At 52.5% G+C, this 138,124-nt stretch overlaps 6 protein-coding genes across 7 annotated transcripts; 4 read left to right on the top strand and 2 right to left on the bottom strand.

Moving 5' to 3' along the window:
• Window positions 1-20,383: 20,383 nt before the first annotated feature.
• Window positions 20,384-33,994, top strand: GSE1 (Gse1 coiled-coil protein). The gene is made up of 14 exons (XM_054389573.1): window positions 20,384-20,529; window positions 22,189-22,370; window positions 23,037-23,234; window positions 24,442-24,633; window positions 24,756-25,072; window positions 25,492-25,816; window positions 27,675-28,255; window positions 28,941-29,053; window positions 29,491-29,761; window positions 29,897-30,004; window positions 30,146-30,517; window positions 31,337-31,618; window positions 32,004-32,107; window positions 33,833-33,994. Exons 1-14 carry the CDS (start codon window positions 20,416-20,418, stop codon window positions 33,965-33,967), a joined length of 3,294 nt encoding a protein of 1,097 aa, XP_054245548.1. The 5' UTR covers window positions 20,384-20,415; the 3' UTR covers window positions 33,968-33,994.
• A 3,724-nt stretch (window positions 33,995-37,718) lies between these two features.
• Window positions 37,719-42,558, bottom strand: GINS2 (GINS complex subunit 2). The gene is made up of 5 exons (XM_054389838.1): window positions 42,469-42,558; window positions 41,313-41,427; window positions 40,042-40,141; window positions 38,756-38,882; window positions 37,719-37,844 (listed from the first exon to the last, which is right to left on the bottom strand). Exons 1-5 carry the CDS (start codon window positions 42,556-42,558, stop codon window positions 37,719-37,721), a joined length of 558 nt encoding a protein of 185 aa, XP_054245813.1.
• Window positions 42,559-55,131: 12,573 nt separating this feature from the next.
• EMC8 (ER membrane protein complex subunit 8) lies at window positions 55,132-66,196 on the bottom strand. The gene is made up of 5 exons (XM_054389734.1): window positions 65,987-66,196; window positions 59,831-59,907; window positions 56,762-56,831; window positions 56,171-56,265; window positions 55,132-55,474 (listed from the first exon to the last, which is right to left on the bottom strand). Exons 1-5 carry the CDS (start codon window positions 66,194-66,196, stop codon window positions 55,315-55,317), a joined length of 612 nt encoding a protein of 203 aa, XP_054245709.1. The 3' UTR covers window positions 55,132-55,314.
• Window positions 66,197-66,422: 226 nt separating this feature from the next.
• On the top strand, window positions 66,423-70,812 carry LOC128973385 (cytochrome c oxidase subunit 4 isoform 1, mitochondrial). Its single transcript, XM_054389684.1, has 5 exons — window positions 66,423-66,485; window positions 67,325-67,404; window positions 67,928-68,095; window positions 69,684-69,815; window positions 70,547-70,812. Exons 2-5 carry the CDS (start codon window positions 67,326-67,328, stop codon window positions 70,681-70,683), a joined length of 516 nt encoding a protein of 171 aa, XP_054245659.1. The 5' UTR covers window positions 66,423-66,485; window position 67,325; the 3' UTR covers window positions 70,684-70,812.
• A 1,847-nt stretch (window positions 70,813-72,659) lies between these two features.
• LOC128973467 (dual specificity protein phosphatase 22-A-like) lies at window positions 72,660-90,233 on the top strand. Its single transcript, XM_054389793.1, has 8 exons — window positions 72,660-72,704; window positions 72,851-72,929; window positions 74,427-74,460; window positions 75,339-75,421; window positions 79,180-79,229; window positions 83,331-83,405; window positions 84,176-84,347; window positions 89,816-90,233. The coding sequence occupies exons 2-8, from the start codon at window positions 72,909-72,911 to the stop codon at window positions 90,020-90,022; spliced, it is 642 nt and encodes a 213-aa protein (XP_054245768.1). The 5' UTR covers window positions 72,660-72,704; window positions 72,851-72,908; the 3' UTR covers window positions 90,023-90,233.
• Window positions 90,234-94,347: 4,114 nt separating this feature from the next.
• On the top strand, window positions 94,348-104,130 carry IRF8 (interferon regulatory factor 8). Of its 2 annotated transcripts, XM_054389918.1 has the most exons (9): window positions 94,348-94,366; window positions 96,006-96,180; window positions 97,220-97,403; window positions 98,857-98,945; window positions 99,392-99,503; window positions 100,371-100,418; window positions 101,338-101,724; window positions 102,038-102,153; window positions 102,980-104,130. In XM_054389918.1, exons 2-9 carry the CDS (start codon window positions 96,007-96,009, stop codon window positions 103,151-103,153), a joined length of 1,284 nt encoding a protein of 427 aa, XP_054245893.1. In that variant the 5' UTR covers window positions 94,348-94,366; window position 96,006; the 3' UTR covers window positions 103,154-104,130. The 2 variants fall into 2 exon arrangements, with proteins under 2 accessions (XP_054245893.1, XP_054245894.1); XM_054389919.1 differs by lacking the exons at window positions 94,348-94,366; window positions 96,006-96,180 and adding an exon at window positions 96,471-96,554.
• Window positions 104,131-138,124: the final 33,994 nt, after the last annotated feature.

Here is a 138,124-nt window from a genome sequence, read left to right as displayed (position 1 = left end):
GGAGCTTGGGCTTTTCTGCTCGCCTCGGGACGCTCGGACAGACGGACGAACAGATACACACCGGCTCGCAACACCCGCCTGGGTCACCCACCCCACGCTACCGGCACCCTTCTCCACGGGGTGCTGGGAAACCCCACCGCACCGGCTGGCTTAGAGAATGTGTTCCCTGCTACGCTGAGGGTCCCACCACCTCATCTTCCCCCTCATCTTCCTCGTCCTCGCTGGCTTTTTGTGTGCCTGCGACTGGCAGCTTGGGGCTTAAGCGGCAAGAAACACCCCCCCGCGGGAAGGCATCACACCGTGGCAGCCACGCTTCTGCCCTAGCCCCGCCGGTGACAGCCGCCACCGTCACCCCTCCGCCGGCGCCCTGGGCTCGCTGCTATTTCAATTTTTATTTTTCCTCCTCCCCCCCACGCACTTGATTTCCCCCCTCCCCCCCCCCCCCCCCCCCCCCCCCCCCCCCCCGCTCCTCCTCCTCCTCCTTCTCCTCCTCCTCCCCGCTCCACCGTATTTTTTCGCCTCTGGTTTATTTTTCCAACCCCCTCCGTGTGGCTCGGTGCTAATTTTTGGGGTGTTTTTGTTGTGTTTTTTATTTTTTGTTGTTGGTTTTGTGTTTTGTTGTTTTTATTTTTTCTTGCTTCCTGACACATCCTCTTCACCTTGGGTCTTTTATTTTTATTTTTTATCTATTTTTTTCCCCTGGCCGCAATGGAACTGTAACATAAATCATGTTTGGGTTGAAACCACCTCTTTATTACTTACCAGGTAAGCGAAGCTGCTGCTGACCCCCACTGCCGGGTCTCCCTGCGGGGTCCCCCCCACCCTGGGGACACCCCTTTGTCCGCCCCAGTCAGCAAGAGCAGAGGGGGATTTGGGGGTGAAGTTACTTTCTCCCAGCACCTAATAAGACATTTTGGGGTCTGGCAATGTTTATCGGGGGGGTAGGCAGCTCCAGCACAGCACTGCAAGGTTCTGAGGGGTTTCGGGGTGCTTGGGTTCCCCCTGGTCTCCTGCTGCCTCTCCCTCACCCTGGGGGTTTCCCCCCTCCTCGAGGAGGTAGAGGAGTCAGTTCTGTCTGAGGAGGGGTGTGGTGAAACTCTGGGTGCATTGTTTTGGGGTTGGGGGGGTCCCCACTTAGAGTATTACTGCTGCTCAGGTGCAGGGACTTAGGGCACCAAAGTTTGCAGTGCCCGACACAACCAGCATCACCAGTCCCTGTGGGTGCTGGCAAAGGAGATGGACCCCCACTCTGGCGGGGGGGGGGGGGCAGGCGGCGGCAGATTTTGAGAGCATCAGTGGTGATGGGGGCTGGGGTGCAAGCTCAGGTGTGAGCTTGGGGTGCTTGGTCAGGGTGCATGTTTGGGGTGCACACTCGGGGTGCTTGTTCAGGATGCGTATGCAGGATACGAGCTTGCGGTGGGAGCTCAGGATGGGAACTCGAGGTGTTCTTGGGGTGCTGAGTTGGTGCACATTTGGGGTGCACACTTGGGGTGCACACTCAGGAGACTCAGGCTGTGAGCTCAGGGTACTCAATCGAGGTGCTTGCGGGGTGCACACTCAGGGTGCATGTTTGGGGTGCACGCTTGGGGTGCACCCTCGGTAGACTCAGGCTGTGAGTTCAGGGTGCTGCTTTTGGGGTGCACACTTGGGGGTTCACACTCAGGGTGCATGTTCTGGATGCAGCCACGGGCTGTGAGCTTGGGCTGTGTACTCAAGGTGCTCTTGGTTTGCAGACTTGGGGTGCACTTGGGCTGTGAGCTTGAGTTGCTCGTGGGGTGCACATTGAGGGTGCACGTTGGAGGTGCACGCTCAGGGTGCACACTCCGGCTGCAAGCCTGGGCTGGGAGCTCGGGCTGGGAGCTCTTGGTGCTCTGGGGGTGCCTTCTCGTGATGGGCTCTTAGGTTGCGAGCTCGGGGCTGGATCAGGGTGTGCTGCGAGAAGCAAGGGGGGGTAGCAACAGGGCCCCACTCTTGGGGGGCCGTGGCCCCCTGTGGCGGTTTCCCCGCGGAAGGTTGTTTGTTTCAGGAAATGGCTTTTGCATGTGGCAGTTGTTACAGGCGGCTCTGCCCGAGCGCGCCTGCGCCGGAGTGCGCGAAGGCGAGCCGGGGAGGGCGGCGGAGGGTTGAACTTGGGGGGCTCCCCCCCTCCTTGGGATGGCTTGTGGTGTGACATTCCCTCCCCCAGGGTTGTGTCATGGCGGAGACATGGGTGACCTGCTTCCCTGTGGCACCCTGCTCACTCCCAGCACTCTCCTACTCTGTGCCCTGCTCCCTGTGAGCCACCAGGGTCCCACTCCCTGTCCACCCACCATGACACCAGTCCCCTGCCTGCGGCTTGCTGGTTCTCACTGCCTGCTTATCTTCAGTGCTGTCGCCTGCAGCGGGGACATCTCAAAGGCTGCAGGTGCAAGGCAGACAGCTTAGGGGGGTGGGTTTTTTTGCCCCTTAAATTCCAGTTTTAGCAGGCTCAGGTCGAACAGGGGCTCCTGGCAGCAGCTCCTGTTGCTTGAAACTTCGGGCTTTGCCCGTTAATGCACCAATTCCTGTGCCCTGGAAAACCATGCACTGGCTGGCTCTTGGCTTTCCAGCCACCTCTGAGGGGAAAGGAAAAAAAAATCAGGAGGAGAAAAGCAAGAGAAAGAGAGGAACATGGAAGTGTCAGGCTGTGAGATTTCCAGCAATTAGGGGGAATGATGCTGGAGGCACTGGCAAGGAGTGAAATCGCCAGCGGCAGCTGCTGGGGTGTTGGGAGATGCTGGTGGGCCAGGTCGGGTTGGGAGCAGATGGAGCTGAGAACCTTCCCCCTAACCCCCAACCCCCTCCCCCCAGCCGCTGTGGACTCACAGGGGTTTGGTGAGCACTGGGCTGGTGGTGGTGACTCAGCGGTGCGAGTCCTGCTGGGGACTGTCACCGCCTCGGGGACAGCCTGGTCATGGCCCGTGTCACACACTTCTCAGTGGCTTGTTCTCCCGGTTCAGCTGGCACAGGATCTGGCTGGCTTCTCTGTGTTCCTTGCATTCCTCTGGCCACTGGAGTTCCTGTCACCTTTATCCATCTGGCCACTGATGCTCTGTGCCCTGCATCTCTCTGGTCACCGACACTTCTGTCTCCTGCATCGCTCTGGTCACTGATGCATTGTGCCCCATGTCCCTCTGGTCATGGTTGCCAATGCTTCTGTCCCCTGCATCCCTCTGGTCGTGGTGCTGGAGATGTGCAACAGGGCTGTGAGGGAACACTAGCCATGGTGGGGACCCAGCACCAAGCACAGTGATGAATGGGGGGTCAAGGATGGGATTCCATTCTTTACCACTACATATGGGAACCATGCTGAGACTGGCTTGCCTGGAGGTACGTAGGTGCAGTTGTCACCCTGTGGCTTGTGCCAGCATCCCTTAGAGACAAGCAGCATCCTTTGGGGACAGCGGCACCCCTTGGGGACGTGGAGCATCCCTGGAGGGCCTGGTTCTCTGCTTCAGCAGATGTGAAGGTGGCACCTGAACACACACAGCCTTTTGTCCCCATTTGGTATGGGTGTCCCCAGATCACATGGGGAGCACTGAAGGGTCCCCCGGGGCACCCTAGTGAGACGGGATGGAGTTCCTGGGTGCCTCGGAGTGGTGGTGTGGGGAGGCTGGTGGCAGGTGCCAGCTCTGGATGCTGCTGACTCAGGATCTTCCCAAATGGTTCCTATTTTTACGCCGGGGCCGGCAGTATTTAGCCTGTGGATCAAAGCAGATGGAAGGAGCCGGGTGATGCCGCATCAACACCTGCTCAGCGGGTGCCACCGGTGCGGGGGCTGAGTCACCGGTGGCTTTTGGCAACACCGGGTATGGAAGGCCTCCCCCCCGGGCTGGCTTTTGGAGTGCTGGGGGTTGAACCCTGCTCTTGGCAGCCCCCAGATGGGTGTCAGGGGTCGGGGATTGCCCTTCCACATCCTTGCTGGGTGTGTGGGCAAAGGGTGCTTGAGGGTGATGGTTGTAGGGTAGTGTGGGGGTAGTGGGTGATGCTAGGGGAGTCCAGGCTGTGCTGGGGTCTCTGGAAGCCTTCCCGCCTTCCTCCCTTGCCCACCCCACCGCCCTCTTCCTCCTCTTGCCAGTCCTAAATTTGGTTGCCATGGCAACCATGTCAACCACTTTCCAGCCTCCCTGTGATGGTTTGAGGAGGGAAAGGGAGGGAAGAGGGGAGCTAGGGGAAGGGGGGGCAGTGGGCGAGGGCTGCACGCTGGCAGGGGGAGACCAGGGGGACCATCACCCTGTGCTCAGGGTGACGCTTTCCAGATGGTTTTTCCCTGCTGGGTCCCGTCTGGCACGTGGGGGCTGGTGCCAACCTGGTATGTGCCAAGGGTCGAGGCTGGGTCTCCAGTGCCAGGCATAGGGCTTGATTGCAGATCCCTCAGCTGCAAGCAGGTGGGTGGGTGGGCACCCCCAAAATTCAGTACCTGTCAACAACCACCCTGCTCATGCTAGGGCCTCCCTGGGAGGCGGGATGTCAGTAGCCACATGGCTTGGAATAGGAGAAATTATTCCCAGACACCCACTTTTTTCTCCCTCTTTTCTTCCCACCCCTCCTCTTCATAATCTCTTTATTCCTGAGCTAAGCCAATGGTTTTAAAGGCAGATTTACCTGAAGCTATATAGGACAGGGTGCAAAGCTGGGTGGCTAGGCCGGTGGGTGTATAACACCAGTGCTGGCATTACCCCATGGTGGGTGGGCACCCAGTTGCCACCTGGGCATGACAGCACCAGCATGGATGCTGCCAGCAGAGAGCAAGCAAGGTGTAATTATCCCAATGGGAGCTTGGCCCATGATGAAAGCAGGCTACAGCTGCCACCTCCTTGCCACTGTGCCCCCCATCATCAGCCCTCCTGGCATTGCCAGACCCTGATTCCACCCTCCTAGCACTGCCAGCCCCCGATGCCTGGTGGTCTCTGGGATGGTTCAGGCATCACTTACCTCCAGACCCACACTGGAGTTTTTTGGGGGAGAGCAGGTGCTTCCTTTCTCTACGCTGCATGTGTCCCCCGCCTTTTTCCTTCCCTTGGCACGGGCTGGTGGCACCTGCCAGGGACGCTCCTTCTTGGCACAGCACCGCGGCACGTGCGTGGGCACCGCTGGTGGCAGCCGCGCTCGAGGCACCGCCAGCAGCCGGGGAGGGGAGTGGGGCCAGCCGTGCCCCGAGCCTGGCAGTGGGGTACATATCCCTGCCACCCCCTCCCTCACTTCATTATTAATTTTTAGCTTTATTTCCCAAACGTTTCGCTTAATTAAACGCAGCCGCCAGCCGCTGCCGTGTATTTATGGCACCAAATGTCAACAGGAGAGATGCTCCCCCACCACCACAACAACCCTCCCACAGCTTCTTTCACCAGCATCAAAAAGTGGGGACAACACCTCAACCCTCCCCAGGGGACACCCCAACCCACCCACGCCCCCCCTAACCCCCCCTTTCAAGGGGCTGTGGGGGTTAGGGGTTGGGGGGGAGGAGGCTGCATTTCTGCCTCGCCAAGCTTTCTCCTTCCCTCCCTTCTTTTAATAATAACGCTTTAAAGATGTTTGACATCTGTAACAAACAGCTGGCATCCTGTTATGGAAGAATGTCCTTTTATTTCCAAGCAGGTTGAACTGTCATTAATAGTATAATTAGGTGATTATCGGCATACAGCAGAAAACTGCTTAATTGCACAGCCAGCTTTGCGAGGATCCCCAGCTTCTTTATTGCTGGATTTTGTTTTAGCCGCCTGAATTTTTTCGCACTGTGTTGTTGTGTTGGTTGTTGGGTTTGGGTTTTGGTTTTGTTTTTTTCTTTTTGCCACGCTGATTATGATTTTTTAATGTGCGTGGCAGCTGGGGGAATGTGGCAGCACTGGTGGCACCAGGGAAGGGGAGGTAAAGGGGGAAACACACATGCCAGTGCTGGCACTGCTCCCCCCACCTCCTCCCAAGTTGCCAGGGGATTTATTTTTAACCTCATGTGTGCTGAAGTTGGCGGAAGGGGTTTCAGAGGTGGGGTTTTGCTGGGTGCAGCACCCATGGGTGGGAGCTGACTGGGTGCTGAGTTACTCCAGGGAACAGAGGAGATGGCTTTGTTAGTGGCATTGTGACATGTGGAAGCAGAGCCACAGCAGTGCTTGGTGCAGGGCAGGATGGCACCCATTGTGCCAGTCAGCCCTCATACACCTTCACCCATCCCATGGAATCAGGCCCTCCTCTCTGGGCACCATGCCCCTCTCCACCCCCATGGCATATGGGGCACACATGGCATTCAGGTGACTGCAATGGAGTCACTCCATTCCCATCCTCATCTCCATCCCTGTCCCCAGTCCCATCCTCATCCCTTTATCAATCCCCATCTCTATCCTTGTCTTGATCGCCTTCCCTATCCCTGTTCTCATCTCTCTTCTCATCCCTATCCCCATCCCCATCCCCATCCCCATCCCCATCCCAATCCCCATCCCCATCCTATCCCCATCCCTATCCCCATTCCCATCCCTATCCCCATTCCCATTCTCATCCCTATCCCTATCCCCATCCCTATCCGTATCCCCATCCCTATCCGTATCCCCATCCCTATCCGTATCCCCATCCCCATCCCCATCCCCATCCCCATCCCCATCCCCATCCCTATCCCCATCCCCATCCCCATCCCTATCCCTATCCCCATCCCCATCCCCATCCCCATCCCAATCCCCATCCCCATCCTATCCCCATCCCTATCCCCATTCCCATCCCTATCCCCATTCCCATTCTCATCCCTATCCCCATCCCTATCCGTATCCCCATCCCTATCCGTATCCCCATCCTCATCCCCATCCCCATCCCCATCCCCATCCCCATCCCCATCCCCATCCCCATCCCCATCCCCATCCCCATCCCCATCCCCATCCCTATCCCCATCCCCATTCCCATCCCCATCCCCATCCCCATCCCCATCCCCATCCCCATCCCCATCTCCATCCCTATCCCCATCCCTATCCCCATCCCCATCCCAATCTCCATCCCTATCCCAATCTCCATCCCTATCCCCATCCCCATCCCTATCCGCATTCCCATCCTCATCCCAGTGCCCGGGATGCAGTGTTTTGGGGAGCAGAGCAGCTTTTTTGGTGCCCGCCAGACAATAGGGCTTTGTGTGTCCCCCGGTGCTGCCAAACACACTTGTTAGCGCCGCAGCTTTGTGCTGTAAATTTCCATGGAGTAATTATGTCTTAATTTATGATAATCCCAGGCGGGCAGTGGAGGGGGGCAAGCACCAGTCAAGTTTGGAAGTTGCCTGCTGGGGCCTGGGGTCCCCCGTTGCTTGTGTCGACCGTGAACTTCCCCATCTTGGCGCAAAGCCAGTGGGTGGGGACAGTGTCCCCAAACAGGGACTGGGGCTGTCCCCACTGGATTCAGGAGTGAGGCCGTGTAGGAGTTGGGTAGCAGTCCCAGCTTGCAGAGCTGGAGTGTCCCTAGCGTGATGGCAGGTGATGTTTCCCATCCCACCACCCATCCAGGAGCTCAGGACCTGCGTGGGCTTGGCTACTCCCAGGATGATGCCAGGATGCTGTGTCACAGCCCGGTGCTGGCTTCCCAAAGCAGGAGGGAACCTCTTCCTACCCTAAAGCCCCCAGCATGGGGCTGGACCCTTCCCCCTTCCCACCGCTGAATGTCTCATCCTGCCTTTGTCTGGAGGGCTTATTACCAGCAAAATAGAGGCTCTTTTCCCTTGGCCTTCCTGCAGGCAAATTAGACTCTTTGGCAATTTTCAAGGATGATGGGGAGGGGAGGAAGGCTGCCATCACCCAGCAGAGGACCCCAGCAATAAGCAGAATGCTGGCACTCTACAGTGAGCGTGTGAAGTGGGAAGTGAGGGGCTCCCCACGGCCCCTCCAAGGCCATCAAAGAGCTGCTGTGGGAATCCTGTAGGGTTTGGAGAGTGTTTAATGGAAGGGGGGAGGTTTGGGGGATGTGTGTTGTATGCTGCACAGCTGGGAGGGTGCTGGCACCCATACATGCCATCTCCTGTTGCCAGTGGATGCTGTGGGCACTTTGTCCCTCACTCCAGGGTGGGTTTTGTCCCTGGAGAGGGCTGAAAATCCAGGGCTGTGCTCCCTGCACCTGCATCTGGGTCCCTGTTGGGAGGCTGTGTGCACCCACTGACATTTGCCAAGCGTAAAAATTCAATTAATTCCAGCAGGCAGATTAAATATAAGTGAATTTTAATAATTTGACGAAAGGCTGAGGATTACTGTAGGTGAAAAGGGGAAATGCTGTGTGCATGGGGGGCACCGACCACCCTTCTTGGCCCCAGCATGTGGGATCACTGGCAGTAATCACCCTAAATCCTGGTGTGGGAAGAGGGATCTGCTCCTCTTGTCCCCAAACCTCTGGATTTGGGATTAGGTTGATCTTTCCAGAGTAATTCCAGTGCTGTTGGCAGTATGCTGTGTCCATCCCTGGCACAATTTGGCTCCATGGGCATTGCTGCTGCTTCCAATCCCCTGGTTTTTTGGTGGGGTTCATGAAAAGGGTAAGGCCTATCAAAGTGATGTTGAGACTGTCCCATGGGGACCTCATGGTAGACCCAGGGCTCCTGGGTGAGCAGCAAGGAGCACACCAAGGTCTTACCAAGACCTTGGCAGCATCTTGCAACTCAAAAGCTTGGTGACGAGGAGCACCAATTGCTAGCAGATGGTGCTGGTATTAGGAAAAGGAAAATACATGCAGTAAATTTGCTGTTTGGCAACGTTAATTTCTTATCCCAAGGTAAAACCTCCCCTCTGGCCTGTACCAGGCCATCTGCACGGTGATAAACCATGGTGCTTCAGAGCACACGGGGACCCCCTTCTCCCCTCCCCAGTCCTTCCCAGCCCCCCGGCTTTGCCATCAGCACAGTGGGATTGATGGAGATTGCCCGTGACCTTTGCTAGGACACGAGGAATTACCATTAATACTTCTGTATTTCCGGAGTTTGCGCCACACATAAATCTCATATCAAGCCAGGCGGGCAGAGTAATCTGCCAGGCGGTGTTATTAATACCCATTATTAATACCCGTTATTAATACCTGTTATTAATACTCGTCGCCCCCGGAGCCCTTCATTAGCTGCTCATGGATGGGGTGAGAGATGGGGTGAGGGCTGTAGGCTGTGCTGTGTTACCCACCTCCAGGCTTTTTGAGGTGCATCCAGGGTGGGCGCTGGGGAATCCGTGGCACTGGCTGTTATCCATCGTGATGCGGGGGGGTCCCCTGTGGGTACTCACCCCCATGCCAAAGGGCAGCTTTGAGCTGTGGACCCCTCTTGGCTCTGCTGAAGGGGGATAGGGTAGCAGGAGGTATCCCCTCGCCATGCCCTGGCACGTCCTAACCCTGCCCCATAGCTCAGCTCGGTCGTGGCCCCACGAAGCCCTGCCTGTACCCCCCCTTGCCAACCCCTTGCCCCACCAGGGCCTGCCCCATGCAAGATCCAGCCTGCGTGAAACTCTTAATCTCCAATTTTATTCGCTCGGCTCCAGCCGATTTGCATAATCCACATAATCACCCTGGTTTTAATTGCCCACAACTCTGCAGAAAGATCATGTGGTTAAGTGGTAAATCATAATTAGATAAATAATTGGCTTGGCCGCAGCAAGCTGCTTTGTTATACCTGCCATCTGCTGGGCAAGGGCTTCTCGCGCCGGGAACAATGTGCCGCTGACGGCAAAGCCCGTGATGCCCGCCGCGGGGCCGCGCCGAGCTGCTGGCACGGCCACGGGGATGGGCACGGGGCATGGGGATGGGCAGGCAGCCTGCCGCCAGTCTCAGCGGTGCCCCCTGCTAGCACCAAGAGAGTTTTGGTAGAGCCAGGAAATGCCTGGATCTGGCCCGCGTGTTGCTCAATGGCGCTGTGCAATGCCCGACAGCACTGTGCAATGCCCAGTGGCACCCTGCAACGCCCAACGGCACTGTGCAGTGCCCAGCGGCACCGCAGAATGCCCAATGGCACCATGCAATGCCTGGCAGCACTGTGCAATGCCCAACAGCACCATGCAGTGCTCAGTGGCACTGTGCCATGCCCGACAGCAGCATGGAGTGCCAAACAGCACTGTGCAGTGCCAAGGAGCACTAAAAAATGCCTTGCAGCACCACTCAGTACCCATCAGCACCAAGCAATGCTTGGCAGCACCAAACAATGCCTGGCAGCACCTTGTGGTGCCCAGCAGCACCATGTAATATCCTGGAGCACAGTGCAGTGCCGAGGAGCACCATGCAGTGCCCAGCTCTCTCCCACACTAGTAGCCCTGTGCTGTGCCTGGTTCCTTTCCATGTCAGCCCAGCAGCTCCCTGCAATCCCCAGCTCTCTCCCACACCATGCCCAATAGCCCAGTGTAGTGCCCAGCACTCTGCCACAGGATGCCCAGCAGTGCTGTGTGGTGCCTGGCATCAACCCATGCACACCCTGCATAGCCATTCAAGCCCCAGCAGCAGCAGCTCGTGCCAAAAGGAGGGGTGGGGGCTGTACCCTACTCCCCTCAAAGCTGGGGAAGGGCTCAGAAGGCAGCTGGCACCCGGATCTGGGCAGCCACCATTCCAACCCGGGTGGCACAGAGAGGGGCTTGCAGCCCAGCAGCACCCTTTGGCTCTGGGCATTTGATTTTTGAAGCCCTCAGCTGGCATGAGAGGTGGAGGCTGAGCTTTGGACGGGGCAGAAACAGGGAAGAAAGTTGCTTTGAAGCAAATATTTCACTGAGATGATTTTCTGTAGGCTTAGAAAGCACCTGGAGATGGTCAGGCTGGGCATGGGATGGCCAAGATGGGAGGACAATAATCTTGCATCATGCTAGTCCCAGTCCCTCCCCAGCACTGTGCCCTCCAAACGAGCTCTTATTAGTTTGCTTGTTGTCGTTTGCCAGATCAATGGTCCATGGAGGAGTGATCGATGGAGACCCAGCCGGCAAATAGTGCTGTGTGCTTGGATGCTTCCTGCTGTGCTGGGATCATTGGAGAGCCCCAAATCCCATCCCTGCCCAACAAGGTGCTCCTCACTCCAGGGGGACCCGTCTGAACCCTTCCAAGGAGCTGGGCAAGGTGAAGGATTCTCCAGGGATGGGATCTGGCCTCTGCCCTGAGAATCCCCAGAGTGAACAGAGGTTGTGCCTACATCTCCCCATTTCCCCCTTGGGGACACCGAGCCTGGCCACCTCCTGGGTGGTGAGGAGGGAGGGCAGGAGCACTGACTTTGATCTATCAATTAATTAATTAATGGAGCGTGTTGGAAGTGCCATGGCTCAGTAAGATGTCACTGGGAGAGGAGCCTCTCCCCTTGCCTGCTGGCTCTTGAGGGGGTGACAGGATGTGTGGCAAGGGGACATGGGGCACGTGCTGCCCCTGGCTGCCTGCCCTCCCTCCTGCCTGCCGCATTCAGGCAGTGCAAGTAGGGGACTTGACAATGCGAGGCCATTAAGCATGGAAAATCCATGCAAAGCAGCTGTTCCCGCTTGGAGCGTGCAGCTGGATGCGGCTCCGAGGCGCCGAGAAAGGCGGGGAAAAGGGGTGGTGGTGAGCAAAGGGGGTGGGGAAAAAAATAGGAGACCCTCATGCCAGGGAGCATCACCCCCAAAATCCCTTGAGGATCAGTCCAGAGGGAGTGTGGTGGAGCTGAGATCTATCCCAAGGAGGAAGATGAAGGCTGCTGGGCTCTCCCAGCTCTCTCTGCCTCCTGCCAGGCTTTGGTGAGGTGGGGGGGAGGCGGTTTTTTTTTTCCGCTCCATTTGCCAGAGGCTTGGAGCTTCCTGCCTGATCGTATTTGGTAATAAATTATTAGTTCCAGTGCTCGGGAGCCCGGGAGCTCAAAATAGCTGCTTTGAAAGCGGGCGGCTGGTGCAGGTTGAGTTCAATGGCAATCTGCTCTGAAGGGCACTTCATGCTCATTAGGGACCTTTCAAGGTGCTGGGGTTGGCGCGGGGTGGAGCTTGGAACCAAGGGGCTAAAGCAGCCTGTGCCACATTTCCCAGCAGCCGGAGGATGAGGAGGGCAACCACAGAAGGATTTTGGGGTGCTGGGAGCCCATCCCTGCCCCAGTTGCTGCCCGTGGCGGCTGCCGGCATGTTTATTTGTCTCCAGTCCCACCAGGCAGCCAGACTGGTTCTGCTCTCGCTGCCGGAGGAGGCTCTTCGCTGCCAAAAAACCCGCCAGCGTCATCAGGAGCAGATGGAGAGAAGATGGCACGTTCCCAGCTCCCAGCCCTGTGCGGGGCATGCAGGGGGCTGCTTGGGGGCTGAAGGACAGGGGCACCCGCCCACACCACCCCTGAGAGCCAGGGGTCTTGCTCCATCAGGGATACCAACCCTATGTGTGGCACTGTGGGAAGGGATGCCAGGGCTCGGGGTGTCATGGGGAAGGGTTAAAGGGACACAGTGATGGCACTGCTGTCCCCTCCTCCGCCTCCTCCTCCTCCTCCTCCTCCCCCTTCTCTCTTCAGGCAGGCAGCCAGCAGCACCGGGAATGCCAGACACTCCCTGTGCCGCTGTGCCTGGGCACATGCTGGGCACACGGGGACAGGGTGGCACATCGCCTGGTCCCCAACCTCCCCTGTGGCCTCCCAGGCATCCTGCAGCCCCTGCACCCTCCACCCTGCCTGCTGTGCGGGGTGAAGGCAGCGAGCATTGCCCGAGGGCAGGTAGGTGGTGGGTTGTCAGCCCCTCTCCCTGCCCCATCGCGGGGTTTGGTTCCCCGCCCCGGTGAGGCAACTGCTGGCGTGACCCCAAGCTGCTGCCAGGCTCCGAACTTGACCTGTTTTTCTGCATGGATCTGCCTGCCGGGAAAAGCAGCCGGGGAGGGGCTGGGGGGGTGGGGGGTGGGGGGGTGGCCCCATGTTGCTGTGGGGTGACACGGTGTCCCCAGATAGCACCGCAGGGATTGTGGCACCTGCAGAGGTGAGTGGCACTAGTGCCATGCTGGCAAGGAGATATGGGAGGGCTGGGGGGGTTCCCCCATCGCCACGCGAGTGCTCCCCACTGCAGTGTGCCTCAGTTTCTCCAGCTGGCAGCTGTCCCATGGAGCGGCCCAGGGATGGCCGGACAGACGGACGCCAGCTGGGTCGGGGAAAGGCCCCAGCTGGGGTGGAGGCGCTGATTTTATCACCCAGTGGGAGCAGCAAAACTGGTTTGGAGCCCAGCTGGGGCAGCGGAACAGCTCGTCTGAGTGAGCCAGCCCTGGGGTGAAGGTGATCTCCCCCTGAGCTTCCTGGAGAGATGCTGGCTTGGAGCTGCCCTGCCTTCACCCGGCAAATCCCAGTGGGATCATGAGTTTTTCGGGAGGCTACGGGGATCAGCTGAGCATCACACGGGTGATGCTCTGCGGCCAACCCCCACCCGTGCCCGGCCAGCATGCGCCAGCGTGCAGATCCCTGCTGGTTTGTTAGCAAAGCGTCACCAGCCTTGGACTGGGGCTGGGGGGTGGCTACACTGGGGCTGATAGCTGGGGAGAAACTGCGAGGCATGGAGAAGTGCCTGGCAGGGTGTAGGGCTGTGCCACAGTGGTGCAGGACTATGCCTGGGAGATGCCAGGCAGTGCCTGGAGGATGCAGAGTTGTGCTGGAGGAATGTGGGGCAGAGGCCAGGAGATGTAGGGCTGTGCATGGGTTGTGTGAGATTGTGCTTGAGGGGTGCAGGGTTGTGCCTGGGGGTGCAGAGCTATGCCAATGGGATGCCAGGCAGTGCCTGGAAGGATGCATGGTTGTGCCCAGAGGATGTAAAGCAGCACCTGAGGAGTGCTGAGTTGTGCCAAGGGGATGCCAGGCAGTGCCTGGATGGATGCAAGGATGTGTTCAAGGGCTGTGGGGCAGTGCCTGAGCAATGCAGGACTGTACCCAGGGAATGTGGAGCTGGTCCTGAATGTGCAAGACTCTGCCAAGGGGATGCCAGGCACTGCCTGTATGATGCAGTGCTCTGCCCTAGTGATGCAGAGTTGTGCCCAGGGAATGTGGGGCTGTCCCCAAGGGGGTTGGGGCTGTGTTCAGGGGGCGCAGGGCTGTGACTGGGGATGCAGAGCTATGTCAAGATGTGGGGCAGTGCCCAGTTGATTTATAAGGCTGTATTCAGGTGCTGTGTGGTTGTTCCTGGGGGACGTGAGGCTGTGCCGTGGAGATATGGGGCAGCACCTGGGGAGTGTGGGGCTGTGCCTGGGGGGTGCAGGACAGTGCTCGTCGTATGCCAGGCTGTGCCGTGGGTGTGTGGTGCCACAGGCGGAGCACTGCCTGCTCTCCTGGTGGTGCCCTGCTCTCCTGGGAGGCACTCGCACACTTCTCGGGGTGTGCGCGTGGGAGATCCGCAGGCTGATAGAAAGCCCGGGGGGTGCCCAGGCCAGGCTGGCGCGGCGGGTTGGCCTGCCAGCTGTTCTGGTAATGAATTTACATGAGGCGAGCGTGTCGACAAGGCGGCAGTCAATGGCTGAGAGCACCGGAGTTAATAAATGCTTGTATAATGAGGGCAGAGGGGAGCGCACGCTGCCGCGCCGGCCGCCTCTCCTGGGGCTGGGGGGCAAAGATTAATCAACGCTGAGTGGCACTCGTAGGCCCCCCCCCTCCTCCCCACCCCGATCCCGGCTCCCTTGACTCCCCTCCCGCTGCTCTGCCCAGCCAACCTCTGCCGTGGAATGCTCCGGGCCCTCCAGCATCGCCTGGACCTGGAGGCTGCCTCCAGCTCTACTGGGAGCTGGGGGGCTGCCCCTTGCTCACCCCCCTCCTCATCGGTCTGCCCACTGGGGAGCAGGGGGCTAATTTTAGGCTGGTGTTAATGAAGCGGCTCGTTTGGAAATCTATTTTAAGGGCCCTGACATCAGCAGTTGCTCTCCAGCCTTGGAGCAGCTGGCTGTGACAGTTGAGAGGAGTACAGGGGGTGCAGCACCTGAACCCATGCCTTTAGGGGTCACTGTGCCCTGTAGCAGCTTTGTACTTTGGGGTGCAGTGGTGGGGACTTGGGTGGGCCATGGGGAGCATTTGAAGGTGCAGTGGTGGGCCTTAGGGGTGCTGTGGTGGGGATTTGGGGTGCTGTGGTGTTGGGATTTTGGGTCCTGCAGTGGGGATTTGGGGCTGCAATAGGGATGCAATAGTGAGGATTTGAAGGTGCAGTAGTGGGGACTCGAGTGTGAAGTGGAGGGGGACGGACAGGGTTTGCAGTATGAGAAGGGTTTGAGGGTAGGGTAGGGATGATTTGAAGGTGCCACAGTGGGGACTGAAGATGCAGTGCTGGGGATTTTGGGGTGCAGTGGTAAGGATTTGGGGATGCAGTGGTGGGGACTGGAGGATGCAATAGCAGGGATTTAGGGGTGCAGTGGTATGGATTTGGGGGTGCAGTAGTGGCAATTAGGAGTGCAGCAGTTACACTTTGGGTTTCAGCAGCACCATGCAAGTCAGGGGGCTTCCCCTCACCCCATCATCTCCACGAGGATTCTGAAGTCCCTCTGTCCCCCTGAAACCTCCTTTCCCCTCCCACGGGGCTCTGCTGATCCTGCTCATACTGTTACCTGAGAGCAGCCCCACCTATGGCATTGGTAGGGTCATTTTGGGGTGGGATGCTGAACCAGAGGGAAGTTCTTGCTTGTCCTGCTGGTTGTTCTGGGGTGGATTTGTGGGATCCCCACTCCCATCTTTGCCTCCCCATCTGACGTGGGCTGCTGTTGTTTGCAGGCATGAGCCATGAGCCGAAGTCGCCGTCCCTAGGAATGCTCTCCACTGCCACCCGCACCACTGCCACCGTCAGCCCCCTCACCCCCTCGCCCCTCAACGGCTCCATCGTCCCCAATGGCAGCCCAGCAGCCAGCAGCACTTTGTCCGTCCAGGCAGCACCTTCCTCCAGCTTCGCCGCCGCTCTCCGCAAGCTCGCCAAGCAAGCCGAGGAGCCCAGAGGTAGGGGACAATGATGGGGACAGGGACAAGGAGGCTGGGGGGTACTGAGCATTGATGCCTTTCCTTACCTGGGAGCTGGTGACTGGTGTTTTCTCACTGGTTCCCAGGCTAATGTCTTTCCCTGGCGTCACATCTCGAGGGGATAGTTTAGAAATTCAGTCCAGCTGGAGTAATCCAAACGCCACATTGCTCACTGTGCCCCAGGAGAAAGCCTGTGGAGAGCATGCTGTGGGGGAACCTGTCCCTCCCTCCCACACCAGCCCCACTCCTTCCCACCACACTTCACCAAAATGCCATTTTTTTCCCCATCACTCGGTGATGGCCCAGCCACAGCATCCTTCATTACACCTCCAGCCTGCCTGGGTGTGTGGTGCAGCTCGTGTTGGGGGATCAGCTGCTGCCAGGGACCAGAGCACCCTGGGGTCACCACTGCCTTGGGCACCGTGTCCCATGGGAATCCTTGGGGTTGTCCCACACTGTCAGGGAGAGGCAGCCCATCCCCAGGCTCCAAAGAGTTTCACCAGGAGACTGCTCATGTCATCACATTCCATGAAATTTTCCTATGAAATTTCCATTGGCGAGGGCTCCCTATTGGATTGCTGTCCATCACCTGGGCACTTTGGTCTTTGTGGAGGATGCTTGACCCTTTTCAAGATGATTTTTGAAATGACCCTTTTGGAAGATCCCTTTAGCAAGATCCTTTTTACAAGGCCCTTTGTGCCAGGCCCCTTCTGCAAGCCCTTTTTGCCCCTTCTGCAATACCCTTTTTTTTGGAAGACCCTTAGACCCTTTTGCAGTCACTGTCTGCGAGACCCTCCTTGAAGCCAGCCACAAAATGCCCTGTGACCCAAATCCTTTGGTGTTGGCTGCTCCTGAGGAAGCACTTGGGGACATCAGATCCCCATCACACTGAAGAAACCAGGTCTTGGTGATGCTTCAGCCTCCCTGGCAGCTCCTGATTCTCCCTGGCTGCCTCCTCCAGAGCCCATCTGCTTCCTCCAAGGCGGCTGGTTGGCTTTGGGGGATTATTTTGCCTTTTCTCCCCTCCACACTCAACCCAGTCATGCCCTTGCTGTGCTGCTCAGCCCATTCAAAGGGACATCAGAAGGATTTGGCATGGATTTTATGGTGCTGGAGAGAAGCAACTGTGTTCCCTTTGGATTTCCCCTTAAGACTGAATAAAAAACCCCTGTCCTCACCCATCTGAGTGCCTGGAGTGGCTCATCCCGAGGTTTGTAATAGGTGTGGGTTTGGATGTGTGTCAGGAGGGGGGGTTCTCTCCATGCTCTGGTTTTTAACCCCAGGAAATGAATTGCTTTGTCCCCAAATCCCTTCCCACAATGGGAGCTGCTCTACTGTGGCAGGTGCAGTTGATGGGGTGGTACCAATGGGATCCACCCAGGATCACTGGCTTTTTTACTGGCTTTATGGACCAGCAGCTGTGCCACAGCCACAGCCACAGCCACATCCACAGGGGTGTCCCACTCACCACTCCACCCTTCTCCAGCTTCCCCAGCTGCAGGGACTCATCTTGACCAACTCCATCATAGCAAATCCCCAAGAAGCTACCAAAGCCATCACCTAGCTGGGGACTCCTGCCTGTCATTCTGCCCCAGGCTATCTGTAGGGTGCGTTTTATCCCCCCCAACTCCTTCCTTTCTTCCCCCTTGCCCCCCCCGGACTCCTTGTCCAGGGTCTCAGCTGTTAATTACATTTGCCTGTCAACCCAGGCTGCTAATCTGCTATCGCCCAGCCGGAAAGCAGGAGGTCAGAAAACAAAGGTGACACCATCACACTGTGCCTCTTGTCATCTCCAATCCAGATTAGTTTCATTGACTAACTCCTGGCTGAATACCACCAGTTAATTATAACGATCACAAACCCTCCCGTTTAAAGCCACACAGCGAGAATTAAGGTTCTGAAGTAAGACTTTAGCTTCATTAATTGCCGGGCTCATTGTGATGGTATTGATTGTTAACGCTATCGCGTGGTGAGTAATGGCTTCCCAGCTCAGAGGGGATTAGGCTGCTAATTGTTGTTGGCCTTGCGCTGACAAGATAGACTTCAGTGGGTGTCAAATCCCTATCCATGGCCTCCTTTGTGGTGGGCAGCCTCTCTCTTCTGCCCCGAGCCTTGCTGCTCTTCGAATGAAAGCGATTCGGGGCGACTCGGCAAGAATTAACAAGGCAGAGCAGCCGGCAGCGGGGATGCTCCTCTTGGCCTCTCTGCTCCTCCCAGCGTCCTTCCTCCTGCTCCCAGGGTGCTCCTGCTTCCCTGTGGCATTCCCAGAATCCTGGCTCCTTCCCAGGGTTACCTTGGTGCTGAGGGCAGGCGTGAGGCTTTTGGAGTGGGATGGAGATGAGATGAAGGTTTGCAGGGCAAGGAGACACCTTGCACACTCAGGGAAGCCAGCTTGTGTGCTTCCAGGGCAAGGAGACACCTTGCACACTCAGGGAAGCCAGCTTGTGTGCTTCCAGGGCAAGGAGACACCTTGCACACTGAGGGGAGCCAGCCTGTGTGCTTCGAGGGCAAGAAGACACCTTGCACACTGAGGTGAGCCAGGTTGTGTGCTTCCAGGGCAAGGAGACACCTTGCACACTGAGGGGAGCCAGCCTGTGTGATTCCAGGGCAAGGAGACACCTTGCACACTGAGGGGAGCCAGCTTGTGTGCTTCCAGGGCAAGGAGACACCTTGCACACTCAGGGGAGCCAGCTTCTGTGCTTCCAGGGCTGGGAGGCACCTTGAACACTCAGGGAGCCAGGTTGTGTGCTTCCAGGGCAAGGAGACACCTTGCACGCTCAGGGAGCCAGCCTGTGTGCTTCCAGGGCAAGGAGACACCTTGCACTCTCAGGGAGCCAGGTTGTGTGCTTCCAGGGCAAGGAGACACCTTGCACACTGAGGGGAGCCAGCCTGTGTGATTCCAGGGCAAGGAGACACCTTGCACACTGAGGGGAGCCAGCTTGTGTGCTTCCAGGGCAAGGAGACACCTTGCACACTCAGGGGAGCCAGCTTCTGTGCTTCCAGGGCTGGAGGCACCTTGACACTCAGGGAGCCAGGTTGTGTGCTTCTAGGGCAAGGAGACACCTTGCACGCTCAGGGAGCCAGCCTGTGTGCTTCCAGGGCAAGGAGACACCTTGCACACTCAGGGGAGCCAGGTTGTGTGCTTCCAGGGCAAGGAGACACCTTGCACACTGAGGGGAGCCAGCTTGTGTGCTTCCAGGGCAAGTAGACACCTTGCACACTGAGGGGAGCCAGCCTGTGTGCTTCCAGGGCAAGGAGGTGCTTTGCCCATTTAGGGGAGCCAGTTTGTGTGCTTCTAGGGCAAGGAGCCAGCTGAAGGGGAGCTGGCTTGCATGCTTGCAGGGCCAGGAGCTGGCTTCCATGCTTGAGGAAGCCAAATGTCATGCTTGCAGGGTGAGGAACTGACTTGCACACTCACAGGAGCCAGCTTGTGTGCTTGAAGGGTGAGAAGACACCTTGCACGCTCAGCAGAGCCAGCTTGCATGTTCGCAGGGCAAGGGGCTGTCTGGCACGCTCACATCAGCCAGCTTGCACACTTGAAGGGCAAGGAGACACCTTGCACATTCAGGGGAGCTGGCTTGCACACTCAGGAGGAGACAAAGTCCCTCTTGGTGCCAGGCTCAGAGCTGCAGTGAGTAGCATCATTACCTCTTGGCTGGCATCCTGCAGTGACCATGAGCCACCCCTCTGTGGCCAGTAGCTGATCCTTGCCAACAAGTCAGAGACTTTCTCATGGCTCAGGATTGGTGGGAGCAGATTTTTGGGGATAGATGCCCCCCAGTCTGCCCACCTGATTTCTGGGAGAGGGCAATGTGCTGAGGTGCAGGCCCTGTGTGCCCTCCTTGAGGCTGAATTTGTACTTCCCTCCAGCTCTGCTTTTCTCACTCTCCACTTTAATTCCCTTTTTGTTTTCCCCTTGGATATATCCCCAGCATTCCCTAGTTGGGTATCATGGAGAACACAGAAGCCTTGCCAAATGGTTATAGGGAGGGACTCCTTCACCCTGGCATCTCTGAGTACCCTGGGTTGTGCAGAGAGACTTTTCCAGCTGGATTGAGGAGTCTGCAGGTTGGGTTTGAGAAGATGTGACCTCCCGAGGTGGGCTCACTTGTGCCAAGGTGAGCAGCACAGGCAGGGCTTGCACCCATGAAAGGGTTGTCAATCCCTTTTAGAAGGGAGCAATGCCCATGCGGGGCAAAGCCTTTTAGCACCAAGAGGAACGTCCCATGGGAGAGTGCTCCCTGGGACTCTGTGGGATGGGAAGGTGGGGATGCAGCTTGGGTTGCTGGATGGATGCCCAATACCTGATGTGCATCCCTGTGTCCCATCCCTGATCCCTCAGCAGGGCAGCCCGAGAGGGATGGCTTCAACTTCGTTGGGTGGTTTCAGCTGGTTAACAGCTGCCTTCTTCCCCGCTTAGTTTAATTTTTACTTTAATTCCAGGGTCCTCAATAAGCAGCGAGTCGTCTCCTGTCTCCTCACCGGCCACCAACCACAGCTCCCCTGCCAGCACACCCAAACGTGGCCCCATGGGCCCCATCATCGTGCCCCCGGGGGGGCACAGCGTGCCCAGCACACCGCCTGTCGTCACCATTGCCCCCACAAAGACAGTCAACGGGGTCTGGAGGAGCGAGGGCAGACAGGTATGGCTTTCAGGGGAGGTTTAGTTTGGATATTAGGAAGGAAGTTTTTACTGAAAGAGTGGTCAGGCATTGGAACAGGCTCCCCAGGGAGGTGGTGGGGTCACCATCCCTGGAGATGTTCAAAAAACATGGAGACGTGGCATCTAGGGGGACATGGCTTAGTGGCCATGGTGGTGTGAGGTTGATGGTTGGACTTCATGATCTTAAGAGGTCTTTTCCAGCCTTTATGATTCCATGTTTTGGGGGAGTTCCTGGCAGTCATGGTCTGAGGTGCCATGAGCCATGGTGCTCCCGAAGGAACCATGGGGACTAAGCCCCAATTTGTCCCTTCTCTTCCCTCCTATGTCCCCAAGCTTCCATCATCCGCAGGCTGCCATCATCCCTGGGCTGCCATCCGGAGGGGAGCATGAGGAAGAAGAGAAGGGGAGGGGCGGGGTTGAAAGCAGCTAATTAAGAAGCATCGTTAGTGGTTCTCCTCTCCTCCACATGCCACAAGCAGATTCCCGGGGGGATTATGCCACTTGGAAGGACTAATTAAACCACAAAGCGGAGAGGCGACGGGAGGGGGTGAGAAACACCCAGGGTAGGGGGGGTGGGAAGAAAAAGAAACGGAGCCACCACCCATGGGTGCTCAGAGGGGCGTGGGGGGTATCTGGGTGCTCCCTGCTCCCATGTCTCCCCCTCCCCTCGTCACCTCCTCCCCTTGACCCCCCCCAGCACGGAGGTTAACCGAGCGTGGGTTATTGTCTGGCAGAGGCGCTCGCAGCGTGACGCCCTGAGCCGGGGAGGTAATTAGAGCAGAGCCTGGCACCAGCACAATCAGCGCGGTGCGGGCGGCAGGGGCGGCGGCAGGGGGACAGGGGTGCCCTTTGTGCTGGCCGTGCTGACCTTGGGGCTGTCCCTGACAGCTAAAGACCTATGGCCTGACCCAGAGGGTCTGGGGACTGGGACTGGATGGGGAGGGGGAGCCACCATCCTTCTCCTCTAGCTGCTCAATGAGAGGATGTGGTGAAAAATAATAATTTTTAAACCCAGTCTTACCATGTGGAGGCCACCCTCCTAATTGTTGGCACCCTGCAGGGTCCCTTGTCACCCCAAGGATCCTTCCTGTGCCAGGGGGTCCCTCCCCAGTGAGGAAAGAGTGACCTTCACTCCATGCTGGGGTTGGGGAGATAATGGGAGATGGTTTAGGTCCCATGGTGGGGTGGGGATGTTGTTGCTGCAGGGGTGGGGGGCTGCTGGGCTGACCTCCAGTTTATGGCTGCTATCAAAGAGCTGCTGGATTTCCACCAGCTCTGTCTGTATCCTCCCTGGGAGGTTTATAGCTCTGGAGAACAAAGCAGCTCATAAATCTCCAGGCAGGTCACATGTATGCTGCCCTCAGTGCTGCCCCAGCTTCAGCACTCTGACTCCCACCGTGGAACTCCCTCGCACCCTCACACCCCTCCAACAACACTTGAGCAGTGAGGATGCAGGCAGATGCTCCAGCAGATGCATCCCTCCAGTGTAGTGGTCCCAGTCAGGAACCCCCTAGGCACAATGGGGACTCACTGACCATCGTGGGGTGGGGAGACATTGGGAACCTATCCCTCTGTGCCTTGTAGGGTCCCCGCTGTCCCCTAACTCCCGGCTCAGCCTTTCTGCCCCTTTTCCTTCTAGCAAGAAGCAGGGTCACGAGGCAGCAGCAGCAGCAGCAGCCGTGAGCGTCTCATCTCGGAGCCGCCCCTCGCGCAGGAGAAAGCAGGGGGTCCCACGGTCCCCTCCCACCTCCTGGGGACACCCTACTCCTTTGGGTTGCCCCCCAGCTCCGTGGTCCAGGACTCCCGCTTCCCACCTCTCAAGTGAGTCCAGTGGTGATGGATGGCATGGGATGGGTTGCGGGATGGTCTGGTCCCACCAAGCATACCAGGGGGTTGACATCTCTCTAGAGGGTTAATGTCTCCTGAGAGGAGTGACATCTCCCCAGGGGGACAGAGTGGGACGTTGGCATGCCCTGTGAGGTTTGGTCCCACCAAACATAATGGGGGAGTGACATCTCCCTAGAGAAGTGACATCTGCCCATGGGGCTGACATCTCCTGAGGGGACTGAGATCTCTCCAGGGGAACAGGGTGGGATGCAGGTGTCCCCTGTAAGGTCTGATTCCACCAAAGATCCCAGGGTGGTGACATCTGCCCTAGGGACTGACATCTCCTCAGAGGAGTGACAACTCCCCAGGGGGACAACATGGGATGCAGATATCCTCTGCAAGGTCTGATATCACCAAGCATCCCAGGGAAGTGACATATCTCCAGGGAGGTGACATGTCCTCAGGGGAGTGACATCTCCCTAGGAGAACAGGGTGGGATGCAGGCATGCCCTGTGAAGTCTGGTCCCATCAAGCGTCCCAAGGGTAGGTGGCATCTCCCCAGGGAGGTGACATCTCCCCAGGGGATTAACATTTGCCCATGGGAGTGATGTCTTCCCATGAGGACAGGATGGGATGTTGACCATGTTCCTTCTGCCCTAGCCTGCAGCGGCCAGTCCACCATGTGGTTCCTCCCAGTGCTGTCACCGAGGATTACCTGCGCAGCTTCCGTCCCTACCACACAGCCGAGGACCTCCGTATGTCCTCCTTGCCACCCCTTGGCCTGGATCCGGCCACTGCTGCTGCTTACTACCACCCCAGCTACCTGACACACCACCCCTTCCCACACCCTGCCTTCAGGTGGGCATCACTCACCTCAGGTCTGAGGGTCCCCAGTGGGTGTGCCAGTGGTCAGAGGATGACCGCTGAGGTGCTGGGGAGGGGGGATCCTTGATCCAGGGAGGATGGCTGGGCTGCACCAAGGGCATTTTGGGGATCTTTAAGAAGAAGGCAGACCCCATCCAGCCTGGGATTGCTCCCAGAAGGGGGAACTGGGGACTTGTTTCCCACCTTGACCAGCACATGCTGACTGAACATTCCCAGATGTCTAGATGGAGATTGGTGACCAGTGGTGGGGTTATTTAATGTCTTCCTCGATGACGTAGGGATGGAGTGCACCCTTAGCAAGTTGGCAGATGACACCCAGCTGAGTGGTGCAGTTGACATACCTGAGGAATGAGATCCATCCAGAGGGACCTGGACAGGCTGGAGAAGTGGGACTGTGTGAACCTCATGAGGTTCAACAAGGCCAATTGCAAGGTCCTGCACCTGGGTCAGGGTAATCCTTGGTATCAGTCCAGGCTGGGGGATGAAGGGCTGGAGAGCAGCCCTGTGGAGAAGAACTTGGGGATACCGGGGAGTGAAAAGCTGGACGTGAGCTGACAATGTGTGCTCACAGCTCAGAACCAACTGTGTCCTGGGCTGATCCCCAGCAGCGTGGGCAGCAGGTAGAGGGAGTGGATTCTGCCCCTCTGCTCTGCTCTGCTCTGCTGAGACCCCACCTGCAGTGCTGAGGCCAGCTCTGGAGAGACATGGACCTGTTGGAGCATGTCCAGAGGTGGGGAATGATTAGAGGTTTGGAAACCCTCAGCTTGTGAGGACAGGCTGATAAGAGTTGGGGTTGTTCAGCCTGGAGAGAAGAAGCTCCAGGGAGACCTTCTGGTGGCCTTTCTGTACTTAAAGGGGCCAATAAGAAAGATGGGAACAGACTTTAGCAGGGCCTGTTGTGATAGAACAAAGAAGGGGTAGTTTAAACTAAATGAGAGAGATTTAGACTGGATAGAAGGAAGATTTTTTTTTTCCCACTGAGGGTGGTGAGAACCTGGCCCAGGTTACCCAGAGATGTGGGAGATGCCCCATCCCTGGAACCATTTGAGGTCAGGTTGTTTGGGACTCTGAGTGACCTGCTTTAGTTGCAGATGTCCCTGCTGACTGCAGAGTGTTGGACTAGATGGCCTTGCAAAGTCCCTTGCAACCCAAACCATTCCATGATTCCCTGTCTTCCCAGGATGGACGAATCCTACTGCCTGTCAGCACTCCGGTCCCCCTTCTACCCACTGCCGACGCCGGGCTCGCTGCCACCCCTGCACCCCTCGGCCATGCACCTGCACCTCTCGGGGGTACGGTACCCCCCCGAGCTCTCCCACTCCTCCCTCTCTGCCCTGCAGTCCGAGCGCATCTCCAGCCTTGCTGCCGAGAGGTACAGGGAGAGGATGATGGTCAAGGGTGGGGGGACAGATGGACAGAGCACCCCAGGGGGATGCTCACAGGTGTCTGGTGTTTGGGTGATTTGACGGGGTTTTTTTTGGCTTTTCTTTGCAGGCTGCAAATGGATGAGGAGCTGCGGCAGAGGGAGCGCGAGCGGGAGCGGGAGAAGGAGCGGGAGCGAGAAGCTGACCGGGAGCGGGAGAAGGAACGCGAACGGGAGCGAGAACGGGAGAAGGAGCTGGAGCGAGAGCGGGAGAAGGAGCGGGAACGGGAGCTGGAGAGGCAGCGGGAGCGTGCCCGGGAGAAAGAGCTGAGCATGGTGAAAGCCATGGAAGGGCCCTTCCTACCTGTGGCCGAGCTGCACGGGCTGCGGGGACACCCAGCCGAGGAGCGGGGCAAGCTGGCAGAGCCACTGGCACCTGGCAGACCAGGTAATGTCCCCACAGTGACACTGTGGGGGCTGCCCCCTTTGGCACACCTTGCCACCATCCCTGTTTCCCTCCAGATGGCAAAGCCAGGGGGGTCAGTGACCCTGGGAGGTGGCTCAGGATGGAGCTGGGCTCTCCCGGCTGCCAGCTCACTTTGCCAGAAGCCCAGCTGCACTCAGCAAGGTGGCACAGTGCCCGTGCCATCTGACTCAGTCCATGGCACTCTGGGCAGCTGGGCTGGCAGCGAGCGGGCAACCCCTCCCTGTCAAGCTCTGGCTGGCCTCACAATTGTGAGTGCCTCCTGCCTGCAGAGATGCTCAGAGTTACTCCATGCACCCCAAAAATCCCTGGTAGCAAACAATGGCTGCAAGCAGCCCCCTCTTTCCATGCCCTGACTCTCCATCACCTGCTTTCCAACCCAGAGAAACTGAAGGACTCAGTGCTGCCGACACCAAAGCCCATCCAGCACCCCCTGCACCAGCCACCCGCCTCCCACCACCCTGTGCCCAGCCTCATCCCCAACCACAACGTGTTCCCGCTGCCGGGCAGCAGCGCGGCCACAGCCCTGCTCATCCACCGCACCAACGAGGAGGAGAAGTGGCTAGCCCGGCAGCGCCGGCTGCGCCAGGAGAAGGAAGATCGCCAATCCCAAGTCTCGGAATTTCGGCAACAAGTGTTGGAGCAGCACCTCGACATGGGACGCGCCCCGAGCCAGCCCGAGCCCGAGCATCGTCCTGAGCACCCCAGGTAGGGATGCTGCCAGCCCTGCTCCTGCCTGGAACCCCAGCTGTGTTATCCCATTCACATCCATCCCTGTGGTAGGATTTTCACCCTCTTCCCTCTGGCTTTGCAACCCCCATTAGCCAGCTCCAGCCCCCACCCAGTTCAGCAGCCAGCATCCCACAGCCGTGCCCCTTGCTCCTTGTGCGTCCCTGTGAGCAGAATCCGATGCCAGCAGGTCCCCATCACTCAGTGCCAGCCAGGCCGGCTGTGCTGGCAGCGCCGGGCGGTGCCGGTGCCCGACATCTGCGCGGCGGCAGGCGACGAGCCCAGGAGGTGGCCCGGGGCCAGCGGCGAGTGGCCAGGTGCTGCCCAGTCACCCAGCACTGCTAATTGCAGCTCCCTGCCATGCAGCAGACCCAGGCTGTGGGATGCCCTGTTTTGGGGGGGCATCTGCCCCATTTTGAGGTGGTTTGGGGGCGGCAGAGGAGCCTGCCTGCACCCCCTGATTGCCAGGGGCTTGCTTGCTGCTGTTGCTGAGTGTGTGAGCAATGTGGGCTCATCCAGCGGCTCTGCTGTCAGCTCTCTTTGTTGTTTTTGAGTATCCAGGGGATTAGTGCAGCTCATCACGGATAATAAGGAGCAGATCGCTGGGCGGCACAAAGGCGAGTGCCCGCCGCAAGCTCTCCTCCCCATCCGCTCCTTCTGCCCTAAATCAGAAAGCAGGGAGCAAGGTCACCCCGAAACACCTGCAGCTGGGGGAATAGCTCATCCTTTTCCTCATCACAGCTCTGTCTCCATCCCAATCCCAATCCCTATCCACATCTCCATCCCAGTCCCCATCTTCATCCTCATTCCAGTCCCTGTCCTCATCCCATCTTCATCCTCATCCCCATCCTAATCCTCATCCCCATCCTCATTCTTATCCCCATCCTCATCCTTATCCTTGATCCCTGTCCCTATCCCCATCCCATCTTCATCTCTACCCCAATTCCTACTATCATCTCCATCATTCTCATCCTCACTCCCATCCTCATCCTTGTCCCCATTCCCATTCGTCATTTCCATCCCCATTCCTCATCTCACTCTCTATTCCAGACCCCATCCTCATCCTCATCTCAGTCCCCATCCAGGTTGCCATCCTCAGCCTTGTCCCCATCTCCATCCCGTCTCTGTCCACATCCCCATCCCCATCCCCATCTCATCGCCATCCTTGTCCTCATTCCCATCCCCATTGTGGGGCTTCACACATCCAGCAGGAAGAGAGCAGGGACCGATCCTGTCAGGGTGGGTGACGCTTCCCACCGGCAGTGCCGTGGCAGTGATGGTGGTGCTGTGGTGTCGGTGTCGGTGCCATGCTGGTGCTGGTGGTGCCGTGGTGGCAGTGGCAGTGCTGAGCGGAGCTGGCTGCTCCATGCAGGGAGATCTGGGGCGCTGGAGCAGAAAAGCGTTAAATGCACAGCTTGGGCACATGAAATATTTATCCTGCTAACAGGCTGGCTCCAGCCCCGGCTGGAGGAGGAGGAGGTGGCAGAGAAGGAGGAGGAGGGTTGCACCAAGGTGCTGCCCTCACTGCAGGGAGAGCAGGGCTGGGGCCGGACTGGTGGCTATCTTGTCCCCAGGGTGGAGTTGAGTCTGGGATTCCCTGTCCATCACCTTTGGGATGCAGCCATGTGCCTGCTCAATCCAGTCTTAACTCTACCCACCATCTCTCAGGGTGGTGGCACAGGAGGGGACCAGGGTGGCTGCCTGGCATGCACAAGTTCCTCCAGATGCCTCTAACTGCTCTATTTCTCCTCTCAAATCCACCTGGTGCCAGGGTGCCACCGGCTCTCCAACATCCTTGCCAGCCCCTCAGCTTTCCAATCCTTTCCTCTCCCCACAGGTCGGGATCCAGCCGCCACGAGCCAAGCAGCCGGGAGCCAGGGCAGCACTTTGGTGGGCCACCACCTCTCATCTCCCCCAAGCCCCAGCACCACCCTGTCACCACGTCCCTCTGGAACCCCGTCTCGCTGATGGAGAACCCCCCAGACCCGCCTCGACGCCTCCCTGAGCCCCACACTCTCCACGGTCATCCAACCCCGTTCGAGCCCAGCCGTCAGGGTATCCCACTGGTGAAGGTGGAGAGGGTCTTCTGCCCCGAGAAACTGGAGGAGGGGGCGAGGAAGAGGGACACTCTGGAGAAATACCCCCCAGGACGAGAGCCCGGAGCTCCAGAGCATGGGGTTTTCACCCACACCCCCTTCCTAGCCGAGCTGGAGAAATCCACACAGAGCATCCTGAGCCAGCAAAGGCCCTCAGGCACCCCTTTCACTGAGGCCACCAAGCCCAGCTCCCCATACCGACCCCCGCAGCCCCGTACCCAGGACCCCATGTACATCTACGACGAGTCCGTGCAGCAGCATCGCAGGCTGGTCAGCAAACTGGACCTGGAGGAGCGCCGGCGGCGGGAGGCCCGTGAGAAAGGTGAGAGGCTGGGGACCCCCCCGTGCCGGGGACCCCCCTGAAACCAGTACCGGGAGCTGGTGGTGGTGGGAAGGGCAGCTGCTGGGTCTCCTGGGAACACTGGCAGCCTGCGATGGAAACCCTCCCGTGGTAAATCCTGCGCTCTAGACGTGCCCAATTAATAAATGATGAACTGAGGCTAATAAGTGGGGTTTAAATATTAATGGAGCTGTGTGAGCATGGATGAGGATAGTGGTGAGGAGATGGAGTGCTCGGGGGGCTGGCAGGGGGCAGGTGTTCCTGTCCCCCACTCAGTGGGAATGGAGGTCTCAAGCGCAGCCTCTCCCCCAGCCATTCCCTATTAACCCACCTGTTGAGCCCCCTGCCACCAGTCCCAAAGCGATGCTGGGTGGGGACACTGGGGTGGTTGATGAACCCAGGGTCCCACAGCTGGTGGAAGTGTGGACAGGGCTCCATTGGGTTACACCTCCAACCCTGCTGAGACTCACACTGGACCCCCTCTGGACCCCCACCACTGTTCACACTCTTCCTGTCTCAGTGCACCAGCACCCTGCTGTGCCACTGTCCCCAGTAGGGTCTCAGACAGTTCTCAAGGGTCCAAATAGACTCCCTGGCGTTTCAGCAGGTTCCCTGTGGGGTTCCCCATGGTCTCCCCAGTCTCACCCCAGCCTCTCCCCATCCCCAGGTTACTATTACGACCTGGACGACTCCTGTGACGACAGTGATGAGGAGGAGGTGCGAGCCCATCTCCGCTGCGTGGCTGAGCAGCCCCCACTGAAGTTGGACACATCCTCTGAGGTACAGCTGCTGCTCAGTGTCCCATGTCCCCTCTGTCTCCCAAGGAAGCAGCTCCTCCTTGGGCACCAGCTCCTGGTGCTGCATCACAGCCATTGCCACCAGCTGGGTGCAAAAATTAGGGATCAAGGATGGGGAACAGGGACAAGGAAGAGGTGGGAAAAGAGACAGGTGGGGACAGAGGTGAGGATGGGGATAGGAATGAGAATGGGATGCAGATGAGGATGGGAATAAGGATAAGGACTGGGATGAGCATGGGGATGGCGATGAGAGTGGTGATAGAGATGGGGATGGCGATGAGAGTGGTGATAGAGATGGGGATGGACATGGTGATAAAGATGAGTATGGGGACTGGGATGGAGATGGGGATGAGGATGGGAATGTGGACAGGAGATTATTCTAGGGGTGACCCTCCTCTGCTCTTCTCTTTGACACCCCAGAAGCTGGAGTTCCTGCAGCTCTTTGGCCTCACCACCCAGCAGCAGAAGGAGGAATTGCTGAGCCAGAAGCGGCGCAAGCGCCGGCGGATGCTGCGGGAGCGGAGCCCCTCGCCACCCACAGTGCAGAACAAGCGCCGCACGCCTTCCCCGCACCTGCCGCTCTCCACCCGCTACAGCCCCGACGAGATGAACAACAGCCCCAACTTCGAGGAGAAGAAGCGCTTCCTCACCATCTTCAACCTCACACACATCAGTGCCGAGAAGAGGAAAGGTAACAGCCATGCCCTGCGCATGCCCTGGCCTGGGGGGTCCTCCCCTCTCCCTGGTTTTGGGGGGTCCTACCTGGGACTGTGCACTTGCTCTGCTGAGTGGAGGCTACACTAAACCTCAGCTTCCCATGCCGCAGACAAGGAGAAGCTGGTGGAGATGCTCCAGGCCATGAAGCAGAAGACCACACCGGGTGCTGTGGTGGTAAAGAGCTCCCCGCGGGACAGCCCCAGCAGCATCGCAACTGGTAAGAACCCTGAGTCCTTCCGTGGCTGTCAGCTGCTTGGGGCCATCCCCCTGCCTGGTGGGATGGGAGCAACTTTGTCTGATGTCTTGGTGGGGACATGGCCCCTGGTTGCAGCCAACTCTATTCCTCCTCTGCCCAAAGAGCCACCGGTGCCACCACTCCTGCTGGATCCCGATAAACCTGTGGGAATCGCTGTCTCTGTGCCAGAGGCACAGAAAACAGCAGAACCCAGCAGGTTAGACCAGCTGAGACCCCAGGAGCTACCGAGAGTCAAGGAATCAACCACCACGCTAGCAGAGAAGCCCCGTCTGAATGACGGGCACCCCGGCAAGAAGGCGCTAAGCATCCTCAGCTATGTCAGAGGTCCCCTCCCCAAGGACATACCAGTGCCACTGTCCCACAGTATGAATGGCAAGAGCAAGCCTTGGGAGCCCTTCATCGCTGAGGAGTTCGCCCACCAGTTCCATGAGTCGGTGCTGCAGTCCACTCAGAAAGCATTGCAGAAGCACAAAGGTAATGGAAGGGATGCGGGGAGCAGGCTGGCTAACACCAAGCTGGCGTCCCTGTGGGGTGGGAGACCCCTTCTCATCCCCCACACTGGGGTTTGGCACTGCCAAAGGCATAAAATTCACCAGCAGCCTTGTTGCTGGAGAGTTCCTGGAGCTCGCTGGTGAAGATAGGGTGCTGGGATAATGCACTTCCTCCAAACTCATTCAGCTCACGCAGCTCCCTGGAAGGAGCACAGAGCCACATGGGGATTGGTCTCTTCTCATAAAGGAAGAAACCATAGGAGAAGAGGAAATAGCCTCAAGTTGCCCCAGGAGAGGTTTAGGTTGGACATGAGGAACAATTTTTTCTTCTTGAGGGTTGTCAAGCCCTGGACAGTGGTGAAGTCCCCATCGCTGGAGAGGTTTCAAAGCCATGTAGATGCGGTGCTGAGGGACATGGTTGAGTGTTGACCTGACACTGCTGGGTTAATGTTTGGACTTGATCTTAAAGGACTCTTCCAACCCAAACAGTTCAGTGACTCATTCATTTCAGTAAGTGAGGAAAATAAGGTTACTTCAGTGTGGGGGCAGGTGATGAAAACCTACAAAAGAACACATTCTAGTGGAAGGTGTCCTTCCCCATGGCAGGGGGTTGGAAATAGATGACCTTCAAGATCCCTTCCAACCCAAACCATTCTATGATTTGATGCTGTAGCCCCACCACAATGGCCTGGGAGGAGGAGGTGGAAATACTTAGAGAGCAGCAGCTTTCTTGATGCAGCCTCAAGTGGGGGACACTGGGGACATGGAAGGTGGGCACGGGGCTGATGTTTGGTGCCCGCAGGAGGAACGTCGGCGCTGATGGCAGAGCAGAACCACAAGCTTGATGCCTCCATCCACTACAACATCCCTGAGCTGCAGGCATCCAGCCGCCTGGCTGGGCCCCCCCACAATGGCACAGCCGAGGGGACGCTGCCCCACCGGCCGCTGCCCCCCCTGCCCCACGACTCAGCCTCCGAGGAAGAGGAGGAAGAGGAGGAGGAGGAGGAAGAGGAGGAAGAGTACCCCAGGCCTAAGTGGCAAGGGATCGAGGCAATTTTTGAAGCTTACCAGGAACATATAGAAGGTAGGGGATGGGGAGGGATCAGGGCAGGGAGGGTAAACCCTTGTTTGTTTTGTTCCCCAACCAGGCATCTCCAGCTCCCACTGGGGTGGGATGGGGAGGTGCTTGAGGGCTCTCTGGCAATGCAGGAGCAGCACAAAAGCAACAAGTGCTGGTGAAAATTGATGTCTACATGAAAAATTCATGCATTCACAGCTGCAGGGCATGTTCCCAGTGGGACTTGCATTGTTCCTGTGGGCAGTGCAGGGGCTGGGGATGCTCTGGGATTCAGGAGGCAATCACTGCTGGTGGGGCTGCCATCCTCTGGTGCTTGAGCATGGTCCTGTGCTGCACATGAAGCTGGAAGAGCTGGCACTTACCCCTTCATCTTCCTCTTTGGCTCTTGCAGAACAAAACCTGGAGCGCCAAGTGCTGCAGACCCAGTGCCGGCGGCTGGAGGCCCAGCACTACAGCCTGAGCCTGACGGCAGAGCAGCTTTCGCACAGCATGGCGGTGAGTGGGGCCCGGCTACCCAACCTCTGCCAGGCACCCAGCCTCCTGGGCATATGGCCTCACAGCAGGGTGGGGTGGGAAGGGACCTCTGAGATCATCTAGTCCAACCCCCCCTGCAGGGTCACCCACAGCAGCTTGCTCAGGGTCATTTGGAATCTCTCCAGAGAAGGAGACTCCACAGCCTCCCTGGGCAGCCTGCTCCAGGGCTCCAGCGCCTGCACAGCAAAGTAGTTTCTCCTCCTGTTCAGATGGAACCTCCTCGTTCCAGTTTGTGCCCTTTGTCCTGTCACTGGGCATCACTGAGAAGAGTCTGGCCCCATCCTCTTGCTCCCCACCCTTCAGCTCTTGCTGAGTGTTGAAAAGATCCTCTCTCAGGCTGGTTGGACTAGGTGACCTTTAAAGGTCCCTTCTAACCCAATGCATTCTATGATTCTACAATCCTATGACCTTCTCATAGCACATCCATCCACCCCCAATACCCCATCCATTAGAAAACAACTGTACCCCTCAGTGTTGGGCATCTCAATACAAAGAGATATCAAGGTGCTGGAGCAAGTGAAGAGGAGGGCAATGAAGTTGGTGAAGGGCCTGGAGAATAAATCTTATGAAGAGCAACTGAAGGAGTTGGGGCTGTTTAGGTTGAAAAAGAGGAGGCCAGGGAGAGACCTCATTGCTCTCTACAACTACCTGAAAGACATTGTGGAGAGGCTGTTGCTGGTCTCTTCTCACAGGAAATTAGTGATAGAACAAGAGGGAACGGCCTGAAACCGCAACAGGGTAGGTTTAGACTGGACAGTAGGAAAATGTTTTTCATGGAAAGAGTGGTCAGGCATTGGAATGTGCTGCCCAGGGAGGTGGGCATCTCATCTACTCGAGAGAGTCCAACGGAGAGCTACCAGGATGATGAAGGGACTAGAGCACTGCCCTATGAGGAGTGGCTGAAAGCCCTGGGGCTTTTTAGTCTGGAGAAGACTGAGAGGGGATTTAAAAAATGTTTATAAATATCTGAGGACTGGGTGTCAAGAGGGAGGGGACAGGCTCTTCTCTGTTGCACCCTGTGATAGGACAAGGGGTAATGGTTATAAACTACAGCACAGGAGGATCCACCTCAACATGAGGAGGAACTTCTTCACTGAGAGTGAGGGTGACAGACTACTGGAACAGGCTTCCCAGAGGGGCTGTGGAGTCTCTTTCTCTGGAAACTTTCAAGACCCATCTGGATGTGTTCCTGTGTGACCTGTGCTAGATTCTATGGTCCTGCTCTGGCAGAGGTGTTGGACTCAATGATCTTTGGAGATCCCTTCCAACCCCTAACATCCTGTGATCCTGTGGTTGAGTCACCAACCCTGGATATCAGTATCACAGTATATCAGAGGCTAAAAGGGACCTCAAGAGATCATCAGGTCCAACCCCCCTGCCAAAGCAGGATCACTTAGGGTAGTCCACACAGGAATGCATCCAGGTGGGTTTTGAAAGTCTCCAGTATGTTTAAAGGTCGTTTAGGTCGTGGTGCTTAGGGATAAGCTGAACTTTGTAGAGTAGGGTTGTCGGTTGGACTTAATGATCCCGAGGGTCTTTTCCAACCTGAATGTCTCTGTGTGATTCTGTGTGAAATTACACGCCACATCCCCCCACGGGGCACTTAGGAGAGCCCAGCACCTTCCAAGGTCTCCATCCCTGCTTTCTTCCTGCTTGCTCTGACGATGTGTCGTCTCCTGCCTGCAGGAACTGAGGACCCAGAAGCAGAAGATGGTGTCGGAGCGCGAGCGCCTGCAAGCCGAGCTGGATCACCTGCGGAAGTGCCTTGCCTTGCCTGCAATGCAGTGGTCTAGGGGTTATTTCAAGGGGTATCCCAGGTGACGCTCCTTGGGCTAGACCGAACATATAGTCTAGAAATAATAATCTATTTTATTACCTTGAATATTTAATATTTTTCACTGGGAGGTTTGAAGCTAAAAAAAAAAAAAAAAAAAAAGTTTTAAAAAAAAAAAGTTAAAAAATAAAATGAAAAAAAAAAAAGAACACCAAACAAACAAAAAAAAAAACCCAAAACAACCAAACAAAGAAACAAACAAAAAAATCCCAAGACAATAAAAATAAATAATAAAAATGGAGAATGTGCCATGCATGAAGCAAAGGAGCACGGGAGCCCACCTGACGGCCAGCAGACCCTCATCCCGTCCCCTCCTTGGTGGGGGGTGGGGGTACACAGGGTGTTGTGTGTCCCCCCACCCCTCTTCACCCACCCACACTTTATAGAGCTCATTTTTTTTGTTGTTGTTGTTGTTATTTTTTTAATTACAATTAAATCTCCACCGACAACACTAAAGCCGGAGGAGCCCCGTGGGGCTGGGTGTGGGATGGCTGGCCAGCAGCCACCGAGCCCCCTACCCCCCCCCCCCCCCCAAAAAAAGAACCAAACCCCTGCCATCCCCAGGAGCCTTCCCACCCCCTAACCCCACCCCGGGGCTTTCCACTGGAAATGCACTTCGCTATAAACCAATAAAAGTCAATAAACTGGTTGAAGGTCCCTTTTATTTTTTTGTTCCTGTTTGGTGGGGAAGGGGCACAGAGATGCGCTGCCGGTGGTGCTGGTGGGGGGCCCGGCGGAGGTCAGAGCCAGAACCCCTCTGGCTTTTGGTGATTGAAAAAAAAAAAAAAAACAAACCACAAAAAAGTAAAAAGAAAAAAAAAAAAAGAAAAAAGGTGCTTCAGCCTTGTACTGTGTATATATATTAAAGAAAGAAAAAGTTTTGTATGTTTTTATTACTTTAATTATTGTTATAAAAAGCCTGCCTTTTTTTAATGATGTTTCTGCTTTTTTTTTTTTTTTGCCCCCCTCCCCTTTTCTCCCTCTTCCCTTTTTCTTTCTTTTTTTTTTTTTCTTGTTTTTCTTTTTTTGGCTAAAAGGATTAACTCACTTTTAAGTGTTTGTACTGCTGCTGGTCAGGCCAGAAAAGATATTGAAGTGTTTTAAAAGAACTTAGAAACCAGGATAAAGAAATCCCCTTTTCCAGCAGGGCAGGTGCTGTCCCACCACCAGTCCCTTGGGAACCTGGAGCTGAGCCCTTCCATTACCCTCTCCCTCATTTTTAACCCTTTTCCATTGATTTCTGGGTCTTTTTTTCTTCTGATCCAACAGGGCACTTTTGGGTGTTATGGTGCTGGGTGGTTTCTCAGCCTTGCAGGGGCTCCCTCTCAACTTAAAAGCCACAAAGCAATGCGTGGTGACGGCTTGGGGATGGGTGGCACTGGGGTGTCCTTATCCCCCTCCCCAAAATACCAAGACAATCAGAATTTGGGAAGGAGCTGGGGTTTGCCCGTGGGATCAGGGCTTTGGTGGCACCATGGGGACAAGCTGGGTCAAGCTGTTCCTGCCCAGACCCTGGCAGTGCCAGGCTGGGATGGGAGGTTCAGGATTGGCACCCACGTGGGGCCATTTTTTTTTTTTTAGCCAATTATTTTTTTATCATCACGTGCCCCAACTCCCCAGGGAGGCTTTTCTTATTATTATTATTTTAAATTTATTTATTAATTTCTTTTTAAGTCACCCGGAGACAAGCTCACGTCTAGGGGAAAAGGTGACCTCTGCTTTCTGCTTTAAATTCCCTTGTTGCACTTGCAAAGAAAGCATTAAACCCACCTCCCCAACCCCCCCCTCCCCCAATTCCCCCCTCCCTGCTCTCCCATTGGCTTCACCCTTAAAAAAAAAAAAGAAAAAAAAAACAAAAGGAGCTGGTGCAAGATTAAAAAGCAAAATGCCCTTGTGACAGAAATTAGTTTAATCTTTTTTAAATCCCCAATTGCATCGCCAGCCTCTGGCCCAGCCACTGCCAGCTCCAGGCTTCACAATGAATTTTAACACCACAAAATTCGCCTCTTTCTTTTTTTTTTTTTTTTTTTTTTGCTGCTCTGCTCCCTTTTCCCTTCCCCTGTGCTGGAGGTGGTGGTGGGGAGGGAATGGGGTAGCGGGGGGAGGGGAAAGAAGCCAGGGATGGAAAATCATCAATTTATCCCCTTGCTGCAAGGAAGCTGTGGGCAGGAGCCTGGCTGGGATGTAGCCTCTTCATAGAGGCTCCAGTATTGAGGGTTCCCCCCGCCCCCTTCAGCAGCTCATAATCATGTTTTTTTTGACCAATTTCTCAGAATTATTCCCCCTCCCCACCCGGGGGCTGTGGTGAGTGGCTGTTCGTGTGTCCCCCACACCCTCCCTCCGGTGCTGAATCACTCGAGCAGCTGCAGAGCCTGGGAGGGCTGCAAGGAGGTAAAGGAAAGCAGAGCCTGAGGGAAGCAGGGGGTGGGGGGAGGCAGTTTAGATGCCGTGAAAGCAAAACAAAACCCCCCAACAAGGAGAAATTTCCCCCCCCAAAAAACATGTTCTAAGTGTACTTGTTTGAATTAATTGTAATGTAATATATGATTTGTTGACTGTAGTAATTAGGTATTTATGAATATATGGCTGTAATTTCTGAAAACATCAAAAAAAAAATTAATAATAATATCAACAAGAATAATAAACTCTTCCACAATGACGCCAAAAGGGTTTTTTTCTCCCGCTTCGAGCATCCCCCAGCTCCTGCCACCCTCCCCATGTCCCAGCCCTGCCCGTGGTGCCAGGGGAAGGCAGGGCACAGATGGCAGGCAGGGTTCGAGCTGGCATTTCCCCCCTACACACACACACACACACACACATACACCCTCCCTTTGCCCGTAATAAATCCATCTGCCATCGAGGATCCTGCCCTCGCCTGTCGCTGTGCCGCAGGGGAACGGGGCCGGAGCCAAAGGAGAGCTGCGGCTTTTTCCAGGCAGGCTTTAACCCCTGGACGCTCGGCGTGCACAACACGGGGAACTCTGATTTGCAATTTGCTCAGCTGCAATTAGTGTTTTATTATTATTTTCTGATGCAGTTCCCAATTAAAAAGAAGTCAGATGTATGATACTACAAGACAGCCAGGCTCTGGAGAGGGGAAAACCACCCTCGTCCGCCCCCCCCATTTTCTTTTGTCCTTCTCCGCAGAGCAGATGGATCTGCTTCCCAGCTGATCTCCCCAGCAGAGCAGCAGACACCTCTCACTGCCTGCACATCTTTCCCTCTTCCCGCCCCACTCCCCCCCCCCCCCGCCTTTTTTTTTCTCTCCAAGGCTTGGAGAAGCACCGCCCAGGAATTTTATTGCTTTCAAACCAGTGTGTGTGGCCTGTGCTGCCCTCAGAAGTTCCCTCTATGAAGTACACCCACGTTCTCCAGGGCGGATAGATCCGCTTGACATCATTAACCAGCAGCCTGGCAAGCCACCACCTGCACCAAGCAGACCTCTGAAGCCCAGGGAGAGGCCCATCTCTGCAGAGAGGGAGTGTGTAGGGGTTCTCCCGAGCCATCAGCAGCTCTGGAGCGCTTCCCATCCAGCCAGGAAGCTGCCTGCTCTCTCCTCTGCCTGCCTGCAGTGGCTGCTGAAGCGGGGGGGGTTGTTGCAGGCAGCTGAAAGGGCATGAAGCTCTGGTGGATTAAGAAGATCTGCGGAGGGCAGCCAGATGAAGGTCCAGGAGTGAGGAGCTGAGCCTGCTCCCTCCCACTGCCCTCTCCTGGGAGGTTTGAGGGCTGGCTAGCACCTCAAAAATCCTGGGATTGGGAACTCTCACCAGGCTGAAGATTAGTCCGGAGCTTGTACATATGATCCAAGGCCTGGGTAAGGAAAGTCCCTGTTGTGTTGATCTCCATCAGGGTTAAGTTATCCAGCTAAAAGAGAAAAGAACAGTCCTGTTGCAGGGAAGGCAAAGAGCTCAGAAAGCAGCTCTGCAGCCCATGTTTTACCTTTGGTGACAACCCCAGGGACAAGCCCAGCTACCAGCCCTGGTCAAGAGAAGTATACAAGCAACAAGACCACCATGTCCACCAGACATCAGAAGCTGCAACCAGCCCTTACACCGAGTATTGGATTCAGTTTTGGGCCCCTCACTACAAGAGGGACAGTGAGATCTTGGAACACGTCCAGAGAAGAACAGCTAAGGTGGTGAAGGGCTTTGAACGGAAGTCTTATGAGGAATGGCTGAGTGAACTGGGGTTGTTTAGCCTTCAGAAGGGAAGGCTGCCCTCTACAACTACCTCAGAGGAGGCTGGAGCAAAGTGGGGGTCAGCCTGTTCTTACATGCAACAAGTGACAGGATGATAGGCCTCAAGTTATGCCAAGGGAGGATCAGGTTGGACATTAGGAAAACTTTCTCCACAGAAAGGATTATCAAGCACTGGGACAGGCTGCCCAGGGAGCTGGCAGAGTCACCATCCCTGGGGGGGCTGGAAAGCTGTGTAGATGTGGTGCTGAGGGACATGGTTTAGCGGTAGTGGCTTAGCAGCAGTGGTGGGATTGCAAGCTCTAGGGGAGCGGTAGGACTTGATGATCTCAAAGGTCCCTTCCAACCTCAACAGTTCTACGGCTGTATAAAGCAAGCTTTCAGCATATGGCTTAAGCTCTCAACTGACGTACCCACAACCCAGGGGAAAAAAAAATAAACCAAAAAAACCCCCAAAACATGCCCCAACCAGCGTTTTTCAGGAGCAACTCTCATCAGTCACAAGCCCACACACAATCACACAGCATCTGGAATCCTCCCAAGCAGAAGAGCTGGCAAAAGCCTCTTCCCCCGCCGCACCTTGGCGTGAGCCTCCTGCTGCCTGACGAAGCTGTCCGCAGACAGCCGCAGCTTGGCGATCCGGGTGTCCCACGTCTCCTTCACCAGCGTGCGGATCTCGTCGGCTTTGGGGATGTTGTCTGAGGCACTGCAAAGGAGGAGATAGAAAGAGGAGACAGCAAGGATCAGAAGAGGCTGCGAGGGACTCGTACGTTATGTCAGCGGTGTAAGTGATGTTGGCAGCTCTTCAGCCCTCTGAGGCATAAGCAGAGCAGTTTGCTACAGAGGAAAAAAAAGAAAAACCAAAAATCCAACAAACCCCCAACCTGCAGCTCCACATTAAAATCCAGGCTGGTACTTCTGCTGCTGGGATTTCTGGGATTTCTGGGATGGTTTATTTACCCGGGAATGCTCAGCTCGGATGCAGCATCTGGTTCTCACTAGAAATCCTTCTGCTCTTTAATTGCCCAGCTGGTACGAGGTACACGGAGGGCCAATAACCCGGCCAAAGACACAAGCAGCCAGGGAATTGAAAGGGCTCGGCCGCGATTAGAGCCCCGGCTCGGCGCTCTCCTGGCTCTATCAGGGAGTATTAAGTTGAAAGCACCGCAGGAATTGTGCCTCATCCTCCTATTAAGGCGATTCAGAGCTGCCATAAGGACCTCGAGAGATCAGCTCAATTCGCAGGGACAGAGCTGTCAGGGTTATTGTAGCGTGAGGGAAGGAGCTGCACGCCAAGAGTGGCATCTCCAGAGGAAAAGAAAAAAAAAAGAAAAAAAAATCTCAGTGCTTAAATGACCACCCTGCCGTAATCGAGGGCTTAAAAGTCAGGAGAGCCTGCGCTGGGCAAAATACCAGCCAGCACATTTCACAAGTGAAATGCCTCACAGCAGGCAGGAGTTCAAGGCTCGGAATATCCCTGGTCTCCTGCTTCTCTAGGCTGAGGGAAGAGCTTTCCTCCTGAAGGAAAGCCAAGGAAGGAGCCTGGAGGGTTTAGGCTGCTGAACAGATTGCAGGCACGGAACGTGCTGCCTTTCCTCAAGGCCTCTCTCCGCTCAGCTGCCGCTCAATAAAGCGGCACAGCCCCAATTATCAGGCCGCAGAAGAAGCAATTCCCCAAGTCACTGAAATGCAAAAGTTACCATGAGAAAACGGCTGCAACGAGATCTTGGCAGGCTGTGAAATCAACCTCCATTAACTCTCACTTTCCCACCGCCCTCTGGGGCTGCTGCCAACCAAAGCTTGAAAAATTGTCTCCACAAGCATGTGCTGGGGTGGAAAGCGGTGCAAGAACACTTCCTACTTACTAGTTTAACAGCAGCTTGGTGAGCTCCATGTAATAGGGACTGGGCATTGGAGTGAAGGTGTCCTCTTTACGTTCCTGATCCCGGATTTCCTCCAGTTTTTCTGCAACACAAGCGTAAATTGGCCAAGAAGGTCAATGGGATCCTGGGATGCATCAAGAAGAGTGCGGCCAGCAGGTTGAAGGAGGTTCTTCTACCTCTCTACCACTCTGCACTGCTGAGGCTGTATCTGGAGTACTAGGTCCAGTTCTGGGCTCCCCAGTTCAAGGACAGGGAACTGTTGAGAGGGTACAGCAAAGGGCTTTGAAGATGATGAGGGGACTAGAACACTTCTTTTAGGAAGAAAGGCTGAGGGACTTGGGGATTTTTAGCCTGGAGAAGAGAAGATTGAGAGGGGGTCTTATCAATGCTTACAAATACTTAAAGGGTGGGTGTCAGGAGGACAGGGATAATGTTTTTTCAGTGGTTCCCAGTGACAGGGCAAGAGGTAGTGGACACAAACTTGAACATCGGAAATTCCATCTGCACATGAGAAGGAACTTCTTTGAGGGTGGTTTGAACCTTGGAGCAGGCTGCCCAGAGACCTTGTGGGGTCACCATCTCTGGAGTCATTCCAAACCCACCTGGACACCATTCTGGGCAACCTTTTCTGGGTGTACTGGTGCTGGCAGGGGGGTTGGACTAGATGATCTCCAGAAGCCCCTTCTAACCCCTACTGTGCTTCTGTGAATGGTCGGGCATCACCATCCCCACTCCAGGCACATTTTAACCCTCATCCAGGAAAACCCAGGCATTATTTCTGTAGGATCAACTCTAATTCCAAGACTGAATCAATGTGTGGGCTGAAAAAGGTTCCTACAATGAAGCACACAAGGATGGTGACAGGAACACTACACCAGAAGATTGGATCAACACCAGCTTGATCCCTGAGCCTCTCAGGAGATGGTCCCTTCACCCATAGAGTACTTGGGCTAATTGATGTTTGTGCTCTTGAATGAATAAATGCTTGGTGTAGATCTTCCTCTTACTGCAGCTCCATTAGCCTTAACTCTTTCCCTTGAGACAACAAACAGGAGTTGCCACAATTCTCACTTTTTAGAGAGCGAGACAACCTCCCATTTCTGATACCCCCAAGGAAAATGGTTTCATGGAGTGATTAACACGTCTCCAAGTGGCCCTCCTCACAACCATCCCCAGTTCCCAGAGCTGTTTCTGAACAAGGCTCGTGAGAGATGCAAGCGCTACTCAGAAAGACCAGTGACCAGCATCCTCACCAACATCCATCCACTCTGGAGGGATCAGCCGACACTTCTGCCTCTGCTTCAGACTAATGGCCAACCAGACAGGCACTTCCACTGGCAAGCCAGGATTGAAGGGACCCAGATCCCCCTGGAAGACAAATGGAAGACAAGAGTAAGACAGTAGCAAGGGTTGGGACACCGCAGAACTTTGTTAATTTTGCCTTAGCCATCCCTACAGTTGTGTTTCCAGGGGATTTTGAAAAGCCCAAATCAAATAGCATCTGAATTGCCTCCTCTTGCTTCCCAGAATTCTCGCTCTCAGACTTTTCCCCCTCTTCCTTGAGGAACCATAACAAACCCTTCCAGTGCGTTTTCTATTTCAAAGTGTTTCACAGAGGCTATAGCCAGAAGTGACATCCATCCAGGAAATGCAACCCTCCGGGCTCAGGCCAAGGCACTCCGGGTGGGAGTGGAGCACAGCTCACACCGAAGCAGCAGCAGGGACGAACCTGGCAGCCCGCTCCAGCCCATGACCAAGGCTCAGAGGCTGCACTGCTCACTGTGAAAACACCGGAGATGGTGGGGGGTGACAGCACTGCCACCTCCCAAACCTCCTGGGAGGCTGCCCTGCCCTCATCCTGCTTCTCCTCCTCTTTGTCCCTGTCCCCCAATCCTCTTATCCCCATCTCACCAGACCCCACTCCCTCCAGCTCCTTCCCCATGCCTCCCATCTCCTCTCCCTGTTCCCCAATGCCCCAACTCCTTCCCAATCCCATCAGCCACTGTCCCCCAAGCTCTTCAAATCCTGCCCCTAGATTCCAGTCTCCCAGATCTAATCTTCCTGCCCTAGTTCCCAAGGCTAAGCCCCCCTGCCCCTGTCCTCAATGTCCTCGGGTTCTGTCCCTCAAGCTTCCCGCCCCTGACCCCAAGGTTGTGTCCCTAATCCCCCTCCCAGCCCCTGACCCCCCGGGCCTTGTCCCAAGCCGCCACCCAGGCTTTAACCCCTAAACCGTGTCTCCAAACCCCCCCCAGTCGCTGTCCTCAAGCCGACCCCTCAGCTCTATCCTCCAAGACTCCAGCCACTGTCCCGCAGTCCCTGCCTCCCAGTCCCTGCTCCAAGCCCTCCCCTGATCACCAGGCGCCGTCCCCACGCCCGCAGCCCCTGCCCTCCACCTCCGGCCCTGCCGACCCCGATCAGGTGGATCCGGTCGAGACTGAAGTTGGGCACGATCGTCACCATCTCCTTCTCGGCCAGGAACTCGGCCTCGGCCGGCTCCATGTCAGCGGCCGCAACCCGGGGACCCGGACCGGGGTCGCGACCGGGACAGCACTGGGGCCGCCACGCGCCCACCCTCCCTATTGGCTGCGCGGCGGCTTAGGCCCGCCCACAGCTCCCTGTTTCCCGCCGCCGCGCGCGTTTTCGCTGTCTCCGCCTTGAGGGCGGGGAGTGGCACAAGGCTGAGCACGCTGATTGGTTTATCACGGGGAACGCCTGCCGGCCATTGGTATTCGATGGCGCATACTTTTCTGATTGGCTGTACCAACTCGCGCCGTGCTCCGGCTACCACTATCTCTGGGAAAGGTCTGGGTCGGTGGCAAAAGGACCAATCGCGGTACCCCACCCGGGAACTCTCGGCCAATCAGAGCTCAGCACTTGTTGCCAGGGCTCCATGGGGCCCTCAGCCCCGCCCTCAGCCTGTGCGCATGCGCTGGGCAGCTGCAGTTAGTTGCCCCCTTGCGGCCGGGTGGAGCAGGTGCTCCAGGGGTCAGGCCCGAGGACTCCTCGGCTGTGGGTGGGTGCCCTCGGGGGTCCTGGAGGAGTCTGGGCTCCCCATCCCTGTCTGGGCACCTTCCCGCCTGTGTGTGGGGCAGCGGCAACTGGCTGGCAGTCAGTCCAGTTGTCCCTTTGCAGCCAGCCATGTACAGGCACCTGCCCTCACCCATCCGACCCTTCCCTCCGTTCATCAGCCTGTCTGTCCATCCATGCAGTCAGCCAGGCATCCCTCTACACAAACATTCATCCATCCATCCATCCCTCTATCCACCCATCCATTTATGCCTTAGAGCAGCCACCAGCCTCCCTCTTGCTGTCTGTTCATGCACCACATTGTCCATCCAATCCCTCCATCCTCCCTTCCAACCCACCATCATCCATCCATCCATCCATCCGTTTGTCCCCCTCTTCCTCCATCATCCATCCATGTTTCCATATATGCATTCATACCTCCTTCCACCCACTCATGTCCAGCCCAGCTGAGCAACTGCAACCCCCAATACCCACCACTGAGGACAATTCGAGGGGGCTGCTTGTGGGGTCACCATGAAAACAGAAAGTCCCCAGATGATGCTAGCTCCCCGCAATCCTCCTCCCCAACCACCTTGGGCTCAGCCCTGGGACACCTATGGGATCAGCCCCAAGCTTTGGGTGAGGCTCGCCACAGACATTCTCCTAGGCCCTTTGTCCAAGCCTTGAGGACACCCTTGACCGCCCCTCCCCAAGGGCTGCAAGAGAAATGTCCCACCACCCCTCTCCATTAACCGAGCAGCCCCTGCGGTGCCGCCGCAGCTCCACCGGGTGCTCTATAAATGGCTCCGCCGCGCTGCGACTCCACTCGCGTGTCTTTTGCCATCTGCTGCTGTCATTAAAAAATTCCATTTCCATCTGCTTTCACACTCCCGCCTCTCCCGGTGCCGCCGCTCCCTGGGAAGCATCGCCCCCGGCTCCCTTCCCGGGATGGGGCCGAGGCAGCAGGGCCATGAGGGTGATTTGCAGGCGATGCTGGGTTCCATTTTCCAGTGTTGTTTGGAACCAGCTCCTTCACATCTCAGCTTTTGGCCACCCCACCTTTTTGGGCAAGCACAAAGACAGCTCCAGGGTGGTGGTGATGGTGGGTTTTGGAGGGACAGCCCCCCCCCATCGCTCTGCTGACACAGCCAAGGGGAGGTAGTGGGTGCCAAAGTGACCCCCAGGAGGGTTTATTCACCGTGTGGTGCCAACCCCCTCCCCAGTGCTTTTAGGAAATGAGAGAAAAAAACAGTCACCGATGTCCAAACCCACTGGGGTGGTGTGTGCCCTGCATGTCCCTGGGTGCTGGATCCAGCCAATTTGCATCCCAGCGGCTGTGGCTCCATCATGATGGAGCTGGGATGGATCCTGGGGGGCTGGTGTGCCCCCAGTCCCCATGCTCAGCACTGGCTGCATGGCGGTGGCCCTCCGACCCGCCGAGCCTCGCGGGCCAGCATGGTCCCTGTCGGCGTGGGCGGCGTGACGATGATGGCAGGCACAGGCAGGTGCTTGTCGCTCTGGGACGTCGCCGAGCTCCTGTCGCTGCTGTTCCCGCTGCTCACACACATCTTCAAGCCTGCAAAAAGGGGGAGGGAGGGAGGGGAACACACAAGATGAAGCACGGGGCTGCAGCACCCCCCACCTCCCCCTGCTCCTCCTCCGTGTGCATCTCATCGCCTTGCTAGCCACAAGAGAACCTACAAATGCTCTCAGCAGCCTCACAGCTCTTCCCCACTCTGGTTTTTGGGGTGTCTGAGATATATCACAACCTGCCCACCCTCCCTGGGGGAGTAGATCACTTTAATCTGCCCTTTTTTTTTTTGTTTTGGTTTTTTTTTTTTTAATCAGGAGAAAATCCCCCTGTGGCACAGACAGCAGCCAGGGAGGTTTCAGCTCCTCCAGAATGTGAAAACGCCTGGAGGGCACAGACACTGATATTTTAAATCTCTTTTTAATTAAGGATAAAGCTTGGCTTCACATAAGGGAGCTGGAAAAGAGGAGGGGGATTTTATTTTATTGCAGACTCCAAGCTTGTTGGAGGGGTCTGGAGGTGTGGGGAGCATATTTTGGGGCTCTCCTATGGATTTAGTGCAGGATGAGGACTCCTTGGCTTCCTATTTCCCTTCTTTGGTCATCCCATGTCCCTGGGTTGGGCTGGAAGTGGGCTGTGGGATCACCAAACACCCCCAGATCCTACACTCACAGCATCCCTGGCACAGGAAGGGGTCACAGAGCTCATTTTTGGGTGATGCACCCAAAACTATGTCTGCCACAGCCAGCATCTCCTGTAGGGTTTGGGCTTGAGAAAAGCTGGAGAAGAGGCAGGTCTGCATCTTAGAGGGGCCTGGGTTGGAATATTCCTGGAGCAACAAAGGATGGAGGCCAGCTTGGAGGCCTAGAGCTAGGGCATCCCATCCATGCATCCCTAAGCATCTCACTTTTACAGAAACCCCACCTTGAGGAATGCCACCAGCCCAAGGATGCTATGGAGCAGAGGATGCAGGATCAAGAGCAGGATAGGACCTTTCTATCTTTATAGTTCTGGGTAGGAGATGAGGAAAGCAGCTCTGGGGTGATCCGTGAGCAACAGGTCACCCATAGTACCTGGTCCAATGCCACCAGGATGCCAAATCACACCAGTCCTGCCCATGATAGAAATATCTGAAGCTCCTCCATCTAGAACCATCCCCCAGATGCCTTCATGGAGCACCTTCACCTACCCCAAACTCACCTTTCAGGCAGGATAACCTGAGTCCCATGTTTTCATCCTCTTAGCAGGATCCAGTTTTCCAGCCCTGCCGCCAGTCTTCGCCGCTGGTGCTGCAAAAAGAGAGTCAAGAGCTGCAGGAAGCGATGCTGGGAGGAAGAAGAGCTACAAGCATGCACCTATGTGCACAAATGCAACTATCTATAGGCAGCCAAGGGCTTGGGCACAACAGGAAGCACAGCTGCTCGGTAGCAGAAACCACTGGTGATGTCACAGTGCTTTAGTGATTCAAATGTCAGGAGAAACTTTTTGGGAGGGTGAACAAGGAGCCTGTTGTCAGGTGGAGGGTCACATCCCAGCCTCTCCACTCCCAGGATTGATGCTGTGAATGTTTGCAGGTGAGGAGGAGCAGGAGGAATTAGGTTGTTATTTGTGAAGGCAAATGGTGCTTGTGGAGAAAACCCCAAGCCCTTATACAGGAACTAGAGGGATGCTCAGCTGCAGCATCACACTGGGGCTGCTTCCCTTGGGGCTGAGCTAGAGCAGCTGGTAAGCACACAGTCCTGCTCTGTTTGGGCATCCTTGACACCTCAGAAACCTTAAGATGGATGATTCCCATTGTGGGACGTGGCTTTTTTAATCAGCTGAAAATTATTCTGGGCAAAAATCCCTTTAGGTGGGAAATTTGCATCCCTCCAGCACAGAGCTGCTGGGAAAAGTTTATTGGGATGAGGGTCAGTGAGTCATTTGGGCTCATTCAAGCCTTCAGGGCTGCAGAGAGCCAAGCAAACAGCCCTCTCCCTCTGCCCAACCTCCACCATGGCTTTACTTCACCTTTCCAGGAGGTCCTGACACAGGCCAGCAGCAGCCAACAAGAGGAAGCAGGAACTTGCCACCACTGGTTTTAATTCTGCATTTTTTTATCAGCTCCCCACAGACACCGAGTCATGACATCCCCATGGCCAAGGAGCTGTGCCAGGGCTGGAAGTAGAGCCCCCCTCAGCACTCCCCCCACACTTTGCAGCTATCACAGCAGCTTCCTATTATCAAAACACCTGGTTTAAGGTGAGTTCTCTGGGGTTTGGCACCTGCTGGTGACCCACACCACCAGTTTCTGTCAGGGAGACCCATCTCCAAGGTGCAGGAGGGGTCTCCTCTGGGACCAGACGCCCATGGCCAAGCCCTTGCAAGACACAGCAGCTCCCTCCCCATGGCCACTGGCTCTTTGCCCTGCATCCTCACCATGCCCAAACACCAGCACCCCTTGCTTGCAGCACCAGGATTGATGCTTGGGCAGTGAAATCCCCCCCCCAACACTGGCATTTCAGCACATGCCACCACAGAGGCACAGTGCTTGGGCTTCAACTTTGCTCCTGTGCTGACACCAGGCCAGGGAGTATTTGCATTCCTGATGAGCTCATGATACAAAACTCCCCAGACACTCATTGCAAGCATCACTAGACCTGTGCTGAAAGAGGGGGGGATGCTCAGTTGGCACATGGGGGTGGGGGTACATGGAGGAGGAGGAGCAGGGCAGAAGCTGGCTGTGGTGCTCCAAGGGGGTGACTCTTTCCTGGTCCTGGGAGCTGGAGGCATGTTGCCTGCCACCCCACATCCCTGGATGCTCCTGGATGCAGGAGGGGAGCTGGGCCACGAGGCTGGGTTGGGGGTTCCCACCCTGACCAGATGTGCCCTGGGAGGGCAGGAGGAGGTTGCAGTGGGAGGGTTCAGATTTTTGCAAGGATGGTTTCTAACCTGGTTCATCAGGCTAGCAGAGTCCCAGCTCCTCCCATCCATCCATCCATCCATCCATCCATCCATCCATCCATCCATCCATCCTTCAAGCCCCATCCAAGCTCAGCATAGCCCTTGGGTGATGGCTAAATGCTGCTTTACTCTCACCCTGCAGCCCTTGGGTGATGGCTAAATGCTGCTTTACTCTCACCCTGCTGCACAATCCAGCCTGGTGCTGACAGAGAGGAGGAGGAGTGACCGTGGCCTGCACCCAAAGCCTCTGGACCACTGAGCATCCCTACAAGCAGGCAGAGGCTACCATGTGCTTAGAAAGGCAAGTACCAGTTTGGTGTGAGGGCCCCACACTCAGCTCTTGCACAACTCATCAGCAACACTGAGGTCCTAATGTCTAGAGAACCAGCCTCTCTGGGAGCAGTTGCACCTTCTCCAGATTTCAAAAAGGGTCTTTTCTCCCTCCCTTTTTTGTGTCTGGGAGCCTAGGGGAAAAAAAAAAAAAGCCAGCTCAGCAGCAGGAACAGCAACAGGCTGAGGTTTTCTCACCATCCCCAGGATGAGAGCTCCGGGTCTGGTACAATCCTGCTGTGAGGATGGCTGGATGAAGGCTCTGCCTCCAGAGCAGCTGCTTGTGCCAGCGTTAAAAGCAGCCAGAGGCTCTTTCATGTTCACCTCCTCCACAATTAAGAGGCGAGGCCCCAAGACGGCTCCTTTTCAGACGGAGCTGAAGGCAGCGGTTCACATGCGGGGCGCCGGCGAGCAGGGAACGCCGGCCGCACATTAAACACCCTGCGGCTGCAGGCGGGAAGGAAGGGAAAGCTTTGAACTTTCCGTGCAGATCAGAGTGAACTGATCCCAGGAGCCTGGAAGAGGTCTCAAAGCCCCACGAATGAGACAAAGCCCCCCTGGGACAGGCATAAAGGGGAGCAGGGAGGGGAAATGGGTGGGTTTGCTCCAGTTTCTACTGGCATGGTCCTGCCATGCTTGGTGACAATCACAGGCATGGAAAGATCTGATTTCCTTCCCTATCTGGCTTCTCTGATTTAATCAAATCACTGAGTTACTGCAAATCTTCAAGCTCAAGAGCTGGGCAGATGGCACAGGGGAAAGGCTGCAGCCCCACAGCAGCCACTGGTCCTGGACACAGAGGCCAGGGTAGAGATGTTTGCAACCCATGGCTCCGGTTTTGCCCCAGGAAAAACAGACAAATTAACTGGTTCATGTGGCTTTTTGTGCCTGTTCAGCTGCAAAGTCAAAGAGCTTAAGGACAAGGTCTGAGCCAGAGCCTGGCAAGCCAGGTTTGTCCACATCCCGTCCCAACCTCAGAGCACACAGCATCCCGTGGGGCCAGGGACCATTCACCAGCAGCCCAGTCCCTGCAGCACAAACCCAGCCTGAGTAGCCAAAATCCCTCCTCCACACCAGCTATTTTAATACCTTCTCTCCAAAATTACCCACTTGCTGCTGTTGCATGAGAACAAATGGCCCCAAAGCCAAGGGGCCTGGAATTAGCCTGGCCCTGGAGCAGCAGCTGTTGCTAAAATGGTGAGCAACCGAAAGCAAGGGCTTGCTGCAGCTCAGAGGTAAACACAAACATCAGCCCTGCTAAAATAACTGTGGTTAGCTCTGCGGGCTGCAGCACGGCTCCAGCTGGTGTGGGGACACCTGAGAGGCACAAGCACAGCAGCACACAGCCCTTCCTCTCCTCCCCACGTGCTGGCAAACAGAGACAACCTTGAGCAAGTTCATCAGGGGTAGCTGAGTATGGCCTAGAGACCCTCCAGCAGGGAGCCCTGGTCGTTACCAGACAACCAGCGTTAGGCAGATCCAAGTCCTGGGCACAGGAGCAGCCCCACAGGCCAGACATTCATTTTCAGCTCACACAGCCTTGCCTCTGCTCCAGGTCCCTCCCAGGAGCTCCTGCTGTCTTGTCACGGGGCCAGAGCTATGACATGCTGAGCATCGCATTCAGGGCAACTGGCCAAATCCCACCAAGAGTCAGCAGAGCAGGGGGAAGATGGGTCCACAAAGCTTCCCTGGTGGGTCAGTATAGAGCTAGCTGACCTCTCTGTGGTAAAGCTTGACCCTCCTAGTGCAGGCAACCACCCTGGGCGGTCCTCTGATGTGGTCAGTGATTGATTTCCAGTTCTGGCCATGGCCCTTTGGCAGCTGGGCTGCTCCTCTCCTGGGGCTCAATGCTTCTCAACCCACTGGCTCCATCCTCTGATGCAAAGAGGGTGGAGGGGGCTGAAACACCAAAAAGGAGGTGAAGATGGAGGGTAGCCTCCTAACTTAGCTGGAAGGGGAAGGGCAGACAGAGCTCATGGCTTCCCAGACGCCGGAGGAACCACAGGGAGAGAGATGTGTTTTGCAAACAGCAGCCACAAGAAAAGCTTCGGCTGGAGCGTCTGGTGGAGCGGAGCCCATGGTGGAGCTGCTCTGCCGGCTCCCTTCAAAGGAGCTGCTCCTGCAAACACCAGCTGGGCTTGTTGTAGAAGATAGGGAGGGAGGGGGAGAGAGAGGGAGGGAGAGAGGGAAGGAGGGAGGGAGGGGAAGCAGCTTTCTGGGTCACAGAGTCCCAGGTCTGCTAACGCAGGTGACACGTCACCCTGGCTCACTGTGAATAGAGCGTGAAGCTGCCTGCTCCCCACTTCAGCCCTGGTCTCTCCTGGTCCCATGCAGGGGAAAGGGTTGGTCCCAGCCCCACTCAGAAACTGCCTCAAAACAGGGCTGCAGGGCCACTGAATGGGATTTGCTGAAGCAGGGAGGAGCATGCTGGGAGGCGAGAAGAAACCCCCTCCCGGAACCCCAGAGCCATTCAGGGCAGGCCAGTGGTACCCAGAGGGTCTGCCAGGCATGAGGAGGGAGGAGGATGTCACAAAGAAGCAGCTGAAGATGCAGGCTCCAGGGAAACTGGAGCAGCTCCAGCATTCCCCGAGCACAGGCTTTTGGCAGGACCAGTGGACCGAGAACAACCAACAGGAACCCTGCAGGCAGAAAACACCGCCGAGGAGAATCCACTGGGCCGTGGCAGCAGCCCTCAGGAGCTGCTGTGGCGGAGGGGAGGAAGCAAAGGGGAAAGCGAGCACGTACCTGAAGCACAACCCCAGAGCGTGCCGGGCTCTCCTGCCAGACCTGCATCCAGAGCAAACCTCCTTCCTGCCGGGCATGGATTCACTGGGAGGTTGTGGTTGGGAATTGGCTTAGGGACCTGAGCGCGTCTCGGCTCGCTGAGCTCCAGGTTAATCTCAGCCCAGCTTTCCCTTTTATCCCCTGGCCCAACCTCGGTGTTTTTTTCAATTAGGTCCATTCTTTTAAGCTCCCGAGCGCATTTCTAGGAAGGGCTGTGCCGTTTCTCTTGGCCCCTCATGGGCTGATGCTGCGCAGAGCGGGACATGCCTGGCACCGATCCTGCCCGCATCCAGCCAAAGTGCTGCAGCACTGCCTGGAAGCACTCAAGGAGTTACCCATCACCCCCAGCCCACCTACCGGGTGGTTTTAAGAGCAGAGTTCCCCGTTTGCCTCATCACAAGCTGCAAAAATGCCGAGCTGACCACGCAGCCACGAAGGAGCGTGGACCACTGGCACCTTTCGTGTGGTACCAAAAGCAAAGCTCCCACCAGCAACCTGCTTCTGTCCTCTGTGAGTCTGCGTCTGCCGCCTTCCGTAGGGCCAGGGCTGAAAAGCCAAAAGGAGAATACACAGCTGGGGCTGGGAAGGTTGGGTGAAAATGTGGTCTAAAAGCGACAGGAAAAAAAAAAGGAAATAAATCAATAAAGTCCTCAGTGGCTACTTGGGCAGAGCGAAACCGCCGCCTGCTGCAGGAGGGCTGGGTGCAGGGTGCTGGGTAAAGCAAATGAGGAGTCTGCGGCGCTGGAGGACACTGGGATGGTTAACTGGAGTGAGGAGGCCTGGGTTGGACGAGAAGGAAGCTGCTTGCTCAGCCCACTCCGCCTGATCCTGACCAACTCACTACAGCTCCTACAAGGGTGGGCGACCCAGCTTGGCTCCAGCTTAAAACACAGCTGAAGCCCAGCTCACAAATGCACGCTGAGCACATTTTCCCTCGAGGCCATTTTCCAAGCTGCAGTCAACCGCAAGTCCACCCTGCTAACAGCCTCCTCCATTAGCGTTGGCCTGCTCTTTCCGTGTGGGTAATGCCCTCCACCCCAGCATCTCCAGACGCCTCCCAAAGAGCAGCAGAGTGCAGCGATTAGGCCTCAAGCCAGGGAGGCGAAGAGACCTGGCTTGGATTCCTCCATCTGTCACTGTCACCTCTCTGCGGTGTGCAGCTCTGCCGCTTAGGTAAGGAGTTCTTGGGGGCAAGGAGGACACCTCTCATGCTGCATTTCTCGACACATCTGGGGCTCCAGCTGTGCCAAGGTGAAGTGGCTGCATCTCTTTCCTCCTGCCAGCTGAACTGTTCAGCTGCTTCCCACGCCCACGTCAGCTCTAATGAGCTGAAGCAGGTTACACTGTGGGTCTTTGCTCGTTTGCAGGCTGACACTGGCTAAGGAACATCCCACGAGCAGCTCAGTTGGCAGATGGGAGGGGGGGAAGGGGGGAAAAACTCCAGCAGCAGCCTGCTGAATGATGAAAAAAAGCCCCAAAGCATTCAAAACCACACAGAGCAAGGAGCTGAGAGAGAATACAGCCATGTACATTCCCCAGGAACAGGTATCTCACCTGTGTGTCTGATCAAAGACACCCCTTGGCTCTTGCCACCTGTCCAACACGCAATGCCACACAAGCCAGGGGGAGCAGAGATCATTCCCAACATGAATCTAGCCCCAACCATTCTCTGAGCAATTTTAAGGCAGTCTCATGTCTTGGTGAAAGTAACACCCATGGGCTCCCCAAACTCTCTGCTCCTATGTTTCTCAAGATGGAGGAGTTTTTGACCAAGAGTGTCCAGGGCCATCAGCTGGTGGCATATCTGGGGACACACCTGTGGCTTTCTGTCTCTTTGGTCGTTCTGATCCTTAATTTCAAACTGAATGAAGCAGCACAGACTCCAGGCTCTTCCTTCTCCCCCTTGTGACCAAAAGATTAAGGGACTCAGCAGAGAGGTGTGTGTGTCCTCCTGCTCAGGAACCCACACACGTAGCACTGGTATTTTCAGATACTTGTAGCCTATTTATCACTCTTTTGAAATATTAGGATTGATAGTTGAGAAAAAAAAAATAATCCCACATGGGAATAATTTTGCATTTCCAAGTGCTTGAGGTCCTGTGAGCTGGGAGTGAAGCATCTGTGCAGGCAAATCTCTGTATCTTGGTGAATAGGGAAAATAAAACAGAATGATTCCTGTATATCATTAATTTCTAACAAGACAAAAGAGCAGGACACCTGTTCTTGGTGTCATCTTCCCAGGGCTCCAGAAACAAGAGACACAGATGCCTTCCCCAAGATTTCTTCCCCTTGAAGTTTTAAAAGGTGTTACCTCAAATTCCTCCAATGAATCCAACCAATTGGGCAGGAAAGCAGCATTTGCTCCTGCAGGTAAGTCTGGCACATCAGCAGGAAAGGGGAACACAGCCCTTTCTGAGCCCAGCAGCTTCCTCATTCTTTCGCAAGAGCCACCAAGGCTGCAGGCTGCCTGGCTTTAGGAAATTGCTGCCTTTTTGTCCAGCCTTCAATGCAAACAGGACAGGTGAGATAAGATCTGAGCACCAAAGCGTTTGTCCTTTTTGCTTCAAGCCAGCCTGGGCTTCTCTACTGGTAGCACAATGCTCAAATGACCTCATTTAAAAGCAAACAGAAGGTAAAAAGAAGGGAAGACAAAAGCACGAAAAGCTACTCCAAGTCTCAAGGGTTAGTCACAGGGAGAGTTTCCATCAGGTTACATTTTGCTTTGTCTTATAAGGGTGAGAGGGGAGTACTGCAGGATCAGGCTGTTATTAGCATGTATAGCATCAAAGCTTGATTATGACACCTCCTTACAAAGAATAAAAACCACATTTCCTGTGGCTGAGGAGACAAACCAGCTTACACAGCAGCCTTGGCTGACAATCTCACACAACTTGCTAAGATAACATCTGCCCCTGGAACAACGGGTTAGATTTCCTGAGGTGTTTGTACAAAGCCAGGCAACAGCCCTTTCTTCCTGCGGTGTGTGCCATTTGCAGAGCCTCCTCTGAGCACAGGTTGCCAGAGCACTGGCTGTTTCCAGGATATCTCCTCATGCAGCCATGGCTATGCAGTGAAACTGCCTCTGGAACATGTTTATCTCGCTGCTTGTGAGCTAGATCCATGTTTTCATTCAACAAGTGAAAATGTTTTCCTTTCCTGCAAGCCTGAGTCACCCTTAAGAAAGGCTATTGACTAAATGCCAACATAACAGGGTTGTCTCCCTGTTGTATCCCTGGATAACAGGTAGACAAACTGAACCCTTCAGTTCAAACCTTCATTTGCTCCTTAGAGCTGAACCTCACACCTCTCACCTGCTGGCTCTGTGGAAACTCCACAGCAGGACCCAAGTGGAGGCATCCTGGTTCTGCAATGGGATGTTAGCCTCACCCCTTCTCTTGCTACAACCACGAGTGAAACTTCTGCTTGTTTAAACAGAAGCAGAAGTAGACTTAAGAGGTTGTGACAATCTCATCACCCTCCATGTTATAAAATAAGATCACTGAGGGAAAAAAAGGAAGTTGGAGAGAGGCAGATCATTTGGATCTTCCTCATAAAAACATTTCTGGGGGAGGAAGAGAAGGAAGCAGGTTGAAGCAACATTCAACTTGAGCTTGAGTAACAACCATGAGGAGTAAGGCAACAAAAGTCTCGCAAAGAGCTGTACTAGTCTGACATAGAGCTTCACTGTCCAGTAAACTGATTCTTGGAAACATTAATTAGAAAGACAGAGAGAAGCTGAACTGGACAATATCCAGGCTCCTTGATTTGATGTACTCAGATCGTTTGCCTTCAACTTGAAGGAAAACATTTTAGACCTACTTAAATGGAGAGTGCATGAACCAGCTGAAAATAAGATAGGTTTATAAACCCCAAAAGACTGCACAAAATTAATAAGGTATTTGACTCGTTCTTTTGTAGACTCAAACTGGTTTAGACCTGTCATTCAACCTTCCATTTTCCAAATCATTAGGTGAGTATTTGTTTTTAACTTGGGTTTAGCATTTCCAAGTAATAACTGCCTTGTATGCCCAGAGAGAGCAGGAATTGCCTTTGAGAACAGGGCTCCAAAACGTTGTTTGTGTCACATTAAACCACTGCAGGACAGGTGACACATGAGTGTGGTACATCATCATCATTCCAGTACTGTGCAGACAGAATGACATCTCCAAACTAGGCCAAAACAAAATGTTTACCTTATATTTTATGTATTTGACCTTAAAATTTCTCAGTGGAGGACAAGCTGTTGTTTTTTTTGCAAGGTGTTTCCATCAATGGTTGAAAAGTAACCTCTCTAAAGATTAGAAAAAGCTTGGTTAAAACCTTGTAATACAGACAGTAGGGATGAGCAGAAGTAGCTCTGGTTTTGAAGGAACAGCAGTGTTCCCTATGACTGGGCAGACATCCACAAGGACAGCTGTGACTGACAGTTTGCAGCTCTTCCAAGGAACGTCACCAACAAAAAAAAAGATTTAATGGCTTAGGGACACATCACTCCCCAGTGTGCCATGCCACTCCTTTTAATCAGTCAGGTCTCCACACAAAGTACTGAATGGTAATTCTATTTACATTCAAAAATAGCATTTTTCTCTCCTCAGTACAGAGTGAGGATGCCAATCGATCGATCAATCAATCCATCAATCACTCAGTCACTGGGAAGCCCTCTAACACAAGTGGAGGACAGCTTTGTTGATCTCTGGGTTTGTCCAGTCGTTCCGGATATCATCCAGGTGGTTATCAAAATCTACAAGGGTCTCGTAGGACTTGCTGTCCAAGAGAGAAGCGGCGATTCGCTGCGCCTCCGCCCAGTCTTCACAAAAATCACTAGGATGGAAAACAACCAGCAATGAAGAGAGCCACAGAGTGCCTCAGGTTGGAAGGCAACTTTCAAGGTCATCCAGTCCAACCCCGCTGCAGTCCACAGGGACATCTCCAACTAGAGCAGGTTTGCTCAGAGCTCCAAACAACCTGACCTGTAATGGTTCCAGGGATGGGGAATCTACCACTTCTCTGAGCAAGCTGGGACAAGGTCTCACCACCCTCAGTTCTACCTTCTATCCAGTCTAAACCTCCCTCTTTTAGGTTCAAACCATCACCCCTTGTCCTGTCACAACAGGTCCTGCTAAAAAGTCTGCCCCCATCTTTCTGATTGGCCCCTTTAAGTCTCCCTGGAGCCTTCTCTTCTCTAGGCTGAACACCCTCAACTCTCTCAGCCTGTCCTCACAGCAGAGGCATTCCAGCTCTCAGATAATTTTTGTGGCTCTTGAGTAGCAATAGTGACCACAAAGAAAACTTCCACCCCCTTCTCTTTTCTGGAACTTACAGTCTTGGTGGTCCTACCACCACCTGGCTGCAGATACTGGCTATTATTTCTCCCTACAGCAAAAAACAGCTTTAGAAGCACTGTTAGCTACAGGTGCCACCCTTAAAGTTATTCAGCTACAGTCAAAATCTTGCCCTTGTAACCAGCCAACTGCTTTTCCATACTACCCAAATGCACAGCCTCAGAAATTTACTCACATGTGTGGGTCCTTGCACCTCCACTTGTTCTCGTGAAGCTCGTAGACATGAATGGCAGGCTCTACACACTCCATCGTGAACCTGGTATTATCAACCTGGTGTGCAAGAGGAAAACACCACCTCAGTCTCCTCCTCGAGATCCCAAGCAAAGAGTTTAAAGAAAACCCAGCCAGTTTTAATAGACAGGGCACCATGCTCTAACTCAACCACTGCTCTAGCTCCAAATAAGTCTGATTTTACATGCTTTAACTGCCACCATTCTTTGTTACTGCAGCAAGGAGGCAAAGCATTCTTTGTTTCATACAAGAGTTCAAGTCAGAGAAGGGGATCTGAAGGCAAGAACACGCTGCCTTCACTCAAGCCTCACAAGCAGAGAAGGCCTCCACATCCTTTGAGATGGCAGAGAGCTAACCACAGTCTGTAAACTAAGAGCTTCGCTGGCTACAGGTCACTTCATCTCTTCCCCAGAGCATTTGGAAGGAGAAAATTAGTTACTTCCCTATTAAAGGATGCAGAGAATGGCCAGTCCAACACCACACTCATAACATTAAGAGTACAGAGAGAGGATGGGGTGAAACTGAAGTGATTTACCATTATGAGTGCCGTATCGTTAAAGCCCTCTGCGATTCTGGAGGCCACCTTCTCCGCAACCTGGTTGGGACTGCAGCAGAAGGGAAAAGCAATGGTGTTAAAGCAACCCAGGACACTGGCTGAAAGCAGCAGGAAATATACTAAAGAGACATGAAAATGACATGATATTGAGCTGCTGAAGTCAGGAGGCCAAGAAAGCCCCAGCTCCTCTCCTCAGCACACGGTCTAGATCTTGGCTGTGCCCAGGCAGTAGGTTTTTGAGTGGCAAAAGGCTCGCTGCAGACTTCATAGGATCAAAGTTTTGTGGACTCCTACCCTCTCCCACCAGACCAAAGATTGCAGCAACGCCCACCCTGGCAGGCACTTGAAAAAGAAACTGAGTTTGCTCCACAGTTTGCATTTGAACCCACTCACTGCCCAGCTTCTCCACCAACATCTGGTCTTTTTTTACCACGTTTCAAAGATGACAATGCCACTTAATCTTCAGAAATGAAACTGGTGCTTAAAAGCCACCCAAACAAGACTGTGATATTCTTTCAGATCTCAAGACAGAACAAACTCTATATTCTTAAAAATGTCCCCAGCAGCTTACTTTCCCTTGTAAGGGAAGAACAAAATAACATCCCTTATCTCTCTTGGATACATCCAGATTCAAAAGGGTTACTTAAAAAACATACTTGAGACTGCAGGATGTACTGGAACACTTTGAACAGTAACACCTTCAACAACCTGTTCATTTTACTTTAAATGCAAGTATGATGTACTCCCATTAGTCCTGATACTGGATTTGACCAATAGATTGAGGGGAAAGCTCAGAGAGTTACAGTGAACAAAGTTCAACTCAGTTGGTGGCCAGCCACAAGTGGTGTTCCTCAAAGCTCAGTACCAGGGGCAGTTCTCTTTAATATTGATCATCTGGGTGAGGGGATGAAGGGTGCCCTGTGATAACACTAAGTCAGGGGGAACTGTTGATCTGCTTGGGGGTAGAAAGGCTCTAGAGAGCGATCTGGACAGGTTGAATACATGGGCCAAGGGAAGTGGGATGAGATACAACAGGGCCGGTGCGGGGTCTTGCACTTGGGTCACAACAACCCCATGAACGCTCCAGGGTGGGGGAAGAGTGGCTGAAAACTGCCAGGCAGAAAAGAACCTGGGGGTGTTAGTTGCCAGCGGCTGAAGATGAGTCAGCCTGTGCCCAGGAGGCCAAGAAGGCCAACAGCATCCTAGCTTGGACCAGCAATAGTGTGGCCAGCAGCATCAGGGCAGGGATTAGTTCCCTGTACTGGGCACTGGTGAGGCTGCATCTTGAATACTGGGTTCAGTTTTGGGTCCTTCACTCCAAGAAGGACATTGAGTGGTTCCAGAGAAGGACAAAGCAGCCGGTGAAGGGTCTGGAGAACAAGTCTTGTAAGGAGCTGCTGAGGCACCTGAGATTGTTCCTGGAGAAAAAGAGGCTGAGGGGAAATCTTTTGGCTCTGTACAACTTCCTGAAAGGACATTAGAGCCAGGTGGGGGTTGGTCTCTTTCCCAAGGAACAAGCAAAAGAACAATAGGAAATGGTGTCAGGTTGTACCAAGGGAGGTTTAGGTCAGACATGAGGAACAATTTCTTCTCCTTGAAGGTTGTCAAGCCCTGGAACAGACTACCCAGGGAAGTGGTGGAATTGCCATCTCTGGAAGTGTTAATTAAAAATGTAGATGTAGCACTGACAGAAATGGTTTAGTAGTGACCTGGCAGTGTTAGGTTAGCAGTTGGGACTCAATAACCTTGGAAGTATTTTCCAACCTTAATGATTCTATGATCTAAAAGAATGTATTGTGGCTTCACTGGAAGGCCCTTTTATGGCTTGTTAAGTAATTTGAGTCAGATAGCAGAGAAAAAAAAAAAAGACTAATCCTGGGGAGAATAAATGAGAAGTGATATCTCTGCTTGACTGATATCATCTTCCATTTCAAGAGTGCCCCTTTGCCACACAAGAAAATGCTTCAATACGGCTCAGAGAGAATTAAGTACTTTAGGAAGAATTAGGTCACTTCTGAAATCACAGAATCACTACATTTAGAAAAGACCTTTAAGATCATAGAATAGTTTGGGTTGGAAGGGACCTCCAAAGCTCATCTAGTCCAACCCCCTGGCAGTGAGCAGGGACATCCTCCATTAGATCAGGTTGCCCAGAGTCCTGTTCAGCCTGACCTTGAATATCTCCAAGGATGGGGACAACCTGTTCCAGTGCTCCCACTACCCTCATGGTAAAGAACTTGTTCCTAATGTCCAACCTTAATCTACTCTAATTTCAAACCATTGTCTCTTGTCCTTTCACTACAGGCCTTTGTAAGCAGTCCCTTTCCATCTGTCTTGTAGGCCTCCTTCAGGTACTGGAAGGCTGCTATTATGTCTCCCTGGAGTCTTCTCTTCTCCAGGCTGATTATCAAGTCCAACCATTATGTAACTCTACCAGGGCCTCTACTATACCATATCCTTAGGCACTGTATCTAGATGGCTTTTAAAGACCTCCAGGGATGGTGATTCAACCACTTCCCTGGGCAGCCTGCGCCAGTCTTTGATAACCCTTTTGGTACAGAAGCTTTTCCTAACGTCTTAACATAAACCTCCCCTGGCATCACTTGATGCCATTTCCTCTTGTCCTGTCGGTGGTGAGAGGAGACCAACGCCCACCTCTCCAGGAGCTCCTTTCTTTCAGCAGACTTTCCCAAATCCACTCAGACCCACTGGAGTTTACACGACACGTGAGTGCAGGAGCAGACGCAGCGGCGAGTTTTGGCTACATCCCTGACAACTGTAATTCAAGCGGTTGGCAGCCGCTCAAATCCCTGCCTTTTAGAGTCCCCCCCACTGCAGAGAAGGAGATTCCGGGAAGATCGGGGAGGGGGGTGGGAGGTAGGGGGGTGGAGGGTGTTGTTTCTGCACCTGAACAAAGGCCACGTCCACCAGCCCCCCAGAGACAATGAGAAAGCAGATGACAGTTGTCATCCCGGCGCTGATTTTTGTTGGCAGAGTCCAAAGGACGAGGGAAGAGAGCAAACAGAAGGAATCGTTGCCCCAACGCACCTGGCGTCTTTCACGCGTTCGTTGGCCTGGTAATAGCCAGCTATCACGTAGCTATTCTCCTTGCACCAGGAGTCAATCTGAAAAAAGCAATTGGAACGATTAAATCCAGAGGAAAACTCCCCCCCCCAACCCCCAAGAAGTAAGGAAATTCCCTGTTTGTCCTGCAAATCAAAGAGCGCTTGGAGCACCACGGTGCTCCAAGCGCTCTTTGATTTGCAGGACAAACAGGAAATGGCTTCTTTAGATCTAGATGCATTTATAGGGATTTATGTGCACACTCACACACAGGGCTCAGCTAATTTAACAGTGGCTTCATGTTTTTCATCATTCTCCAAACAGCAGAAGAGCGTGAAGTTCCTTCAGTCAAAGCCTGGCTCAAATCATAGAATCACTTGGGTTGGAAGGGACCTCTAAAGGCCATCTAGTCCAAGCCCCCTGCAAGGAGCATGCTCAACTAGAGCAGGTCACATAGAGCATCATCAAGCCTCACCTTGAATATCTCCAGGGATGGGGCCTCAACCACTTCTCTGGGCAACCTGTTTCAGTGCTCAACCACCCTCACTGTAAAGAACTTGTTCCTAACATCCAATTTAAATCTACTCTTCTCTGATTTCAAACCATTGCCTCTCGTCCTGTCACTTGCAGGCCTTTGTAAAGAGTCCCTCTCCAGCCTTCTTGCAGGCCCCTTCAGATGCTGGTGATTAGGTCTCCCTGGATCCTTCTCTTCTCCAGGCTGAACATCCCCAGCTCCCTCAGCCTGTCCTCGTAGCAGAGGTGCTCCAGCCCTCTGGTCATTTTCGTGGCACTCCTCTGGACCTGCTCCATCAGGAGGAGGACAGGACTAGTAAAGACCTTCAACAATGCTGCCCAGTAGGAGGCCAGGTCTTACCTATCACCCTTCGTGGCTTTTTCTTTTGGTGTTAATTTGACTAAGAGACTTTAGAAAACGTTCACCACGGGGATTTTCCTGATTTGGGCTAGAACAGAACTAATTGTGGTCAGTGATTTGACTTCTCAGCTCAGTGACAGCCCTTTCTGAAGTTCAGGGCATGTTTGCACAGTGAGTGACTGCTTCTGGCAGTGAGAGTGCTGACAGGGAGAGTTACTGCCAAGGGTTGGGCAGCAGAAAGGCTCTTGCTTAGACTTGCTCGTGTGCTGACCAAGGTTGCTGCGACATCTTGTGTCCCACACTGGGGTGCAGTAAGTCAGAGCTGGCAGCTGCAGGGAACAGCAGACAGGATGGGTGACCCTAATCTGACCAACAAGGGATTCCATCCCATGCACAGCATCTTTGGGATAAAGCTGAGGGATCACCAGGGTCAAGCCTCTTCTTCGATGGCCAGTGACCCAGGAGGAATCTGTCCATTCTGCCTTTGATCCTGATCCATGTGTTCTTGAATCCACTTCCAGAATCCAGCTCCTGAATCCTACTCCCATCTGCTGCTGAGTCCAGTCTGGGACCTCCCCAGTGCCTGTCCCCAGCACCAGTGGTGACAGTGATGTCAGTGCCACCAGGAGCTGGGTTTGATATTGGTTTGCATCTGTTTGTATCTATTTCATTTCATTGTTCTTATTTCCATTAAAGCTGGTTTAGTTTTTTTCCCCAACCCATCAGCCTCTCTCCCTTCTTCCCTTCCTCTTCCCATTCCAAAGGGAGAAGGGTTCAGAGACAGCATCTGTCACTTGTTTAGTGACCAGCCAAGCCCTAATCCTCAACACGGAGGGTGACTGTACTGTCATTTCAAGAAGAGCTGGTTGGTTTTATTTCTAATGTAATATTTCTATCTTAAGCATTTTTAACCTTAATTAGTAAATAAAGTCAAGTGGAAAGGTAAATGCGAGGCTGAAGGTGTTTGTCCCATTTATTGGTAATTTCTTTGCTCTGTTAGAGAAAGGATTTTGTGATAAAACTGTTTTTCTTTGAGAGTTCATCTCCAAGGCCAAGCAACCACTGAGGCAGCTTTTCAAACCACATGTGTGGACTCTCTACTCTTGAAAATCTTTCAGTCAAAACCAAACAATTCTCTATGTCAGCCACAAGAACAGACCTCGATCAAAGACCTATTGGCATAAATTCTCTCATCTCTGTTACAGTCATGGTCAGCCCAGGTAGCTCCTCCTTATTAAACAACCATGTGGAAAGCATTTGCATTTTTTTGACATCAATTTGCACACTTTTTGAGTTACACAAGTACCAAAGTTGATGTAGTTTTGTCAGTTTGATGGTTTGTAAAGCGTAGTTTCAGTGCACACACTGCTGTTATCTCTCAGCTTTATGCTGGACCTGGTTTCCTCCTGCTGTGTCTGCCTTGCTTTGAAATTAAGGATAAATATGATGTTTGTCCTTAGAGCTGAGGAGACGAAGTCAGCATAATACAGAGCCCTGAAAGGCAGACGTGGAGGAAGCAGCTCAAATTTGCCTTTGCCGTCCCTGGAGAGCAAGCACTAAAAATAAAATAAAATATCTGAACAACTACAGCAAAATGGGAGTCCAAAAATATACCTGATGCTGACCTATCCCATCCTGCATATCAAATCCATCTCAATTTTAGCAATAATTAGGCTGCATAAACAACCAAACCAAGCAAGCCATGTGAATAATCCCTCCTCTACAAGGGAAGACATGGATTTACCTTATAAAACCCACAGCTGTGTAGCCCTGCTCTAGCTGAGGGCCAACTGCTGCTTCAATTACAAACCCATTTGGAGGACTTAGGATTCAGGTTTTAATTGATGGTGGCTTGAAAGCTTGGCATTAAAGCCAGAAGGCCAGACAGTAAAATTAATTTTTTTTAAAAAACATTAAAAACCTTAGTTCTAAATCTATTTTTGTTGCATGCTGACAACGGTTGTAAAAAAATGAGAGGATGATTTTTAGGTTTTCTTTTCGCCAAGTGGAATTAAACACTGTTTCCACGTTAAAAAAAAAGGGGGGGGGGGATTATTTTGGGGGATAAAACTGTTTTAACCTGCAGTTTCCAAACCTCTTCAGTGCTGTCACCAAAGGCAGCCTTACCATCAGTCAGCCCCTGGCATTCTGAGTCATGTCCAGCCTCCATGAGCACAAGCACAAGAAGTTGTGACTCTCTCCCACACGTGCATGTCACCCTGAAAAATCAGGAATGGCTGTTCTCTGATCCACTGTGGCCCCCAAGGTGGGTGACAGGGGGTTGGCAGAGCCCTGCGAGGGGACAGGCTGTGACCTGCTGCCATCCTGCGGTCCCAAGCAGTGGGGAGCTGGAAAGGCACATCAGAAGGAAGTGATACTTGGGGGTTTTCAGCTGAGATGTGGCAGCAAAACCACATCAAATTAGCTGAGAAGTGCAAAAAAGTACAAAAAAACTCCATGTGAAACTTGATTCACTTCTCCTTTAACGACTCTGTTTTGAAAGGGACTTCAAACACGCAGGCCAAAGTGTAAACCAAACACAGGCTTCTGCTCTCTCCTCCAGAGCTACAAACCTTCAGGCACTCCTGGGTGGTTAATAAAATCTGGTTTTACTGGTTGCTTGTACCTGGCTGCCAAGGGTTAGGGCTGGACCAGCCACTAAAACAGTAACAGAGACTCTCTATGAATCCCTCTGCCTTCCTGATGGCAACAGAGAGGAATAAGAGAGAGAGATTGATGGGTTGGGAAAGAAACTAACCCAGCTGGAATGGAAATAAAAACAATGAAATGAAATAGATACAAACAGACACAAACCAATATCAAACCCAGCTCCTGATGGCAATGACATCACTGTCACCACTGATGCTGGGCACTGGGGAGGTCCCAGACTGGACTCAGCAGTACATGGGAACAGGATCTAGTGAGAATGCTGATGGGTAGAGTCACTGCCAAGGGCTGGGCAGCAGACTTGGACTCGCTCCTGTGCAGACCAAAGTCACTGCTAAATCCTGTGCCCCACACTGGGGTGCAGTAAGTCAGAGGTGGTGACTGCAGGGAAGAGCAGACTGGACAGGTGAGCCTGAACTGACCATCAAGAGATTCCATCCCAGAGACACCATCTTCAGGATAAAGCTGAGGGATCACCATGTTCAAACCTCTTTTTCAGTGGTTGGTGTCCAAGGAGGACTCTCTTCATTCTGCCTCTGATCCTGATCTGTGTGCTCCTGAATCCAGTTCCAGAACACAGCTCCTTAATTCGGTTCCCATCTGCTGCTGACTGAGTTCCAGTCTGGAACTCTTGTCACAGCATCAGTGGTGACAGTGATGTCATTGCCATCAGGGATTGTGTGTCAATAGTGGTTTGTATCTATTTAATTTCATTGTTCTTATTTCCCTTAAAGCTAGTTTAGTTTCTTTCCCAAGCCATCAGCCTCTCTTCTTTATTCCCTTTCTCTTCCCTTTGGAAAGGGAGAGGGGTTCATAGCGAACCTCTGTCACTTGTTCAGAGCCATCCCAGCCCCGACCTTTGACAATGTATGTTATTCTGTGCTTCACTACAACTTCCATTTACCCATTTCCAGAGGAAAACCAAATGACTGCCATTCAAAAAAGCTAAAAATCAAGCCCTGCCCACACTAGACAGCAATTCCAAACCGTATTAGTACATTTTCCCAAGCAGTAACATGAGGAAAATCCTAAGCAGAAAATGATTGTACTCCCAGCACACATCCCTGTGTTCCTCCTACACTCTTAGACTGATGTAAAAATATTTCAGCCTGACAAATCTTTCTGTGCTTCATGGGAATATGGCAAACATAAACTGGCAGAGCTCAGGCCCAGGCCCTGCTCCTATGCCTCTGGCTGCATTTCATCATACACAGGCTTCAGAAAGATCTCAACACTCCCATGGTATCATACTAAATGGAAAAAAAAAAAAACACATGGGGTTTATTTTCAAATAAATGTTTTCTGAGAGAAAATGAAATGGGACATTAGGCCAAGAAGTCTGGAAGAATCAGAAATTAGGTTATGCTTGCAGATATTGAAAAGGGGGTGGAATTTCTCCTGCTAATATGACAAGTATTTAAATGGATAAAAAATCTGGAGCTCAAATCACACCCAGATTTCCCTTTAGTAGTGGCTACACCTACAGCAAAGGTCCCAAAACACTTCTTTCCTCCAGATTTGCTGCAGCCCATCTTGACTTCCTAAGACAATAAAATCTGTTTCACTCTCTCCATCCTTGGCTTTGACAAAGGGACTCTCTCCAATGCCAGGCACAACAGATAACCAGAGGGTTGAGACTGGGAAACAGCAGCTCTGTGGTCCTGACATCGTTCTCCTACTCCGTCTGATGACAGGAGGGGAAATGGATTATCCCACGAGGACTTACAGCAGCATGATGAAGTATCAGATATCATAATGGGGAATGCTTGCCTGCCCCTGGCTATCCCCTGGTTAATGAACCAACAGTGAGCTCCCAATATACCAACTGAGATTTCAAACCCAAGCCAGAGTTGCAGTATGAAGAGACATCAATTTTTTTCCCCCCTATTTAGGCTAATGGCTTCCACAAATGGGGAAAGTGCACCAAAATGAATTAAGAAATACATACTTATATGCGTCTATACACCCTCACTTGGAGACAAGCCCTTTTCCAATTAGCTGATACTGCTTTGAATGCCTTAAAGGTAAGCTGGGAAAAGCGTTTTCTGCTGCAGAATAAGGACATTCCCTCTGGGAGTTGTTCAGGGATAATGACACCGATATAAATAGTTTCTTTGCACTGGAAAAGAAATTAGACAAAACTACCAGGCTCTGTAGTTTTCTGCTGCTTCCTCAGCAGAAAGTGGTACAGCAGATGGACTTAGGAGGGGGGAGGTGTAGTGAGACAGTGGCCCAGGTTGCCCAGAGAGGTGGCAGATGCCCCATCCCTGGAACCATTCCAGGTGAGGTTGGATGGGGCTCTGAGCAACCTGCTCCAGTTGCAGGTGTCCCTGCTGACTGCAAGGGGGCTGGACTAGATGAACTTTAAAGGTTCACTCCAACCAAAATCATTCTGTGATTCTACTCTAGAAACACCTCACTCGCACCACAGATTTAGCTATCGGTAGCACAGTGCTCGGAGAGCCAACCCAGCAGCCCAAGTCCCCTCAGCACCAACCCATCCTCGCCCCAGTCACCCTCCCTGGGCTCTGCCAGGACCAGAAGACGACTCCCCCAATTCCCTGCACGGCATCCCCTCGCTCCCAGGCCTAAGGCCTTACCAGGGTGAGGGCCACCTCCAGCATGGGCGCCAGGGCCAGGGTACCGTGGAAGAGCGGGATACAGTCGACGAAGAGCGAGGGGGGACCGGCCTGGTCGCGGCGCGGGGCACCCGACGGCCGCTCGGCCACCAGCAGCCCGTTTACGGCGCAGTGAGGGTACTTGGCGCCATGCAGCACCATTTTGCAGTAGGCCTGCGTGGTCAGCTTCATCCTGCCACGGCAAACAGCCCCGCAACCACGGCGCACCGGCTGCACTCCCGGCGTCGGCCCCGCCGCCCCACCTCAGGCCGCCAAGTGTCACTGAACGCCGGCAAGCGCGGCGCCGGAGCTGTCGTAAAAGCCAACAGGTGGACTGCCCGTATCCCGTCAGCCCCTGCGGGCGAGGGCTCCTCCTTTGCGGCTTCTCCGTCTCTCGCTTGCCCGCCGTCTCCCGGCGTGCACTGCGCTTCCGGCCAGCGGCTCCTTCCGGTAGCAGCCCGGCGTAGAGGACGGTCGCCAGGTCGTCGGGCCGCGGCGGGTGGCGGGGCAGGGGGGCTGGTACAGGGGTCGTTCGATTACCGGTGGTGGTTGAATGTGCTCCTCTCACCGCGTCCATCCACCCCGGGGGATGGTGGGCGGCCAGGACAGCTCGGTTTGGGTGGGGAGGAAATAGGGGGAAGCGTTGCGGCCTTCTCTCCCCCTTGAAGAGGGGCTGCGGTGCGGTGTCGCATCGCCACTGTCACGTCACGTCGGGTGGGCGTGCGATGTTTAGTGGCACTGCATGGTGGTGTGTATCTCTGTGCCGTGTGGTCCATGCCAAGGTCAGGCGGGGGCCGCGGGCTTGGCGCTCAGCTCACGGTGGGGTCCTGAGGGGGGTTAGCTGAGGTCAGGGGTCTGTGTCGTGGAGTGGAGGTGACAGCAGGACTGTGGGAGAAACCGTTAGTTGGGCGTTTGCCCTGCCCTCAGACATGTCAGCGTTATTTGGAGCTGGAGCATCCGCAGTGGATGCGAGATGTATTTAGACTCGCCTGAGGTTCCTGGCTTGCACCCAGTAACGGTTTGTGGCCAAGTAAAAACATTCTGGAAAGCGGACTTGAAAATGAGAATGCATTTGGGCTCATCTACAGGAGGCTGTGTTAAAAAAGGAGGGAGAGGGAGGTGCATTCAAGTTCCTTTAGTAGGCAAATGTCGCTGAAAAGCAAGGAGTGCTTTGGTGTGATGTGGCAGCTGTGGGAGAAGGGATTGGAAGCCTCTAGGCTGGCTTTTCTTTTTTATAGACAAATAAAAAATGGTGTTACTTCACCTGTGTATGTTCCATGTCTTCACCTGACACTGACTTCCTTGCTTTTGGTCCCACAGGATGTTGGCTTCAAGAGCATTCAGCCTCGTCGGGAAGAGAGCCCTTTCCACCTCCATCTGCCTGAGAGCACATGGACATGGTAGGTGGCAACTGCTTATAGTAAAGACCATAAAAGAAGCATTTCAGAGGAAGAACACAGAAAAGCTGCTATTAAGGGTTTGGGTAAGCTGGCAAGGCTGGTACTTTGACTGGTGGCAGGAGGTCTGAGCAGGCTGTGCCAGCAGATGGCATTGCCGAGGTGCAGAAGGAGTTGAGGGCCAGGGAGAAATTGGGGTGGAAAAAGCGTAGAGGCTTTGTGGATGTTTGGTAGGGGAGGTGAGGAGTGTGACAGCTAGAGATGGAGATGGCTGAGATCTTTATAATGTAATTTTGGATATTATGTTCTATTTAGATCCCACTTATGCTTTATTCTCATGCTTTTAAATTAGAACAGCTCTTTTTATTTCCTTTCCCTCCCTGATAAGTGCTTCATCTACGTCTTTTTTCCTTCCTGGATTTCCTTAGTTGCCCTCAGCGTTTTGATTGAGCTGTTGGATTTTTGTGTTGAAACCAGTAAGTGATGTGTGTGCTTGACTGGGTGTCTCTATTGTTCCCATGTGCAGCTGGTGTTGTCAAAGCAGAGGATTTCAGCCTCCCGGCCTATGTTGACCGTCGTGATCTTCCCCTGCCCGAGGTGGCCTTTGTGAGGGACCTCTCTGCTCAGCAGAAGGCACTGAAAGAGAAGGAAAAGGCCTCTTGGACTGCTCTGTCCATCGATGAGAAAGTTGAATGTAGGTACTGGGGGCTTTAGGTAACCTCACAGCTGGCAACAATACCATCAGAGCTGTTGTGTTTTCATTAGTGACAACACGGAGCAGAAAACCCTCCACAGACACTGCCTGCTGGGGCAGCCTCTTAAACCATTATTCTTCCAAATTGCTCATGAGCCTTGAAGGAGCAGTTAGTTATGAAGGAGCTCTTCATGGGTATGGATCCTGGGATCCTTAATGCTGTTCCCAGAAGTTTGAAGCACCTACTGTGGTGTCTGCTTGGTGCCTGAGGCCAAGTTCAGCAATTCCTTTCAGAAAACAAATGATTGTATTTATTTATTGGTGCCCGTCTGCTGTCAACAGGCCAGAACAAACAATGTTACAACAGTCATAGAATAGAACTGTTTTTGTAGAATCACAGAACTGTTTTGCTTGGAACCGAAAGGCCTTTAAGATCATTAGGTCCAACTGTTAACCCAGTACTGCCAGGTCACCACTAAACTGTGTCCCTCAGCACCACATCTCCACGCCTTTTCAATCCCTCCAGGGATGGGGATTCTATCACTGCCCTGGGCAGTCTGGTCCAGGGCTTGACAACCCTTTCAGGGAAGAAATTGTTCCTCATGTCCAACCTAAACCTCCCCTGGTGCAACTTGAGGACTTTTACTCTTGTCCTATTTTTCAGTGGGAGAAGGGATTGACTTCCACCAGGCTCCAGTCTCCTTTCAGGTTGTTGTAGAGTCAGAAGGTTTCCCTTCAGCCTCCTTTTCTCTAGGCTGAACAACCCCAGTTCCCTAAGCTGCTTCTCACAGGACTTGTGCTCTAGACCCTTCACCAGCTTTGTTGCCTTTCTCTGGACATGCTCCAGCACCTCAATGTCCTTGTAGTGAGAGGCCCAAAACTAAACCCAGTTCTCAAGGTGTGGCCTCACCAGTTCTGAACACGGGGGATCAATCCCTACCCTGATCCTGCTGATGACTCCAATGCTGGTACAGGCACAGAGCTGTTGGCCGCCTTGCATCCTCAGTAGTGTAGCCAGCCAGCAGGAGTAGAGCAGTGATTGTACCTCTGTACTCAGCAGTTATTAGTCCAACTGAGGGGAAGGAGCCCTGTGTACCTGAATGCTGATGACCACTGCCCTTAGTGTTAGCAAATTTCAGGTAATTAAAAATGCCAAGCAAGTGTCTGACCTGCAAATAAAACCACACCACTTGCTGTCATGGCCTGCAAGTGATGACCTGACCTGCAAACAGTGCTGTGGTACAGTGAGAAGGTGTCAGACTCTTCCAACAGCTGCTCAAACATTCATAATCGCTCTCCACACCTAGTGCTGCTCCAAACTTCAAGATTTTACAGGCCTTAGTGGCAAAACTGGGAGAAGTCTTTTGAGATCCAGTGGTCCCTTGGAAGTCATTTGTGCTTGGAAGCTTTGCACTCAATAACCGCACTGGGAACTGGAGGGAAGGAAAGAGAGCTCCGTTCTTCCTTGTACCAGACTCTTGGTCAGCTTTGGGCTCTGGAGAGCAGCGTGTTGTCTGCAAGTGACAGGAAAAGTGAAAGGGAGGATTTGATGGTTTTAACTTGTTGAGTTTTGTGGGGTTTTTTGCAGTGTATCGCATCAAATTTAATGAGACCTATGCAGAGATGAACAAAGGAACAAACGAGTGGAAGACCGTCCTCGGGGGGGTGCTCTTCTTCCTTGGGTTAACCGGCCTCATCCTCATCTGGCAGAAACATTTCAGTAAGTCAGAGCCAGACCAGTTGATACCTGATGGAAAAGGAGAGAATTCCTCTGGGGGGGGTCGGAATGGTGCCTCAAATAGCTGTTCTAGAGACCTCAGGGCAGTTGCTCTTTGTTAGGCTCTGAAAAGCCAATTGTGGAGTTGGAAACTTCACAGAGATTGGCAGGTGCATGGTGTGAATATCTGGGGAGTGGGCTTGTAGAAGGATGAAGGTGGTGGGGAGAGCTTTGGGAATAGGGAAAAGAGGAGAGAGAGGGGGGAAAGAGTGGTGATACACTAACAGTCTGAGAGCTGCTTCTCTCTGTGAAGCCTGCTGTCACAAAAGCTTATGGCCACCTTGGCAGTTTATGTTTGGGTTTCTGCCATGTTTGGCTGCCTTCCCAGCTAATGATCCTACCTCAAGGGAGCCCTCCAGCTGCTGTGAGGCAGAGCAGGCATTTCCACGAGCTGTGCTCTGTCTTGAGCCTTCAGCCTGTGTGTGGTGAATGCAGGAGAAGGCTGTTTGAAGTCTTGGTATGAGCCTTTAGTGATGGATGAAACAGCTGGAGAATCAATTGGGTCTGAGCTGGATGTTTCCGAAACTGGCTGTAGGAGAGTGGGTTTGAGCTGATGGTGTGTGATCAGCACTGATCAGCCTTGGGGGAGGAGGAAAAGCTTTTTATTAGTGACCCCTCAGCTCCCAGCTTGCTGGCTGTGTACCCTGAGGTAATTCCAGCTCTGTTCACTGCAGTGTACGGCGCAATCCCGCACACCTTCTCCGACGAGTGGCTGTCAGCGCAGACTAAGAGGATGCTGGACATGAGGATTAATCCTGTGGAGGGCATCTCTTCCCAGTGGGATTATGAGAAGAACGAATGGAAGAAATGAAGCAACTCAGTGGAACCTGCTCTGCCTGAAAATGAAATGATTCCATCACCCGTTTGTGACCTCGTTGCTCGTGTACTGGAACAGCCTTTCCATCTACATAGATGCTAATAAATGTCTGGTTGACTTGAAGGGTTCCTTTTATTGGTGGTGTGCTTGGTGTGTCATTTGTTAAAGGCAATGTTTGGGGCACAGCCAGCAGTGCTGGTCTGCAGAGGTTGGAGCTATGTGTAAGCTAATCAGATCCCAGCTCCTGCTGAGGCTCTGTGTCCCACAACCACTCCAAAAATAGCAAGTCAGTGCTCCAGACACCAGTGAGTCAAACCACACAGGTCATGGCAGAGATCTGTCTGTCTTCATGAAGGGAATGTGCCTTCAGCAACACAGGCATACTGCAGACCTCACTCCAGTGTCCTGTGCAGATCTGAATGAGGAATATTAGATCCAATTCAAACAATAACAGGTTTAGATGAAACCCTGAGGCAGCTTTTGTGCCTCCTGTGATAGTGTTTGGAGGAGATCACTGCAGCTGGGGTAAGGAAAAAATGCTGCATTTAGAGCTTTTATGAAATGCAGGGGGCTGGAGAACAGGTCTTGTGAGGAGCAGCTGAGGGAAGGGGATTTGTTCAGCCTGGAGAAAAGGAGGCTGAGGATTGACCTAGCTACTTCTAATTCCCTGAAAGGAGGTTGGAGCCAGCTGGGGGTTGGTCTCTTCTCCCAGGGAAAAAGAGACAGAACAAGAGGAAGCAGCCTTGAGTTGCACCAGCAGAGGTTTAGGTTGGACATGAGGAACAATTTCACTTGAGGCTTGCTAAGTCCTGGCCCAGGCTGCCCAGGGTGGTGGTGGTGGAGTCCCCATCCCTGGAGGGATTGCAAAGCCATGGAGATGTGCTGAAGGACATGGTTTGGTGGTGATCTGGCAGTGCTGGTGTAACAGTTGAACCTGATGATCTTAAAGGTCTCTTCTAACCAAGCTGATTCCATGATTCTGTAAGTTCTGGTTATGGCTTAACGTTTTCAGAGCCTGAGCTACAAAAGCTGGTGCCTTTGCTGGGTCACTGCCAAATTTCTCCCTACAGCTAATCTGGTTTGGGTCACCTTGGCTTTCTGCAGGCAGACTTTTGCCTTTGGTTTAAAAAAGGCACCAGGCTAAAACAAGCTTCAGCTTCAGTTTGCTCTTTTCCTCATTACAGGACTGTCAGGGTTTTAAATCCACACCTGTGTTTAGCAGCCATGGAAGGCTCTCAGCCATTCTTGACAGCTGCTGTGCTGGGGGCTGGGCCAGCCATTCCCTTCCAGTCAGAGAAATCTGGGGAAGGTTTTTAGGGTGAGATGATCTGGTGGGAGTTAAGGGATGAGCTCAGCTTCCTGCAACATCCCTTAGGTAAAATGAGAAGGGTGCTCACAAGGGTGATGAGATCACAGGCTGAGGGGGTTTCACTACACTCCTGGTTTGCTGTTCTCTGCTGTTTGTACAGCTCCTGCCTCTGGCAGGCTGATGAGGCTGAGCTGGGAGGGCAGTGGTGAGCTGCTGGGTGTATCTGCTTTGAAAACTGATGTTTGGAAGCGTGTGCTGGAATCACAGAGCTGCTTTACAGCTCCTCTTACCTCCCTGGAGGGAGAAGCAGGTGGGCTTATCCTCTGTGCTCCATTAGCTGCACATTGCTCCTGGCATGCTCTAGTGTCCAAGGTAAGTGCCTTGCTCTGAATTCCACTCTCCTCCTTCGGACTGGGAGGAATTGACAAGATCAAGGGAGAAATCCTGTGGGGTGCGGGGCTCGGACCAGCCTGCAGCAACCTGGGCTGAAGCTTGGTGAGCATCACTGGGACAAGAGAGTCATTCCTCCCAGAAATGGCCTCCTCATCACCCTCCCCAAACGGCTGTGAAAGTCCCAGGGAGCCTGGGAAAGAAACCTGAGCCTCACCATGGCCCTGATCCTTATTTCATCCTTCTCTGCCCAGCAGCAGCCACTCTCCTCGATCCCTTTCCCCTGACAGGGACCAGCCAGAGCAGCCTACAGCTGGTAAGTGAGCTGAGTTTGCTGGGGCTCTGTATGCTCCCCTGCTGGCACATTTTCCCTCTTTGTCCTGCTTTTGGCAGAGGGATGTGTGGTTGGAGGGGCACCAGATCTCACCCTCCTGTCTGAGCTTTCTGGGTGTTTATTTACAGATAGCTTTGGGTACTGAGAAGCCACCTCAACCCTCATCCTGGGGAGAAGAAAAATACCATGGGGACTGGAATGAGCAAGGTACTGGGGGATGTTGGTCAGTATGTTCTCCCTGGGCTGGAGACCTTTCTCCTGCAGCCCAGGGGGGATGCTCATTCCCAAGCCACCACAATGTCCTAAGTACAACCATTTGCATCTTCTTTTTCTCATTCCTCTTTGAAACTTCAAAGAAAGGAATTGAGAGAGGGCAGTGATCCCTGGGTTTATATCTGAGGCAATGAGCTGAGTGCCTGCAGATGTCAGAAAGGTGACAACTGGCTTCAGATGCTCACCCCTGGGGTTATTAAGTCTGTGGCATTAGTGTCCTCAGGGCTGACAGGGGTCCCTGTGGGGAAATGTCCTCCTCTTGCCACCCTTGGGATGTGTCTGTGCCTCGTGAAGGGGGGATGTGAGGCTTTGCTGCTGCTTTGTGCTCAGCTGAACTCCAGGGCTGGCAGAGGGGATTGATTTCTGCTCTGTCCTTAAATAACCACTCAGTATTTGTGTCCTCCAGCTTAAAATTAGACTCTGGGACAACAACAGAGAGATCAGAGCAGAGCAAACTTTCTCTGCACAGCTCTGGTGTGATTTAACACTGAGGTTTCACCCCCTGCAAATAACACCCCAATCTTCAAAGTGGCTTTTACAGCCTCCTCAGAGCCACCAAATGCTCTGGGGGAACCCTTTGATAGGGACTGGGTTGGTGCAAATACATTTGTGGTGCAGGATTCAGCTTTGCCTTGATGAGACACAGGCTCTGGCATCACTCTTTTAGTGGTAACAGCTTGTGCTGGGCACAGATGTTTGTTGAATCCAGGTGTTTGCACCCCAGGAGCAGGCTGGGGTTCAGCTGAGTGATAAAGGTGGGCTGGATGTGACTCAGTGCTGTTGAAACCCCTTCTAGGGCCTCTGAAACCAGGTGTCTTCTGCCAGATGGGTGCAAGCAAGTCCAACTGATAATCAGCTCTTCCTTTCTGTGCCCCTGGAAAGAGCTCTGCTGGGCTCTTACAGCCCATAAATCCTCTGAGCTGCCTCTTTTTCTCCTTCCTAATCCTGCAGCAGCGAGTTGGAGACTGAATTTGCATATCTGATGGTACTTACTGCAGTATCCTGGCCAGAAAAGGCTTATAAATAGCCTGTGCCTCTGCCTGTTGCTCTGCTGCTGGCAGAGGCAACCTTTGAAACTGTTTGCTGGAGGTGGTTGCTATAGAACAGCAAAACAAACCCAAGCTGCAGCAGGGTTGATCTGCTTCCAGGAGGTGGAAGGGTCCCCGTTGGAGCCTTCCCTTGAAGGAGGAGGCTGGGGTGGGCTGAGCTGTTTGGGTAATCTACCTCTCAGCAGTGCCTTTCACAGAGCAATGGGAGCAAACACAACTCCCTTTCATTTATGGGTTTGCTCCTGAGGTGCCTGGTTTGTCAGTGCCTGGGGAGTTTGGTGGCAGAGGCTGGGACCACCACACTGCTTGGTGCTCCTGCCATGCTGGATGCACGTGGTGCCTGCTGCTCTCTGAAATCTCTCTCCTTTCTGTCACCTCCCAGGTTGTCAAAGGCCTCTATCTTGGGAATATCCGTGGTGAGTTCTTTCCCTGCTTCACCTCCACATCCTTGTGGAATCCCTGGGCAGCCCCTCTCCTTGAGAGGACCTTCTGCCTGCTCCCAGCTGTGCACCTTAGCATCTCCTGGAGATCCAAAGCTGCATCTCCTGGAGATCCAAAGCCACATCCCCAAGTTACGCAGTGCAGCTCTACCCCAGGAAAAGGACATCCATGGGGACTGTCAGCAGCCATGCTGGAGCTCCAACCTCTGGCACAGCTGGAAACCTCCCCTGTGTTTGCTGAGACAATATTTAGAGCAAGCCAATGCCTGGCTTTCACACGGGGACCTCTGAGCCTGTGAGAAGCTTGGGTTTCACCAAACAGCAAGGATACAACATCCTTTGCCAAGTTAGCAGTTTCATTTCTGATTTGGGGGTGTTTTCAGGAGGATTTGGCTTTGAGGCATCACAGAATTGTGGAATTGTTTGGGTTGGAAAAAACCTCCAAGATCAAGTCCAACCATTAATTCAGCACTGCCAGCACTCCAAACCATGTCCCTCAGCACCACATCTACACCGCTTTCCAATCCCTCCAGGGATGGGGACTCCACCATTGCCCTGGCAGCCTGATCCAGGCCTTGACAACCCTCAAGGGAAAGAAATTTTCCCTTCTGTCCAATCTAAACCTCCCCTGGTGCAATTTGAGGCTCTTTCCTCTTGTCATGTCACTGGGTAAAAGAGACTGACATGGCCAAGCATGGTCCCCCTTCCTGCATTGTGCAGGGTGACATGAGGTGGGAAGGGGTTGGCAGTGGGGTCCAGAGGCTGGTTGGCAATGAATGTGGGTTGCTGATAAGTGTTGGCTAGGCAGAGCTGTCAGGAGAGCAGCTGATTCCACATGCTGCTTCTGCTTCCAGACTCTGAGGACCGGGAGAACCTGCTCAAGAATGGGGTGACTCACATCCTCTCTGTCCACAACAGTGCCAAGCCAGTGCTGGAGGTGAGTGTCTGAGTAGGGAGGGGCTGGAGGACCCCCTGGAGCTGTGAAGATGGAGCTAGGACACGCATGGTCTTCTCCTGGTGTGATGCAGAGAGGGGAGAAGCAATGCTGGAGTACTCACAGTGTGGGGTCCAGCTCCAGAATCCTCAGTACAGGAGAGACATGGACCTATTGGAGCAGGTCCAGAGGACACCACAGCAATGGTACAAGGGCTGGAACGCCTCTGCTGTGAGGACAGGCTGAGAGTTGGAGTTCTTCAGCAGCAAGAAGAATTTTTTTCCACTGAGGGTGGTGAAACCCTGGCCCAGGTTGCCCAGAGAGGTGGGAGATGCCCTGTCCCCGGAACCGTTCCAGGTCAGGTTGTTTGGGGCTCTGAGCAACCTGCTGTAGTTGCAGATGTCCCTGCTGACTGCAGGGTGGTTGGACTAGATGACCTTGAAAGGTCCCTTCCAACCCAACCCAGTCTGTGATTCTATGATAACGCCAGATTTGTACCAGTTTGCCCCACGCACACAAAGGTGCTCAGCTCTGGCTTATGGCACAGAGGGCAGTGGGGTTTTGGAGGGTCACGATCACCTCCTCAGTTTCTTTTTAGGGCGAAGCAACCACAGCGCTGCCGAGGCCGGGACCCGGTGGGGTGCTCGGTGCTGCTGCGGGGAGAACCACAAGAGGGCGACAGTGTCCCGCGGATGGCAGTGCCAGGGCCACATCCAGCCCTGACGGGCACTGGGGTCAGGGCTCAGAGGGTTCCGGAGCAAGCCCCCCAGCTCCAGGACAGGATTCCCAGCCCACCCTGGCTCTGCCTGTCCTGTCCTACCCCTGCCTGCAAACCCTTCTGCTGTGGGTGGGGGAAACTGAGGCAGGAGAGAGCTGCCTGGTGGAGTGATGGCAGAGGTGCTGGTCAGGACTTTTGGGCACAAATCCTGCCTGTGTGGACTCTGGGGGAGTCTGCAATAGGAGGAACATCCCCATATTGAGACAGAATCATGGAATGATGGGATCATTTTGGTTGGAAAAGACCTTAAGATCCTTGGGTCCAACAGTTAACTCAGCACTGCCAGGCCACCACCAAGCCATGTCCCTCAGCACCACATCTCCATGGCTTTGAAACCCCTCCAGGGATAGGGACTCCACCATTGCTCTGTGCTGCCTGATCCAGGGCTTGACAACCGTTTTAGGGAAGAAATTGTTCCTCATGTCCAACCTAAACCTCTGCTGGAGCAACATGAGGTTGTTTCTTCTTGTTCTGTCTCTTTTCCCTTGGGGGAAGAGACCAATTGCCACCTGGCTGCAACCTCCTGTCAGGGAGCTGTAGAGAGACAGAAGATCTCCCCTCAGTCTCCTTTTCTCCAGGCTGAACAGCCCCAGTGCCCTCAGCTGCTCCTCACCAGACTTGTTCTCCAGACCCTTCACCAGCTTTGGTGCCTTTCTCTGGACATGGTCCAGCACCTCAGTGCCTCTCTTGGGGTGAGCAATCCAGGACAGTCATTGCTCTGGTCCTGCTGGTGACACTATTGCTGTTCCAAGCCAGGTTACTGTTGGCCTTCTTGGCCACCTGGGCATGAAGTGCCTCATTTTCAGCTGCTGTTGACAAACACCCCCAGGTCCTTTTCCACCTGGCACTTTCCAGCTGCTCTGCCCCAAGCCTGGAGCTTTGCATGGGGTTGTTGTGACCTAGTTGCAGGACCTGGAACCTGGCCTTGTTGAACCTCATCCCACTGACCTTAGCCTATCTGTTCAGCTTGCCCAGATCCTTCTGTAAATCCTCTTTACTCTCTAGCAGATCAATATTCCTGCCTAACTTGCTGTCAACTGCAAGTTCTCTGAGGCTGCCTCACTCATCCTCATCCAGGTATTAAAGAGGACAGGCCCCAGTACTGAGCCCTGGGGAACCCCACTTACGACTGGCCACCAATGGCATTTAACCCCATGCACATAACTTTTGGGGCACAACCATCCAGAGAGCTCTTAACCCACTGAAGAGTAGACCCAGATCACACTGTCCATCTTGCAGTCAATGGCCACATGCAGCTTGCATTGGATCCACTCCCAACTCCCAAATCCCAGGATGCTGCAGGAGATGAAGGGGGCTGCTTGGACCCCTCATTCTTTGGGTCTATGATGGTCAGGGCAGCACCAAACTGAGCCTCTTCCCCACTAAGATGTTGAGTAACGTGGAGAAGGAAGGAGGCTGCATAAAACTGGTGCAGAGAAACGGCTGCTGGCTGGAGAAGGGGCAGCAGCTGGGGCTGGAATGATTTGAGGCACGGCCAGACGGGTAGCAAACCACACAGTGAGCTTACAACACGGAGCAAGCCTCGGGGCTGGTGGAAAGGGGAACCGGAAAGGCATGGTGGGTTGAGCAATGTGTCAATCACAGCCCTGGGCTGGGAACCACAAACCCCAGCACCCTTCCCATGCATGGCCCAGATCCCCGAGCTGGGATGGGGGCACCTGGGTCTGTGGGGAAGTGGAAGCTGCTGGGAGCCTGGCAGTTAATCCAGGATCAGAGTGTGAGTAAGGGCTTGGGGAGGAGTGAGGTGACTTTGGCTGCTCCAGTGGTTGACACGGTGGCTTTGCTGGCACGCTGCTTCTCCTTGCCGTGGGGAGGCCGAGCTGTTGGCAGGCATGACAAGGTGCAGCCGGATTTTGGGAAGCCACAGCCCATCATGGCTCATCCCACAAAGCCTGCTGGTGTTTGTTTACTGGTCACAGTGCCCTTGCCTGGTGCAAGGTCCCCTTCAAACATCCCTTGCATGTCAGGGAGCCGTGGTTTGGTTGGGGATGTGGATGAGGAACCTGCTGGCTCCATTTCCCCCTCTGCCACAGCTTTTGCAGCTTCTCCAAGTGGGGAGCAGCTGGCTGGCACGCCATGGGGAGCTGGCAAGTGCCAATGGCTGCAGCACCTTGTCCCCATCCCACGAGAGGCTGCAGGATGACAAAGAGGAACTGAGGAGGATGGATGGCAAGGAGAGGTGATGCATGGGAAAACCCATCTGCACTCATCCACACAATGTGGGTCTTTCCAGAATGGGAATATCCCTGTGGCCATCCCAATCTGCCCATTCCCTTCTTAAATAATGGACTTTTCCCAGCCCCCTGGTTTGTCCTGAGCTGGAGTGGAAAAGGGTGGACCACGGGCTTGGGCGTCATCAGTCCAGGGGGGAACTTTTGACAGCAGCGATGCCATAGGGGAGCTGGTGGAGGTGGGGCAGTCCCTGGTGCTGGATTTCAACTCTGACTGGCAGGATTTCCACCCATTTCACTGAGGAAAAAAATCTCAAACCAAACCAAAAAAAAAAAAAGAAAAAATGAAATTAAGAGGATCTAATTTTAGCTCAGAAGAGGGAGGATCAAGGAAGCAACGTTTTAGAGAAAGGAAAGTAATCTGCCCTATGCCAACTTGCAGCAGGATGACATATTGTGTCCAGGAGGAAACAACTCATTGATGAGAGTGACTTCATCAGTGCCTGTTGTCACACATCTTCCTGCCAGGACTTGCTGCTTGGGACCCCAGGAAAGGGGTGGCTAATTTTTGGGGAGGTCCTGAGCATCATTCCCCACAGCCTGGCCTCTGCACTGGGAATTAAGGGGAAAATAACCCAAAGTGGGATGGATGTGAACCCAGCATGGGATTCAAAAGTGGATTGTGGCTTTCCCTTCACCAAAGGGTCAGCTGGGGAGAGGGAAAGGAGAGGAATGGGAGATTTTGGGTTTCATGGAGGTATCTTATTACTGTGATCATCCTTGTCTTGCAGGACATGACCTATCTCTGTATCTCAGCCTCAGATTCATCAAGCCAAAACCTGTAAGTCATTTGCCATCCTTTGGTGTCCCAGCATCTTGTGTTGGTAGTTGTTGGTCAATAAAAGCTTAGGTTCTGCAGGATGAAGTTTAGGCCATTCACGCTGTGGAAACTCCACGTCCCTGAGAGGCTTGGGAGAAGCTGTGGCTCATTCTCACCTCATAAATGGCATTTGTAGGGCTTAAAATCTGTTTGTTTGTGTGTTTGTGCTCAATGAATGTTCTTTTCCCATCAGATGCAGAATTATGCTGCTGGGCAGGGCTGAAAATTGGTCCCTTTTTAATTGGGTTAGAAAAGCAACAAATTGTGTTGGTCTTCCAGATGTTCTCCTTGGAAAGAGAAATAAAACATTTGTTAAAATCAAATTCCTTCCCCCCCCACAAGCTTAGATATTTTTAAGTCCTTCAAGGATGTTCTTGAGATGGTGGTGAGAGGTGCTGCAAGGAAGGCCCAGACTTGATGGGATGTGGTGCTGGGGTGTGATGGGTGCAGGCACTGCTGTCACTGGGAGGGGGGTGGTTGCAGCAGCCTGCTGCTGCTGCTCTGGGTGATGGGACTCCATAAACCATCCATTGCAACCAGAAAAAAGGTGACTGAGGCAACTCCATGGTGAGCTCTCCAGCCTGCCCTGCCTCCAGGCCACCCTGGCTCATGCAAACAGCTTGAAGAACTCAGGAGTCTCTGATCATATCTTCCAGCTAGCTGACCTCAGTGTTGGAAGGTGCAGAGCCTTCTCTGAGCTGGCTCAGACTCCTGGGGACTGCTTTTGTGCCTTGGTGGTCCCTTGTGCCACCCGGGGAGCATGATGGGGCTGAGGAGCATCCAGGGAAAAGGTGCAGGGAGTAAATCAAGAGTCAGCATTGCTCAGCTCCCTTTGACTTTCAGGTGCCCAGGCCAAAACAAGCTTCTCTGCAGCAACAGGGTGCATGAAGAAGAGTGTGGCCAGCAGTTTAAGGGAGGTTCTGCCCCAGTGAGGCCCCATGTGGAGAACTGTGTCCAGTTTTGTGCTCTCCAGTTCCAGAGAGACTGGAGAGAGCCCAGCAGGGGCTCTGAAGATGCTGGGGGGACTGGAGCATCTCTATGAGGAGGAAAGGCTGAGAGACCTGGGGCTGTCTATTCTGGACAAGAGCAGCCTGAGAGGGGATCTGCTCAATGCTCAGCAAAAGATAAAGGGTGAAGGGCAGGATGATGGGGCCAGGCTCTTTCCAGTGATGCCCAGTGATGGGGCAAGGGGCAACGGGCACAGACTGGAACCCAGGAAGTTCCATCTGAACACTAAGAGAAACTGCTTTGCTGTGAGGGTGCTGGAACCCTGGAGCAGGCTGCTCAGAGAGGTTGTGAAGTCTCCTTCTCTGGAGAGGTGGAGAGGTTCCAAACCTGCCTGGATACTGCTATCCTGGGCAAGCTGCTGCAGGTGACCCTGCTTTAGCAGGGCGGTTGGACTAGATGCCCTCCAGAGATCCCTGCCAACGCCACCATGCTGGGATTTTTCTCACCCATCAAACCCTAGAAAGGATCAAAACTTCCCACACAGTGGCTGGACTGAGCCCTGTGGAGGTTTTCCAGCATCCCTGGGAGCAGCCCTGCCCGGGGGTGTGATTCTGCTTGCTCATGCTCCCGCTGAGCGGAAAAAGAAGCTTTACAAGAAAGCCCTGCCTCAGCAAGAGCTGGGTTTTTTTGACTGTTTTTTTTTTTCTCCTCTCAGTTCTTTGCATTTGTGGCATTTTTGTCAAAAGGAAAAAAAAAAGAAGAAAAGAAGGGGGGGATGGAGGGGGGAAAGATAAGGCTGGCTGTCGGAAGGAAGATGTGTTCAAGGAACTATTTTCTGCTTGTCAGTTTTTGCCTTGGATTTCACAATCCTCATGAACTTCTTGTGCTGCTGGGGCACAAGACCTCAGTGGCTCTCAGTGTTACCAAGCTCCATGCCTCTATCCCACGGTTCCTGGATGGAGAAAATTATGGGGAGACCTTTCCTCTGGTTGGCTGCCTGGGGGAGGGGGGGAAAAACAAACCATGAAGTGTGTGAGGGTGGATGAAGCAGCCAAAATGCTCACCTCACTCCAGGATGGGTTGGGAGGAGCAGTGTTGTGTGGGCTAGAGGCTGGTATGAAGTGTGCCAAGGGACCTAGATGTGAGAGCATTGTGTTCTTGCAAGCAAAGTGTTTCCTCCCTGGTCCCAGCCAAGGGGCTGAAGATCTGGAGAGCTTGACTCTGGGTAGGCAACATGTGCAGGCCCTGGGAGATGTTGCCTGCTTTGCGAAGGTGAGGAGGATGAGGAAAAATCCCCTGGGACAAACTTTAGGGAGGGAAAGCCCCTCCCCTCAATGGGATGCTCTGTTTGTTGTGATGGTTGAGGAGGAGGCACATTTGTAGCCTATGAGGAGTGATGGACTGACTACCATCCCAGGGAGGTGGCTGAATCCCTGTCCTTGGAGGTTTAAAAGAAGCAGAGATGTGGTGCTGAGGGACAAGGTTTAGCACCAGACCTGGTAGAGATAGAGAATGGTTGGACTCAATGATCTTAGAGTCATCTCAGATAGAAAAGCATGTTGAGATTCTATCTCCTTCTAGGGCTGAGAGGTTCGATATTCTTAGTACGATCACATCTTCAAAGACTCCTCCACTTCTCTTCCAAGGCAGCAGAACCCTCTGCTATTTCTGAGTACATCCTTAACTGGTGTCTTAGAAGGCACCTGAGTCTTGCCATTCCAAGGAAGGGTGATGAGCAGCATCCCCTTCCATCCTCATCCTAGGCAAAGGTGAAAACGATCCCCTTCCATGGGGGATGGGGGAGGTTTGGGAGGATTCTGCCCTGTGCTTGCAGAGAAGCCAGCTGGGAGTGAGCCCTGGATGAGGGGAACAACTCTGTAGTAGCTCATGGCTCATGTAGTAGCTCATAGCTTGGCTTCTGAGAAAGAAGGAAGGCTGTTCAGATGCACACCCACCCCATCACGTGGAGGCAGGGGAAGTTGGACACCAGCGCTGGGGCAGAGGTGATGCTGCCTCTTGCACTGGCTGCTGGGCAGCTCTGGATCAGCTGTGCCAAAGGGACTCCTCCTCCTCCTCCTCCTCCCAAAAAAGCCGAGGGCTGTGTGGCCAGGGAGTCCACCAGCAGCCCGGGTTATCCAGCAGCAGGTTTTCTGCCTCAAAACTGTCCCAGGGTTTGGTGGGACTGCAAGGATGAGCAGGGATGGGCAATGTTGAGTGCAAACCCATGCTGACATGAATATCTGGCTCAGTGTGGGCTCTTGGAGATGGCTGCTTCTTCAGGAGGGATCAGCTGCAGCTTTCAGCTTCCTGTGCAGTGATGAGAGGGAGCGATGGGTCTCACCAGAGCCTGCACAACTCTCCCATGATCTATCTTCCCAGCACATATGGAATTATTTATCCTGGTTTCTAGGTCTCCATGCTTTCAAAGAGGTGGGTGCTACTCAGAGTGCTGAGCATCCAGGTCAGAAGAGGAGAAGCACCAAAGTGTGTTGCAGCTGAGCTTCCAGAAAGCCCTGACTCCTTTTGCTGCAAAACTCACTAGTTTATGGTTAACATGATCTCTCTGCCTTGTTATGCTTTGAAGAATGCAGGACAGCCTGTGTTGTTCCTGGCAGTCCTACCTCTTTGACACGGGCATCTTGTTGTGCCCTCCCTGGAGTGGGAAGGGGCTGGAGAGGCTGCTGGAGATGAGGAAGGGAAGAGAGTTGTACCATTTTTTGGACTTTGTCCTTACTTTCTCCCCCACCAGCATCTCTCCCTTCGAGGGAACGGAGTGGTTTTGGCATTGCTTGGGAACTAGGGCTGATGGCTCAGGAGAACTTCTGAAGCAAGGATGTGGCTCAAGGTCCCTGGATGCTGTCTCCCTGAGCTGGTTTGATTCATGTCATCACCCCTTTCCTGACCCACTGGGAAACAGGAAATCTCTTGGAAAGTCTCCCAGGTCCTGTCCTTCCTGGCAGCTGAATATCAGCCCTTCTGCCTTCTCCTGACAGGGCAAGGATCTGTGCTCTCATTCCACTCCAGGATGGTGGGAAGTCCTTTGGAGGAGGGAGACACAAGTGTTACTGGTGTGGCCAGGTGCCCATCCTCACTTCTCTGCCTCTCTCCTTGCAGGCTGCAGCATTTTAAGGAGTGCATCAAGTTCATCCACGAGTGTCGGCTCGGTGGGGGAGGCTGCCTCGTCCATTGGTAGGAGCTGCTGTCACCACCCTGTGTCTCTTGGTTCCCCTCTGGGATGGGGGGATTGGCTCCAAAAAAGTGTCCTTGGCCCTGCCAAGATCCATGGGAATGGGTGGTCTGTGCACTGAAAACTTGGAACATCCAGGGGGGTGGGACAGGGGAAAGCCACCTGCCTGGGGCTACTAGTGGTGACCTATGGCCATGTAGCTCCTTATGCCCAGCCAGTCCATGGCTGGTGAATCCCACTAGCACCTGAGTGAGAGGGAGTGCCTGTGGAATCATGAATCATAGAATTGTTTGGGTTGGAAGACCTTCAAGATCATCAGGTCAAACCATTCACCCAGCACTGCCAGGTCACCACTAAATCATGTCCCTCAGCACCACATCTCCATGGCTTTTCAGTCTCCCCAGGGATGGAGACTACACCACTGCACTGCCCTGGGCAGCGAGGGCCAGTGTCTGACAACTCTCTCAGGGAAGAAATTGTTCCTCATGTCCAACCTAAACCACTCCTGGTGCAACTTAAGGCCGTTTCCTCTTGCCCTATCACTTGTTCCTTGGAAGAAATATTGACCCCTACCTGGCTCCACCCTCCTTTCAGGGAGTTGGGAAGAGCCAAAAGGTGTCCCCTCAGCCTCCTTTTCTCCAGGCTGAACAACCCCAGTTCCCTCAGCCACTCCTCATGAGCTGCATCCCACGGGTGTCCCTTGCAGTGAGGTCTCACCAGCCTCCACAGTGGGAATACCTGTCCCTGAGACTGCTCTTTCCCACCATGCCAGCCTGGCTGGGGTCTCACGCAGCACCACCATCCTGGTGGCTTACCTCATGACGGTGACAGAGCTCAGCTGGGAGAGCTGCCTGGCTGCCACCAAGGCTGTGCGCTCCTACATCAGCCCCAACTTTGGCTTCCAGCAGCAGCTGCAGGAGTATGAGGTGACCTTGCTGCAGGAGGTACATCCCACGTAGACATACCCTTAGAGATGTGTGTGTGGTGGTGGTGGGGGTGGTTGGGGGTTGCAAGCATGCACAGCTCTTTTGCATGCAGCTCTCTGCAGGGACCAGCTGCTCGCCTGAGGTGGCTTTGTGCAGGCTATTTATTGCCTGGGGATTTTGGGGTTTGCATGCCAAAAAAAAAAAAAAAAACACAAAAACTAAACCAAACCAAACCAAATAGTTAAAGAAAAAAAAAAAGTGCCTGGATAATCTGAGGCTGCTCTTAAAAGAAGCTCTTTAAAGCCCCAGCACTTCACTTGAGAGCTCAGTTAGGACGTAGCAGGAGGGATGGGTGAGTAGTAGGTGCTCCAGAAGCCTCAGGGAGGGTGTTAGGATGGCTCCAGGGAATGCAGTGGGAGCTGGAGGTGAAAAGTGTGAGAGGAAAAAGAGGAAAGCTTTTAGGAGAGGTCTCTAGATGTCTGGGCATGCCTGGATCCAGCTGGGCTTGCTCTGACATCAAGTCATCACAGAATGATAGAATGGCTTGTGTTGGAAGGTACCTTAAAGATCCTCTATTTCCAATCCTCCTGCCATGAGCAGGGACACCTCCTACTAGACCAGGTTGCTCAACACCTCATCCAGCCTTGTCTTAAACACATTCAGGGATGAGACATCCACAGCTTCTTTGGGGAACCCATTCCAGTGTTTTACCATCCTCATAGTAACCTACTTCTAATGTCCCATCTAAACCTGCCCTGCTCCAATTTAAAACCACCACCTGCCATCCTATCACCACATGCCCTTATAAAAGCCCCTCTCCAGCTCTCCTGTAGGTACTCTCCCTTCAGGTACTGGAAGTCCACTATAAGATCTCTCCAGAGCCTTCTCTTCTCCTGGCTAAACAGACCCAACTCCTTCAGGCAGTCCTCAGGCTCTTACCACCTTTGTAGCTCTCCTCTGGATCCTCTCCAGCAGATCCATGTCCTTCTTGTGCTGGGGGCTTCAGAGCTGGACAGAGTACTCCAGATGAGGTTTCACAAGAGCAGAGGGTCAGAATCACCTCCCTTGACCTGTTGCCCACACTTCTTTTGATGTAGCCCAAGACACAGTTGGCTTTTTGGGCTGCCAGTGCACATTGCTGGCCCGTGTCAAGCACCTCATCAAACAGCATCTCCCTTCTCTGCAGGGCTGCCCACCTCAGCCTAGAGGTAGGCAGAAGACAGAAGCAAGTGTTGATGGAGAAATTCTCCTCTTTCCTCCTCCAAACAATGCAGAGCAGCAGGTCTTAGGAGAGCAGAAGTCCAGACTGGGTGGGTTCCCATCCTGTACCAAGAAGGGATGATGTAGCTGAGCTGGATGTTGGCAGCTGGGAGTGACAGCAGCATGTTGAACAGGAAGAGGAATGTTGCAGAGGTCAGAGCTGCACTTTTGACCCAGAAAGCCTTTGAAAGCAAAGGCAGAGGCCTTTAAAAGCACAGCTCCCACCCAGGTCCCAGCTGCTCGCCAGCCTCCCATGTTGGACCCTGCTCCTTCACCCAGCCCTGGGGTCTGCAGCAAAGGATCAGGATCTGAAACTGTCCCAGAAGGCCACATGGAGCAGCTGGACCTCTGCCAGAAAAGCCTAACCCACAACTCAAGGTGTACAAGGCATCTTGCAGCCCATGTCATCCCTAAACTTGGTCCTGTCCCTGGAGGTGAAGCCCCCAAATGAAGCTCCTCCAATCAACTGCAGCCACGAGCATCTTGACACAACCCCATGGCGAATGGTGTCAGGGACCTGGTGGTCCCTCTGGCTGTGCTGAGCCCTTCAAGAGGATTTCTTTACTCCCAGAAAAGAGACAGGGACAGCATGTGATGTTGACCCAAACGTCAGCCCCTTCCCCATCACTCAGTTCCCTTCTCTGGCTGCTGGAGGGACAGGCAAGTGCTGTCACATGAAGGATCAGCCCTGCCCCGTTAGCAAAAAGAGCCACAGAGGAGTGAAAAGTAGTCCAAGGGATTACAAAACACCCACAGTGCTGGAGATTCCCTGAGGGACTTCCCCTGGCCAGGGCAGCTCTCCCCAGCCCTTCCCACGCTCTGGCTGTGTCCCAGCACAGCCTCTGATGTGGGGTTTGCTGTGTGCCCCTGCTCCACTGGAGACATTCCTCCTGCCCTACAATACCCAGGTTGGGATCAGCAGGCACCAAACTTTCCTCTCTTTCCCTTAGATGCTTTTTCATCACCTCAAATTTCTCTGAGGGCTTTGCAAAGCATTTTCCTGAACATAGCCAAAGCAGAGCCAAGGGCGGAGGCACTTGGCTGTGTTTGTCTGAGCCTGGGGATTTGGGAAGAGCTGCCTTTTCCTTCAACCATTCCTGTGTTCCCTGCTGTGATATGGGGAGGGAAGCTGTAGATGGACATGGGTGGAAGGCTGCTTCCACAGCACCAGTGGCCAAGGCTGGGTGCTGCAAGCAGGGACTGCTCTGCCATTACTCACCTGCAGCTGCTTTTGAAGAGGAGCCAGGATGGATGCTCCAACCCTACTGATGATGTCCTGCTGCCTGCCCACCCCTGTGCCCTCCACCTTTGCAAGAGGAAGGGATCTGTGGGCAGCTGAAGTGGATGGCTGCAGGTCCCATAGGGTGGTGGACACCATGGTCGTGTATCTGTGTGACCAGAAGCCCACAGGACACGATGCCATGTGATTCTTGCACCTTGCTTCAAAGAAGCAAAGATGATTTAGAATCATCTAATCCATGTCCCACTGCAGTCAGGTGAAGAGAGCAGGTTGCTCAGAGCCCCAGACAACCTGACCTGGAATGTTCTCAGGGATGGGGCATCTCCCACCTCTTTGGGCAACTTGGGCTTGTGTCTGACCACCCTCAGTGTAAACAGTTTGTTCCTTTTATCAGCAGGTGGTTTGCTTACCCTGGCTGTGGCAGGTCACACCTTGTTTCCCTTTGTGGCTTTGGGGTGGATGTGTGTAAGGAGGGTACAGGATCAAGGGTATCATGACCTGAGCTTCAGTTTTTGCTGAGGATAGAAAAGAGGTTAAATTTGCTCATTTGGCCAAGCTGTTGTCCTGGCAGCCAGCAGCTGTTTGGGAGCAGACACAGATAAGGGCTGGGCAGGATGCTCATGAGGAAAAGTTTCATTGCTTTTTGGTGAAAATCTGTGGGGAGCAGGTTGGATGTCCTCCCTAGGGCTGTAGGAGAGCATCCCTTGGTTTCTTTGATTCTGCAGCTGGGACTTCAGATGGGATCCCAGGAAGCAGAAATGGGGAAGGTGCTCTCCAGGGCTGCCCAGCTGTCCCTAACCCCGTGTGGGTTTGAGCTGGCTAATGGTTCTTATCTGGGCTAGAAGGATAAAGAGGGAGGGAAGGGACCAAGAGCAGTGGTAGATGATGGGCAAGGCTAGAAAAGGAAGTCAGTGAGTGCAGAGAAGGCAGCATGGATGTGTGAGAGAGAGCCCACAGATGGGCATTCAGGTGATGGATCTGTCACCCCATGGTGCTGGCACACCACGGCCACGCTGCCTTCCCCTTCCCAGTGCCATTCCAGATGGGATGGATGCTCCTGGCCCCATGAAAAAGGAGGAGGAGGGCAATGGGTTAGTGGTCAGTGCTGGAGGAAATGGGTTGTAAGCACTTCTTGCTCTGGCTTTAAAGGGAAATGCCTGGCAGTAGCAGTTGGGTGCTTCCCCCGGGCTCCTGCCAGCTCCTTTCTTCCTTTGCTGGATGGTGGGAACCAGGCCCAAGGCTGGGGACTGGGTGCTGAGCTGTGGTGGGTGCTGAACTTCAGTGGATGTCAAGCCTTGGTGGGTGTTGTTGGCCAGGCTGATCTCCTCATGAAGTTTCATCCCTCTGGATGGCTTGCATGGGAGGGATGTTTTCCCCAGGAACAGCTGGCATCGATGTTTGCCTCAAATCCTCTCCCAAATTCTGTCCCAATTCCTTTGGGACTCATTTCCCAGGAATTATATCCTAGCAAGAAAATCAGACTGGACTGTCAGGGTGCACTCCAAACAAAGAATGCAGACAGAGAGCACACAGCAGCCATGGTGAGTCCCACTGTCTGAAAGAGGGGATTTGGGAAATTCAAATATTCCCATTGGAAATTCCCTCTGCCAGAGCTGACTTCCCCCTGTTGCAGGAGGGAGGGATGATGCTAGGGTCACTCTCAGACATTCTTCTCTTGCAGATCCCTGTGCCTGCAGCATCCCCAGCACAATGGGGCTGAGCTGCCCATCCCACTCTCCTGCATCCTGCTCCTTTGCCATGAGCTTGGTGGCTCCCAGGCGTGGGGTGCTGCCATGGCACCCCCGGGCAGCTGGAGCTGTTGCAGGGGCACCTCACCATCTCCCTCTGGTTTCCACAGCTGCATTCCACACCTGTTTCAGTGCTGCCCCATGCCAAGGCTCTGATGACTGGTCCCTGTCTGGATCCTTTGCACCAGCAAGTGCTCCTTATCCTTTTTGTAAGGAGTTTGGTATTGCTGGGCGTGCTCCTACCACTCATCCCAATAAATTTTGCTTGCTGGAGCAGCTGGTTCCCAGTTACTTACAGGCTGCCCAGAGAAGTGTTAGGTGCCCTGTTCTTGGAATAATTCCAAACTGGGTTGTTTGGGGCTGTGAGCAACTTGATCTAGTTGCAGATGTCCCTGCTGACTGCTTTGGGGTTGGAGTAGGTGATCTTTAAAGGTCCCTTCTAACCCAAACCAGTCTCTGATTCTATAGTTAGGAAGATGCCAAATCCCTGCCTGCTTCCCTTGAGCACTGGGCAACTGGCACAGCAGGTCCTGGCCAAGCTGCCCATCCTGCCCAAGCTGTTGTGTGTTGCAGTCTGGGCCCTTCTGGTCATTTCTCATCCCAGCAGTAATGGGAAGCATTTCTACGGATCATCTCTTGCTTCCCAGACACCTCCAGACCTCAGCCTGCTGCCAGCTGGCCCCTGGCCACCCACAAGCTCCTGCCACTGAATCATCCTTTGCATCTGGCTGCAGTGATGGAGGGGGATGAGAGGAACCCCCCCCCCCCCCCAACCCCAACCACAAGAAGTCCTGCAAGCTAACCTCCATCAACATGCAAGATCTGACCTGTGGCAGTGAGTGCAGCCTGTCCCCACACTGCCACAGCGAGGGGAAAGTGTGGGGAAGCTTTTCTGATGGGAACTGGGGCACATGAGGAACAGCAGCAGCTCCTTGGCAATGACAAGTAAACAAAGCTGCCGTGGTAGCTGCAGCCGGTGTGAGAAGCTGAGCATGCTGCCAGCCCTCTGGGTCCATCTGGAACAGGATGGAGGTGTGGGGAGGGCTTGCTTGAGGCAGGCAACTGTCATATCTCTCAGGTTGCATGTGAGCTCCTGTGAAACTGTGACCTTTGTGCTTGCTGGCTGTGGCTGTGACGCAGCAGGCATTGCCCTTGCTGAACTCACTGCTTTATGCCAAAGCTGAGGGTGTCTCAGCTCCTGCTGATCCCAGCAACCTCTTTTGGCTTTGTCCTGGCAGTACCGCGCCTGGATCCGCCGTGACTATGGCAGGAACCCATTCAAGGACCAGGAGGAGCTGCAGTGCTTGCTGGCTGGACAGGAGCAGAGGCAGAAGGAGCAGCAGCTGGGGAGCAGGGATTGGTCCTGGCACCACTCCCCAGCTCCCACCTACCCACTCCCCTACCACGCAGGTGGCACCGCCAGAAGCAGATGGATGAACAGATAAGCAGCTGCCTTCTCGCAGGCAGCCGTTGGCCCTGGGGCTTGGAAAGCTCAATCTTCCCTTTGCCAACTGCCCCTGGGGGGGTCATGTTTAGGGCAGCAAACTGCCAGTGCCAGCCTCGGCTGGGAGCTTGAGGGTTGGGACAGGGGGATGAGGGCTTGCAGACCCTCCTCTTGGCTGCTAGCTCTCTGTGTATCTCTGGGTGAGATGGTTAATAGATGAGAACGTCTTGCTCTGTCCTGTTTCTCCATTCTGCAGTGGGTCATGGGCACTTTTCCACCACACAAAGCAGCAGTCAGCCCATCGCTCTCTCCAACAGCACAATACCTGGGCACTCCTCTGGCAGGACATGGGAATGACAAAGAAGACCTTGGAAAGCCAAAGCAGTTTAAAATGGGAAGAGGCCACCTTGGCAGTGAAGCTAGAGACTGATGCAGTCTGCCTCAAGAGGGAGGGACAGGTCTTGAGGTTGTGGGAGTGCTGCTGAGTCCCAGTATCACCCTATGGGATGGGGACTTCAGATGTCCTTCATCATGCTTGGACTTTCCTGGTCCAGCCTGTCCTGGATAGATGTCTCTTTGGTGTTTTTCTTAGCCCACCATCCCCAGGGAGGGGGGAAATCCAGCAAGGCCAGAGCCTGTCCATCCCCACCACCTTCATCCCAGGAGCCAGAGCAGTTTTGGGTTTCCCCTGCTGTCCTGGTTGCAGAAGAAGCCAATTGCTTGACTGGACTGAGCTGACCCACAGACCAATTTAACACTGTTCCTCTCCAACAGCCTTTCTAATACTGAAAGAGCACCACCATGCTCCTTTTTTTTCATCCCAAACTCATAGAATCATAGAATGCACTGGGTTTGAAGGGACCTTTAAAGGTCATCTAGTCCAACTCCCCTGCAGCCAGCAGGGGCATCCCCAACTAGATCAGAGTTCTGCCAAGCTGACACACTGTGTTTCAAAAGTGGGGATTCACCATCTTCCTTTGCTAGGAGTCCCAACATCCATCCAACAAGGTGGGTCCCAACCCACCAGCATGACAATTCTCCATTTAAACCTTCAGCTCTTCCACTCTAACTTGGCTTTTTACCATCAATATCTTGGCTTGGCTTCTCTCAAATAGCCATTCTGCAATCCCTCCTGAAAAATATAAAAATGCACTTAAAGTATTTCCAGGAATTCCCTTCTTGAGCCCTTCTGGATACTGGGAGGGTAGCAGTGCTTGGGGTGATTCACCTAGCTCCTAATAAAGAGGAGAGTGATTAATCCCAGGAGGATGGCTGGTCCTGATTTGTGGAACTCCTGGGGGGAATGGGGGGATGGACTGACCTGACTGCTCTGCTTCCAGGTCCTGTTTCCTATTTTATGGATGAGAAACACCAGAAAGATGACGTTTTAAAGACTCAAAGCTTAGCTACAATGCATAGGAAAAAAAAAAATGGAGGCTTCTCCTTGTCTTGGCTGTTTATGCCACAGTTGGTGCCTGTAGCACCCTTTGCCCTGAGCAAATAAAGGGATCAAAGACTATAAATACTGTTGGTGGACTGGGCTGGAGGGAAGTGGAGCAAACTGGGTCAATACTGGGATTTAATACTTCCATTACTGTTTTAGGAAGCAGAACAATGGAACTTGTGTACAGGAGAAAAAAAGAGAAGAAAGTTGGTTTCTGGTGTTAATAGGAAGTCATTGAAGATCTGTGATAAGCAGAGATTAGAGGTGCAGTAGGTGTGATAACCTTTGTGGAGTGCTGCCATCCCATCCCTTGCACCAGCACAGGTGGCCATGTCCCTTCCCATCCCTCAAAATGGTCATCCCAGGACTCAAATATTCCCAAAACAGCCAAAACAGCTCTTATCCCTGAAAAAATCCCAACCCTCTTGATTTGGGGAATCACAAGGAACGCTCCTTATAATCTGCAGCAATCACCCATGCCTGGCATCACAACAACCACTGCCCAAATAATATGTCCTAAGCCCAATTCCTCCCAAATTTGAGGCATGTCCCAGGTGAATATATTCATTTTTCTGCTCTCTTGTACACCAGTGGGACCTGTGGTGCTTTAGGACTTTTGGGTGTGTGAAGACAATCCTTGAAGCAGGTACAAACTGGTCTGATTTCACCTTCTTTCTACACCAGAAGAGCTCCACATGCTTCACTGCTCAGCTTGTCCATACCACATCAGCCTTCTCGACAGCCCAGTGCCTGCAGCAAAAGGGAAAATCACTCTGCTCAAGAGTGAATGAGCTTCCCAGGGTGTTGCTCTTGCACAGGGAATTGGTTTGCAAGAAATTCCCCTCCCTGCTGCCTGCCCCAGGGTGTGTTTCATTTTTCCTTGCCAGCCACTGGCAGGGCTGTGGAGCTTCTCTCTCTGTTTGGTGACAAGACACTGGAACAGGCTATCCAGAGAGGTTGTGGAGTTTCCTTCACTGGAGACATTCAAAACCCACTGGGATGTGTTCCTGTGTGACCTGCTCTAGGTGGTTCTACTCTAGGAGGTAGGTTTGACTAGATGATCTTTCAAGATCCCTTCCAACTGCTAACATTCTGTGATTCTGTGTGATTTGGCACCATGAGAGGTTGAAAACCCATTTTAAAGGGAGTTATTATTATTTTATCCTCCTCCCACTGGGATCTAGTCCCCCCAGAGAACTGGGAATTTGTCTTTCCAGCATGTCCATGAGGAGCCAAAACGAAACTAGAGGTGGTAGAAGCAGGGTCTCTATTAATTTCCAGCTCACTGGGCTCCAGAGGGGAGCTCCATTATATGAAGCCTCTTTCAAATAAGCTTAAATTTCCAGAATCTTTACTAAAGAACCATTTTTTTTTACTGGGATGGTGCAGAAAGGTAGGAGCAGTGTCACAGGGGGATGATGATGCAAGACCCCTCTGCAAAGCTTCATTCTTTTCTCCTTAAAAGCCAGAAATAACCCTTCTAACCATTTCTGATGGTTTTGGCTCTCCCTGGAATCTCATGAGGGAGATCTGATTGGGATCAGCAGAGTGTTTCAAAACAAGGTCTGTTCCAGCCGGTGTTTATGGGATGTGACAGCCGAGGTTGTGCACCTTAGCTCGGGAGGTTTATTCCACCATCTGTGCAGCTCCATACATTTCCCATTTCTCCACATTACCCACGCGGGAGTCGTCGTGGTTTTCTTCCAAGAGATGTGTGTGCAGTCGGGTAAGCCCAGACCCCCCCCCATCCCCAAGGCAGGCTGCAGATGGGCTTGTGCCCTCTGCTATGAGCAGCAGCCACAGCCGGGGCTGGCTGGGCTGGGGCTGCTGGGCATGACCAGGGCACTGTTTCCAGCTGGGGGACAGCGGGAATGGCCAAGGGCAGTGAAGGAGGGACGGATCCAGCACCTGGGGTATATCCAAGAGCGGACTAGGAACTGTCCTGGGATGGACTGGTCTGGAACTGGGGAGAGTGGTCTAGGACTAGGGAGACCGATATAGGACTTGAGATGGAATGGTCTGGGGCTGGGCAGACTGGTCTGGAACTGGGGAGGGACCAGTCTGGGACTGGAGACTGAGAACTGAGGAGGTATTGACCGAGACTGGGGAAACTGATCTGAGGCTGGAAAGGGACTGATCGGAGACTGGGGAGACCAACCTGGGACTGGAGGGACTGGCTGGCTGGAGGACGGATCTGTCTGGGATATGGGAGATCGATGTGGGTTTAGGGATGGACTGATCCCCGGGGAAAGACTGATTTGGGACTGGGAAGGAACCGAAACGGGATGAGGGAGACTGGTTTGGTACTTGGGGATGGATTGATATTGGACTAGGAAGATTGGTGTGGGACTAGGCAGCAGCTAGTCAGGACTAAGGAGACTGGGAACTGCAGAGACTACTGGGGGACTGTGGATAAGTCTGGGACTGGACGGACTGGCCCGGGACTCGGGAGGGACCGATCTCGGCGAGGCTGAGCTCAACCCGAACCGGACCCACGCGGGGCAGCAGACAGAAATGACGCAGAGCAGCACCGGAACCTCACCGCGCGCTGGGCGCAGAGGGTCGGGGCGGTTTCCACCCGGCCCGGTCCCGCCCTCCCTCTGCCTACTCCCTGTTCTGGCCCCGCCCCCTCCCGGTCAGCTGATTTCTGGGAAACGCACGCCCTTCACAGAAAGCGGCTTCAGCCCCGCGCACCGCGCTCGGCGCCTTCTCATTCGGCCGCCGGAGACAGTGACGTATCCCCATCAGGCGGGGCGTGCCAGAGCCGCAGCGAGGTATTGGCGGGGCGGTGCGGGGGCGTGGCGCTGCTGGGCCCGCCCCTCTGGCGGCTTTAAAAGACAAGTCCAAGGCGGGGCGTCCCGGACCTCGGCGCGGAGCGGAGGAGAGGGGAGGTGTTGGCAGGTGGGTGCAGGGTAGCGGCGTCCTGGGGTGAAGGATGAAGGGGCTTGTGGGGTGCTGGGGATGTAGCATGGACCTAACATGCCCCTCGCGGCCTGGGGTCACGGGAGGTGCTGCCAGCACTGCTCCTGGTCAGGGGGTGGGTTGGAAGAACTTGATGGTGGTGGCTGGAAGTTGGACTTGGTGATGGGCCGTGGGGTGGTGCTGACTCTACCGGCCAACTTTTCTGGCTGCTTGTACCTCCTAGCATGAGGTTGGTTCAGGGCTTGCTGCCTGGGGAGGAACTCCTTGGCCAGGTTCTGGGTATGCTGGCTCATGGTGATTGGAATCAATGATTTCAGAGGTCTTCTCCAACTGAAACAATTCTGTGATTCTGTGACTCAGTTTTGCTGGTGGCTTGCCCAGCTTTCTGTGGAGGGGAAGCAACTCTGGCCTCTGCCAGTGATAGGAACAAGCTTTTTGGAGAATAGGCTTGTTTAGAACAGAGCCCCATTTCAGCAAGTGTTTCTGAGGCTCTTTGGGCATAACTTGCCCAGACAAGTTGTGCATGTCCTCTCCCTGGAAGGTTCAAGGTCAGGTTGGATGGTACTTTGAGCAAGCTGGTTCTGTTGATGATGCCCTTGCCAGTGGCATGGGGTTGGAACTAGATGATCTTTAAGGTCCCTTCCAAACTAAACCATATCATGATTCTATGAACTTAAGTGTGAGGTATTCAGTGTGGGAACCAGCAGAGAGGCACTGTGTGCCCCTGTACCTCTGAGGATGAGCTCTGGTACATGCTTTGGGCATCCAGCTCTAGATGGGCAGGTGGGGTTCAGAGTGTGCCCTTGGTAGTGTTTTGACTCATGGTGTTAGTTATCATAATCCCTAAAATTGGAGACTGTGCTGCAGATGGGTGTGGAGGTCGATGTGTTTTACTGTGCAGCAGTAAGTCAATGGAAAGGGGGCAGAACTTGGTGTCAGTGAGCTGATGTGAGTCCATGGCAAAACAAGGACTACCAGGACTCTCAGGTTGTGCTGGGATCATCCTCATCTTCTCCCCAAAACCTTCCCATGGGGCAGAAAATTAAAAAAGAATGACGTAGCTCCATAAAATCTGGAGGAGAGCTATGAGCCCAGAAGATCTGGAGGGCTAATCCTGGGGTTGCCAGTCACTTCTGCCAGGCCACTAACTCCTGGAGTACCTTAGGGATCTTGCCATGGAAGTGACAAGGAATGCCAAGAGGGTTGAGCCTGGCATTTTGCTTCCATCTAGGTGGGAGAAGCTTTCTCATGGATCCTTCATGAAGTTGCCAAGTGCTTTTGGCTAAAAATGACCCAAGAATGGCTTGACTTCACCTTATTCCTTCCACACATTGGCCCTCTGTTTGAGAGGGTACACTGTGTGGTCTCCATCCCTGTGGTGGCTCTGGGTTCTGCCTTGAAGCCAAGTGTCATAAACAGACAGTTCCCAGTGAGAGGGGCTACTGGCTCCCCTGAGGCAGACCCTGGTGCCAAGACCAGCCAGGGACAGCACTTGGCTCCCATCTCTTGCAGACACCAATGGGTGTCTGCCATGGGATGACCTCCTCCAGTGTGACTTTGGTTGTGGTGGGGGTGTGCTGGAGGCACTACCAGGGCTCGGATGCCTTGCTCCATGCAGGATGTGTGACCGCAGCGGCGGGCGGCGGCTCCGGCAGTGGCTGATCGAGCAGATCGACAGCGAGCTCTACCCTGGCCTCATCTGGGAGAATGAGGAGAAGAACATGTTCCGTATCCCATGGAAACATGCTGGGAAGCAGGACTACAACCAGGAGGTGGATGCTTCTATCTTCAAGGTAAGGCCAGATTGTTAAAGCCTTTCTTATATAGTTCCTGGGCAATCTGATGCTGCTTCTCCCTTGCTGATGATCTCACTGGTGGGAGATATCCACATTCTCTGTGGGTTTTGCTTCTTTACCCCTTGCAGGAGATGCTTTACCCAACAGTTGGTCTGTTTTGAGGATATTTGTTCCTTCTTGCTGGATGTTGGTACAATTCATCGTGTTTGAATCCTGGTCTGGCATGAGAAGCAGCTGGATGTGCTCCTCTTGACCTGCTCTGTTGCTTATAAGGCTGTTCTTGAGAAGGCTGGATTTGCCAAAAAGGCTTTGCAGGAGGGATTTCACTAAGGGGGAATTCCAGTTCTGGGGAGAATTCCATCCTGAAAAAGGTTTGGCTCTTTCCCAGGAATTCCCTTCCTTGTGTGCATGAGGTCACTTTTGGGGCAGTGACAGCTGCTTTGAAGGCAGTGGGTTATGAAGATGAGATTGAATTCAGCCATCTGCAGTTGGAGAAATCTAGAGTAAATACCTGTCTTTAAAGAACAATGTATGTTTTGCAGCCCCCTTTATTGTTGAAACTTTCTCCCACTGAAGCACAAATGTCATTCTGATCTCAAGAAGAAATCAGCTTTCATTTATTAGTCAGGAAATAGAAAATTAGGTTTGTTTTGACTTCTGATTGAGGTGTTACCAGCTGTTAGGACCTCCACTGCTTCAGCAGTGACTCATCCCCAGCATCTCCTGCTCTGTTGGTACAGAGGTGAAGCCACACCTTATGTCCTTGATTTCTGCTTTGTAAAGCTTGGGTGCTGCAGCCTTCCTGGGTTCATTGCTGGGGCAAGTGATGGTTTTGGCATCTGTCCCCATCTGTGGTGGCCATGAGCATGCCTTTAGGAGCCAAATGAATGAGGTGGTTGAGGGGGTACAAGAGGCAGAGAGTTGAGAACAAGATGCCATGTGCTCTTTGCAGCCCCAGCTCCTTCAGCCCTGGGGTTGAGGGACTTTGCAGAGCTCATGTGGAGGATGATTGTGTCTTTGTGTTGCTTTGTTTTAGGCCTGGGCTGTTTTCAAAGGCAAGTTCAAAGAAGGTGACAAAGCAGAGCCAGCTACGTGGAAGACACGACTGCGCTGTGCTTTGAACAAGAGCCCTGACTTTCAGGAGGTGACAGAAAGGTCCCAGTTGGACATCTCTGAGCCCTACAAGGTCTACAGGATTGTGCCAGAGGAAGAACAGAAATGTGAGTGTCCCCGTTAAGGGACTGACCCCTGGTGCAGGTCTGTCTGTGAGTAACCACAGGCCTGTGCTGCTGACCTACATCTGAGCAGAGCTTCCTGGCCAGGCTCTGCTTTTGTGCCGTGACAAGTTGCTTGTCCTGCTTTGCAAACAATGTCCCCTGTGTCACTGTGGTAACAGGGAGGGGAGAAGGAAGTACAGGCTGTTTTCTACCCCTTTAAACAGCTGCTTAGGAGATGGGAGAGAACTACAGCATGGTCTAAGCTTCTATAAGGAAGTTGTAAGGCTGAATCCAGAATGTAGCTCTACTTGGGGCCTATGTGAATCCCAACTCGTTGTCCTTCCTTTCCTGGGCATGGAGCTGCAATAAATCCCTCCTTTCTTGCCAGCAGTGATTGAGGCAGCAGTAGGTTTGCAGAGAGCAGTTGCTGCTGTGATGTCTGGTCATGCTAAGTATATCACTGCCTGTGGTTAGGTTTGTGTGCCTTTTCCTTTTTTTTTTTTAAAGTCAAAAAGCTTGGAGAAGAAAGCAAACCTTGCTGTCAGGAAATCTGCCTTTAGCCCTCAGGCTCCTCCAGCTTGATTCACACAGGGGCTTGCTGCTGCTATGAAAATGGTACTGCAGGTTCCCACCAGCAAGCATGGCTGAGCCTTGATGTGGCTGGTGAAAAAAGGAGAAGCAGCAGCCCAAGTCTCTGGGGTGCTCAGAAAAACAAACCCCTTCCCCTGTGTTCTATCTCTGTCTGTTAGTAGCTGGAGTTGCGATTTGCCTTGCTGCTGGTTGCCATGCACTGGAGCAATAAGTTGTGAAAAGCAGCTCTGGGTGGAGCTGGGAGGGGCTGTGAGACCTCCTGAGGTGCTGTGCTGTGGTTCTCAGTTTCATAACTTTCACATAATCACCAAATGATGTCTTGGAAATGACTTCAGGGCATCATCTAGCATGACCATGCTGCCACAGCAGGTTGCCAAGGATCACTGTGTCCAGGCAGGTTTGGAATCTCTCCAGAGAAGGAGACTCTACAACCTCTCTGGGCAGCTTACTCCAGCTTCAATACCCTCACAGCAAAGAAGTTTCTCCTCCTGTTCAGATGGTGCTTCCTGGGTTCCAGTTTGTGTCTGTTGCCCCTTGTCCTGTCACTGGGCACCACTGAGCAGAATCTGGCCCCATCCTCTTGCCCCCCCACCCTTTAGCTCTTGCTGAGCATTGAGCAGATCCTCTCTTAGGCTGCTCTTCCCCAGGCTAAACAGTCCCAGGTCTCTCAGCCTTTCCTCCTCACAGAGATGCTCCAGGCCCCTCAGCATCTTCACAGCTGTCACTGGATTCTCTCCAGCAGTTCTTGTCTGTCTTCAACTGAGGAACCCATGGGGTGAAGGGTTTTTAAAACCCAGCAGTGAAACAAGTCATGGCTGGGAGATGTGTGTGTGTGTCCTCACTGCATCCTGGCCTCTCCTTCCAGGCAAAGCTGGCACTGCCAACGGGAGCAGCCTGAGTGATGTCATGGAGATGGACTGCAATTCCTCTGCAATTGACAACCTCATTAAAGAGGTAAGCCCTCGCTGTGGGTGGAGCGATTGTGCTGAGCTGCCCTCCTAAAGTTCCACCTCTAAAGCTTTGGAGATCAGCCTGGTGAGCAATGCTGGGTTTTGCAGCTCTTTCCTGTGATCCACTGTTGGGATGTGCTGGTGATCAATGTCTTACCCTTTTGATGTGCATCTGGGTGGGTGAAACCTTTGAGGGATGGAGGTTGTTCTGCTGCTCTGTTCCCTTTCTTGGTGGCATCATCTTGGGCTGCTTCTGCTTGGTAGCTCTCTAGGGTGTTTTAGTGTACAGCCTGGGGAATGCCAAACTTGCTCTTTCTAACTCCAAACCCTCATTGGTATTCTATTGGCCTTGCTGTTTAGATTGTACCCAAGCACTGCAAGGATCTCTGTACAAGGCAGTGACTGCCCGAGGCATCAAACCTGCTCTGATCTGTGTCTGTTCTTGCACAGCCTCCCTGTGTAGATGAATACCTAGGGATCATCAAGAGAAGCCCCTCACCACCCCAGGAGACCTGCAGAAACCCCCCAATACCTGACTGGTGGGTGCAGGAGCCCAGCCCTGGTACGTAGTCTGCAGTGTTTTGATGGGACCATGGCTTTTATCTGAGACAGAGAAACCTTTCTGTACAGCTGTGGATGATGGACACTGCTTGTACTTTTTCTTCCTTATTCAGAATGCTTAAAGCACTAATTTCTCCCCCTATGCTGGGTATTGGTGAGGTCACACCATTAGTACTGGGTTCAGTTTTGGGGTCCTCACTACAAGAAAAAGATATTGAGATGCAGGAGTGTGTCCAGAGAAGATGAAGGTGAAGCTGGTGAAGGGTTTGGAGAGCAGGTCTTGTGAGGAGCAGCTGAGGGAACTGGGGTTGTTCAGCCTAGAGAAAAGGAGGCTGAGGGGAGACTTTCTGGCTCTCTACAATTCCTTGGAAGGTGGCTGGAGCCAGGTTGGGGTTGGTGTCTTCTCCCTAGTAAGAAGTGATAGGACAAGAAGAAATGGCCTCAAGTTGTACCAGGAGAGGTTTAGGTTGGACATTAGAAGAAACTTCTTCACTAAAATGGTTCTCAAACACTGGACCAGGCTCCCCTTGGAGGTGGTTGATCTCCATCCCAGGTGTTTAAAAGCTGCAGAGATGTGGTGCTGAGGGACATGGTTTAGCACCAGACTTGGTAGAGTTAGGTAGTGGTTGGATTTGTAAAGGTCTTTTCCAACTGAAATTATTCTGTGACTCTATGAATGGTGTGGTTGGTACCAGGCCTAAAGTGTGTATTGCACAGGGTTAAACCCACCTGGGAATATTTTCTGGGATCTTTCTGTAGGAAGTGTGAAGCCTGGTGTGCCTAGGAGAGAAAACTGGGTGCTGATGGAGAGCATTGGGATTTGGGAGCTGGGCATGTAGGCTCAGCTCTGCTTTTTCTCTGCCCACAGCACTGCCCCTGGTGAATGGATACCCCAGCTATGAGCAGCAGCATTCAGGTAAGGCAGGTCCCCTGCTTGGCTTGGACTGTGGCCATCAAAAGTTCCTCTGGGGCTTGGCCTTGTGTGTGTGGTGGCAGAAGGCAGCTCTGACTCTGCTCCTTGCCTTGAGTGAGGCTTTTCTCTGGGTTTGGGAGGTGCTGCACCATCCTGAGGATCCACAATTTGCCTGCTGAGCTGGGATGCATCCTGCTTGGTGGCCTGTGGCCATGGCCCTGGGATGCTGGGATCAGCCATGCCTTTGGGTGCAGGGAGGTCTGCCCACAGCAAGGGACACACAGAGCAAAGGCAGGAGGAAGGGGTTCAGCATCAGGAGATCTTGCTTGCTTCTACCAGATTGAGTTATGCAGGAGATGTCGTCTAGCATGTAGGTGGTCTCCATCATCAAGTGAGACTTGATCTTGGGGAATCTTGCTGCTCTCGTGGAGTTTGGGCACTGCAGTGAGGAGTAGGCAGGGTTTGTCTTCTCCTTATGGGTCATACATGGGACTTGAGCATCTCCCCTATGAGGAGAGAGTGAGATCCCTGGGGCTACTTAGTCTTGAGAAGAGAAAACAGAGGGGATCTCATCAATGTGTATAAATATCTGAGGGCTGGGTGTCAAGTGGAAGGGGCCAGGCTCTTTTGGGTGGTTCACAGTGATAAGACAAGGAACAATGGGCTCAAACTTGAACAGAGAGGATTTCACCTCAACATGGGGAGAAACTTCTTTACAGTAAGGGTGACAGAGCACTGGAACAGGCTGCCCAGGGGGGTCGTGGAGTCTCCTTCTCTAGAGAGTTTCAAACCCCACCTGGATGCGTTCCTGTGCAGACTACTCTAAGTGATCCTGCTCTGGCTGGGGGGTTGGACCTGATGATCTCTCCAGATCCTTTCCAGCCTCTGATACACTGTGATACATGTGCCCATCTCTTCCTAGGCTACTCCCAGATGGTGATCAGCTTCTTCTACGGCGGGAGGCTGGTGGGCCACGTCACCACCTCGTACCCCGAGGGCTGCCGGCTCTCCCTCAGCCAGCCCTCCAGCCACGGTGAGAAGCTCTACGCCGCGGACACCCTGGAGCACGTGCGGTTCCCCTCCGCCGACACCATCCAGAACGACCGCCAGAAGCAGGTCACCAAGAAGCTCTTTGGGCATCTGGAGAGGGGTGTCCTGCTGCACAGCAACAAGCAGGGCATCTTCATCAAGAGGCTGTGCCAGGGCAGGGTCTTCTGGAGTGGGAACACCATGGCCTGCAAGGACAAGCCTAACAAATTGGACCGGGATGAGGTGGTGAAGATATTTGACACCAACTTGTTCTTCAGAGGTTTGTAGGAGCGTTTTCTTCTTTCTTTTCTTCCACTTGGTGGGGTTGAAAGGGTAGAGGCCTTGGCATTGGAGCACTTTGGAATCATCACTGTCCATTACTGATGGAGTGCTCTGGATGAGTAGCTGCTGCTACCAGATCTAGGAAGGCGTAGCGTGGTGGCTCGGTGTCACTTTGCACCTTCCTCCCGGTTGGAGGCTTTGCACAGCAAAACTGGCTTGAGCCCATGGTTTTCTCCCATGGTCCCATAGCTGAGTAGCAAAGACTGAGAGCTTGCAGGCGGCAGCTTCCAACTGTTCTCCTCTCCTTGCAGAGCTGCAGCAGTTCTACAACAACCAGGGCCGCTTCCCGGACAGCAGAGTCATGCTGTGCTTTGGAGAGGAGTTCCCAGACACGGTGCCACTGCGGTGTAAGCTCATCCTGGTCCAGGTATGGAGGGCTGCCCTTTGGAGCTCTGCTGCAGGATCTCCCCTGCTTTGGACAGTTTAGCCCTTTTTTTTTTTTTTTTCCTCTCCACAAGTAGGGCTCTAGCTTTATCCCCCTGAGCTACAGGTGCTTGAATTGGTGGGGTGGCAGATGTGGCATGAGGGACAGCAGTGGGGTTGGGAAACCTTCAGGAGGGTAGAGCAAAAGATGGGATGAGAGGAACAGTCTCTGTGGCTCTGGCCAGAAACTTCTCTGGAGAAGGTGAAGCAGTTCTGGGATCTCAAAGCCTTGGGTCAATGCATTAGGGTGTTTGTGGAGCCTGCACTCACTGTGGGATTCCTGGGGTCAGCAAGGCTGTGGCAGTAGGGACATAGCATGGAGGGCACAGGGAAGATGTTTCAGCCACCCTTCAGCAAGCAGAGACCTAACAAATTTGTGAGGTCCTGGTGCTGATTTTACAAGTTGGGAAGACTTGTCCTATGTCTCCCTGCACAACTTTCTGACCTGGTCACCTCTTCTAGCCTTGGGTATCTGCACCAAAGGATCACTCTGGTTGTTTTGGGACATCCCCCAGCCTGTCTTCAGGTAGCTGTGCTGGAAGGGAAGCTCTTATGGCTGCTTTTCTCTTAGAGGTGGTTGTGCCAAGGTTGTTTGTGAATTTAGACCTGCTGGCCTGACTGGACCTGGTCATTGAGGTCCATTGGATACAATTGTTCTCTCTCCCACCCCATGCCTTGCTGCCTGGCCTGGTGGGGGTGAATGACAGCAGTGGGTGATGCCTGGAAAGGTTCCTCTTCATGAAGACACTGAGTGACTTCTTTTTGTGTAGGTGGAGCAGCTGTATGTCAGGCAGGTGGTGGAAGAGGCTGGGAAGACCTGCAGCAGCAACCCCATGGTCCCTGTAGCTGATGAGACCCAGCATGAGCAGGTGTACAGGATCTTCCAGGACATCTGCACCACACAGCGGCCACTCTTCAGAGAAAACCAACAAATTGCTGTCTGAGCCTCCTTCTCCAGACCTAATGTAGTGGTTTGAGTTGACCTAGACTCAGTTTGGTCCCACTAGTGCCTAAATTCCCTCTTTTGGAAGGTTGGGTTTGGTTTTTTTGTTTCCAGGCCAGAGTCTGTATCAACACAGCAGCAGATATTGCTGTGAGGAAGTAAGTTGGATGCTCAGCATCCATCCTGTGGACACGTCACTGATACAAATGGCTCTCATACCAAGCAGGGTAGTCCTGCTGCTGCTGTATACAGCTCATGGCAGGAGGGTGGTCTCAGTATTGTTGTCTACAGCTGATGGAAGGGGAAAGAAGGAGGGAAGATGAGGGCTGGCTTTGCTTTGCATTGCCTTTGCTGAAGTCCAGTCAAGCAGAACCCAAACCGAACAAGTTCTAAGGACCTGCCCTTGCAGTCTTGCAGCTCAGACCTTGCTGAGAACAGTGATTTGCTAGGAGGTAACTCCTGGAAAAGCCTTAAAATGCTCAAATGTAGGGAATTCTTAAAAGAAATCAACTTCCTCCCCAGAGAGTCCTGATGACAGAAGGTGGGGCCTTCTGAGGAGAACCTCCTCAAATTCCTCTTTATTTTGACTACGAGGTTTCTGTGTTTATCTGTACTACCCAAATAATACTGGAAACCAATGCAGAGAATTATAGATGAAATTGGTGAACTAAGAAGAACTTGAGGATTTTTTTTTTCCCCTAATCAGACATAAAAGGTTCTTATCAGTCTAGAAGATCTGTAATTTTAAAAGCATAGTGTCAATAGGTTGGCTTCACCCTCCCAGATGCACGTGTTGGTGCCTCCCAAGCATGACCAGGCAGCAGCATCCATCTGTGAATCCGGAGCTGCTTGGACAGGGGGCTGGTGCCTTGCAGCTGACAAAACCCACAACTGCACATCTGTCTGTCACTAAGCTGCCTATTTATTATGCCTGAAGGTTTATTAATTCTCTTGTTGGCATATTTTTTTTTTTTTAAATCTTCTCCTGATTAAAAGTGCTATATTTTGTATTTCTCTTGCCATGTGGTTTTTGGTTGCAGTGAGTTGGGGTGGGGTCATAGCTCTGCTGGGCAGAGCCTGGGTGTCTCTCATTTGCTGCTGCCCTGATTATCTTCGAGTTGGATGAGGCTCTAAGCACCCTGATCTAGTTGAAGATGACCCTGCTGACTGTGGGGTAGACTAGATGATCTTGAAAGGTCCCTGCCAGTGCAAACTGTTCTAAGATGCCCTGTGGTGGGGTCTCTTTAAGCCTCTGCTATCACCTCTCTGCTCCATAACTGCTCAGCTTCATTTCTGGGACAGGAGAGACATAAGCCAAGCTGCTGTAATGTTATGGAGGGAGGCAAAGTCTCACTTGCTGGTCCTTAATTCAAGAAAGCATGAAGATGGGTTCCTGCCTGGGTGCTCTTAGCTCTCTGACCTGGGCTGTGGTGTTCCAAGGTTGTGGGATGAAGGGTAGATACAGTCCTGATGTAAGACCTACTGTCATCCCTCTTCCTCCAGTGCCTGCTGGGCACATAGAATTGTTTTGAAGAGACCTTTCAGATAACCAAGTCCAACTATTAACCCAGCATTGCCAGGTCACCACTAAACCATGTCCCTTAGCACAGCAGAGCTGTTCTCCACTGCATTCTTCAGCCACCTTTCTCATAGGACACAGTTCAGTGGAGGTGGGTGACATCTGGGGATAACCAAGGGCAAAAAGAGAGCACCTGCCTTGGTCAGACAAAGTCAGTGTTGCAGCAGGGGAGGCTGAGCAGCTGCACCCTCACTTCAAGCCTGTGTTTGGGACAACAGCTCAAGGGGCTATGAAGGGGTGTGAGGACTGTGTCTGATCTGTCCCCCTGCCCTCTGTTAAGGACAAGTCCTGCTGTGATCTCTGAGGTCCTTTCCGACCCAAACCTTTCTATGGTTGTATGTGATATGGGTTAGCCCTGCCAAGGGGTGCAGGCAGGGATGCACTAACCTTCTTGGTGTGACCTTGGTGCCCATGGTATGATCTATGCACATGTGAAGGGGATTCCTGGAGATCCAGGCAGTTGGAGGCTGGGTGTCCTTTGGAAAGGGTGAGGAGGTGGATACAAAGCTGTCTTCTCTGCTTGGGTCTCAAAGATCAGCCCTTTTTTGCTGCTCTGCTTTTATGAATGACAGACTTGAGGACCCTGAGCTTGGGTGGGTTGACTGCAGCTCATCTCTGATGGAGGTTGTTCTGGCTAAAGGCTTGCCAGCTAATTTGGGGTGAGCAACTCAGCCTTCCCATACATGTCTGCCCAAAATAGCTATGTATGTTCAGCTCTTGTGGGACTTGAAGCTGTCCCTGCTATGTCCCTCCAAGGTAAGCAATTACAGCCTCTGTCCCAAAGAGCTGTAGGTGCACAGTGGGCAACATGCAACTTAGAGCATCTACAAAGTGTTCTGAAATGGGAGACTCAGCTGAGACTTTGTGGAAGCCTTGCATGCTATGTATGCTATGAGCACTCCACTGTGGCTGTTGTTCTCCACGCCTCTGCTACGCTGGTTGGATGTCATAGTCCTGTCTGCACCCTTGTGTATGTCCCTGGCAGGTATTACTGTGCATGGCTTTGGTGCTTGGGAGTGGAGGTGGCTGCAGACCAAGATTTCTGAAGGTGCACCAGGATCCAAAGTGCGATGAGGTCCCCTATGAGATGCTTGGCTGTGGAGATGAGGATTGCACCTGGCAGGTGTGCCATTGGCATTCACCACTGTCCCTTCCTCGCTCCTTCTGAGGGCCATGTCCCCTTCAGGGATGAATCCTGTTCTAGTCTCTGGTGCTCCCTCAGAGGCTGAAGGAGACTCACCTCCCTGCGTGTGAAGTGCCTGGTGGGGAGGAGGTGTGGTGTGTGCTGGAACAACACGTGCCCACTTGTGAAACACGTGGTGGGCTGCAGGCTGGGACACCATAAACACCACTTGTGGCTTCCCCAGCTGTCCTGGGGCAAGTCCTTCCTCAGAAACCATCATCTTGTGCTCCCCTGGAGCCACCTGCTACGTATTCAGGGCTCTTTCAATTTCCACTCCAAGACCGCAGAAGAGCGGTGGGGAGCAGAAGTAGCTTTGGTTGGACACTTTGGTTTATTTTTAGTGTTACCATCGTGTCCTAGAGCCCAGAGCTTGGTTTGGGACCATCCTGTGCCTTGTTCCATAAAAAAACCAACAGAGTAGTTCCTGTCCTGAATGGTTTCCAAGCCTTGCTCAAGAGTGGACAAGTGGTTGGAGTGGAGTAACTTAGAAGGAAACTGCAGGACAGGGTCTTATGGCAGAGGTAGGGTGTAAGAAGGATGATGCAGTGGGATCCTTGTTTTGCTGGGGTCTCAGGTAGGACTTACAGTAGTGTTGGGTTTGTGCTTAATGCTTGGCCCAAGCTGGACCTGCCCATCCTGAAATCCAACACCAGAGAAGCCTCTGAGGCTGATGCTGACTCAGACAAAACCAGGAGCTGGAAGCAGGATTTGAGTTAACTGCTCCGCATTGCACTAGGGGATGTTCTGGCCCAGACTTGTGGTGGGCTTTGCAAAAGCTGGGAGGAATTTCTGCACATCTCATGCTTCTTCCTCAAACCCCAGCTGGAGAGCTGGTGTTGGTGGTGTCTTGGAGCACCCTGACTTCAAGGTAGCACCTGCATCCCTGGCACCCACCATCCCTGCACCTTGCCTGACTCCCAGCAGCTCTGGTGAGCTGCTTCGTGCAGCTGCATCAGGTCTTAGTGGTTTTGGGTGACTGAGGACTCAAATACTTTCGTTGGTTTCTGTTCACTTGGGTTCTCTATGGCCTCACTGAAGTGAAACCTTGGCACCTGGTGCTGGCTCTTCTTCAGCAGTATCTCCTCTCTTGGCAAGACCAAGCATTAGCTCAGTAAGTCAGTCCAAGCACAAGCTTCAGCTGAGGGTCCTGGGCCACTGCAGGTAGCATCCATGGCACAGGCTGCGTGTTCTCCACTGACCAATCCTCCCAGGTGTGGCAGAATCATAGCAGGAATGGGGAGCTCAAAGACTGCCCCCTAAAATGCTTGCTGATCATTCTGCACCTTCAGCATGTGTTTGAGTTGGAGCAGCAATAGCATCAAACTTCTGCCTGATGTGGAAGTATTTCCTTGCTTCCTGGGAAGGCCAACCCATGTACCAGGTTGTGCTGCTCCTCTGGAGAGAGGTGAATCCTTGTGGACATGGGAAGGTGCTACAATCCTGTCTTCAGGAGCAGAAGGGAAGAGTGAAGGTTTCACATGGGAAGGAGAGAGGAGCTTGTTTCCCATGGAGGATGACTCACCTTTGCTTGCAGGAGATACATGATTCTCCTCAAGTGTGTTTGGGAAGCAACAATGTGCTTACCCAATCCTCCTATCAGCCAGCAGAGAAGGGTGGATCAGGGCAGACAGTGTGGAGGAATTTTCTATCAACCTCTTCTCTAAGGTCTTCTAACATAAAGGCATCTTCTCCATGGGGTACACTGGACCACTGGTTCCCAGGTGCCACAGAGGACTTGATAAACACTGTAGCCTTCACCTGATGTTCTGCTCATTGACTTTGGGTGTTATGTGGCTTCAGGAGCAGAAATCAGTGTCTATGAGGACAACCAGCTTCCACCCATTCCTCCTACATGACCAGAATGCACTGTGGGGAGTCACCTGGTGACAAATCTCCTGCACAAAGAACAGGCTGGCTGGACTGGGGAGAAGGAAGGCGAGCATTGGTTCACTTATAGCTCCTGAGATTTTGCTCGTCTCAACCTGGAGAAAGAAGATGGAGATGGCTGCAGAGCTTTTCCATCTCTGGAGACCAAACACTCTATGCAGATGACCACAATTGAGTTGCAGGTCCCAGCTCACAGTTGAGCTGCTCAGAAATACAACATGACCCAGCTACAGCTGCTTCCTCCAACCTGCTGCTGCAGCTTGGCATGGGCCCCACCAGCCCCTCCAGGCGTTATAAAACAAACAGTCACTTTTTATTTCTAGACACCAGGGTTTCCAACTGGTTTCATTGCTCAATGCCCCATTTCAGCACAGCAGCCTGTCCACGATGGGCATCTCTGGGCTCTTCCTGCCAGCATGTTGTAATATGGGAAGCACCTTCCTTTGCATGGTCACCAGCAGCAGGACATCTCCCTGCCCTCAGGAGTGCAGAAGAGCTGCAGGAGGGCCTGTACCTCCCTCTCCAAGGGGTTTGTTCTCACTTGGGTAGTCTTATCACCAAGGAGACCTCAGTGCTGCCTTGTGGAGGAATGGTTGGTCTTGATGGTCTGAAAGGTCTCCCCCAACCAAAACAATTCTATGACTCTGTTCTATGACAACCTACCTGGAGTTGTCTTTAGTGGACCCCAAAGGGCTTACACTGTTGTGTGACTGCTCAGTGCTCAGCCTGGCATTGTGTGGTCCTCCCAGCTCATGCTTGCTTTGGATGGTCATGCTACATGGCTGGTGGGGCTTGATATATGTGTCATAGAATCATAGAATGACAAACCATAGCTCTCATAAAGTCAGACTTGTTTGGGGTATGGGAAGGGAGGTGTGGTCCAAAGGTATCTTGTCAGTTCTGGGCATCTCAGCTCCCTCAGGTCTGGAAGAGAATGGAGAGGAGGTGTTTGGAAGAGCCAAGGGTGAGGAGGCTGAAGTGGGGTCTGAGTCTGGGGAGGCAACCAGCCTGTTGGTTTCCTCAAGCTAGGCTTGGCTGCAGGAAGGTCTCACGCAGAGGAAAGGAGATCCCAAACTCCAGTAAGTATGACAGCCTCTTATTTTTCTGAATGTTTTGGACAGATGACCTCTTCTTCCTGCAAGTCTTTGCTGTAACACCAGATACAAGGTCATGCAAGCAGGCTCCACCCAAGCCACAACTGCAAAAATAAACAGAGATGAGAAGAAACAGGGTGATACTGCAAAAATACTCGGGGATGAGAAGAAACACAGCAATACTTGTGTTGTTTTGTCAGGCCTTTGGGGTTTTGACATGACCAAGGCTCTGAAACCAAGGTCCAGGCTGAAACCCCCTCCCTTCTCCACTGAGTTTGCATGAGCCAAGATGTTGTGTCCTGCTCTGAGCCTATTCTTAGGTGCGTGTGGTTTGATTACAGCAACACAAATGCCCTGAGGATGCATTGAAGTGTCTGGAGCCATAAAATAGTCAGACTGGTTTTTCTGTGAGCTGTAGCCCAACCAGATACCAGCTAGCCTGGAAGAGGTTAGCTCTTTGGAAGAGTAAGATGGAAGAAGTTTGACTCAGCCCTAAAACACTCACGAAAATGGGCAGAAGCCAAAGGGCATTTCAGGCTGTTGCACAAGGAGATCTTTGTAATGTGGCAATGAAAAACATGCTCCAAGCTGGAGCAGCATTCCTTTTCCTTCTTTTTTTTCCCCCTCAGTGTGTGAGAGATGGATGTTCAGAAGAGTTGCTCTGGCTTTTTCTGAGAGTATGATCCACACAGCTTAGGTAAAGCTTCCTTACTTGTGCTGGATGTTTAAGGGGGACCCACAAATTATAATGTGATCTTGAGTTTTGGGGCAGGTAGGTGTGGATTTCAGTATCAGTGTGCTGTGGCTCCTGGTTCTTCTTCTGATGGGCTTCAAATGGAGTTTTGGCCCAGCTGATCTCCTGCATCTCTGCTGCAATGAGCCAAGAGAAGTGCTGGACGTCTTTGCAGGGATGAGAGAGCTGCTGCTGTGAATCCTGCCCTGCATTCAGCTAGCTGCTGTATTCTTCTGCAAGGCTGGGTGTTGTTGAACTAACCCATGATCTCACCTGCCTTAGAAAAAAAACCTCCAGAGCCTGTGTCTTGTAAGTCAAGGCTGAGGGAGAGCAGATGGCAGTGAGTTTCTGTTGCACTGGGCAACAGAAGCAAAGCTTGTGGATAGGATTTCTCCTGTTTGCCCTCACCCTGTGCTGTGCAGACGTTTTGCAGGGACGTTGTATTTGGACAGAGAGAGGGGCGTGGAGCAATTTCTATCACCCAGCTGGAGGCTGAGGTCAGCGATGTCCTGTAAACAGCAGTCGCCAGGCAGTCTCCAACTGATGTGTACTTGGATCTGGCTGTGATCAGGGATTGTGTCTGCCTCTCAGCTTCGTGCTCACAAACTGGGGCTGTAATTCAGTGATGACCTGTTTGCTTAATGAGGCCATAAAGGAAACACACACTTCCTTGAAATCAGATGCTTTAGTGCGCTGGAGCCGGTTCTCCAGCCATGGCACAATGCCTTGAGTCACCAAACATCATCTTGGTGTCTCCATGCCAGCAATGTTCCCTCCACTGGTTAAGTGAAGGATGCCCTTCTCCAACCCTGGTCTCCTCCCACACCTGGCAGCCCCCTTCTCTGCCTAGCCTTACACCTTAGAACAAAGTCATGGGAATCCACCCTGGAACCTGAAACTTCGCGAGGCTCCTGGACCTGTTCCTACCAAAATCAATGTTTCCTCATTTTTTTTTTTTTTGCACAACAACAGCAGAGCAGGTTCCCATCAACTGGGTGCTGCAGCCCCCGGGGGTGGGGTGGGGGGACTGAGGTATGTGGAAGCAGAGAGTGGTTTGAAACAAGTGATTCCCTCCCCTGGATCTTTCTGTTCTGTATTTCTCTTGAAATGTAACCACTTCTCCCCAAGATAAATTGGGCTCATGGACATGTTCACAGCACATCTGCTGCCATAGAGCATGGCTAGAAAACAGAGAGAATGTTCTTACACCTCTGCCCCAGAAAAAAAAAAAAAAAAGGTCTATCTTTAGTTTGGAGGAGGGTCTGGGCACCTCTTTGGTAAAAATCCTGAATGTTTAGAATTTACTGGTTTGCTTTGCTGTTTCTACCCTAGTTCCTGCTCTGGGGTTTTCTCTGCTCCTAAATGCTCACCACCACTGAGACCTCCTGTCCTTCCCCAGTGTGGCACTGAGATTTGGAGGAGATCTGCTCCACAAAGGAATGGGCAAAGCCTCACAGCTCTGTCTCCTGGGGCAGCGAGTTTTCAGGTGGGAAAGGGAAGGGATGACTTGGCTGAAAGGAAGGGCAATGGAAAATTATTTCCTTGTGGTGTCACCACTAAAGGCAAAGAGAACCTGGAGGAAGGAGTTTTGTGGTTGGGAAGGTGGGCTCTGGTGTTCACCACTGAGCAGGAGATCGAAAACTCAGTGGAAAGTGAGCGGTGAGGATGGAGGGACAGAAAGATTCATCATGGATGTAGCAAAGGAACAGCTGGTGGAAGGAAATATGCACAGAAGGGTGAACATCTCCCATACCAAGGCCTGACAAACATTCATACAGTCCAGGTCCTACACCCAACACCAGTCAATAGGTATCTGGGAGAGGAAGAAGCAGCAAATGAATCTTTGTGTGCTGAACCCAAAAGTCAGTGGCTGAGGGACCAAAGGTTGTGCCTGCAACACAGACCCCAGAGCAGCTCTTCTTTATAGATGTCTTTAATGTCCTTAATAAGGGAAGGGAAGGGAAGGGAAGGGAAGGGAAGGGAAGGGAAGGGAAGGGAAGGGAAGGGAAGGGAAGGGAAGGGAAGGGAAGGGAAAAGGAAGGGAAGGGAAGGGAAGGGAAAAGGAAGGGAAGGGAAGGGAAGGGAAAAGGAAGGGAAGGGAAGGGAAAAGGAAGGGAAGGGAAGAGAAAAGGAAGGGAAGGGAAGGGAAAAGGAAGGGAAAAGGAAGGGAAGGGAAGGGAAAAGGAAGGGAAGGGAAGGGAAAAGGAAGGGAAGGGAAGGGAAAAGGAAGGGAAGGGAAAAGGAAGGGAAGGGAAAAGGATTATCCCTATCAGACAGGGCATGGCTCCTGGAAAAGGGAGAATCTTCTGGGTTCCTTCTGATGAGCCTGAGAGCATCTACGGTGCATGACACTGCCTTGGTTTCTCTTTCCTGGCTGCAGCAAGTGATGATGCTGAGTCTCATTTCATGGGGTTGAGACGAGGCAGGAGGCCAAGCATGGTGGTGAAAATGAACCTGTTGTGCCCAGCCTGTATGGCTCTGCCCTTGGGGTGGATGTGGGAAACTCTCAGTCTTCACAAGAGACTGGAAATTCTGGTGTAATTATAGTCTCATCGTGGGTTGTGAGAAACCAAGGGGCTTTACAGGTTACTGTGCTGGGCAGTCAAAGTCACGGTGTGCAACTCCCCCAGGAGAAACACCAAGCCCCAGCTAAGCCATGGCATGGAGCAGGACAGGATTGGTGGAAGCCTTCTGGGTTTGCCACCAGTCACCCCTTAGAAGCCCCTTTTCTCTGGCTCTGGAGCCTTTCTGATGGTTGTGACCTCTGGTTTGTCTTCAGAGGGCTGTCCTCTGGTAGTGGTGATGGCTCAGGGGAAACTGGTTTTCAAGGAGGTCAATGGTTTGGAGCGTTCAGACAAAACCTGGAGATGTGCTCCAGGGTGGCTGAGAACAGAGGACCCTTCTCTGTTTTTTCGCCATCAGCCTTTCTGGATGAAGCTTCTTTCACCCCATGGATGAGCTACAAAGCCAAGAGATGCTGTTGCTGGAGGGTTTTGTGTAGCAGGCAGGCAGGTGGGCATCTGTCTGGGTCAGTTTGATGGTGCCCATCCTAGCCTGGAGCTCTTCTTGCCGTTCACTGCAGGAGTCTAACGCTGCAGTTTGCAGCCCTGGACATGAAAGCAGGAGCATGAAAGCAAAACCTTGCCTTGGTTTTGCCTCATTCAGAATCTATTTCATGTTTCTAGTGAAGTGACAACATCAGCTAGAGCTGCTGGAGGGAAGGAGGTTGTTGTATTCATCACTCGTGGGCTTCTGTGTCTTTTCTGGTCCCCCTGCCTAACTTTGGCTCTCAAGTAGTTTGAACATTTAAGCACTAGAGTGGAAAGGTGAGGCTTTTGCCTTCATTTTTATGAAGTGGAGGTAGTTTCTAGCAGCTTCTTTTTCAAGTGAGATAGAGATGCTAGAAATGATGACTGCAGGGGCTGCTCACAGCAGTTATCACCTTGCACAGCTTGCACCACCATCAGTTCGTTCCTCTCCAAAGAACCAGGAGTCCTTCAGAGGCAGCCAATGAATCACAACCCAGTCCTTGAGATACCACATGCCTTCCCAGCCCCAGAGGACAACTGGCAGGAAATCTCTTCATCCAGGGAAGTAGTGGAGGCACCCTGGAGATGTTTCAAAAACACAGTTTCGTGGGCATGGTGGTGTTGGGTTGGCAGTTGGACTTGATCTTAGAGGTCTCTTCCAACCTTAATGATCCTATGAGCCCTGTGAATTAATCCACTCCCACTTTGCATGTCTGTCACTAATGGATGCTGAGGTCTTGCCAGAGAGGTGATTTGATGTTCAGGACAGGGCCAGATCTTAAAGCAGGAGGCTGGCAATGCATGGTTCTAGTTGTTTTCTCCTCTGTTGGCACACTGTGAATGTTCACACCCAGGCTGAGCCATTAGCTGGGCATGACATGGTAGTGCCAGCTTCCCAGGAATCATCCCTGTGGTGGCCCATGGACCCAGTGCTCTACCCATGACTACAGTCTGGGCTGGCTTTAGCTTTTTCTTGAGTTGTGAAATATTTGTGAGCAGATCATAGCTGTTTGAGGTCTTTATTATCTGCAACTGTAGCCATTTTATCATCTGGGGGGCTGGCAGAGCCACTCCTGCTGCCCTGTGCATTCAATCAGCTTTTACAGAATGACAGAATCATTTTGGTTGGGGAAGACTTTGATACCATCAAGTCCATCAACCCAACACCACCGTGGCCAGAAGTGCCATGTCCACACTCTTTTTGAACACCTCCCATGATGGGGAGTCCACCCCTGCTCTGGGCAGCCTAGGCCAGGTCTTGACATCCCTCAAGGGGAAGAAATTGTTTCTCATGTCCAATCTAAACCTCCCCTGGCACAACCTGAAGTAACTTCCTCTTTTCCTATGGCTTATTCCTTTGGAGAAGAGACCAACCCCTACCTGGCTCCAGCCTTCTTTCAGGGAGTTGTAGAGCCAGAAGATCTCTCCTCAGCCTCCTCTTCTCCAGGCTGACCAACTCCAGTTCCCACAGCTGTTCCTCACAAGACTTGTGCTCTAGACCCTTCACCAGCTTTGTTGTCATTCTCTGGACCCCCTCCAGCCCCTCAGCATCCTCCTTGTAGTAAGGATTAAACAAAGAAGCTCTGGTGCACAAAGCCCTTAAGCACAGAACAGCAAAATTCACTAAATCAATGTTTATTCTACTCAGCTGAATGCTTGTCCTGATCCCTGAAGATGGCAAGGAGGATTTTTCCTGCTGGGATGATATACATCTCTGGGATGAATTTCATTCCCTCTGGTGACAAACCAAGCCTTGGGTCTGAATTTGGGCTTTGACATCTGCCAGGGATTAAGTAATCAACATCATGCTGCTCTGACTGAGATTTCAGCTCTTTGCTTTCCCTCTCTTCGGGATGCTGAGCCTGGGGGTGCCCCTCCTTGAAAAATCAGAATTTCCTCCTGAAAATTCTGTCAGAAAAAGTGACTCAATGAGCTCTGGTGACTGACGGTGACAGGGTTGCTCTCAGGCTGGTGGCCTTGGGGCTCATTTACATCTCACCCAGTGAGAAGTTGGGCATAAGCTGCTTTCCTGTTAGCACCCAGCTCGACTTGAAACCCCCCTGAGTTTGCTTCATCTATCTCAGGGCTGGCAGTGAGACCTCAGAAAACAAAAAGCCCTGCAAGCTGTCAAGCCTCTTTTCTTCCTGGGTGGATTCACTGGTGTGTAGTAATGGGGTTGAGCTTCAGCCTCTCCTTCATCAACTCTGTTGCATTTGCTATTTTCAGGAGGTTTGCAGGGTTTGAGCAGTTTTGAGGCTCTCTAAATCAGCTCTTTGGCCTCTCCTTCATCACCTCTGTTGTTATATTTGTTATTTTTAGGAAGCTTGCAGGAATGAAGCAGTTTTGAGGCTGCTGAAGTCAGGTAGAGCAAAGGCAGCTGCATAGATGCCATCACACACATTCCCCACCTTGGGAAACGGGTCTGCAGCCCCCCGTGGCTGGCTGTGCAAAGACCACTCCTGCTTTCCCCAGCCTCCTGTCCCCCAGCCCAACACCAGTACTCACAGCACATACCTGTCCTCCTGTGACTTCTGGCCACCAAGACACCCTGAGCTTCGAGAGGCTCTGGTGCTGTGGTTGGTGCGATGATGAGGAAGCACCTGCAAGCCCTCTGCTCAGGAAGCTAACAGCATCCTGTGGCCCTGGTGTGCAGCCACTTCCATACAGGGGACCCCAAATGGACTCCTATCTTGCTTGCCCAGCTTTGCATGCCACCCAGAGATCTCTCTACTCCTGCGAGGCTGCCTGGTGTTGGTGTACCTCCAGCAGCAGCTTCCCCTTCACTGGTAGTAGCCAGTGGCAAGACAAGGGCAGCCCTGGGACCTCTAAGGGTTCTGGGAACCTCTCCACGACAAATTGCCCCTGCTCACTTGGGTTGGTACAATGCATTGGCTGTGCCAAGCTGCACCTGTTGTGATTGTCCTGCTTCAGATCCTTCTCCTCCCAGGGCAGTTAAAGTATCACAGGATGGGTTGGGTTGCAAGGGATGCTTAAGGTCCAACAGTTAACCCAACACTGCCAGGTCACCACTAAACCATGTCCCTCGACACCACATCTACACAGCTTTGAAACCCCTCCAGGGATAGGGAATCCACCACTGCCCTGTGCAGCCCGGGCCAGCCCTTGACAACCCTCAAGTGGAAGAAATTGTTCCTCATGTCCAACCCAAACCTCCTCTGGTAAAACTTGATGTCATTTCCTCTTGTCCTATCATTTATGGCTGTGGAAAAGAGACCAACTTCCACCTGGCTCCAGCCTCCTTTGTGAGAATTGTAGAGAGCCAGAAGGTTTCCTCTCAGCCTCCTTTTCTCCAGGCTGAATAACCCCAGTTCCCTCATCTGCTCCTCACAAGACTTGTGCTCTAGAACTTTCACCAGCCTCATTGTCCTTCTCTGGACACACTCCAGCACCTCAATGTCCTTCTTGGAGTGAGGAGCCCAAAACTGGATCCAGTATTTGAGGTGTGAGCTCATCAGTTCCGAGTATAGGGGGACAATCTCTGCCCTTGTCCTACTGGCTACACTATTTCATCTATTTGAAAGCCAGAATACGAAGTGAAGGCAAATCTCTCCTCTGATTTCTCCTCAGTTCTGCAGTTTTCAAGTTCTGCAATTAGCAAAGGAGCTTTTCTTGCATCCATACTTTGCTTAGTCCATCCATACTGCTCCAACAAACTTCAGGGCTGAGGAGGAGAGATTTTTCCTGCCATGTTGAGTACACCAATATGAGGGAGAGATTTCTTTTTTTTTTTCCCCCCCTGGTATTATAAATTAAATTGGACTCCTTATTCTTTTGTTTTCCTCATCATTTTTCAGTGCAGGCTATTGTAGGGTGGGATGCTGCATTAACCCGCATGCTCCTGCTTCACCTTTGGTGAGAAAGAGGTGGGTGTGCAAGTGGGCACCCCCTTAGGTGCCAAAGGGAGGCATTTGAGAGGGATGAGCAATAAAAAGAGGGAGAAAACCAGGTTAGAGGTGAATCCAGACCTCGGGAGGGTTTGCAAAATGGTTGGAAATCTCACAAGGCCTCGCTGCATCTCATGAGATTTCTGATACTTCCCACTTCTGGCTGAGCCAGAAATACCACAAGAACAACGCTGTGTCATCATTCTTAGCACTGGCTTTGCTCTTCCCACACTCCCAGGAGGGATTATCCTTCCAAACATCCTCCAGGCTATGGATCCGCCAGCTCTGGCTTGCGGCTCCGAGGGCAGCAGCACCAAACGGCGCCCGGTGCAGGCAGACTCTGGCTCTTCCCATGAGGACCCATGAGCTGAGAGGGAAGGTATTTTTGGTCAAGAAATCAAATGACTCATTTGTGGATTCAAAGAGCTATTTCGGGACCGAGCGTGCACCTCCCCGCTGCAGTCGCACGCTGCTGCTTGCAGCCGACGGCTCGCTGGGCATCTCAGCCCCCCCTGGGGAGGTGGGTGCAGGAGGAGCATTACACTCCTGGATCCCCCCATGGATTACAAGCCCTGGAGAGCACCGGTGGCCAGGGATGTTGTGCAATTCTCCCCCCCTAGACGTTTCAGTTCGGTCCTTACCCTTTCCGCCCTCGGGCCGGGTTTGTTAATGCAGAGGAAGCTCCCTCGGAGCCTCGGCAAACAGACAGGAAACCAAGTCTCTCGCTGCACTCACATTGTCTGCACAGGGCTAATTTGGAACAGCAAAAAAGACCTTATTTATTTCTTTTATTTATAAATCCTGAGCTTTGAAGACGAGCACATACTCTTGTTGGGGCTAGGCAGCGCACAGGAGAGGGCAAGGGGAAGAGCAGATGTCGCGGCGTGGAGTGGCCGTACAGAAGCCTGGCTCCAGCGTGTGGCGAGGGCAGAGAATCATCACACAGTCACAGAATGGTTGGGTTGGAAGGGTCCTTCAAGACCAGCTAGTCCAACACTATTACTGTGGGTAGGGACATCATCCACTAGACCAGGCTGCTCAAAGCTTTGTCCAACCTGTCCTTGAACACTTACAGGGACAAGGCATCATGGCAGGCTTGGATGCTGAGGTGACATCCATGGGATAATGGCCAGCAAGGATGGTGCAAATACCAGGGTGGGTGGCACTAAAAGGGACCAGTGTTGAGGTGGAGACTCCATCAAAGACCCTCATGGGCATCCCCTGAGTCAGTGAAGGTGAAGGTGATACTGGGCTGCAAGCAACATTTCCTGATGGGGGAGGAAGTTCCAGGTGGCTCCATGTCCCTATGGAGGTTTGGGTGATGAAGAAGCCACATCATTGAAGCTGGATGGACACCACTTGGGTTCATGCTTGAAAGCATTACCATTGGCCTTGGCTATCATCTCTGGAGAAGCAGCTCAGGTCTCTGCCAGCATCAAATACAGGGCAAGGGCTGTCCTGCACCCACTCTGTGGTCTCCTAGCCTTCACAAACTCCTAGAGACCTGGTGAGACCTTGAGAGAAATCAGAGACTCCTTTGGAGATGTTCTTTTTATTTTCTGGGTATTTCCAGGGCAAGGTAGTGTGAGAGGAGCAGGCACATCTTAGTCACTGCAGCATAGTAAAAAGAAAAAACACGAAGTTGAAAGCTATCAAACCTGTGGCAACTTCCCAAATCCCACCCAAAAAAAAAAAAAAAAAAAAAAAAAAAAAAAAAAAAGCAAAACTCACCTAAAAAGGCACAAACCAAGTCCAGCATTGCCTCTTTGGGTTTGTTTTGTGTTGTTGTTGCTGTTGTTTTTGGAGGAACATCAGCCTTTATTCTGAGAAAAGGGAAGCGCTGGGGCCATCAGCTCTGTGGGGTTGTGCATCTCCCATGGGTGCCCCTCAGGAGAGCAAAGATGGATGGTGGGTGAGCCACAGCAGCCTGCCTTGCAGCAGGTTTTGGACAATACAAGAGCAATGCTGAGGGTTCTGTGGCAAAGCTGGAAGGTGCAGGAGACATTGAGGTGACACCAAGGAGGAGAAGCCTCCTCTTATCCTCGCCCTCTGCACCATTAGGGCTTTGCACGGATAGGTTTGAGCATGAACTTGCTCCATCAATCATCCTCCTGCAGGGCTACATCCCACCAGTGATCTTGGTTTCGGCTGCACCCAAAAAGCCACCCTGGTCTTAGCAGCTCTTTTCTTTATTTAACCCTCCCTGACCCCAGGATGGAGGAGCCACTTCCACATTTCCCCACCCTGGCCAGGGCCAAAGTGCCCTAGAGCCGGTCTCACTTGCAGATGCTCAAACCACATGTGCCTTCACCCAGCCTGCTCTGTGGCAGATGGACATGGCTAAAAATACCTCAAAATACCTCCTGGCCGCAGGCGTCCTGCACGGGTCTTGCGGCCAGAGCAGCTGGGACCAAGAGGATGGGCTAAAAATAAGGGTGTGGAGCAAGTTTCAGAAGATCCTGAAACACAAGGTGAAACCGGGTTTGGGTTAACGGAAGACCTGAGCGTGTCGAAGGGCTTCTTTCTGCTCGGGGAGGCTTGGCAGAAGAGATGTGGGAGCTCTTGTGTGTGGAGTTAGTGGGGCATCCCCATCAACTCCGTAGAATCATAGAATCAGTCAGGGTTGGAAGGGACCACAAGGATCATCCAGTTCCAACCCCCCTGCCATGGGCAGGGACACCTCACACTAGATCAGGCTGGCCAGAGCCTCATCCAGCCTGGCTGCAAACACCTCCAGGCATGGGGCCTCAACCACCTCCCTGGACAACCCATTCCAGGCTCTCACCACTCTCATGGTGAAAAACTTCTTCCTCACATCCAGCCTGAATCTCCCCACTTCCAGCTTTATTCCATTGCCCCTAGTCCTATCACTACCTGATAGCCTAAAAAGTTCTTCCCCAGCTTTCTTGTAGGTCCCCTTCAGATATTGAAAGGCCACAATAAGGTCACCTCGGAGCCTTCTCTTCTCCAGACTGTCGTTGTTCTTTGGGGTCACCAGCCAGGCAAGAGGCCACCTTCGAAGGATGGAATAGGTCCCCCAGGGAGGTGGTTGAATCATCATCCCTGGAGGTGTTTAAAAGATGCAGAGATGTGGTGCTGAGGGACATGGCTTAGCAGCAGACTTGGTAGAGTTAGAGAATGGTTGGACTCCATGATCTTAAAGGTCTGTTTTCCAACTGAAACAATTCTATGATTCTATGATTCTTGGGGACTAGAGGTGCTAAAACCATGCCACACCCACAAGCTTTCTTTTGGGGATGAAACCCTCAGGATTTGTGCCCTTCACTTTGTCCAGCATACTGGCACAGGTTACCCCATCCCTGGAAACATTCCAGCTCAAGTGGCACAGGGCTCCAAGCAACCTGCTGTAGTTGCTGCTGACTGCAGAGGGGTTGGACTAGATGACCTTGAAAGGTCCCTTCCAACCCAAACCATTCTGTGATTCCATGATTCCCCTGTAGCTGCACACACCTCTGATAACATCCACGCGAATTGGCTGAGCCTCATCCTGCCCAAGAGGATGCTCAGCCTCTCCAGCCTTTTATAACGATGGCAGCCAGGGCAGGAGGAAAAATCTCCGACATTTCCAGCCATGAACTATGAGCTTGAGCCATGCCTGAAGGAGTGTGGTCTTGTCTGGGTCTCCTCAACCCACCACCAAGCTCAGAGGAGCCCATTGCAACCTAGTTCCACCTCAGCCTTGCACAACCAGTCCTTCTCCTTCCTTGTGCTGGGTGAAATCAGAGCTGTTATTTCAAAGAGCAGCTTGTGATTTATCACTGTAATCTCAACCACAAGTTGAGCTGGCAGCAGATAGGGGAGCCACGAGGAACTTATTCCTTCTCTTAAGAAGGGTTAGCTATTAATTTCTGCATCCTCTATGCTCTTGAGGTTTTTATTCCTTTCATACAAGAAGCAAGGAAATATGGGTTTCTGCTGAGCAAGGAGGAGAAAATGAAAAGGGGGGAAAAAAAATTGCCAGGGGTTTGTGCTGAAGTCGCTTGTGTTGGGTTGTTTCTTTGCAGGCAGGTAAAAACAAGCAGCTCTCTGAACTTTGGAATCCAGGGTCACTGCAGAAACTGAAGGTACCAGCCCTTTCTCAGCAAGGACAAGATTCTGGGAAGATCAGGGTTGTGCTGGTGGGTCCCTGAGCAGCTGAATGGGGTTTCTCCTCTCTTCTTCCCCTCTCCCCTTCTCCGTAAGTCACTTTTACAGCTCTCAGCAGTTGCTCTGGAGAGCGTAGCTTTGCAGCGATGTTAATGAGTCTTTAAATCAAAGGGGCAGCTGAAGGGCTGTGTTGGCCAGATCACACCTTTCATCTCCTTCCAGAAAGGGCTGGGCTGGGAGTGCACAACCCAGAGTGTCAGAAAACCCCCAAACACCAACTGTCTATGTAGCAGCAGCAGCAGCATTTTTCATCTTCATTATCTGCTTTTTTTTCTTATTTTGATCTTTATTTGTATATGTTTCTGGACTCCATTTAAGGCTTTTGATGCTTCTTTTCCCCCAGCCTTGTCTTATTTTGAAAGGACCTGGAAGCTTATTTGATGCTAAACCTCAGTGAGATGTGCCTTATCTTGTGTAATTTCAGGCTCTGGGGAGCTAATACACCCCTCAAATTCCCCAAATTTCCCAGCACTGGAGGCTGGAAGAGCCTTTTGAAGGCAGGACTCCGAGCTCCTGATGTGCTCAGAAGACAGCTGTGTGGTTTTTTTACTTCTTATCCTTGTCTTGCAGAATTAAAAAAGCTATTTCCCAGGCTTGCTGCAGACAGTGGAGGAGTCAGACAACATTTTAACCCAGGCTGAGGAAATGACAAAACATTAACTCCCCTGCAAGGTACTGGAATAGTTTTCATTAAATAGAATCTTTGCAAGAACCCTGCAGTTATTTTCCAAGCCAAGGAAAAAAAAAAAGAAAGAAAAAAATAAGAAAGAAGAAAAAAAAAAAGAAAAGTTGTTCTTGCTTGGCCTTTCTGGTTTGCTAATCTACTTTGACATTTATTAGCAATTATTTATTTCCTTCCCTGTTGGCTGTTTATGGTGCAATTCTTCAACCAAACAGGCATTACTCAATAATAACCTCTGCAAAAAAAAAAAAAAAAAAAACAAAACAAACAAAAAACAAAAAACAAACCCAACAACCCAAAACCAATTAGGAAATGTGAAGAAGTGTGTTGCAGGGGTGCTTTACACAGATTGTGACCATTCTCCCCTCATTTTTGAGGGCTCAGATAGAGCTGAAAATGCTGTTTTAAGCAGCAGAGTCCAGCTGGGCTCTGGGAGTGGAGCATCACAGCCTTCACCTCATCCTTTCTGCAAAGGACCCAGGAGTTTGTCCCTGCTGTTTGCAGCCTTTGCAAGGAGCAGCAAGCTGAGAAACACTTATTTAAGAAGACCTGCTTTTTGCTGTCTTCTGGGTAATAATTTTCTTTCTTCCCTTTGGGTTTTGGTGATGAGGAAGAGCTGCAAGAAAACAGGAGTCTTGTTCCTTAATGAAAACTCTCCACACTGAAAGACTCCCACGAGTTCCCAGAAAGGCACAAGGTAATGCAAAACCGAGAAAAAAAAAAAGAAAAAGAAAGAGAAAAAAAAAATTAGAGCTCAACTTTTTGGTGCAGCATCTCAAGAGCATTTCCCCACTTCCCCCCCCCTGTGGGGAGAGCTCAGCACCAGCCACTCACCCTCCAAAATCCCCCCCAGAGTGGCGGCTTTCCTGAGAAAGGGCTTTGCCGCAGCTTCTTGCATGTAAGAAGCCACAGCTGGAGGGGAAAGAAAAAGCTTTAGGTGGAAATAATGGGGCTTGTAAGAAAAGAGAGACCTTTTCTAGCTGTGCTTGCATGCAGTCTTGGGCTGAGCACCCCCATCCTTGCTGGTGGGTGCTGATGGGGAGTTGGGGCATGGTGTTGTCCCAGGTAGGGATGAATTGCAAAAACCATCCTGGAAATCATAGCATCGCAGAATCCTTTGAGTTGGAAGTGATCTTTAAGATTATCAAGTCCAACCATTGACCCAGCACTGACAGGTCAACACTAAACCATGTCCCTCAGCAGCACATCTACATGGCTTCGAAACATCTCCAGGGGTGGAGACTCCACCATTGCCCTGGGCAGCCTGGACCAGGCTTTGACAACCCTCAAGTGGCAGAAACTGTTCATGTTCAACCTAAACGTCCCCTGGCACAACCCGAGGCTGTTTCTTCTTGTCCTATAACTTGCTACTGTGGAAAAGAGACCACAACCACCTGGATCCAAGCTCCTTTCAGGGGGCTGTAGAGAGCCAGAAGTTCTCCCCTCAGCCTCCTCTTTTGCAGGCTTAACAACCCCAGTGTCCCCAGCTGCTCCTCACAAGACCTGTTCTCCAGACCCTTCACCAGCTTTGCTGCCCTTCTTTGAACTTGCTCCAGCACTTCAATGCCCTTCTTGGACCTAAAACTGAGCCCAGTATTCAATGACCAACAACTCCAGGTCCTTTTCTTCCAGGCAGCTTTCCAGCCATTCTTCCCCAAGCCAAGCCTGGAGCTTTCATGGGGTTGTTGTGACCCAATCAGTGGTGCTGGGTGGTGGCAGGAAACACACCAGAGAGAGGTGAGAGAACAGTGGGTGCTGCTTGGAGGTGGGGGACAGCCCAATCCTGGTTCTGCTTGGCTGGAGCTCTCACCTAAAATAACCACCTCACTGCAGTATTTTTTACTGCTTAGGGAAACTTAATTTTCATTTTCTGAGCAGTTTCCTGGCTGGGACGCAGGCAAGGACTGGTTCAGGGGCAGGCAGTGATGTGGGTGTGGGGCTATTGAGTGCCAAGTGATGCTGAGCTGTGATCTGGGTTTGCTTTGCTGTGTCTTTTTGCCTTGGTGTGAGAGTTACGGTGGAGAGGAGATGCAGCCAGAGGACTACCAGGAGGTGTGCTGCTCCCTGGTGTGCACCCTGCAGTTGGGTGCAAATCCCAGAGATGGTGGGGGGGATTACTGACAGAGTGTCCACAGAATCACAGAATCATTAAGGTTGGAAAAGGCCTCTAAGTGGATCAAGTACAACTCACAGCTCAATGCTTTGTCTGTCCAGAGCAGGTCCCAGCAGGAGCATCCCAGAGCCAAAGGTGGATGCTGCTCTATCCCCTCTACCCACAGTTCTTTCTGGCAGTCCCATGAGGATTTGAGACTGACCATGATGCTGCTCACTCAGCAAGGGTCATTTCATAGACCACAGACCTCTAAGAAAAGACCTTTAAGATCATCAGATCCAACAAGGTTGGGAAAAACCTCTAAGATCATCACGTCCAACAGTCAATCCAACACCACCATGGCCACTAAACCATGTCCCAAAGTGGACCATCACCACCACCATCTATCTCTTGGTCTTGGGACCTGAAGTGGTGTGGACTGAGGTCATAAATCCACCAACAGCACACCAGTATCAATGAGGTAATAACCCCCCTCTAGGTTATGATGAGCTTGTTAAATCATTTGTGCTCTAATAAGGAATAGACATAAACCCTCCATAGGCACCAAAAGCTCCTTGAGATAAGATTAAGCTCACCAATAACAAATCCAGCAGAGCTCCATCTATTTATAGGCACCATTAAGGCACTGGGACAATCCATTGGGCATTTCTTTATGTTGGCCATGAATCTTGTCATGCACTTACCCAACCAAGCCAGTCCCTCTGCTTATGTTCACTGTTTCCTCTGCACTTCAAGGGGCTCAAAACATTTCTCTTGGTGGATTCTTTTAAATTCCACACCCCCACCCCCTCCCCCCCCAACAACAACACCCTGAATCATTGCAAGTGTGAATGTTTGTACCAGGGAGGCTGGGAATTATTTTACTGCCTCAAAATCTTTCTCATGGCTTATCAAAATTCAAATATCCTAATCCCAATGTTAGGAAAAAAACAACAACAACAAAACCAAAAAACCGAAAACCAAACCACAAACCAAAGATAAAAGAGGTTTGTTGAGTGTGAATTTCTTTTAAGAGGGAAAAAAAAAGGCATTTTAGAGGCTTATTCTGAGTAGGTACCATTAAAGAAGATGTTTTTCTGTTTGTAATTAAGAAAGCAAAGGAATTCCTGAAATTCTGAGTTTCAAATCCTTCTGGAAAACACACCTGAGGATCATGGGGTGGGGGGAGGCAGATCTCACTAAAAATAACTGCAGCCTGGAAAGAGAACAGTGGAAATGTTCTTATACATGAACAGGAAGACTCCACAGCCATCGAGAGCCATCACAGTCAGTGTTAATTAGGGCTGATTGACTAAAAACAGATCCAGCCTGAGCCTGGCTCTGCTGAGGGACTGCTCAGAGCCTGCTCTGAGTCACTGTGAAAGCCACGTGCTAAGTCATTAGAGGGAAAAAAATAATATCTGTATTAGCAGGTGGGATTTTCCATGGCCCTGGGTGATGGAGAAACTCAATACTAGGTATCAAGCCCCAGTAATGGAGATGGTGTTTCCTGGGAGAGTGATGGTGGATGTTCTCCAGGGTGGGAGTGAGCAAGAGCTCTCATCCCTGCCTGGGATGATGTGAGGGCAAAAACATGGGGGGAGAAGCTACCCATGGAGCTCATGGTCTCAAAAGGTGGACACCAGGGAATTTAGAAGTCCTTCTCCTCCACTCCAGCTCCACTGATCAGATCTAGCCCTACCAGTGGTACAGGGGGGGACAGCCAAAGCCCTATTTCAGCGTGCTCCTCTCCAGAGAAAGTTGTAAGGCTGTGAAAAACCACTTCCCTAAACCCATTGCTGCTCTTTCACCATGGCGAGGGCTGAAGCCCTGCAGAAAACAGGCACATCATGTGTTACTGGGGGGGTGGGGTGGGGTGTGGGGGGTGTACTGGGAGAAAGCAGAGACAAAGTCTGGAGAAGAAAGGCTCTCACCAGCCTGGGGTGCAGCTCTGCTCAGATCCTCAAGGGCTCAGTGCAAGCCCCACTCTGTGAGGATGGGCTGGACTCTGGGATCCATCTCCCTGCCCCTTGATCCAAACCCTGAAGCTTATAATTTGGGACTTTTTCATGCAGGTTTTTTTTTCTGTGATAAATTCCTGTGTCTTTAACAACCTTGCTAGTGAGAGAAATGCAATCCTGGCTGGGGCTTGCAGTGGCCACTCTCTTCTTCAGCAATGGAGGCAGAGATGGAGCATGAGCATCTCCATCACCACCTCCTTTGACTCATTTTAGGGCTGGAAGATGGAGAGAGCAGCACTCCCCCTCCCTCCCCCATCCTCTCCCTCCTCTCTCCAGTTCTTTTTGCGTGGTTGGTGGCTGGTGTAATTCTGTCCTTCCCTGCACACCTCAATCCTCCTCCCCATGTGCTCCAGCCATCAGTATGATGGCACAGTTGGAGTCTTGCTATTATTCACCATCCTGCTTTTTCTAGAAGAGCAAACAAGAGCTGTTTGCTCTTTTCACTCACCAGCTGCTCCCTCCATACAGGTTTTGCAGCAGGAATCATGCAGTGAATCAATGCAGTTAATTCAGAAACTAGCCAGCAGTACAAACAATTTAGAACATCCTCTGAGTGGGCTGGTTTGTGCCTGTGTCTGTAGGGCATGGCCTCAGGTCTGTTCACTGTGGTTGGTTTGTATTGCACTGCTCAGTGGATGCTTTTCACCTGGAGGTTTTTCCCTTTGAAAACAAGAGTTTGGTACCTGCTGGAAAGCAGCTCTAAGGAGAAGGATCTGGGAGTCCTGGTGGACAACAAATTACTCATGCACCAGAAATGTGACTCTGTGACCAAAGAAGGCCAAGCTTTTCCTTGTGCATTTCTTAATACACCTTAATGTGGTGCATTAAGAAAAGTGTGGCCAGCAGGTCAAGGGTGGTTTGCCCTAGTGAGGCCACATCTGGAGCACTATGTCCAGTTCTGGGCTCCCCCATTAAAGAGAGAGCGAGGGAACTACCAGAGAGAGTCCAGCAGAGGCTAAGGGGATTAGAGCATCTCTGTGAGAAGGAAAGGCTGAGAGACCTGGGGCTGTTGAGCCTGGAGAAGGGCAGACTGAGAGGACATCTGCTTAGCAAGAGATAAAGGTTGGAGGGAAAGAGAATGGGGCCAGACTCTTCTTAGTGGCACCCAGTGACAGGACAAGGGGCAGTGGGTACAAACTGGAATCCAAGAGGATCCAACTGAATATGAGGAGAAACTTCTTTACTGTGAGGCTGTTGGAGCCCTGGAGCAGGCTGTCCAGAGAGGTTGTGGAGTCTCCTTCTCTGGAGAGATTCCAAACCCACCTGGACATTGTGATCCTTGGGCAAGCTGCTGTGGGTCACCTTGCTATGGCAGTGTGGTTGGACTAGATGATCTCCAGAGGTCTCTTCCAATTCCCACCATGCTGGGATTCTGTACTAAAATCCACCCTTTTTTTGCACTAAAAACCTGGGAGCTGGCAGGAGAGGCAAAGAGAACAGGACCCTTCACTACCCACTATCATCAGCAGCCTCAGAGAAAGCATCTGAGCACACATCTGAGCTCAGCAGCTATGAACAGAGCACCACAGGGAACTGCTGCCACAGACCCTTCCCAATGAGCCGCCTAATTGAGTGTTTAATGAGCTGTTTTACAGTGATGCCTCTCAGTGTCCTGGCACTGGGGTTTGAGGCTCTCTGTGCCAACCTGGCTGTGTGTAAGCTACTGTGAGCAAAGAGAAGGAGACATGGATGCCATTCCTTTTGCCCCCAACTTGGTGTTCCTTGCAGTAGCTGCGTGTCCACCCTGCAAACCCTGGGGCCAAGAGTGGACAGCCTTGGCCAAGAGAACACGACCACATCTAAGCACGAGCTAAAGCAGGGCTACAGCTTGCTTTCCTGGCCAAGCCCTTGAGAAAACCTGCTCCCATGAATAAATGATGGTTCATTGCATCCAAATGACAGAGAGTTTGGACTGAAGCCATGATGCAGCAGATAAAAGCTAAAGCAGACCCAGCAGCTGGTTGGAAAAGCTTCCTCTGTATACATGGCCAGCAGGACTAGGGAACTGATTGTCTCCTGTACTGGATATTGGTGAGGCTGCACTCAAGAAAGACATTGAGGTGCTGCAGCACATCCAGAGAAGGGCACCAAAGCTGGTTAAGGGGCTAGAGCACAAGGCTTCTGAGGAGCAGCTGAGAGTCCTTGGGGTTGTTCAGCCTTGTGCAAAGGAGGCTGAGGAAACCTTCTGGCTTTCTACAATTCCCTGAAAGGAGATTGGAGGTGTTGGTGTCTTCTCCCTAGTAACAAGTGATGTGACAAGAGGAAATGGCCTCAAGTTGCACCAGGGGAGGTTTAGGCTGGACATGAGAAGCAATTTATTGTCTTTGAGGATTGTGAGGCTGCCCAGAGCAGTGGTGGAGTCCCCACCCCTGGAGGGCTTTCAAAGCTGTGTCGATGCAGTGCTGAGGGACGTGGTTTAGTGGTGAGCTGGCTGTGCTGGGTAAACAGTTGGAGTTGATAATCTTAAAAGTCTGTTCCAACCAAAACAATTCTATGATTCTGTGATTCTATGACCCTGCCTTTCATGCTAAGCATGTTTAATGGATTTCCACCAGAAAGCAGATCCCTTTTCTCCTGCCCATGCAAAACTTTTGGGCTCCTGGGGCTGGAGTTTCTCCCTGGCACAGCTGCCAAGGTAGCTGGTAGAGGAACAGAGAGTGCTTCGTATTTAGGGAGTTAAAGGGGAACAGAGTTCCCTAAAGAGATGAACCAAGTGTGAGAAAGATAGCAGATAAGTAAGAGCACCCAGCTGCTGGTGCCAGAGGACCTCTGTCCCCACTGTCCCTGCTGTCCCTCAGTGTGGTGGAAGCCACCCAGGGTTTCCAGCGCCCAGTTTTGCTGCGTCCAGGTCACACCAAGCCACATGATCTGTGGGGTTGGAGAAGCAACAACAACAGGAACAATACGTGGGAGAGGAACTTAGGATGAGCCCAACTTCTCTAAAAGTATAAAAAGACCCCGGGGGCCACAAAAGCATGTCCTGCCCTGCCGCTGCTGCCTTGCAGCCCTGACGGTTGGAAGCCGGCGCTGTCCCGGCGTTGTGCAACACCCTTTGTGTGCCTTTGGCATCGGCTCTCCCCTGCTGCTCGCCTGCCCTCCCAGAAAAGGAAACACAACCCCGCGGAGGCATGAAGGTCCTTTGCAAGAGACCAAACGGCTCTGCTCAATCTCTGTCCTGCTCAGGGGCTTCAGCGGGGTGATGCTCCTATGAAGTCTGAGCCTGCAGAAATGGCCTCAGGCTGCACCCGGGGAGGGTTAGATTGGATGTTAGGGAAAAAAACCAAAAAGCTTGGGGTGTGTTAAGACGAGTGTGACCAGTGAGGCTGAGGAGATTCTTCCTTCCCCTCTACTCTGCCCTAGTGAGGCCACATCTGGAGTAATGCAACCAGTTCTGGGCTCCCCAGTTCGAGAGAGACAGGGAGCTACTGGACGGAGTCTAACGGAGGGTCATGAGGATGATTAAAGGAATAGAAGATCTCTCTTATGAGGAAAGGCTGAGAGACCTGGGGCTGTTTAGCCTGGAGAAGAGAAAGCTGAGAGGAAACTGATCAATATTTACAAATATTTTTACACTATTTACAAATATTGTAAAATACAAATATTTTACAAAGATGGGGCCAGTCTCTTTTCACTAGTGCCCTGCAATAGGATGAGGGGTAAATGGACGTGAACAAATGGATACAAGTGGATACACAGAAAGTTCTCTCTCTCAACACCAGGAAAAATTGTTTTGCTGTGAGAGTGCTGAAGCACTGGAACAGAATGCCCAGAGAGGTTGTAGAGTCTCCAATGCTGACTTTCAACACCTGCCTGGCAATGTTCCTGTGCAACCTGCCTGCCCTGGATAAGTCTGCTTTGGCACAGGGGTTGGACTAGATGATACCGAAAGATCCTTTCCAACCCCTCCTATCCCATGGTTCTGTGAAAGAGTGGTCAGGCATTGGAATAGGCTGTTCAGGGAATTGGTGGAGGCACTGTCCCTGGAGGTGTTCAAAAAGCATGTAGACATAGCTTTTTTAGGACATGGGCATGCTGGTGTTGGGTTGACAGATGAACTTGATGATCTTAGAGGTCTTTTCCAACCTTAATGATTCTATGGTTGTGTGATTCTATGAAAAAAACAAAAACAAAAACAAAAAACCTCACCCTGAATCCCATTAAAGAGCATCAGGGAAGGGAATTGTAAGGAATATCTCTGCTTCCTATCCAAGGATGATCACACAGCTCAAAAGAGGAGCTCAAACAGATTCAACTCAATTGGGTTAACTCAGACTCAACCAGATTTTAAGCATCTTGCCAGATATTTACTCACTAAGCACAGCTACACCAAAGTGTGTAACAGTTATGGGATCCCACTCCCATCAACTTCTTTTTCCCTGGATTTATTGATGTTTCCGCTTGCTGACCCAAGCCAGACTGGGTAGGTCGTGTCCCTTGTGCACTCCAGCTTTGGCAGCAGCATTCTGCACACAACATTTAGACATGGATGTCTTAAAGCCTACTTTTGGCTTGAGGAAACATTAGCTCTGTCTGAAACCTTCCAAAGCAGCAGAAAAAGACCCACTGAAGACAGAGGCAAAGATTGTCAAGTGACCCCTCTCTGGAACAGCCAATATAGCAGCACATCTTGCACACAAGCTCCAAGCCAGACCTGGTGGCAACCTCTAGTATCTGGGTCAGATGCTGTGGCTATCATCAGGTGCATCTACAGATGCTTGTGGATTTTGTAATGGGTTGCAAGCTAAGAGAAAATACCAACCCATGTGGAAAAAGTATCTTTTGGCCACATATTCTCAGTCATATCCTTTGGCCACCATGCCTGCAAGGCTGTGATGGAAACCAGGCATGGTGTAACATTTTCTCCTAGCCTGGAGGAAAACATTTTGCTGAGAAGGGGGAAAAAAACAGAGGGGAAAATTTGATCTTCAATTCTAGGTACTTCTGGGTGTTAGGAAATTGGTCTTTAAGGTAAACTGATGAGATCAGTGAGGAGGAACACTCAGAACATGATGAGGTTTAAAACTGTAGCCCATGGCCACTTGCAAGGCAGCTGTGGCTTGTGTGTTTCAACATTTCTTTCAGCAAGTCACTTAAAAGAAGCAGGAGCTGAGATTCCAGGAATTTCCTTTTTTAAACTTATAGGAAAGGAGGAAGAAATAAGCAGAGATGCTGCCTCTGAACTAAAAATACTGTTTAGAGAAGGACATCTGCAGTGCAGCTTCAAATGTCAAGGTCCTCAGGGTTTGGGCTGTTCTCCTTCAGATGTCACCTCCCAACACCGGGAGAGGTAAGAAGATTGGGAAGCAAACTGAAAGGTTGCAGCTATCCCCTACTTCTCTTAGAAGTACTTGTTCACCTGGAGAGGATGCAATGAAATGGAAAGGAATTCTCATTTTCAACCTGTGGTGCAGAGCTGGGGACATCCCTGAGCTAGTCTTTCCAGTTTGGGATCCCCACGTGATGGATCTGGACCGCTTCCAGCTGCTGGAGACCTCTTGGAGACATGGGAAACACTGAGAAAAGCCATTCATAAAATTTCTGAGAGAGGATTTGTGAAAGCCAAGAACATTCCACCCTCCTCTCTTCCTACCCCTGTCCCCCCCCCCATCCCCCAGCATCAAGTAAGTGACCTTTGTCTTGTTTTTTATTTTCACTTTCGAGCTCCTGCCTTCCAGAGGTCAAGCAGCTTAAAAAGCTCAGCAGAATTAAAGAGGCAGGTTTAATCCTCCCAATGATTTTATCTTGCTGGCCACCATGTCATCTTGTGTTTGTTAGGGTCAATAATTATGCAAAAAACCCTCAAAATGTTCCCAAATGCCACACAGTCAGACCCCAGAGAACCCTGTGCTAAAAGGCACAGTCTTTGCAGAAAGACCCTTTTGTGCCTTTCTCTCTCCATTCTGAGAGCCTGTGAAGTTCTTGTTTTTCAAAAAAAGGAAGGGTGATTCTGATATAACGACAGGACTCCAGGAGCTAGAGATTTAGGGGGAGAAAAATAACAAGTATTGTACAACTCACCATAAACCCATTTGGGGTCAGACTCTTGTCAGTGGTGCCCAGTGATAGGATAAGGGCACAAACTGGAACTCAGGAGGTTCCATCTGACCAGGAGGAGAAAATTCTTTGCTGTGAGGGTGACAGAGCCCTGGAGCAGGCTGCCCAGACAGGTTGTGGAGTCTCTCTCTGGAGAGATTCCAAACCTAGCTGGACATTGTGATCCTTGGGCAGCCTGCTGTGGGTGATCCTGCTTTAGCAAGGGGCTTGGACTGCATGACCTCTAGAGGTCCCTCCCAGCCCCACCATGTTGGGATTGTGGAAGTCTGTGATAAAATGGTAAGAAACCACCTGTGCTTCCTTCCAGTCTTGCTAAACCAGCTCTGCCACAAGGTACCATCTTGAATGTGTTTTGGTTTATGGGATTATATCCATCGAGGACAAGGAGTTGCCAAATCAGGTCATAAACCTCCATCAGTTGCAGTGTGTCACTGTTATTTAAGCCCTGATTATTTAACCTCTGATTATTTAACCCCTGTGGTAGCAAGTGTCTTATCAGAGCTCACTTCCACTGTGCACTGATAGCAGCAACCCCTGAACCTGGAAACAAGCCAGCACGATGCTGGATTCCCATAAATCTTTTGATCCAAGGTCATCCTTGGGGATGAATGATGTGGTTTGTTTTAATATCACTGGGATGGGGTGGGTGAAGGCTCAGAGGGAAGACTCACGTGGGTGTCAGCAGCCTCTGGCACGGTGGAGGTCTTGGCTAACATCAGGACTTCATCAGACTTCTTGCTCCAGTCTTGTGGTGCAGCGGCTGCTTCCCTCCAGATGTTTAAAGGACAAAAGCAGGAGAAGGAGGGGGGAAGGCTGGGGTTCTGAAAGCCCTTTCAGCACTGCTTTTATGACTGCTAATGGGCTAGCACATGGTGTTCTTGTCGTGCATGTGAACCTCTTCAGATGGTGGCTTCAGCTGAAGGGGCGGGTGGCAGCAAGCTCCCCGCTCTAATTACCTCTGCCAAGTGAAAGCACTGCCCTTGAAGGGGGGTTTAATTTCCCAGCTATTCCTTTAATTTCCCAGCTATTCCTTTAATTTCCCATCTCTTCCTTTCATCTAATGACTCCTTGTGCTTGGAGTACAAGCCACGAAAACAGCTTTTAATCTACCTCCTGCCTCCCTCCAATTATTTAATACCTGGATTTGATTCCTTCTCATTTGTCTTTCTAACTACCCTAATTTTTCCAGTTTCTCTCATCAGCTTTCCTCCCCCCCCTCCCCTCCCCGGCTCTTTATTGTTTTCTGATCGCTGTAATTCTGCAATCTCTTTTGGCACTAAAGCAGAGCTCCCCAGGGGAAGAGGCTCATGAATTTATACAGCGACATTACGCAGGCTTTTCAGACGAGTCGTGGGGCTGCTTTGGATGCCCAGAAATGCTCCTTCTGTTCCTACCTCTCCTGTCACTGCATCCCCTTAATGACACACAAAAATGAGAAAGGAGAAATTGCACAAGAGGTTTGCTCTGGAGCTTTGGTATAAAGAGTCATGAATGCCTGGGTCAAGATTTTTGGAGATGAAACATTTGGTCTCCTCCACCTTTCCCCACTCTCTACACTGCCTCTGACTCTGTAGGGCTTTTCTTTCTTCGTTTGTCAAGACAAGATTTTCAGCCTGGGAGGAAATTTTCCCCATGGTACTAATTTCTTCTTGTTGTTGTTGTTGCAACTGAAGCACATTCGAGACTTTGCTCCTGAAACTTCCCGTGTTCTAATTTTACGTGATGGGGATGTCAGAAGCAGCACAGGAGAGGAACGAGATCTCCTCCACAGCTTTGGGGTGATTGTGTTGCCTTAGAAGGGTGATGAAACTCAGAGGCTGTTCCCTTGCTCATTAATAACAAATTTTCTACCTTGGCTCCGGGGGTTTTACATGACAAAGACTCGACTTGGGCCCAACATGACATTCATTAAATCCTCTTATATGCCACCACCTCTCTTTTTTTTTCTTGCTCAGCCTAGGATTAAATACCTTAACATGCTCATGTCAGGAGAGGAGTCTTAAATATGATCAGTATGAGGAAATACATCAGGGTGTTGAGAATAAACATGTTTCCTGGGAGCTGATTTGTCTTCCCAGAGAGAGGAATGGGTGAGATGGGAGCCAAAAGTTGCTCTCAGATTGCTTCAAGTAACCTTTTATAATTTTTTTCCCCTCTTCCAGTAATTTGTTTCTCTTTCTGTCTGAGAGTGGAATTAAGAGAGTCACAAATTACGACAAGAGATTCTGCTTGTGAAATATCTGGCATTTACTGAAGGGTAGGAGCATGCAGCTGCATGGCTAAGTGCTGGTGGGTGGATCAGGATGTCATTGCCCACATCAGGATCTGGTGGAGCTGCACAGGTCAGACATCAGGGTTTGGGTCCCTGCTTCTTCACCACTGCTTCTGTGAGTTCATCCCACTTGAAAAGACCCAGTAACTACAAATCCTGTGAGAACAAAAGTGAGAACTGGTGAGAACAAAAGCTCTGTAAAAGGTCCCACAGGAAGGATGTTCAAGGTAAGAGTGGCAAAGGGGTTTCACAGAACCATCAAATGGCTTGAGTTGGAAAGGACCTTAGAGATCATCTAGTTCCAACCCCCCTGCCATGGGCAAAGGACACCTCCTGCTAGACCAGGTTGCTCAAAGCCCCATCCAGCCTGGTATTAAATGCTTTCAGGGACGAGATGCCCACAATTTCTCTGGGCAGCCCTTTCTGGTGTCTCACCACCCTCACTGTAAAGAACTTCTTCCTAATGTCCAATCTAAATCTGCCCTGCTTTAGTTTAAAATCATTGCCTCTTGTCCTACCACCACGTGTCCCTCTACAGTCCTCTTCAGGTACTGGAAGTCCACTGTAAGGTCTCCCCAGAGTGCTCTTTTCTCCAGGTTGAATAGACCCAACTGCCTCAGCCTGTCCTCATAGGAGAGGTGCTCCAGCGCTATGATCATCTTTGTGGCCCTCCTCTAGACCCTTTCCAACAGACACAGTTTCCTTTATGGCTTATTAGTTGTCTGCCTTACCTCCCTCCTCTTGAGTGCAGGGTGGGATGAGCAAAGGCTCTTTGGTTTGGAACCAGAAGTGGCTCAGAAAAAGCATCTGAAGATCTGAACATCTTCCGTTCTGTGAGGGTTTGGCACCTGGTGGTGTGGTTTGACCTCTGTTGCCTGTCAGTCAGGACATCCAGTGTGAATTTGCAAATGAATTTCAGTCCAGGGTTCCATCATGAATCAATGGATGTTGGCTTGAGGTGTTATAGTCTCAGGGGCTTTGAGGCTGAGGTCTATAAATGTCATCTGCTAACCATGAACAGAAATCAGTGTCTATCTGCTCCCATGATTAATAGTGAGAGAAGGAAGACCTTTTCTCAACTGGACTGAGGTCCCATAGCATTTTTCTCCTATGTCAGCTGAACAAGAGCAACGCGAGCCCAACTCAAGGCCGAGCCTTGGAAGTCTTCCCAGAAGCACAACCAGTATCACTCACGGTACCCAGTAGTGTTTTCCTGGGCCCCAGTTAGGTGGTTTTCATTAGCACAGATGGTCAGGATGTCTGATGACCACTGAGGTCATCATCTCAGATGCCTGCTGGGACTCCATTTTGGGTTTTTTGAGCCCAAAAGCTTTGTTCGCCTTCTGCCTGATGGTTTTTCCCCCCTTTTCTGGTGCTGCTGTGCGTTGTTGGGACCAGGTCACGGGACAACCTGTCATGTGGAACCAACCCACGGCATCTTGCTGTGGTCTGTCCTCACCTATTTTTTCCCTCGGAGGGGCCAGGTTATGACCATAAAAGGGAAGAACGGAATCTCGGGCGAGGAGCCCTGCTGCCATTGGCTGAGCACAGAGCGGTGATGGTTTCGGGGGAAATAACCAGGTCGGAGCAGGCTTTTGGGCTGAGAATAAAAACAATGCAACAAACCCATGTGGTTCACCAGTGAAACCAAGGCAGGACTTTCGGTGCCGGTGCCTCCTGTTGTTCTTGGTTCCACCTGGGCGAAACTGCAGCAGGGCCTTCACTTCCACGTGGGCACAGTGGCTCAGCCGCACAGAGCTCCTGCTTCCCATAAAACATCTCTGCAACCTCCGACGGCTGATGTCAACCAGGGTAACGTCTTCTGGAGGTGAACTGGAAGGATCTGGTGGCCAAGTTGGCTGAGAACCAAACCTGCAACCACCTCTTGTCAACCTGGTGGCTTTCTAAGTTGGGAGAGCCCAAGAAGCAGCTTCTTGTGGTTGAGTATCTGTGTGTCGATGCCTGAAAATCATAGAATGGTCCAGGCCAGAAGGGACCTCCAAAGGGCATCTATTCTGACCTCCCTGCATTCAGCAGGGACATCCCCAACTAGATCAGGCTGCCCAGGGCCTCCTCGAGCCTCACTTTGAATATCTCCAGGGAAGAAGCCTCAACAACCTCCCTGGGCAACCTGTTCCAGCATTCCACCACCCTCATAGTGAAGAACTTCTTCCTGATATCCAATCCAAATGTGCTCTTTTCTAGTTTGAAACCATTGCCCCTTGTCCTGTCACTGCATGCACTTGTAAACAGACTCTCTCCATCCTTCCTGTAGGCTCCCCTCAGGTACCAAAAGGCTGCTCTCGGGTCTCCCCAGAGCCTCCTCTTCTCCAGGCTGAACAACCCCAGCTCCCTCACCCTGTCCTCGTAGCAGAGATGTTCCAACCCCCTGATCATTTTCGTGGCCCTCCTCTGGACCTTCTCCATCAGGTCCATGCCCTTCCTATATTGATGAGCAGAACAAAATCTTTTCATGCCTCAATATCTCTTCCACCCAAACTTTGTTAGCCCATCAGCATGGTTAAATCCAGGACTTCTATCTTCTATCTTCTATCTTCTGCTCCCTCCAGCACTGAGTTAGAATGTTTAATAAACATGATAAAAAGGGCTGAGAGGGTTTCCTGGAAACTTTGGCAGCCTTGTGTTGGGAGCAGATGTTGGCAGCAAGCAAAGTCCTTGTGAGCTGTAAAGGCATTTTCCTGTTTAATGATTAGCCTGAGAAATCTGATGGCTAAATTAAAGGTGGCTATGCTCAGGAGCACAGAGAACTGAGGCATCAGCTTCACCCCTTCTGGGAAGGCCACACCTGTGTGAATTCTTCACTCCTCACCTTCACCCAATGAGAAGAAGGTGGTTTTATGATTAATGATGTTCTTGGAGTCAGCTTCTGAATCTTCTGTCCTGCTTTGTGTGCTCAGGGTGGCATCTAAGCCATCAGAAATGGGGAGCACCTCTCCTGGAGGGCAAACCCAATCACCAGCAGAGTGTGACAGCAGCATGGCCACCGTGCTGGAGGATGTTTGTCTTAATCACCTCCCAGAAGAAGTGACTCTGGCAGCCTCCTTCCTTAAATTGAAATGGAGTGCTGGTCTTCCCCTCACCAGCCATTCCTGGCAGCTTCAGGTTGACTATCAGCTCCTTCAATGAGTCCATCCAAGTTCGGAAGAGATGCACCTTGCAGGTGGCTGCACAGACATCACAATCTTTTTTCACCCATTTCTTCAACTTCCATAGACTCATAGATTTGTTTAAGATGGAGAAGACTTTTAAGACCACTGACCAAACACTATGAAGTCCCCTGCTAAACCATGTCACTAAGCACCAGTCTCCTCATTCCTCCTTGCACCCACCCTTCCCTCCTGGTCTCCCTTTCTCCCCACTTTGGATGAGCACCAGCAACACTGGAGAAAGTCCTGCCCCATCACCCCACCTCTCCTTCTCCATCAGGCCCCTTCCTCTGCTCTTGCCCTAGTCCCAGGTACCTTTTGTTCTCCCATGTTAGTAGTGCCTTGGTTCTCCTGGCTCCACCACCAGCTACAATTCCTTTCCCTGTTACCACTGCAGCTATTTCTTCAGTGGTGACCACATTGGTGAGCCCTGGGACCTATCGCAGCATCACAAGCCACGGTGTTTGGCCCCACAAAACCAGAGGGGAACCACAGTGCCTTACTCATTGGTGCCACAGTGATGCTATCCCATCATCTCCTCCCCAGTGGGCAATGGTTTGGGGAGAGGAGGAAGAGGTGGCTGTGCCTATATTGGGGTATGGTACCTGTTTTGTGTGGTTGGTCTCCTCCATGGCCATCAACTGAGTGTCTTGGGGGGGTCTCCAAAAGCAGCTGCAAGAGCAAAGGTCTGGGTAACACATCTTTTATGAAGCAGGGATCAAGGTGGTGTTTGAAGGTTTGTTATCAGTGTGGTTCAGGGTAATGCTGGTTGTAAAGCAGCTCTGCAAACTGCAGTGGGGACCTGGATAAGGCCAACCCAACCAAAGGTCTGTGCAGTGGTTTGCTGCTTGCTGCATTTTCATACACAGTCTTGAGTCATCAGGTTTTGGGGTCTAAATGATATTGTTCTGCAATATATGTAAAAAAACTTGCTGCAAGTACAGCTTCAGGACTCTGGGTGTTTCAGCTATACCTTGTCCTCATAATGCCTCCCTGGGCCAGAGCCATGCTGATAATCCCCATTGCTGACAGCAAATGGAGGCCAGGGAATGTGGAGGCTGTGAAGGGAGCCTGTGGCAGAAGCACAGTGAATCCACTTCGGACTCC

This window comes from Indicator indicator, chromosome 19, assembly GCF_027791375.1.
Source record: "Indicator indicator isolate 239-I01 chromosome 19, UM_Iind_1.1, whole genome shotgun sequence".
In the NCBI taxonomy this organism is placed as follows: domain Eukaryota; kingdom Metazoa; phylum Chordata; class Aves; order Piciformes; family Indicatoridae; genus Indicator; species Indicator indicator.
The sequence above is the reverse complement of the archived record's forward strand: the minus strand, read 5'-3'. Positions and strand labels throughout refer to the sequence as shown.

Coding starts and splice junctions, on each gene's coding strand:
- LOC128973467 (XM_054389793.1), top strand. CDS start 72,909: ATGGGGACTGGAATGAGCAAG. Junction 79,230..83,330: donor GATTCATCAAGCCAAAACCT/GTAAGTCATTTG, acceptor CTCTCCTTGCAG/GCTGCAGCATTTTAAGGAGT. Junction 83,406..84,175: donor GGAGGCTGCCTCGTCCATTG/GTAGGAGCTGCT, acceptor CCACCATGCCAG/CCTGGCTGGGGTCTCACGCA.
- GINS2 (XM_054389838.1), bottom strand. CDS start 42,558: ATGGAGCCGGCCGAGGCCGAGTTCCTGGCCGAGAAGGAGATGGTGACG. Junction 40,142..41,312: donor TCCAGAGTGGATGGATGTTG/GTGAGGATGCTG, acceptor CTTGTGTTGCAG/AAAAACTGGAGGAAATCCGG. Junction 38,883..40,041: donor ACCAAGCTGCTGTTAAACTA/GTAAGTAGGAAG, acceptor CCTCCTTTGCAG/TGCCTCAGACAACATCCCCA.
- EMC8 (XM_054389734.1), bottom strand. CDS start 66,196: ATGAAGCTGACCACGCAGGCCTACTGCAAAATGGTGCTGCATGGCGCC. Junction 56,266..56,761: donor ACGATACGGCACTCATAATG/GTAAATCACTTC, acceptor CTTGCACACCAG/GTTGATAATACCAGGTTCAC. Junction 55,475..56,170: donor AGGTGCAAGGACCCACACAT/GTGAGTAAATTT, acceptor TTTCCATCCTAG/TGATTTTTGTGAAGACTGGG.
- IRF8 (XM_054389918.1), top strand. CDS start 96,007: ATGTGTGACCGCAGCGGCGGGCGGCGGCTCCGGCAGTGGCTGATCGAG. Junction 96,181..97,219: donor TGGATGCTTCTATCTTCAAG/GTAAGGCCAGAT, acceptor GCTTTGTTTTAG/GCCTGGGCTGTTTTCAAAGG. Junction 100,419..101,337: donor CTATGAGCAGCAGCATTCAG/GTAAGGCAGGTC, acceptor ATCTCTTCCTAG/GCTACTCCCAGATGGTGATC.
- LOC128973385 (XM_054389684.1), top strand. CDS start 67,326: ATGTTGGCTTCAAGAGCATTCAGCCTCGTCGGGAAGAGAGCCCTTTCC. Junction 67,405..67,927: donor CCTGAGAGCACATGGACATG/GTAGGTGGCAAC, acceptor TCCCATGTGCAG/CTGGTGTTGTCAAAGCAGAG. Junction 68,096..69,683: donor CATCGATGAGAAAGTTGAAT/GTAGGTACTGGG, acceptor GGTTTTTTGCAG/TGTATCGCATCAAATTTAAT.
- GSE1 (XM_054389573.1), top strand. CDS start 20,416: ATGGGCCCCATCATCGTGCCCCCGGGGGGGCACAGCGTGCCCAGCACA. Junction 25,073..25,491: donor ACTGGCACCTGGCAGACCAG/GTAATGTCCCCA, acceptor TTTCCAACCCAG/AGAAACTGAAGGACTCAGTG. Junction 29,762..29,896: donor CAGTGCCGAGAAGAGGAAAG/GTAACAGCCATG, acceptor CCCATGCCGCAG/ACAAGGAGAAGCTGGTGGAG.